The sequence below is a fragment of the Zootoca vivipara genome, chromosome 16 (genome assembly GCF_963506605.1).
Source record: "Zootoca vivipara chromosome 16, rZooViv1.1, whole genome shotgun sequence".
In the NCBI taxonomy this organism is placed as follows: domain Eukaryota; kingdom Metazoa; phylum Chordata; class Lepidosauria; order Squamata; family Lacertidae; genus Zootoca; species Zootoca vivipara.
Window position 1 is genome coordinate 22611379 of NC_083291.1, and position 123573 is coordinate 22734951.

General features: G+C 44.6%; 4 protein-coding genes across 9 annotated transcripts; 2 read left to right on the forward strand and 2 right to left on the reverse strand.

Moving 5' to 3' along the window:
* The first annotated feature begins 7590 nt into the window (after positions 1 to 7590).
* Positions 7591 to 18681, forward strand: XPA (XPA, DNA damage recognition and repair factor). The gene is made up of 7 exons (XM_035097336.2): positions 7591 to 7671; positions 10049 to 10209; positions 11454 to 11564; positions 12230 to 12335; positions 15465 to 15630; positions 17098 to 17215; positions 18312 to 18681. The coding sequence occupies exons 1-7, from the start codon at positions 7619 to 7621 to the stop codon at positions 18458 to 18460; spliced, it is 864 nt and encodes a 287-aa protein (XP_034953227.2). The 5' UTR covers positions 7591 to 7618; the 3' UTR covers positions 18461 to 18681.
* Positions 18682 to 20354: 1673 nt separating this feature from the next.
* NCBP1 (nuclear cap binding protein subunit 1) lies at positions 20355 to 53016 on the reverse strand. 2 transcript variants are annotated; one of them, XM_035140991.2, is made up of 23 exons: positions 52784 to 53016; positions 45418 to 45506; positions 45205 to 45305; positions 43880 to 44036; positions 42963 to 43070; positions 41455 to 41576; positions 40722 to 40791; positions 39904 to 40119; positions 38367 to 38464; positions 37247 to 37310; positions 36133 to 36243; positions 35246 to 35310; positions 33652 to 33714; positions 32171 to 32245; positions 31378 to 31481; positions 30295 to 30417; positions 29615 to 29717; positions 28479 to 28572; positions 27221 to 27324; positions 26281 to 26395; positions 23004 to 23147; positions 22291 to 22404; positions 20355 to 21169 (listed from the first exon to the last, which is right to left on the reverse strand). In XM_035140991.2, exons 1-23 carry the CDS (start codon positions 52815 to 52817, stop codon positions 21056 to 21058), a joined length of 2388 nt encoding a protein of 795 aa, XP_034996882.1. In that variant the 5' UTR covers positions 52818 to 53016; the 3' UTR covers positions 20355 to 21055. The 2 variants fall into 2 exon arrangements, with proteins under 2 accessions (XP_034996882.1, XP_034996883.1); XM_035140992.2 differs by lacking the exon at positions 52784 to 53016 and having other exon boundaries at positions 45176 to 45305; positions 45418 to 45438.
* A 4045-nt stretch (positions 53017 to 57061) lies between these two features.
* On the forward strand, positions 57062 to 75769 carry TSTD2 (thiosulfate sulfurtransferase like domain containing 2). 4 transcript variants are annotated; one of them, XM_035097313.2, is made up of 11 exons: positions 57062 to 57194; positions 58174 to 58382; positions 59441 to 59772; positions 61472 to 61580; positions 63243 to 63254; positions 64644 to 64769; positions 65655 to 65760; positions 66745 to 66863; positions 67880 to 68038; positions 69592 to 69730; positions 72604 to 75769. In XM_035097313.2, the coding sequence occupies exons 2-11, from the start codon at positions 58191 to 58193 to the stop codon at positions 72831 to 72833; spliced, it is 1524 nt and encodes a 507-aa protein (XP_034953204.1). In that variant the 5' UTR covers positions 57062 to 57194; positions 58174 to 58190; the 3' UTR covers positions 72834 to 75769. The 4 variants fall into 4 exon arrangements, with proteins under 4 accessions (XP_034953204.1, XP_034953205.1, XP_034953207.1 ...); XM_035097314.2 differs by lacking the exon at positions 63243 to 63254 and having other exon boundaries at positions 72604 to 75768; XM_035097316.2 differs by lacking the exon at positions 72604 to 75769 and having other exon boundaries at positions 69592 to 69738.
* An 84-nt stretch (positions 75770 to 75853) lies between these two features.
* TMOD1 (tropomodulin 1) lies at positions 75854 to 110586 on the reverse strand. 2 transcript variants are annotated; one of them, XM_035141178.2, is made up of 11 exons: positions 110319 to 110586; positions 97676 to 97849; positions 93696 to 93852; positions 90417 to 90536; positions 86425 to 86514; positions 84569 to 84696; positions 83823 to 83930; positions 82965 to 83108; positions 81305 to 81449; positions 80018 to 80076; positions 75854 to 76857 (listed from the first exon to the last, which is right to left on the reverse strand). In XM_035141178.2, the coding sequence occupies exons 2-11, from the start codon at positions 97793 to 97795 to the stop codon at positions 76855 to 76857; spliced, it is 1074 nt and encodes a 357-aa protein (XP_034997069.1). In that variant the 5' UTR covers positions 97796 to 97849; positions 110319 to 110586; the 3' UTR covers positions 75854 to 76854. The 2 variants fall into 2 exon arrangements, with proteins under 2 accessions (XP_034997069.1, XP_034997068.1); XM_035141177.2 differs by lacking the exon at positions 80018 to 80076 and having other exon boundaries at positions 110319 to 110585.
* Positions 110587 to 123573: the final 12987 nt, after the last annotated feature.

Sequence of the window (123573 nt, forward strand, 5' to 3'; positions counted from 1 at the left end):
CTGTTCCTAGCTGAAAAAACGGATTTTTTTTTTTGTTTTTCCCCGGTTTATTCTGGCACGGCGACCATTTTGGAACTGGGCGGAGCATGCTCAGAAGCGACTTTTGATGCTGCTCTGCCCAGTTCCAAAATGGCTGCAGTGCGACTTCTGGCGTGGCGGCCATTTTGGAACTGGGCAAAGCAGCATCAAAAGTCACTTCTGAGCATGCTCTGCCCAGTTCCAAAATGGCGGCAGCGCTACTTCCGGTCTGCTATTTCCGGCCCGGTCCCTTATTTCTCTGACAGCAACTTGGCAGGTATGCACTGCGGCATCGGCATTGGGGCTGGGGCTGGATGCATGTGTAGTTTTCTTTTGCGGTTGCCAAGTTGCACACCCCGCCCCGCCCTTTTGTCGCCTGCTTTGCCAGTGTCACCAACCCAGTACCCTCCAGATGTTTTGGACCACAGCTCCCATCAGCCTCCTGCCAGCCCTGGTTGGCAAAGACTGCTTTACAGACTGATCTGATGATGAAGAGATGAGGGGGGGGAGTGTTTTGCATTCCCACCATATGCCAGCCTTGGCAGAGAAATTAACGCCTCTTACCGGTAGCTCACAAGCCGCAGAAGCCGTGGGCCTGAACAGTGCCACCTGCTGCTTTGCAGCAGCAACAACAACATTAAAATAAAAATGTCCCTTTGACTTTGCTTCCACTTGGGGGCTGTTTGCGACTTATATTCCCACTAAATAGGAGTTTATTTGGCAACATTCATGTTTATCTGGTGCGTTTGGTACCGACATTAACCTTGCATTGCACTATGGAATGTATTTTATACCACTTGTTCTTTTTTAAGCTTTCTGTGATTAAAGGTAAAGGGACTCCTGACCATTAGGTCCAGTCGTGGACGACTCTGGGGTTCCGGCGCTCATCTCGCTTTATTGGCCGAGGGAGCCGGCGTACAGCTTCTGGGTCATGTGGCCAGCATGACTAAGCCGCTTCTGCCGAACCAAAGCAGTGCATGGAAACGCCATTTACCTTCCCGCCAGAGCGGTACCTATTTATCTACTTGCACTTTGACGTGCTTTCAAACTGCTAGGTGGGCAGGAGCTGGGACCGAACAATGGGAGTTCACCCCGTCGCGGGGATTCGAACCGCTGAACTTCCGATCAGCAAGTCCAATTTTTATGTACTCTCTTCCATTGTAGGGAAGTAATACACAAACATATGCCGTTTCCCATCTGAAATTTGTAGCGAGGTTGTGGAGGAGGATCTGTATGGGTGCTAAGTCTGAATGTTTTGGGGTCTTGATCAGGGAGCAGACCCTCCAAATGTCGCTATTTTCCAGGGACAATCTCGGATTTACATAAGCTGCCTCAGTTTCTGATTTTATCCCAGAATGCCCTGCCTTCCCTTAAGATGACCCTATTTTCAGTGGAGAAATGTTGGAAGGTATGGAGTTATGTGCCCCCCCCAAGCCAAAGCGGTAAGTAACTATACAATCTTTAGAAGACATCTGAAGGTAGCCCTGTATAGGAAAGGTTTTTTTACATTATGTTTTTATATATGTTGTATTATCCTCTTGGGAGGCTAATAGCACCTTTGGGTGGGGAAGTTTGAGTCCGGGAATAGGTACAGAGAAGAGAGTTCACCTTTTCCTCTCTGCAAAATGAGCATTTTATGCAAAATGGTGCCCATTTTGGGGGTCTGTCAACCATACACCCCTGATTCACAACTTTTAAATAAGATTTTGCTGAACTACTAAGTGAAAGCAACAGCAACACAACCACAGCCTGTTAAGTTATTAGTCACTTCACTGGTATAATTATTGCGATCATGCTGTTTTGTTTCCCACATGTGCTGAATTGATTTTTGTTTAAAATGAAAGTTCTGCAATCAAATGCATACAACTTGCAGGCCAATCATGTAGTCAATAACCTAGCTTTTCAAAGTCATGTAATTAAATGTTTCTCCTTTTGTACACACATGCTGCGCCCTCTTTTGTGATGAAGTGCGTTGAAATCATGGCAGTCTCCGAGAGGACCACCCAAAGTCAAATGGAGGAATGCTTTCACACAACTGACAGCCTCTGGGCTGCTGGTGTTTTTTTTCATGTTCCTTTCAATCTGTCATTCATAAAACAATAGATTCCTGTACTGGTGGCAAAGTTCAGTTTTCTGCTTATTCATGCTGTTGACAAAAAAAAACCCCACCAAAACCCTACATCAAGATTAGGGGAGGGGCATTTTTTCCAAGGAGTACATGAATGGGGTAAGATTAGCCAGCTACTAATTTATTTTCTGAAGTTAGGCCACAGCTGTACTCTTCAGAATTGCAAACAAAGGCCACACTTCAGCAAATCCACAAACTGCTAGTCAGTGTTTTTGCACATGACGTGTTGATATGTTGCGGAGGCCCAAAAGATGTTAGCAGATAATATGGCCTGTCGCTTTTCTCAGCTTCTGTAAGACCTCCCTCCTGGTCTTATTGGCTTAGCCCATACATGATCAGCGTAGTTCTGTTGATCCGCTGTTCTGTTAACACCACTGCATTGCTAACCCCTAATTTTATGTTTGTTTAATTAAAGAAGTTAAGTGTATTCTTGTCTGCTAAGAGCAAGGATGCGGAAATCTCTCGTCCTCCAGTTGTAGTACAGCAACATCTGGAGCAGCAGAAATTCCTCGTCCCTGGCAAAGAGCAACAGGATAGCTCTGTGCTGATGGATAGCTGAGTTGGTTAGAACATGGTGCTGTTAATGCCAAGGTTGTAGGTTCAATCCAACTTCATATTCCTGCATTGCAGGGGGTTGGACTAGATGATGCTCAGGGTCCCTTCCAGCTATGATTCTATGAATAGTCTTTAGCTTATTCAGACCTAGGGCCTGTCTTTAATCAAAACATGCACAGTACCCACTTTTAAGATTTTTGCACTGCGTTTGCTTGTCTCTCCCCACCTTTTCTTTCTTTAAGAACAGCCTAAAGAAAAGGAATGGGAGGTGATGCAGTTGGCATACTTCACTGTAGATCACATCCCAACTCACAAACTGAAAACTGGTGTTCTAACTTGATCAGTTCCTCAGGAAAGAAAGAAAGAAAGAAAGAAAGAAAGAAAGAAAGAAAGAAAGAAAGAAAGAAAGAAAGAAAGAAAGAAAGAAAGAAAGAAAGAAAGAAAGAGAAAAGTTTCTGCTCAACTCAGAACTACCTGCCAAAAGTTTCCTTTTGGAATGTGGGATGCAATCCACTGGGAGCAGTCAAATACATCATTCCTTGTTTTGCTAGAGTGGACATGCAAGGGAATGTTTGGTCCAGCCAGTTGGAACTTCCTGTTCCTCCTGACCTGGAGCATCCTTCCTTGCATGTGACTAGTGGGTGGGCCAGGAAAATATTAGAACCCATTTCAGCCTGGACAAGCCAGATTGCTAAGTACAGTAAAGGAACTTGCTAGCGCAAGTCAGGAAGGATATTAATGAACAATATATCCTCTCCTGCCACCCTGAACTTTCCCACATGGAACTGCCATTGTGGTATACATATGTGATTTCTAAAAGAAATTAGCTTAAGTCTAAGCTCATTTGGAAATCTAAAGATTTCATTCATGCAGAATACTCCTAGAAATAAATCCTGGAATTGATTAGAAGCCGCATCATTCATTATGGTGTTTGATGCCGCTAAAAACAGAGACCGTCCACAGGTCCTGTTAGCTAGGGAGTTGTAGTCCCAAAACAGCTGGAGGGCCAAGTTTGGGGATGCCTTGCTTATGTCCTTGGTCCTGATCTTGCAAAGAGTGTTCAATCAGCCTGGGTGTCTCTGGTGGACTTTTCCATGACCAACTGCAAGAAGGGACCAAAGGTCTGAATTATCTCTCTTGCTAAAAAACAACAACACAAAACCTCCCACTGCGGATGTGTGCCTGGTCTACACACACCGCATGTCAGGGAGAAGGCCAAGATCCTGTGGATGCACGTGGATGTCAGCTCCTAGACCTTGGGGTATAGAAAAAGCGTGGAGTTGCTGTTAAAATGCTGGAATGCCTGCATTTCAGTACCTGTGTGGCATTTTGTCACAATGCCCAAAGAGTTTTGGTTTACGGAGACTGAAAGGCAATCTTTGGCAGCAGCGATTCGACTAGAAAAATCACAGCTTTCTTACTTCCTGGATTACCAGCTGACAACAAGAGCGTTCTGAGTACTTTGGTGGCAGAACAGCAAGCACTGATGCGAGGTTCATGTGTGTGATGGAGAGGGAGGGAACGGTACAAGTGAATCCCAGCTTTTACCTGACTCAACCTCCTGCCACTTTCTTGTCCAGAGATGTTGATGTGCCTCCCCTGATCTACTGGAAAGTGATTACGCTGAGATGTAAAACCCTTGTTGAATAACAGTAAAAATAATGACAAGCCACACAGTGGTGTTTTGTTTTGTTTTTAAATAAAAACCCACAAGGCATGCTCACATCCTGCCATGTCCTCCTGTCGTCTCCTGTGATAATAACAAAAATAACAAACTTGCATTAAGGTTGCCTGTCAGGGAAGAGTGCCAGGTGTTTTTTTTTTGCCCTTGAATATTTACACTTCAGTTTTTCTTGCATACCTTGGATTTTCAGTTCTGGGGCAGGAGCTTTCAACACTTGACGTGCTTCTTTAATTGCCCATCTATCAGCCAAGTTCACAGACAATAGGTGGGAGATGATAAATGAAGCCGAAAGACAGCAGAAAGACTACTCCAAAATGAGCCTTCCCACCAGGTGGCAAGCAAAGCCAAAATCTATTGGAATAGGTACCGTTTATTTATCTTATTAATTCAATTTCTAAGCCATCCTTCGTCAACTGTGATCACAGGGCAGTTTGCTGCAGATGCATCAGCCTTAAAACAATACCTTTCCATAAAATAACATTAAAGCAATAACTAAAAATAAGTCATCTTAGCAATACTGTACCAGAAAACAGACCTCTATTGATCTATAGCTCTTTGACTTCTTCCAAAATCCCAGGTGAAAAGGTACAGCTTCAACTGGCACCAAATTAACAGTGGTCCCAGTTGTGCCTCCAAGGGAAAGGAGTTCGATAAATTAGGTGCCACCACAGAGAAAGCCCATGCCATGCAGATCTTTATATATGTGGGCAGGCTGCTAGAGGAAGAGATGATATTTCAAGTATTTGGTTCCTAAGTCACTTAAGGCTTTATAAGTTAACAATGAATTGGGCTCAAGAGCATACAAGGTGTGACTGGAAAGTTCAGTGAATGGTCACAGAAATCGGACAGCGATAAATATTCAAACATACATACCGTACTTTACAGGTCTTCAAAGGAGGCCCCCTCTGATACAATGCACCATTGTCAACGTACATAGAAATGTTGGTAATTTCTGGAGAAGTCCTTTTTTCGTACTGCTTTCATTTCCCTCACCACAGCAGCAGCTTGGACGTGGAAAACGTTGGAAAATCTGTGCCCTTTCAGTGCAGATTTCAGTTTTGGAAAAGAAAGAAATCCGATGGGGCCTGATCAGGAGAATATGGAGGGTGGGACAACTCAGTAACCTCAGTAACAATTTCACACGGAATATGCAATTCTTCTGCCATCATTCGGATGGACGAACACCGACCCCACATCAATAACTCACAAACTCTGTTGTCACTGTCTTTCGAGTTACAGCTTCATCTCTGTACACAATTGTGAGCATTTCGTGGATTTCCGATGTCGATTGTATGTTTGAACATTTCTCGCTGTCTGATTTCTGTGACCATTCACTGAACTTTCCGGTCACACCTTGTATAAACGATCAGTGCAGACCCTGCAGAATCCGTGTTATATAATTCGGATGAGCAGAACCACTCAAAATTCTATCAGTTGTCACTTCTGGACTGTTGTTGTTGTTGTTGTTGTTGTTGTTGTTGTTGTTGTTGTTGTTGTTGTTGTTATTTTACCTCCCCCTCCCCACTTTCACAGCAATTTAAAAATGGATTCTGTGTGCAAATGGCACACAAAATGAAACCCTTTATGGCAGGACAAGTTATTATTATTATTAATAGTAGTAGTACCCCGCCCATCTGACTAGGTTGCCCCAGCCACTCTGGGCGGCTTCCAATGTATATAAAAACATGACACATTATGTAATTATGTAATTAATTCCAAAATAACTTAATCCACATATTGGTGATGCTAGGACTTTTAAGGCAATTTGCACTCTGAACCCAAAAACTGTAGTTGAAAACATGTTCCATTGACATCAATCAGACTAATTTCCAAATTACCTTTCTGGAAGCCAGAAAGAAATGCCATTACGTTGAATTGGGATAAATGAGTTTTCATTAAATATCTCAGTGAAACTTACTGCCAACTACTGGTAAATGGGCACAGGACTGCAGTTTAAGGCTATTACACCATCAATTCTAAAAAAAGAAAGAAAAGGTAAAGGACCCCTTTGACCATCCAGTCAAAGGCGACTATGGGGTTGTGGCGCTCATCTCACTTTCAGGCCAAGGGAGCCGGCGTTTGTCCACAGACAGCTTTCCGGGTCATGTGGCCAGCATGACTAAACCACTTCTGGTGCAACGAGACACTGTGACAGAAGTCAGCGCGCACGGAAACGCCGTTTACCTTCCCACCACAGTGGTACCTATTTATCTACTCACATTGGCGTGCTTTCGAACTGCTAGGTTGGCAGGAGCTGGGACAGAGCAACGGGAGCTCACTCAGTGATGGGGATTCAAACCGCCGACCTTCTGATCCGCAAGCCCAAGAGGCTTTTACCATCAATTCTACATTTGTATGAAAACCGATGTACTGTACAAATCCACAAAGCTTTTAGCGCACTCTGCTGTCTGTTGTCATGAGTGCCACACATTTGTTTTACTGTACCTTCCTTTCAGGGTTTGATCATGAAAAGATCACTGGAAGAAATGTCAAGGAAGAAAGTAGGTTTGAGGAGGACATGGTGACGAACTTTCCTGTTATGCTATGTTTTAACAATGCAAATGATCAAGTGATAAGAAAAGAAGAGATTCGCACACAGGTATGATATATACCAGCATTAGCTAGGATTTTATTTGCAAAGGCCTGGAAAGAGGAGTGCAAACTTAAGTACAACAGAATTGGTCCGTTGCTTATGGAAGCAGGTGGAATCGGTTAAATTGACATGAGTGCTTAAGAAACGTGGAAATGGTGGAAATGGTTTATTGAATATTTACAGATAAATTGTAAACAGATAAGATCATTGGCAGGATTATTGTAATAACCTGCAGTTTTATAAGAGTACCGGTATATAAAGTAGATGATTAAGAAAACCATGCTGAACCCTGCTTAGCTTTGCAAAAGTGCTAGTAGTTTTTACTGCTGCACCATCTTTTATTGGAGGCGAAGCCCTTCTGCTGTTCACGCGCAGCCACGGTCTGCTCTTGATTGATATGGCTCTCATTTCTGCCCCGAAGTACATTTTTTTAAAAAAACCACACACAAAAGGGGCCTCTGAGTAGGAACGAGGAAGTGTCGTCTCTATGGACGGCCGTCTCTATACTTTCGTACTTCTACATTCACGGACGTAGCCGAGCGCTTCTAAAGGGACGGCTTCCCTCCAGGAGCATGCGCAGACGGCCTCAAGAAGCCAAGCCCTGTGTGGGCAGGCAAGGTTCCTTTTTCCGGTCCTGTTGATGTCTTGGGCGCCTCTCACTTTTGCAGAAAGGCTGAAAGCGGCTGGCAGAAGGCAAGTCCGCCTGTAGCTTGACCTGGGCTGGGCTATTGTTTGTTGGGTTTTGTTGTTGTTTCTGCTGTTATTGATACTTTGCATATTTCTTTTTTTAATAAAAAAATTATCATGCTTTTGTTGATATTAATATTTTGCACCTTTATTTCTTTTAACCTCTTATTACGAGGCAATTGCTCGATTCTGTGGACTTTTCGATGTGTTCTACTTATTGTTTGTGACTACTTTTGTAATTGCATGATTCCCCCCTCCCCCCGGTGCCATAAGCTGCTTTAATTATACAAATAAAATGATGATCTACCGGTTTGGTAAGTGGAATCCAAGCATTTGCCTTCAGATCTGCTTCCTGTTGGAGCAAATGCTAAGAAAGGCCTCATTTCAAGGTGCAATCTCACTCACACCCACTTTTACCTGAGAGGAAGTCCCAGGGTCGATCATTATTTAAATCACTAGTCAGTAAGACTTGATTTAAATCTTTTTTCTTTTCTTTTTTACAGAAAGGCATTCCTGTTGGTATAATCTTAATATTTACAACTAGATGAAGGTTTCATTTTTGGAATAATAAAATTTCAGAGTAGTTTTTACAGTTATAACAGAAATTACTGATTTGGTTATACTATTATAAATGCATAGACAGATAATTATGAAATTATTGTGAGGTTTAATAAGTTAACTGTTATATTTGGACAACTTTTCTGCTGTACTTTATTGGAAGGAGAAAAATAACCATTTCCTTAACAATTTATTTCACTAAAGCAATAACATTATAGCTTATGTATCCATGTTTGTCAACTGATGGGGTTAGACATTTTTTTTAAAAAAAAAACTTAGGCTGATTTTCAGCACACGTGAAAAACTTAAAACAAATCTTTATTTCCCAGACTATAATGTAACTGAATTAGAAAGCTATCTTTAGAAAGATATTTTCCTCCAAAAGCATGTTATTTTAAAAATCCAATTTAAATTTAAAAAAATCCGATTTAAATTTTAAAAAATCTGATTTTTCTAAAAGTAATACTTGATTTTTATCCACCCTGCACTGAATTCAGTTTCAGAAGTCATGCCTCTGAGTAGCTATGCATAGAGCTGTATTGTTGGAGACTAGGAAATTTATTGGCGCACGAAGCGTTGAGGACTTTACCAGACACATGAAGTTGGCAGATGGAAAGGTATGAAATCCCTAACTCACAGGACCAGAGGTCCAGAATGATGGGACCAACACCTGCTGCCTATTCCCCTGGTTGGTAGCTAGCAATCCTTTTGGCTGCTTTTATGATTTCCACCTCCTCCCTTATCATCATCATCATCACCATCACCATCAGGGTTCCCGCCCCCCACAAGCTGGAACTTGCTGCAACTCAGTTCCGGCACCTCTCAAGTGAGCGCCATTGCCATTATAAGCGAACAAGGGGATGGATACAAAAACTTATGGAATATGCAGAAATGCCAAAACTTACCGAAAGAATAAGAAATCAAGATAATGAACTTTTTATAAAAGAATGGAAATGATTTATTGAATATTTACAGATAAGTCGTAAACAGACAAAAACATTACCAGGATTATTGTAGTAACCTGCAGTTTTATAAGAGTATATATTTACAATAGATAATTAAATGAGCAAGTTAAATGAACTTGGATGTGAAGAAGATATTAAAAAATAAATTGAAGAAGCCTCAGAAAGAGGAGGAAGGAAGCCAAATTGTCAAATGTTAATTGTGGGGAACCGGAATCGTTGCATCACATAAAATTCTTGATTGTGCTCTTCACTCATCGGCCAGGAGAAGGTTTCTTGCTCCATATCTAAAGGGAATCGCCGATGATTCGAATGAAGCCAAACTGAGATATCTACTAAATGATGAAGACCCCTTAAGATCACTCACGGTTGCCAGATTCTTGATCAGTGTCCTATCCCTAAAAAAGAAAAACGGACTCCTGTGCGGCTCGGATAACCCTTTAAAACCATGATTTATGTTTTAGGATGTAATTAGGTGATATCATCATTGATGTCTTTTATTAATTTATGAGCAGAGGGCGATGGTTATGTTGCAAATTTATTGTATTGTATGCTGTTGGTTTTTTGTTTTTGTTTGGTTTTTTTGTAAGTTTTTGGCTGTTTTAAATTTGGAGGTTTAAGTACATATATGTTGGTATGGGAATTGTTGTGTGATGGGCCAATGGCCGTAATAAAAATCAATCAATCAATCAATCAATCAATCAAATGTTAAATGGATTGTAAAACTAATGAAATGTATAAATTTGAAAAGTATAAATTAAAAAATTAAAAAGAGAAGAAGGGAGGCATTCATGGTGAGTTCCGGCACTACTTTTTATAGAAAAATAGCACTGATCATTCTTATTTCAATTTAACCTTTCTAGATTTCTGTCTCTGAATCCGGCCATGGAACCTCCTGCTCCTGAAGTGGAGAAACCCGCACTCTCTGCCGCGATGAGGGCAAAGATAGAGCGGAATCGCCAGCGGGCACTGATGCTGAGGCAGGCAAGGCTGGCTACTAGGCCTTACCCTCCTACCGGCGAAGGTTCGCTTGGCACTGCAATGTAATACACGATGGACAGGTCCAGGTAGCTTGTGCAGGTTAGCCTTCAGCTGGTAAGAGAGGCATGTGGATAGGGAAGACGGAAATCTTAGAATTGTAAAATGGGAAGGGAGCCCCAAAGCTCATCTAGTCAACCCCCCCCCCCCGCAGTGCAGGGTTGATGTTGCGGCCAAAGGGCAAATTCTCAAGCCTTTCTACTTCAAGCCTCTGAAGCTTCTGTAGTCTGAGCCAGTTGTGCATATGGCTAGCAAAAGTATACTGGAAATTAAAAGGAACATTTTGATGGGAAGTTGTAGGTTTCTTTTGTGGCTGTGTGATGCTGAAGTTTGTGAGCCCCTGAAGGAGGCTAATGCAATGTTCCTTAAAAACATTCAGGCAAGAAGGGAAAGCCTTCAATCTGTAATGCTACAAAGCAGAAATCTTAGGTGGTTGCCACCAGCTTTGGAGTTACGATCAGGGATAGAAAATACCTGGGGTGATCCTTGATGTCGACAACCCAAATCTACTTAAAATGAGACTTTTAAGAGACCTCAGGCCCATCTTCCTTGTTAGTTCTAGCAATCTGATCCTCTGCCTTCTTAAAAGTGAACGGGGATCTCTAAATCAGGCATCCCCAAACTGCGGCCCTCCAGATGTTTTGGCCTACAACTCCCATGATCTCTAGCTAAGAGGACCAGTGGTCAGGGATGATGGGAATTGTAGTTCAAAACATCTGGAGGGCCGAAGTTTGGGGATGCCTGCTCTAAATGTATAGAGAGGCAGTGTGGTTTAGTGGTTAGTGTCAGACTAGGATCTAGGATAGGTCTTTGGACTACAGTTCCCATTATCCCTGACCACTGGGTCCAGCTAGCTATGGATGATGGGAGTTGTAGTAAAAAAAAAAAAGTTGGAGACCTAAGTTTGGGAAATCCTGATCTAGGAGACCAGGATTCAAATCCCCAAATGGCCTGGAAGCTTGGCCTTGGGTCAGTGCCCAACTCTCAGCCTGACCTACCTCACAGGATTGTTGTCAGGATAATATGGAGAGAGGGAGAACCAAGAATAGGATATTCAAGCAATGCAATAATAATATAATGGATTTCAATAGATGCTCCTCTTTTTTAAAAATTGTGGGCTTCTTAACATTTGAGCAAGGTTAGACATGGCTGTCTCACCTACTGATAGAATTTATTACATTAGTGTCAAGTACTGATTGCAACGTTTATTTTTGTTGTTTGCCTTTGCAGGCAGTTCCAAAGTGAAAGCACCTCCAAAAACAATAGATACCGGGGGAGGTTTCTTTCTTGAAGAGGAGGAGGAAGATGAACACACAGCAGAGAAAGTTGTGCATCTCCCTGGTAAATATGGCAGTGAGGAAACGGCTGCTGTTGGTAATGCTTAGTTAGTGGGAGGTGCCATGATAGGGAAAAATGGAAACTGAGCCAAAAGAGAAATTCCTTGTTTGCAGAGACATAAAAAGATATGTCTGAAAGACTGGTACAAATACACATTGCTATGTGTTCTTCTAGAAGAGCTGATGAACATTATTGTGCATTGGTTCATAATTATCCAAACAGTCTGGTCTCGCAGGGCTGGGAAGGTAAAGAATGTTAAAAGGATATGAATGTCCTTTCACTAAGCTAGACGGCTGCATGCATAAATACTATATTTACCTGCAGGACAGAGAGTCGGAAGTTCTTTTATTCTTCTTTCTTTCTTTCTTTCTTTCTTTCTTTCTTTCTTTCTTTCTTTCTTTCTTTCTTTCTTTCTTTCTTTCTTTCTTTCTTTCTTTCTTTCTTTTTCTTCAGTTTCCCCTTTTTCTTTTCTCCTTTCTGCCTTTGTTCTTTTTTAGACTAAGTAGCTGTTTTATATCAGTACATTATAAAAAAGATACTTTGCAATGGGTATTTTTGTATATCTCTGAATAAATATCAATCAATCAATAATATAAAATATATATTTGCTATCTTGAATGCACTTTAACAGCTCAAGCCCTGTTGTTGTTTATTCTTTTTTTAAATAGGGCCTGTGTTAGAATTTGATTACATTATTTGTGAAGAATGTGGTAAAGAATTCATGGATTCCTACCTCATGAACCACTTTGATCTAGCAACATGTGATAATTGCAGGTATATAGCAAATAAAGAAAGGGGGAAATAATGGCTTATATGCAATGCTGTGGCCAGCAGGATTCTACTGACCTTTAGCACCCTAAACGGCTTTAGCCCTGTGTACCTGACGGAGCGTCTCCACCCCCATCATTTAGTCCGGACACTGAGGTCCAGCTCCGAGGGCCTTCTGGTGGTTCCCTCAATGTGAGAAGTGAAGCTACAGGGAACCAGGCAGAGGGCCTTCTCAGTAGTGGCACCTGCCCTGTGGAACGCTCTCCCATCAAATGTCAAGGAGATAAGTTACTATACAACCTTTAGAAGACATCTGAAGGCAGCCTTGTATTGGAAATGTCTGATGTTTCACTGTGTTGTTTTGTATTCTGTTGTAAGCTACCCACCCAGAGTGGCTGGGGCAACCCAGTCAGATGGGCAGGGTGCAAGTAACTGAATCATTATTATTATTACTGGCAAAGCGGCGCTCACCTTTTCTCTCATTCTGCCCACAAAACTGCTCAAGCACGCTTTCCCAAACTTGAGTCTCCAGCTGTCTTTGGACTACAGCTCCCATCATCCCTAGCTAGCAGGGCCGGTGGTCAAGGATGATGGGAAGTGTAGTCCCCAAAAAGTTGGAGACCCAAGTTGGATCCTCCAACTCTGGAGCCGATTTGGAGAGTGCACAGAACATCTAGAGGGGACAGAAAGTGTAAACTCCATTGCGCACATGGAAATATTTTGTGCCAGCGGAGCCACAGCTTGGCCTGTGGCTCAATTCCCTTAATATTTAATGGTTTTTTGTGTGTAGTTTAGTGTTGTAAAAATTATTCTTGTCTCAATATAAATGTCCTTTGATAAACTTCATTTCAGCAAAGTGTGATGAAGTTCGTTAAAGGTTGTATGTTTCAGCTGAGCAAAAAGGCACCTGAATTTTCACGCTAACATGAGCTGCCTGTTGTAGAGGTGTGTAAAGGACAGCCCTGTTAAGCACATGCTCAAGTCTTGCGTGGAATGAAATGAATTAAATATAGCCCGATATTATGTATGTGTACTTGGAAGGAACACACACTATGCCCAGTGCAGATAATAATAATAATAATAATAATAATAATAATAATAATACAGTGGTACCTTGGTTTACGAACTTAATCCGTTCCAGAAGTCCGTGCTTAAACCAAAGCATTCTTAAACCAAGGTGTGCTTTCCCATAGCAGTGGGGACTCACGGAACACACTCAACAGGAAGCGGAACATTTTCTGCTTCCAAGGCAAAGTTCACAAACACCTACTTCCGGAATAAAAAAAAATATCCTTCCAGTAGCACCATAGAGACCAACTAAGTTTGTCATAGGTATGAGCTTTCGTGTGCATGCACACTTCTTCAGATACACACTTTTTCAGATACCTACTTCCGGGTTTGCAGCATTCTTAATCCAAATTGTTCATAAACCAAGGTATCACTGTAATAAATAATAATAATAATAATAATAATAATAATAATATAATAATAATAATAATAATAAATTAATTAATTACTTATACCCCTCCCATACCCTAATAAGTGGGATTAGGATTGCATCCAAAATTGCTGAACTTTGCCTGGATCGTTGCTGCTTTGGTGCAGTTATTGAGCAACTAGAACAGGGAATACTTTTTAACCATGAGACGCAATTCATGGCTGGCTTTAAGTTTTGTGGGCTGCAGTGCTAGGCACACTTATGACAGTGAGCCACATTAAAATACAGTCATACCTTGGTTTAAGTATGCCTTGGTTTGAGTACTCTCAGTTTAAGTACTCCGCGGACCCGTCTGGAACGGATTAATCCACTTTCCATTACTTTCGATGGGAAAGTTCGCTTCAGGTTAAGTACGATTCAGCTTAAGTATGGACTTCCAGAACCAACTGTGTACTTAAACCAGTGTTTCTCAACCTTTTTTGGGCCACGGCACACTTGTTCCATGAAAAAAATCACGAGGCACACCACCATTAAAAAAGTTAAAAAATTTAACTCTGTGCCGCCCTATATTGACTATATAAGTATGACTGTAATTTAACCCATGTGCAACTGTACTTCGTGCCTATTTTATAGTTTTGTTTTTCATCGTTTAATTTCCATCAGCTGTCATAACTGTTCTGTTTTATATACATTATGAATATTTTTTTAAGCTTTACCTCCCCCCCCCCAAGAAAAACATTACAATAGTTCAGCCAGCTATCTCCCTGTCTTGCTATTTCCCCCCTAGGCATTTTATTTTATTTGAATACCTATAGGCCCCCTATTAAGTAGGAAGGAGGAAATTAATCTCCCTCCCGCCGCCCCATGGGAGGGGAGAAGCCTTCAGACCCCCAATTCTCCTCTCCCGCGGCCCGAAGTGGTACAGTCCAGGCAAGGCTCTGCCTGCCCCCGGATTACAAGGGCGCGCGCACTTCCAGGGGAGCTGCGGGGCAGCTCAAAGGCGAAAGGTTACCTTGGCTGCTGCTTGCGAGTAATTCCGGACCGCGAAGCCCAGCGTCCGCCGCGCAGCCATGGCGAAGGACGGGCGGAGGCAGGGTAGGCGGAGCAACCTTGTTGCGGCTTAAGGGGGGCCGGCGGCGGATCTGGAGCGCGCCTCCCTAGGGGGCCTCCCTAGACTCTAAAACCACCCTCCAGTCGTTTGCACTGAGCTTTGGGAAAGAGGAGGAGAAATATTGCTTTCCGGCGGGTTAGTGTTGTTCATTGGCGGCCGCCAGGCACGTGACAATGCAAATCGCCCTTCTCGTCACGGCACGTCGCGGCACACCAGCCAGCGTCTCGCGGCACACTAGTGTGCCGCGGAACAGCGGTTGAGAAACGCTGACTTAAACCAAGGTACCACTGTAGTAGGATTTATTTGTGTGCGTCTGTGCATAGGACCAAAGGGAGAGGGCCAATGGCTCAGGGATGACCACTCTTTGCTCTCAGAAGGTCTCGGGTTCTTGCCCGAGCATCTCCTGGCAGAGCAAGGGAACCGCTTCTAGTCACTGTAAACAATACAGATCTCATGGACCAGGGGACTAACGCTCTGTAACACACCTTCCCATATCAGATTGCTGATCGACTACTTTACAGCTCAGAAAATAGCAGCTCATACATAATAAAAGTCTTAGATTCACTGAATGGGACTTGTGTTTCAGAGATGTTGAAGAAAAGCATAAACTCATAACAAGGAGTGAAGCCAAGCAAGAGTATCTTCTGAAAGACTGCGATTTAGACAAGAGAGAACCGGTGCTAAGATTTATTCTGAAGAAAAACCCTCATAATCCGCGATGGGGTGACATGAAACTTTACTTAAAGCTACAGGTACCAAGCTTTGTTCAATAAGGTGTGATCTCTTTATTATTATTTATTTGCAGTAGTGAAGACAAAATGGATGGTGTGACCCTCCAGAAAAGTTAATTGGGTACCCGGCGGTGAGGGAGCGGTGGTGGTTTCACTGGAGGCACTGGAGACGATGCAGCTTGTTTTTCCCTCAGCGCCCGGGCACTGGGGGCAGAGGGAGTCCCTCTGCCACTGGTGCCCCATGTGGAGGAACAAGATGCTCTAAACCCTGTGAGGCGCTGGGGTGAAATTGCCACTGCTCCTGCCAAGGAGCTGAGGCGGTTTCACCCCAGCCCCTTGTGGGACTGGGCCCAACGCAGCTCGTTCCTCCCTTCCCTTTTCAACATCACAATGTTTGGCTGCCGATACATCATGTTGAAAAGCTGCTATCGCCAAACCCTGTTCTGAACACTGTTATGTACATTCCTCAGCACACACACCCTTTACAGGCAGGAATCATAGAATTGGAAGAGACCGCAAGGGCCGTCAAGTCCAACCCCCTGCCAAGCAGGAAACACCATCAAAGCATTCCTGACACATGGCTGTCAAGCCTCTGCTTAAAGACCTCCAAAGGAGGAGACTCCACCACACTCCTTGGCAGCAAATTCCACTGCTGAACAGCTCTTACTGTCAGGAAGTTCTTCCTAATGTTTAGGTGGAATCTTCTTTCTTGTAGTTTGAATCCATTGCTCCGTGTCCGCTTCTCTGGAGCAGCAGAAAACAACCTTTCTCCCTCCTCTATATGACATCCTTTTATATATTTGAACATGGCTATCATATCACCCCTTAACCTTCTCTTCTCTAGGCTAAACATACCCAGCTCCCTAAGCCGTTCCTCATAAGGCATTGTTTCCTCAGAAGGCATCCCTTCTACACGTTAATTCAGAAGGCCAGCATTGTTACAAATGCCTTTGTTGGATACAGATTATGTACCATGTTTTCCCCAAAATAAGACACTGTCTTATATTTATATTTCCTCAAGAAGACACACTACGGCTTATTTCTGATTCTGATTATTTCTGATTTCTGTATTTTAATGTTTTGTTGGAAGCCGCCCAGAGTGGCTGTGGGAACCCGGCCAGATGGGCGGGGTATAAATAATAAATTATTATTATTAATTATTATTTTCAAAGGATGTCTTATTTTCCAGCCTCGCCTCTTCCTTGGCGCCCTCCAGAACTGCGCCTATCACTATGTCTTTTTTCGGGGAAACAGTATCTAGTTTATTAAATGTCACATTACTTCTGTACCAACATGAATAAAACTAGTGAGGTGGGTGTCTGCATAGTTTTGTGTCCCATTTTTATAGTATGGAGGGAACCAGAGGAATTCTCTATCCAAGCCAGAGGCCTACACAGACCAAGCCGTTCAGCGTAGACCGTAGTGCATTGCAACAGAGTTCAAACTCTGAGACCGGGTTTTTGTTTGTTCAAATGTCTCATTCTGCAGGTGATCAAGCGCTCTCTTGAAATCTGGGGTAGCGAAGAAGCGTTAGAAGAAGCGAAGGAAAGCAGACAAGACAACAGAGAGAAGTTGAAACAAAAAAAGTTTGATAAGAAAGTTAAAGGTGAGTGAATTGAGCGCTCTTGACCACTGCACCCCACAAACCTACCAGTAAAACAACAGGTGTTGTAATCTTCTAGCACACTGAACAGCTTAATGGGTACTTGTACAATGCGGGTGGCGCTGTGGTCTAATCCACTGAGCCTCTTGGGCTTGCTGATCAGAAGGTCGGCGGTTCGAATCCCTGTGACAGGGTGAGCTCCCGTTGCTGTGTCCCAGCTCCTGCCAACCTAGCAGTTCGAAAGCACGTCAAAGTGCAAGTAGATAAATAGGTACCGCTGTGGCGGAAGGTAAGTGGCATTTTCATGCGCTCTGGTTTCCGTCACAGTGTTCTGTTGTGCCAGAAGCTGTTTAGTCTGGCCACATGACCCGGAAAGCTAGTTGTGGAAAACGCCGGCTCCCTCGGCCTGAAAGCGATATGAGCACCACAACCCCATAGTCACCTTTAACTGGACTTAACCATCCAGGGGTCCTTTACCTTTTTACCTACAATGGGGGGGAGGGGAGTTAGTCCCATCTATAGGATAATTTCTCTGTATTTTGGTCCTCTGCAATATTTCAGTTTGGTATACAGGTGAAACTCGCAAAATTAGAATATCGTCGAAAAGTGCATTTATTTCAGTAATGCAACTTATTTTTTTGTTTTTCTTTTAATTTTTACAAATGCTTTCTTTTGGAAATTCCACAGTAATAAGACAAATAGTTACAATACAAAAATAAACATCACTGTTACATTTCATTTATAATTGACCCGCCTAACGACAAATAATTACAATTGCAGCAAATAAAGGCTTGACATATCTTGCTTTGCATGCCATGCATCTATCTCATATATTGGTTTCACCTTTTAAGTTGCGTTACTGAAATAAATGTACTTTTCGACGATAATTCTAATTTTCCGAGTTTCACCTGTAATTGTTTTGGAACTTGCAATGTTGGGGAGACTTCTGCAGTTTTTTCTGCTCTTACAAATCCTGGATTACAATATACAAATTAGGGATTGTGGTTGAAAGCAGGAGCCCATCTCCAGGACACAAAAGGAAAACTTGGGGGCTTCTGGTCTGCCTTCAGTAGTAATTTTCTTCTTCGTTTTGTATTAGAACTGCGACGAGCTGTAAGGAGTAGCGTATGGAAAAAAGATACAAGTCTTCATCAACATGACTACGGAGCTGAAGAAATGATAGACGAAGACCTATACAAGAAAACCTGCACGACGTGTGGTCATGGATTAACATATGAAAAAATGTAGTATGTTCTTAGTGTTGCATTAAAATGTAACTTTTGTAATTTTTTTTTTAATCCAATGAACTAAGTGCTCAGCAACCTTTTTTACACAGTCCTTCTCATCCACAATTGAAATACAATGTTAAAAATCTGAGTTCATGGGAGAACTGTTGAATCATGCAAGTATTGAATTGTATTGTGTATCACTGCTAATAAAATAAAATAAAATAAATGAAAGCAATGGTATTTTCAGCCCTGTTTTATCTTTCATTGTACCACATTATCTTCAATAATTCCTGCTGGATATTCTAATAGTGTGATACAAAGTGTTAAGACTTCCATTGGGTGTACATCCCAATAGCATTTTGTTCACTTAGGACTAAAGATGCTACCAAAGTAATTTACTAGGGCTTGGTAATGCTCTACACGAGTTGGAAGTACAGGAAGTGCCCCCCTCCCTTAAATTATGCATGTGTATGGTTTCTAGTTTTGCTGGATAGAGGAAAACCCAGCATACCTCTTCCCTTAACCACTTGAGATCTTATTTAGCCAGCAGTCCTTAGCATACCAAGTACATGTAACTTTTGTTACCGTACTTAAAATGAAATGTGAGAAGCAGCAACTCGAGTCCTAATCCAGTGGAATCTCACATACGTACACAAAGCAGTGATTTTATATCCACCACAGCAAGGGCTTTTAAGCCAAGACAATCTCGGGTTTTTCAGTAAGAAACAACTTAAATGGTGAAGGCATTCAGTAACGAGATGTGCAGAGAAACCAGATGCAAATTAAGTGCTTGGGGAAATTAATCGGAGACAAATGGTTCTGTGCAATGAGGAAAGGTAGGAACACCTAGCAACACTCAGACTGCAAATATCGATGTACACTCCTGCTGTGAGAATGCCTCAGGAGGCAAATCTCAGAGACAAGTTACATAATTTTGTTAGAAGATCACAAATTCATTTTGAACCCTTTAAGATGCCATCCGGGTCCGGCAATCTCTCAGTTTTTCAATGCAGCCTAATACTTTGTTTCTTGTCTTAATTTGTCCAACTCCATTGCTGAGTTAGTCAAAGATTAGGGAAAAGCTAATTTAGACCCATAATTTAGGACTGCTAAAATACTCTTTTCTAATATGTGATGGTAGCCTGTCCAGTCTTTACCATCACTCCCAAGTTTTGCCTATCCTTTATAGTTGTTCATGGCAAAGATGATATAGGTGAGAAATTCAACAGTATCACTGAATTGCAGAATGTGAGGTCTTCGGAAAAACCATCAAGTCATCTTCACGCAGTCCTTGGGCAAGAGAAACAGGTTCATAGCATGTGGGAAAACAGTTAAGCCCTGTGGTGGATCTGGATAGGTAGTTGCTCCCAGAGCCAAGAGGGATGTGATCAAGATGTCTTGCGAAGCCATTTCTAACTCAACACTTCATCCTGCCCAAATTCCTGAGCAAGTATGAGCATTTAGGACGATGCACAACAGAGGCCTGTACCATACCTGTCTGATCTGCTTTATAATTTTATTTTATTTTTTTTACAGCAGAGAAGGCTGCTTTCTTCTTAACAAAGTGAGATGGTCTGGAGACAAGGTTCTTCCCAGTCCAGCTCACAGTCAAGTTTGCTTTTTTCAGAAAGTTACCCTGTAATGACAGCTGGAGCAGAACACATCCCGGAGCTTGGGCTGCCAACTTCTGATAAGGAGGTGAACGCCACACTTTCCACTGTTACGAAGTCATAGGAGTCTTAGGCAAGTAACTGTCACTCAACCCGCACCCTGCCCTCCATCAAGGACATAAGTGAAACACTAAGAAATTAAATAAAAAAATTCCTTCAGTAGCACCTTAAAGACCAACTAAGTTTTTATTTTGGTATGTGCTACTGAAGGAATTTTTTTATTTTACTTCGACCCAGACCAACATGGCTACCTATCTGTAACCAACACTAAGAAATTGTTATGTATTGTAGTTATTTCTTACAGGATGTTTGCGACCCAAATATACGTTCATCTATTCGTTGCAATCCAAAATAAGCACAACAGGCAGATTTAAAAAACATATTCTGATTGTATTTCAACCATGTTTCATACAACCATGAAAATTTATTTTGATAACAAACATATACTCTAGGCTACTTTGGACGCTTGACCTGTTTAGCATTTCATATGTCCTATGCTTCTGTCCCTCAGAGAGTTTAATGTTACTCATTGGGAAGCTGCTCTTCAGATTCACAAGTCTTGATGCTTGCTTCACATTATTATAATGAGGGAATTCATTATTATGTAAGGGCCAAGCAAAGGTAACCAAATCCTATTTATTCCCTATTTTTTATTTTTATACCAACAACAGAAGGGGACAAAACAAATGCCACGATGAAGCCAGCATTCAAACCATTTCAAAATTAGAAATCCACACATTATTCCATCCCAGTCACCTAGCAGTCGTAAAACAAGAGTTAGGCCTCTACTGCTAAAAGAGTTGCCCCGTTTGAGTGCCGTGTAGCTTATCTACAACAGCTTGGTTTCCAATTAAAAGCTTCGTTCCTTCTCTTCCCTCATCAGTTTCCCCATTTTTGTTTTAAAAAGGTGAAGTCAATTAAGTCCTGTACAAAAACGAAGTCTCTCAGGCCTGCAATGCACAGAACTGCTGAAATACAGCCAATATATGATGATCCAATTCTGCTGTGAAGAGAAGGTTCTCCAACGTCACCATGTACTGATGGATGATCTGGTGATGCTGCAGACAGAAAAGAGCCGCCTCGGTTACTCATTAATGGCCTTGACATGACATAGGGAGAGAAAGCACAGCCCCCCCCGCATTCACTCGGCAGCTGAGGAACACCAGAAACTTAGATGTTTATGAATGGACACAACACACTGAGAATGTCGTCTGAAATTCTGGTCATTCCACTTAAAAAAAAAAAACAGAACCTGAGAAGAGCAGCCAGAGTCAGGGAGAAGAATAGTATAAAAAATGGTTGAAGGGCTGGACAGTTTTAATCATGGTTGGCAAACTAAGGCCCGGGGGGCCGGATCCAGCACAATCACCTTCCAAATCCGGCCCGCGGATGGTCTGGGAATCAGCGTGTTTTTACATGAGTAGAATGTGCCCTTTTATTTAAAATGCATCTCTGGGTTATTTGTGGGGGATAGGAATTTGTTCAATTTTCTTTTCTTCAAAATATAGTCCGCCGCCCCCCCCCCAAGGTCCGAGGGACAGTGGACCGGCCCCCTGCTGAAAAAGTTTGCTGCCCCTGGTCTTAATCATAAACAACAGTGACAGGAACAATCAGTTGGTTTAAGACAAGCAAGATGTGCTTCTGTATAGAACGAGTAAGTGAAATGCAATTCTCTGCCTCAGGTTTATGCTGGCCTCTGGTATAAATGATTTTGAAAAAAGCCCATTTATATGGACCATCAGCTGAAAATAGCTTCCTCCTGAACATTTACCTCAAGCAAGTACTTGCGAATGCAGAATTATCAGTGGGTCAATTTGCGTCAAACCCATTTCTGTGTGACCACATTTCTATGCAATTTTTAGTTACCACATACAGTGATCCCTCAACTTACGAAGTACTCGACTTGCGAAATTAGTTACGAAGGAAAAAATGGCCGCACGCTTACTTTTTTCGACACCCGAAAGGAAAAGTGCTGCAGTTTAGATGGGGTTTTCTTGACTTACAAATTTTAGATGCAGTTTACTCAACTTACGAATTTTTCCGTTTCCAATGCATTCCTATGGGAAACCGCTTTTTACGACTTACAAACTTTTTGACCTACAAATGTGCATTCGGGAACGGATTAAATTTGTAAGTCGAGGGACCACTGTACATGACTTCGGAAAGTAATGAGACCTACTTGTAAGAAGATCTGCTGCAGCCTCTCTATACAGTTCTTGTACCAAGGTGTAATCACATCAGTGCCTCCTGTTTCACATCGCACTAAGTGCTCCGTAAGGATCATAATGAAGCGCTGGAAAGGGCAATATTAGCAACATCTTTCAAATACAGGGAAGTCAACGTCCACAGGCAAGAGAATGAGGACATGTGAGAAATAGTATTTCTGAATTAAAGAATGAAAATTTCATGACAGAACAGTACCACTTAGCACAGAAGTCATTGCTAATTTTTGGAGATCTTTCCCCAGGTTCAACAAGCGTGGGAACAGGCCAGCACAATAGTTTCTAACCACAGCCATGAGACCGTGCTGCCTTCCAGAGCTTCTCCAGCACAAGCCTTTCTGCTGGTACAACTAGCAGTACAGTTCAGGGACTTTAACTTAGCACTGCAATGAATTCCTTCCCCGGATTCCCAAATACTTGGGATTGCTTCCTCTACTTGAAACTTTTCATTTCATTTATTTGATTCCATTTATGGATTGCTTCCCATAAAATATCTCAAGCAGTCTTTACTGCACAGCAAAAACACCCACAGTAAAACTGGTTAACTTAAAGGGTTAAAATACACATTATAAAGTTTTGCAAAGTTGAGGTTCATAGCTTCCCTAATACTCGACAGCCCACCTTCTATTAACCCGCTTTCTAAAAAGCCAATGAGTATTTCTGCGTTTACCTGGAATATTACAAGGAAGAGGTTTTTTTGTTCACTTTGAGCCGATTCAACTTTTTCTTGCAGGCGTTCTATCTGCTCTTCGAGGGGTCCATCTTCCCTGTCACTACTTCGATCATCGTCGTCGTCATCATCATCACTGTCTCGCTGGGGAGGAATAGTTAACATTTAACAGGGGTATCCTAAGTGCTCCGAGACCAAAAGGTTAGCTGGGGCACATTCTGTTTCGTTCCCTTTTTTAGTTTATAGAGACCTGTCCCACCTAAGTGCTGAAAGCTTCTCTCTTCCAGCTTGGAGTGAGCTACAGTCATGATTTTAGCATGCATCCATAGCATTTACTAAAAGAATAAACAAAACATGTAAGATATAGCAAAATAAAAAAGGACTGCTGCATGTGTTGCCTAAAGCCATGAAATATTGTTCTACAGTAAAGATAAGCTGACCCAGCCCAGCAAACCACTTGGGATTCCCATAATAAGCTGCTCTGGGGTTCTCAGAGAATGAAAGGGGGTTGTCACAGTGGTACACAATACAATGAAAAACTCAATCACTGCAAGCATTTCAGATCTCTGCATGTCCTATTAGATTCCTAGCATAATTTAAGCCAGTATTCAATGCACACTTTCTATCATCAGTAGAAGGACTTTTGGCTGGGCAACAGAACTTCCTCTCCCCTTGAGCCCCCCTATGTTCTGGGGGGTGGCTGGGGGAACCTGGCCAGATGGGCGCGGTTTAAATAAATTATTATTATTATTATTATTATTATTATTATTATTATTATTATTCTGGGGTTTCCCCCAGCCCCATGGAGCAGATCTGGGAGAATGCACAGGGTGTGTCAGAGGTGTGTGTATTGTGCAAAAATAAATCTTGCACTGATGGAACAAGTGGTTTGGCTACTGCCCAATGTTGCAGCTGCAGAGGTGGCCAATGTCACCAGGAACAGGGTGTGCAAGGCAGGAGGGTCTGAGTCTTAACAAAAACAAAAGCTTGCATTGGAATTAATGGGAACTTTTCATGTAAGCCTCATAGCTAGACTAGGGTGAAGCAGACGACTTCCGGTTCACCGCGCTGGCGAGAAGGCGCAGAAGCCTCGAGCTCCGAGGCTCCTGGCAACACGGGGGGAAGACCCGCGGGGGCACGCGGATCCCCGTTAAACCCCGGGTAGAGCGTCCCGGGGGCTTAGCTAGCCCGGCAGAGCTCCTAACGCGACTCCTCCGCTGCCCGGGAAGCTCGGCAGAGCCCCCGAGAGTCAGCGGAGTGGCAGTCGCGGGAGCCATTTTGGGCACCATCGTTACCTCCAGTAGCGAAGCCCTGAACCTGTAGCCAGCAAGCGGTGGATGCCTTCTGAAAAAGCTATGATTTGGAAAAGAACTCAGCGTGAGTAAAAATCTTGATTGACAATTTTTCTTCTTTTTAAGAATTGGACACGGTGGGAGACTCTAAAAACGGAAGTCGGTCTCCGGCATTGATTGTATTGGGACGCAGTAACCTGATCCCCAGCAGGGAAAGTGAGAAAAAGCAACCAATTTACCAAGAATTGGACTTTTAAAATCCCCCAGGAGACTGGACCTGGGTTCCTGGAGAGATCAGTGAATGAATTTATAATTTTGTTGTTATCAAGATGGGACTATTTTATTGACATTTGGATTAGTGGAATAGCCAGAACTGGACTTAAAATGGTTGCTACTTGGGAATTTGACTCCTGCCACATCCGGTTTGGTTATCTTCTGTTTTCCCACGGGATCTGAGAACAAGACCGATGGCAGACTCAACATTATCACAGGATTCATGTTGGCAAAAGATTTTTTTTGGGAACTTTTGAATATCAAAGATGAACTGGTCAAGAACAATAAGCTATGACAACAAATTAATAAACAATTTGAGGATGCAAGATGCAACATGGAAAATGATGTGGAAAGAGAAGAGACCTGTTCTGAGGATATAGAGGCAAAATCACAAACGACAGACAGTAATGACAATTTAGAAGAACTTAAAAGCTGCAAAGGAGAGGAGGAGGAAGGCTGGCAAAATGTCCCACAAGTGGGAGATGTGGGACAGATTCTGGATCTGAAAAAATAACTCCTCAAGGGAGAACCAGAGGGTACCCTTGCACACCCAGTGAGAGAGGGAGTGCAAGGAAATCTCTGGGAAAATGGGAAGGAAGGAGGGTGATGGGAAGTAGCAAGAGAAGTGTGGAAACAGCAGAGTGGGTCTAAAAAAGGCTGGTGGAAGTCCTCGGAAAGGGTGGGAGTGGGATAAAAAGATTAACCATGTGATTTTAGGCTGGATTGATTGAAAAAGTCCGACACTGGTATGAAATTTGCTGAGATATCTGGGAAATCTAGACTCAGGGGAAGGGGGGATGAATGAAGTATTAAATTGGAGTTCATTGCTGGTAAAAATTTAAGCTAAGGGGAGATATAATTAATAGAATGTAAGTATATAAAAATATTGAGTTTATAGATAAATTGAATGGTGATAATTAGAGAGGAAATTTTAATTAATTAAAAAAGAATTTGTATATTGTGAAAACTGCTTTACGATCAATTGAAATAGGGAATCAGTGAGGGGGGAGCCGGGGAAGTCTATAATGTTATGAAGATGATATAAGATTATTAGATATATTTTTTCCCTTTTGCTCTTTTATGCTATTTTTGCCTTTTTCTTTTTCTGTGCTCTTTCTTTTCTTTTCTTTTCTTTTAGTAATTTGTACTTTAATGTATTGTTTTTCATATGTGTAAAATGAATAAAGATGAAGCAATTTTAGTCAGGATCAGTGCTAGGAAGGAAAGGGGTAAACCTCTCCTCCTTGCATGTGTTCCCGGTGACAATCAGTCAGTTGTGCCTGTGATTAAATAAAGAAAAAGCTCAGATGTAGCAGCTTGCTACAAAATGAAAGTAACAGTGTAATTTGGTCCTTTGGTCTGCCATACATAACACCCATAATCAACATATTACCTCAAGATGTGGTGATTGCTATTTGCTTGATGGCTTTTTAAAAAAGGACTGGGCACATCCATGGAAGATAGGTCTACCAATGGCTATTTGCCAGGCTATCCCCCATTTTTCAGAGGCAATATATCAGATGATGGAGACAAACACAGGATGACGTTTACAGAAGCCTCTGGCTGGCTGCTGTTGAAAACAGAGTGTTGTACTTTTACACAGTATAGCAATTCTTTCGTTTTTATTGTTGGCGGAAGAGAGTTGCTGCTGTTTACACACATCTTTACGTCAAGTAACATTTTTTTCACAGCCCTGGAAAACGGTTACTTACACGTTTGTGCTGTTTGGCTAATCTCGCTTTGGCCTCCTCTAGCTCTTTTTGGATCATCACCACATGCTTGTTCATCTTACGGATTGTTGAGTGTAAGATTTCCCAGATATAAAACCTAGCAGAGAAAGAAACAGACGCTCTAGTTCATACAATATACTTTGGCTCGTTTCAGTCATAATGCTAATGTACACATTGTACATGCTCTCTTGTAAAGCTGGCTATTAACTGCAAGATACAGGAGGCTGTGGATTAGGAATAAACAACCTGTACCATCACTGGATCTTCCCTACAATTCATGTTAAGGGGCACTTCATAAATGATGTCTTAGACGTACAGTCAAACCTTGATTGTCAAATGCAATCTGTTCGGAAGCCCATTTGGCATCCGAAATGTTCAACAACCGAGGTGCGGCTTCCGATTGTTTGCAGGAGCTTCCTGCACGCAAGCGGAAGCCGTGTTGGATATTTGGCTTCCAAAAAATGGTTGAAAGCCAGAGCATTTACTTCCAGGTTTTCGGCGTTCGGGATACGAGGTTTGACTGTACTGTAAACCACGTCTCTTGAAGTATCAAGCATGAATGTAACAATTCTGTTTGCAACCTGGAGTGCATCGCACAGGTACATGAGAAAGAACCGGCACTGGCTGTGGCCTATTGTCATTCACACACCCTGTGGCAAATCCAGGTTTGTTGCAGCATAATGTGTGTGAATTGGGCCCAACGCACCAGGGTTTTGCTCCCTGCCATAAACAGAAATGGTGGAATTACAAAAATTTCTGCAATTTCTTCGTGTGAGTTTTGAAAAGCTGAGTGAAAGACTGTTTACTCAACACGATTATTCAGAGAAAGTTAAAAGGTGATCTGCTGCCAGCATCATTCAAATCACAAGCCAAACAATTAAAAAAAAGGGGGGGTGGAAGAGGGAGATTTACATCTAGTTACCTAGTGAAATCATGAGCCAGCTCTGGAGAGAAAATCCAGTTTGCCACTGCAGCACAATCCACAATCTGGGTGCGAATCATCTTATCCACCAGCACAGCGATCATCTGTGTTATAAGGGAAGCAAAGGGATCAGCTTATCAAAAGCAGGTGCTTATTTGCAACGAAAAGAGATTAGGCAAAATAAGGGCACACCCTTGTCTCTCCTGCTCATTTATCTTATAGTGGTGACAACTCAGGAAGCATAATCTAGTGCTGCTTTCTAAATTTTTGAAAGCTATGGTACACTTTTATTTTTGAAATTTAATTCAGAATTTTTTAAAAAAGGTTGCAAAACCAAAAAGGATGAGCTTATTCTCCTGTGCTTTGGTGAGAGTCACAAAAGAGAGTTCAAGGTGTCACTTAAGAGAGAAGTCTCTGCACTGGGAGGCAATATTAGCTGTGCTATCCCTGCCACCTGCAATTTTAACCGAAAGGAAACTACACTCCAAATATCAAAATATCACCTTTAACTGTTAAATCTGCACGCAGGGTTTAGTCCAACTTAATTGCTGTACAGAAACAGGTGTCTAGGGCACTTTGTATAATTATTCAACGATTGGAAATCATTGCTGTATGCGGTAATAATGAGCTATCGTACTTGTGAAGATTACAGGGAAAATACAAGTGGAATGCTGTTTAATACTACAAAAAAGGTATTACCGTATTGGCCCGACTATAAGCTGCACCGCAAATAAGCAGCACCTTTAAAATTTAAGGCTTATTTGCGGGTGCAGCCCGCCTCCTGGCACTACCGCGCTGAACGGGGGGCGGCCGGCGCTTTGCGCCCTGTTCTCTAAGCTAGTGCTGGTGCTCGGCTCCGAATATAAGCCGCACTAATTTTATACGTCATATATCTTATCTCAAACGCATCATCAATATACTCTAATGCACAATCAATGCAGAGCCTGCAAGAGAAAGTGAACTGCAAAATGGGCAGCAGAAAGGCAACACTGAAATAATCTCCCAAGGATTTAGGGCAAGCTTCCTCAACCTCGGCCCTCCAGATGTTTTGAGACTACAACTCCCATCATCCCTGACCACTGGCCCCACTAGCTAAGGATCATGGGAGTTGTAGGCCAAAAACATCTGGAGGGCCGAGGTTGAGGAAGCCTGATTTAGGGCCTGTTGCAGCAGCACACACTTTACACTGAAATCGATTGATGGAACTTAAAGGTATGAGTGGGAAAAGGAGGAAACCTCTAAATACATTCACTCTCACCTGTGGATGATTCTTCCACACTTCATACATAACTCTGAGCACATGCAGCTTCCCTTCATCGCTTTCCGCCAGCGCTTTGAAAACTTCGCGGAATCTTATCAGAACAGGAAAAGATAGCAATGAAAGGCCGTTAAGAGGTAAAGTATATTGCCAGCTCTTTCATTGGCTGTGACCTGACATACAAAAGGTGATTGCTGAACAAGGGCTGCAGCTCACTTTGGACCTACAGCTGTTGAGTGGCAAGGCTGAGAGGGTGAGAAGAGAGCTAGATGATTCTGTTCTCTCCGTTTCCAGTCATATAGAGCAGAGCCTCTTTCAGAATGGGAGGAGGCATGGGCTTTGTGCTCTGACAGTCTCCCACAGGGATCCAACATGTGCTTGCTGTTGTCAACCAGCAAGGTGATTTGGGGGTACACTCCACCTCATCTCAAGCATCTCCTCTGCAGCCCACCTGCTGGTTACAGGTAAAATAAGCTAGCACAGCAGTGATAGCTTGTCTATTACCAGGAGTACCACACAAGGGCAGATAGTCCTGCTAACCAAGGTGCCCATAGGTTCAGCTGACCGATAGTATGATAGAAAAAGAAATATGCACCTCATCTCTCCCTACAAGTAAACAATAATGATAAATACTTTAATCGAAGGCTTTCGCAAAACTGTCTTGCAGTTTCTGCCTTGTGGCAGGCAGACATTTCATAAAGTAAAAAAGGTAAAGGGACCCCTGACCATTAGGTCCAGTCGTGACTGACTCTGGGGTTGCGGCGCTCATCTCGCGTTATTGGCCGAGGAAGCTGGCATACAGCTTCCAGGTCATGTGGCCAGCATGACAAAGCCGCTTTTGGCGAACCAGAGCAGCGCACGGAAACGCCATTTACCTCCCCCCTGGTATTTATCTACTTGCACTCTGCTGTGCTTTCAAACTGCTAGGTTGACAGGAGCTGGGACCGAGCAACGGGAGCTCACCCCGTCGCAGGGATTCGAACCGCCGACCTGATCGGCAAGCCCTAGGCACTGTTATTTAACCCACAGTGCCACCCGCGCCCCTTTTCATAAAGTAAGAAACAATTAAAACTGGTTATATGAGCCAGTAGCAGTGTGCTATTGATAGCCCTGGCAACTTTGTGGTTATTACTTACCTTCCCAGAGCACTGAAGGAGTGACTGAATGACTTTGCAGCCAAATGCAGCAGTGTCTGCACAAACACCTCTATTTTTAAAGGATTAAAAGAGAAGCCTTCATCTGGGGGAAAAAAGTTACATTTGAGTCAGTACCTCCAGTACAGCCTTTGATTCAGCACCCACATTTTTCTGCTTTTTTAAAAATAAAAAGGTCTATGCCTATGTAACCAAAGGCAAGTATGATCTCTCCCTGTGTGTAACTAAGCCTAAGTGTGTGTACATAAAACCAAAGAGTAGCCAATTTCTTCCCCAATTTTTCTCCGCTTCTGTCTTCTTCTCTTGTGCCATTCTTTGTAAAGCACCAAATACAAACGTTGCTATATAAACAACAGCCAATGTGCAAAGCTAAACTATTGTGTGTATGAGGCAGAGAGCGAATGACTGGTGGTGTCCGTTGTCCAAAGAAAGTCAAAAATTCCATGGGAGGGTCATTCCATATCAAGTGATCCAACTTTTTTACCTCATGTCATCCAATTTTCTTAATATTTTGTACACTTGTTGAATGATGAAAACTCAGTTTAAATCTACGCATTCAGAGAAGACGACGTTGCAATGTGGCACTTCTACAGAACAATGAAATAAGCTTAAATACAGAAAGAACTAGGAGCAGCTAGAGTGCAACTACCAGAAGTTCTTACCATCATCATCATCCTGATTTGGGTTGGGCACATCCTTCAAAATAGTCAAAATCTCATCGTTTCTTGCTTTGTTTTTAATGGCGATGTTTAAGCAGAGCGCAACGTTGTATCCTGGAAGAGACTCTACAAATAAACGAAGAAGCAAAGTTACCATTATTATTATTTTTAAAGCCTTATTTCTTCATAAAAGCCAAGACAGTAGAAACATCATTCTTTGGAACTCATCACCCTGCAGACTTCCAGGACATATAACGAGTAGAACCAAGTCAAACTTCACCCTCCTTCTTTCTTCCGCCAGCCTAGATGTTAAGTTTTTAAAACTTGTTAAGAATGAACACACTGTTCTTCCCAGAGTGCCTGCACACTAATAGGCTGGCCTGGTTTTCTGCTCAGCTGTTTGCCAGGCTCCTCGAACTCTTTTGAGGAGCTCCAAATATAAAAAACTGGACTGCCATGCAGGAAACTGACAAAGACAGTCGTACCTTGGGTTCTCAAACGCCTTGGTACTTGGATGTTTCGGCTCCCAAATGCCAAAAACCCTGAAGTGTTCCGGTTTTTGAACGTTTTTTGGAAGCCGAACGTCCAATGCGGCTTCTGCTTGAGTGCAGGAAGCTCCTGGTTTTTTAACATCTTGGAAGTCGAACGGAATTCCGGAATGGATTACATTTAAGAACCAAGGTTACACTGTACATCTTTAGGGGCTTGTTCTGCTATCATATTGTTGAAGCAAAATTAGGAGCTGCTTGTAGGCTTTTCTGGACCTTTTAGAGGAAGCTCAGGCTATTAGTATAACAAAACAAACAGTGCTTAAGAATTTCCTAGTTCTCTTGTAATCCTTACAACATTCCATCATTATTCTCATACTGCAGATGAAGGTTGTAGCTGAGAGAGCTGCTTGGTCAAGAACACCAGGTGAGTCTATGGCAGGGGCCAAATTAGAACCAGGACCCCTCCTCAATTCATAGCTCAGCCTCTCACTCACTAGACTACACCAGCCCCCCAAAGACGGACTCAACAAAGCTAGTCCAACTATTTAAAAATAAAAAGGAAACACTGCAGCAAGTGCATAGCCTATATACATACTGTTGCTTTCATCTCCGTATTTATAAATACATGCTGGATTAGCAGGAGTTAGGACTGAAAAAGTAGCAGGAACAATATCCACTATTCGTTGGTGGTAGGAAAGCCTAGAAGAGATTTTGCAAAAGATGAAGAAGTGATACTCCTATCATATGATACAGGGCTTTGGAAAAAACCCAACCAAGCCTGAACCCTTACTCAGTCTCAGTGAATGCAGATTGTAAATCTAGATATGGCAAAATCAAAGTCTATGCTTTACACTGAAACAGGAAAGGAATAGCCCAAACTACAATTATGCCCCTAGCACCCAGCTCCTGAACATATTTACACAGAAGTCAGCTCCACTGATCTGAAAAGAAGTTACTTCCCAGTAACTATTTAGGATCATTTATTTGTATGCTCAATTGCTTTCCATTTCGTTAAATTTGTTTTTGTTGTTTGATCACTAGACATTACAAAACAAGGAATTAAACTGAGGGATATGAACTTGGAGAGAGAATTTTAAAATTCATTCAAAAGCACTATTTTTATTTACTGAATTTTCTCCCAGCAGAATACTTCCAGCTACTGTTCTCCTCCTGTTAGTGAGACAAATACCATCCAGATGATGTCTTAACTCATAATGGATAAGTGACCTATTCCTGGACAAACATACAAAGACTAAGCAAATACTATTGATTTGAAATGGGAGGTGATATTATTTCTTCCGCACTTTAGCAACGGCATTAAGTTGGAAAAATAGGCTATATCTACCTTGAATAATACCCCTTTTGCAATTCTGATGCCTCATACTCACCTCATACATTTTTCCAAAACTTCTCTTATGAATTTAGGTCTGGGTTTGTCAAGGTCCTCAGAAAGACAATCTGACCTATGGTTGGAACAAAATTGTGCAATTGCCATTACCCAGAAAAGCATATATAGGCTTATTTGTCTAATATGCACTGATTTAGGAAGCTTCAATCTTCACTGTTGTGCTTCTTTGGCTCTCTGCCGTGTCAGAGCCACTAGGAAGCAAATTCATACAGTACTGGGGGGTACAGTTTAAGGCAGCAAAGCTTACATAATTTCACATAATGACATTTTAAACCACATATATATGTGGGCTACCTAGTCTTGCACAGAAATCATTGAAAATATATCACATTTGTAATGTGACATTTGCAGAACTTAGCACCATTTGCATATTTCAATAATAATAATTAATAATAATTTTTTATTTATACCCCCCCCCTTTCAGGGTTCAGAAACCTGGGCTCAGGGCGGCTAACAACAAATTTAAAACACTTAATTGTAATACAACTTAAATGCAGCATAAAATACAGTATAAAAGCATGAATAACAATAAAATTCAAAGTTCAAAAATCAATTTGTGAGAAATCCATCCAATAAACATTTAGATGGTCACCAGGGCTAGCTGGCTAAATTAGTCCTACTTGGGCCAGCAAGCAGGCCAGGGGAGAATTAGCTGTGGGGTCCCAGAGCAGGAAATCTTCATAAAAAGGGGAGGGGGGAAGAGAAGGGAAATAAAATATCAGGCTGAGTTAAAATTAAAGGCTAGGTGGAATAGCTCTGTCTTACAGGCCCGGGGGAAGGAGGCTATATCCTGTAGGGCCCTAGTCCCATGGGACAGAGCATTCCACCAGGTCGGAGCCATCACTGAAAAGGCCCTGGCGGAGGACAGTCTGACTTCCTTACGGCCCGGGCCCTCTAAACTATGGTTATTCATGGACCTTAAGGTCCTCTGCAGGGCATACCAGGAGAGGTGGTCCCGTAAATATGAGGGCCCTAAGCCACAAAGGGCTTTAAAGGTCAAAACCAGCACCTTGAACCTGACCCAATACTCCACCGGGAGCCAGTGCAACTGGTAAAGCACTGGGGGAATATGCTCCCATGGCAGGGACCCCGTGAGGAGCCTCGCTGCATCATTCTGCACCTGCTGGAGTTTAGCCCTGCGTAGAGCGAATTACAGTAGTCAAGCCTGGAGGTGACCGTTGCATGGATCACTGTGGCCAGATCGGGGCAGGACAGGTAAGGGACCAACCGCTTAAGGCAGCAAAGATGGAAAAATGTTGCCTTAACTGATGCTGTAACCTGCGCCTCCATGGAAAGGGAGGCGTCAAGGATTACACCCAAACTCTTAACAGAAGGCACTTGCACTAATTGGGCCCCCCGCAAGAGAAGGGAGTTGGTCCCTCATCCAGAAGGAGGTAATAAGAATCACTGAAAAATTACAAAAAGTATATTAGTTGGGAAACTAATAAGAAATAAACTTACCAGTCTTCCCAGGTCCAAAGGAATTGAAAATTATTCAAATGGTGGGAAAACCAATTAATGAACCTTCATGAAAAAAGAAGTAAACTTTCACTAACTCCCAGATGACCAAACCACAGCCATTCACAGTGACATTATATACACTACAGTATATCCTAGCCCAGGCATCCCCAAACTTCGGCCCTCCAGATGTTTTGGACTACAATTTCCATCTTCCCCGACCACTGGCCCTGTTAGCTAGGGATCATGAGAGTTGTAGGCTAAAACATCTGGAGGGCCGCAGTTTGGGGATGCCTGTCCTAGCCATTACAAGGAATGCCACAACCCATTTTGTTGAAATGGATTCCTGGAGATACTGGTTATGAAGCTCAAGTAAATACAGAACTCTTAATAAATTAAGATTAAGGTGCAGAATGCCCAAAGCTGTCAGATAACTGGATCTTCTGCAAGGCTATCTATCTCTAATTATCTTTGAACAAGCTAATTACAGTCATACCTCTTGTTGTGTTTGCTTCACATTGTGGCTTTTCAGGTTGTGAATGCGGTAAACCCGGAAGTGTATACTTCCAGGTTTCGTCCCCCACACAGAAGCGTTCTGCACGCTTCACGCATGTGTGGAAGTGTTCTGTGCGCTTCACGCATGCGCAGAAGCGCTCTATCGGCTCCGCACTTACGCAGAAGCACCGCTCTAGTTGCAGACTTTTCGGGGTGCAAACGGCACCCCAGAATGGATCGTGTCTGCAACTAGAGGTACCACTGTAGTTCAGATATGGAAGCTTCAGATAATAGTTTTGTATGTAATACTCGAAGTGTATTTTCAGATGCTCCTGGCTCCTCTTCCAAGCCAAGATGTACTTGGCTACCCCCACTCAACCAAGAGACGCTCTTTTATAATTACTGTGACCATAAAACAGGGAACAACAGTTATACATTTATTCAGTTCAAATGAGCTGATGCCAGAGAAACCTGCCTGTCATCAATCACACATCTCAAAAATGGAGTTAACTTTTTATCAGCAAAAAACATGGCTCTGCACAGACTTCGTTGAGTTTCAGGCCTAGTGAGCAGAGCGGCTCATTCCCTGCGGCCTTCCTCCATGAAAATCAGTTGTCAAGACTGAAAGTCCCTGCCTTCTCACAGCTGCCTTAAGTCCCCTGTTCTCCAGTGCAAGCAATCAGAGAAGGCATCAGCATGCAGCCAATTTCTCCTCTGCCCTTTTCATGCCTATTCTGGTTCTGGGAGTCGGTTAGAGGGGAGACACCTGTAACTCTTCACCAGTCTGACTCATCTCTGCCTCTTGGCCTCCCTCTTTCCACTCTCCTCCTCCTCCTTCAGTTTCTGGCTGATTCTGGACTTCCCCCTGCCAGACTCTCCCAGCTCACTATGCCCTGTTACCTCTTCAGCTCCCAACACCTCTTCTTCCCAGTCTTCCCCCTCTGACCACTCACTGTTGTCCCTCCACCCCACCCCAGGTTCTGAGCCTTCTTCCCTTGGCTGATTCCTCCCACCATTCCTCTGCCTCCAACCGCTCCATGACATCTGATGAAAACTGCTTCCCAAACTTCTTGGAAATCGAACGGTAAGTGCACTTACTTACCTGTCTATGCAAGTAGTGTTCATTGTATCCAAGCGCATGTACAGCATTTCTGTGGCTTGCGCAAGCTGCAAGATTCCATTTAAGGAATAATATGGACGAACCTTTAACTCTCTCTCTGTTAAGAGAGAAACCGCGTGTGCCCAAACCTAGAGTGCTAGGCTACTGAATCAGACTCAAATCAAATACAGTGGAACCTCGGTTCTCGAACATCTTGGTTGACGAATGTTTGGGAATGCAAATGCTGAAAACCCAGAAGTAAATGCTTCTGTTTTTGCACGCACCTTGGAAGTCGAACGACTTCCGCTTTGTTTTTCAATTTTCTCAACTGAATTTGCCGACAGCCCTTTGCGCCTTGGTTGTCGAACGTTTCGGAAGTCGAACGGTCTTCTGGAACAGATTACGTTCGACAAGGAGGTTCCACTCTATCTTGGATTTAGACACTTTAAGAGGCAGTGCAATATTTCATTTGCCATGTAGAATTATTAGAATCATAGAATCGGAAGAGACCACAAGGGCCATCCAGTCCAACCCCCTGCCAAGCAGGAAACACCATCAAAGCTTTCTTGACATATGCCTGTCAAGCCTCTGCTTAAAGACCTCCAAAGAAGGAGAAAATTGTTATTTTAATTCAGTACCTGCCCTTCACCCTAAGGCCTCAGAGCAGGCTACAACCATTAAGCTTCTGAGTAGCCTTCCTATTTTTGCCTGATGAATAAGATTGGTTACCAATGAAAACATTTTTAGTCACAACCTTCATTTCAGCGATTACTCAAAATAACCTGCGTCTGCAACCAACCGACTTCTAATATAGCTGTGAACAGTAATACATAATGCATTAACATTAAAATGTGCTAACTGATATCAGAGTTGTTGAGAAGAAAGGATACAACTTGGGGTAAGGAGCCAGGCTGAAGTTTGCAAAGTTCAATAAGGAGTGTTGTGTACATGACCTCAGTGTGTGGTGGAATAGGAAGCTGAAACAGCTCAGCAAAGATTACCTGGGGGGGGGGAACATGACACAGATACAATGAATATACAGATACAATGTATACCTGTCTTATCTGAACTGATATTGGCAGGTATTATTAGTATTAAGTCTGGCAACTGTTGGGGTATAGTGGTGAAATGACCCGTCATATGCTCTAACAACAACAGCAATAACAATTCATTGATATGCCGCCCATCTGACTGGGGTGCCCTAGCCACTCGCGGCGGCTTCCAGCAAATTAAAATATCAAACACAGTAAAACATCAAACATTAAAAACTTCTCGACACAGGGCTGCCTTCAGATGTCTTCTAAAAACCAGATAGTTGTTTATTTCCTTAACATTTGATGGTAGGGTGCCACTACCGAGAAGGCCCTTTGCTTTGTTCCCTGTAGCCTCACTTCTCGCAATGAGGGAACTGCCAGAAGGCCCTTGGAGCTGGACCTCAGTGTGTGGACTGAACAATGGGGGTGGAGACGCTCCTTCAGGTATACTGGGCCAAGACCGTTTAGGGCTTTAAAGGTCAGCACCAACAAATATGCACAAACTTGCATATTTATTAAATTTATTTCCTGTCTTTCTTCCAAGGTCTAATGCCCCCATTTTATCTTCATTACTTCCCTGTGAGGCAAATTAGGCTGAGCGAGAGGGACCAACCCCAAGGGCACCTAATAAGCTGGATGGCTGAGCTGGGGCTTGAAATTAGCCTTAGGTCAATTGCTCTAACCACTACCCTCAGCATTTATATATTCTATAAGTTGCCCAGTGTGGCTGGAGAAACCCAGCCAGATGGACGGGGTGTAAATAAAACAACAACAATTTAGCCAGATATAGCTCATCAGTATTTAACATATTTATTTATATATGAGGTTTGACACAGATTCAATCTGCTTTTCTGCATAGTTGGGGCTTTTTTGGCAAACGAGTTTGGGTAAATTATAATAGAGTTTACAGCATAGGAAGTAAAGGCATTTTGAAAGAGGAAAAAGATAAATACGATAAAGAGATGCATACCTCAACTATGTGGTAGTTCAGGGGGATCTTGTTATTCCCTGGGTAGCTCAGTAACTGAGCAGCACTAGAGGAAAAGGCAGACTCAGTGATTCAAAGAATGCAAATACAGAAAAGGGTCAGTTAGGAAGCAAACTGAAGCCTTGCTAAAGAACAGACTGTCAGTTAGGTGCATGTGTATCAATTCACATGGCACTAAAGGACAGTAAGACTCATAAGCATAGCAAAAGGACTATGCAAACTGAAGATGGCTCCAAGAATCTGTATATATCTCCTCAAAACCCACCATAAGCTTTTGATTGACTAGAATGAGAGATCCACGTGTCATTATTACAGAAACTGCAAGAACAGAGGTCTGGATTTTGAAAGCATTGTTTGGTGAACTTATTGTCAAGACACAATTTGATAAAGAGCATTTCGCGCTCAAGTACAGCAGCAATTCTCTTTGCATTTAATTTCAAAGCCACTTCACTCTTATGATGCAGCAGGACTTTGCTAAGAACGTAGCCTCGATTTACGTGCTACAGAAAGGAGGACATTTTCCGATGCTTTTGAAGCATTTTCCTGAGAGAATGGAAAGTGGCAGAAAGCAAAAGTTGGATTCGTGCCGCGGCAAGGCTTTGCCAAGACTGTACTGGGGGAGGGGGTAGTTTCCCCCGATGCTGCGTAGAGTTTGCAGACATGCAAAGCACAGTTTGATGCTGTGCCAGAGGCCAACAGCCACTGTGTGTGTTCGGCAGGAAAGATACCTTTTTTCCCTTTATCAGATAACAGATCTGATTTTTATCAAAGGTTTGTAATATACTGCACTTGCAAAAGGGCTGGCTTAGGCAGTGGCAAGGGGTTGTGTGGAGACACTGTGAAATATAACTTTTCCAGATCAGTGCAATTTGCAGAAATTTGATGCACATGCAGCTGAAGAGTTTCTTTGAGGTTTTCACAGCAGGAATTGGATGAAGAGGCAAGCTGCTTTTTAAATGAATTGGTGAATTACAGCCATCCTCACCTCACGAGCAAATATGCTCTTTAGCCACACTTCTCAGAAAACAGTACTGTCAGGTAGGTAGAAAACAAAGGTCTTTTTATCTCCTAATGGTTGCCCTGCATGAAAAGTAACTCCTACCATGTCTTCCTTTCTTTCCAGTGTGACTTAATAATGCAGTGAAGATTTTCCTCTATCACAAATCTTTCAGCGGAATGACTGCCAGGCATAACAGGACCCTGATGAAGGAATTAAGAAATGGCAGAAGGGATATAACATAAAAGTCCATTTGAAACAAAATAAATAGCAAAGTTTGGCTGCATTACTAGCACTATAGCTTTGACAATAGTTATAATACAATACAATTTATTGTTTCTAGGGAATTTAACATTTGCAAGCAATTTCAAAATGCTAAAAAGTATTTTTCCCCATAATAAAATTTGCTGCTGTTAAAAACAGGTCAGGATTCAAAGAACTGTGAACTCAGTTCCATGACCTCAAGGGAACTTTAGATTCTTTATTCTTTTGTGAGTAGCCCCCTATGTCCTCCCCTATGTCCTACGAAAAGCAACTTTTGAAACAAAAGTCTCAAAAATATATTTGTTTGTCATGAGCAGGGTGGGACAGGTTATGCCCTAAAGAAATCACTTGACTACTGCAAGCCTCTAGTGTTGGTCTAAACAACTCTTAGTTGAAAACTGTCCAGGACCCAAAGAAACCGCAAAAATCAAATTTTTAGAAGGGAGAGAAGACAATACTTTGTATCCTCATTATAAAGTGTCTCTCTCATAGTCAGGGACTGCAATGAATTAAATTAAGCCCCCCCTCCCCAATTTAAACTGGAAGCACACTTCATGCTTGCAAATAATTAATAATAATTTACTTGTACCCTGTCCATCTGAATGCGTTGCCGCAACCACACTAGTTGGCTTCCAGCAGAATACCAGACACAACAAAACACCAGACATTAAAAGCTTCCCGATACAGGGCTACCTTCAGAAGTCTACGGAAAGTTGTTGATCTCTTTGACATCTGCTGGGAGGGCATTCCACAGGGCAGGCACAACTACTGAGAAGGCCCTCTGCCTGGTTCCCTGTAACTACACTTCTCGCAATGAGGGAACCGCTAGGCGGCCCTCAAGGAGCTGAATGGTGGGGATGGAGATGTTCAGATATTCAGGGCTGAAGCCATTTAGGGCTTTAAAGATCAACACCAACACTCTGAATTGTCCTGGGAAATGCAATGGGAGCCAATGTAGATCCTTTAAGACCGGTTTCATATGGTCTCAGCGGCCACTCCCAGTCACCAGTCTAGTTGCCACATTCTGGATTAGTTGTAGTTTCAGAGTCACCTTCAAAGGTAGCCCCACATAGAGTGCATTGCATAATCCAAGCAGGAGATAACAAGGGTATGTCCCACTCTGGTGAGAGAGTCTGCGGGCAGGTAGGATCTCAGCTGGCATACCAGAGGGAACTGGATACAGAATTTACTTGCGCCTCCATGGACAGCTGTGAGTCCAGAATGAACCCAAGGCTGTGCACCTGGTCCTTTAGTTACCCCATTCAGGACCAGGGAGCCCCACACACCTGTTCGCCCCGTCCCCTAGAAACAGTGCTTCTGTCTTGTTGTGATTCAGCCTCAATCCGTTAACCACTATCCGTACGTACACACAACTCACCTCGGGATCATCAGTGTAGTCAAACATTCTGAAGATAACTCTTGGCATCGGGTAAACGGAGTCTTCGGTGTGAGGTGGCGGAGTGAAAGGAGGCAGATTGTGCTGTAGTGCCTCGCAGAGCACATTGTCAAAAGCAAGGTATGGCCTTGGGATGTGCCTTTCTTGCCAGCGGTCTTTCTTCAGCTTCTGAACCTGAGCCCACAGGCAATCCAAGTACTGAAAAACAAAAGTGCCCATCATGCAGGAAGATGCCCGCTGTCAACAGAATGGCATTTCTTCTTCCATCCACTCCATTGCCCGACTTGGAAGCCAACTCTCCATCCATCCCCGCAAACATCCTTTTGCCCTCTGCTGCTGTTAGTGCCTGTAGGGCTTCAGAACTAGTTTGACTGTAACTCCCATCAGGCTCAGCCAACACAGTCAATGTTCAGGGGTGATGGGACTTGTAGTCTGGCAACATCTGGAGTGCCACGGTTTAGCCCCCATCCCCTTGATCTAAAGAACCACATAAGTAAGTTATGACTTGGATTTGAAAACAGCAGCCCACAGTGCCACATGACAAATCTTTTTTACAAAACAAAACAAAACTGAGAACTTTATTAGAGGCATACGGGTGCCAACTTTTCTCGTTGCCAGATAAAAACATTTTTTTATTTTTCCAGGGTTTATAATGTATTAACTTTAAAAATGCGCTCAATTAGTATTTCATCATGGACTTTTAAACCACCATGGAAGCTCTACAAAGGACAATATATTTTAAATAAAATAATTCAGATATATGCGGTGACATGTACTCAAGACTCCACACTATGTTTTACCTCTTCTTGAGGATGTGGTTTATCAGCAGACCAAACTTGTAGCATTGGTACGTGAATCTTTTGACGCCGTCTGAAATAGAGTGAGAGGAAATATAAAAGTTACTCAAATAAGCAAGCATGATTGATAGAGGGGTGGGGCTTGTTGCCAGAGTATGGTTAGATATGCATTTTCAATTATCCAGTTTCTTTTTCTTTTTTGTGTGAGTTTATGGGGATTTTGAAAAGAAAGTCAAAAGTCAAGACCTAAGAGCACACACTTTTAAAGTTACATGATAACCATGATGACTCAGCGCAACTCAAAAAACAAAATCTAATAAAGTTCTAGGGCCTGGGTTCCCAAACTGTGGTCCGTGAGCTTCGTTCAGGTGGCCTACGATGAGTCTGTGGATTTGTCTTTGAGGACATGGTACTGAACCCAGTTCCTAACCATCTGGGTTGCTGTTACTGTTTTAAGTGTTTTGTCCGGGGTTCAGGAAGCAGAGAGCCTGCTTCTTAGCTCTTTCTTCTTCTGAATCTTGGTGCAGTCTGGTAATCTTCTGTCCCAGACTGGTTGGACATAAGTAGTGATGACAGTTGTAGTACTTTGCACAGCAATGTGTCCTGTGTTTCCCCTGCCCCTCTTGGGAGTAGGGGGAGGAGGAGGAGGGCACGGACAGAGCCTGCGAGAAAGCAAATACTTTTTTTCTACTCTGCTATCTAATAAGGCAAAGCAGATTGGTTACTGTTCTCTTACTTCAGGTAGTTTTCAACCTGGGACAAGATGCGGTCCATCTCAGCATCCTTCTTCTCATACAACTCCTTCCCCACCCAAGGTAAGGATGAGAGAAAAGCATACACATACCAGTCACAGCGTACCTGTGGCAAACAGAAGTGATGATAATGTTCAGGTGCATAAAAGGAACAAGGGTAAGGGGCTTGTATTCTGATATAATGCTTCAAGCTCAAATCATCATCAAGGAGGAGGAGGAGGAGTTTGGACTTGATATCCTGCCTTTCACTCCCCTTAAGGAGTCTCAAAGCGGCTAACAATCTCCTTTCCCTTCCTCCCCCACAACAAACACTCTGTGAGGTGAGTGAGGCTGAGAGACTTCAGAGAAGTGTGACTAGCCCAAAGTCACCCAGCAGCTGCATGTGGAAGAGCGGGGAAGCGAACCCGGTTCACCAGATTACGAGTCCACCGCTCTTAACCACTACACCACACTGGCTCTCTAAAACACAACAGGCCAATTTGCTTACATCTATAAACAGCTGTCTAAATATATGTAACTAGACTACTAAACGAAGAGGGCAAATTCTCAAAAGTTGTTCATGTGTTATACTGTGGTTGCATAAGCATTTATTTAAGTTCTACTTTAATTGACCACATCTTTCCTCCAATTTTATTTAGGATGTACCCTCACTTTCCCTAGATCACCCGAGGCTTGGAAAACGCCCAATCTTGCCAGCAGTTGGCAGAAACCACCCCACAGATCTAGATATTTTAAATACTGAGTCTAAAACTATACCAATATGAAAACAGCTGCAGAAAATATGCAGAAGATGAACAAGCCAGAGAACAGAAAGGCCACATAGCTCAGTGACAGAGCACATACCATAATGCTGTAGAGATGTCAGCGGGTGTGTGCAAGATGATCTAGTCTAGAAGAAAGCAATTGGTGCGCCCACCCACCCCCCCACAACCCAAATCCAGCACCCTGGTGTTATTTGGTCTCCTAAGGCAAAGTTTAATATGAATAAACAGAGTTTCTGGTAGTGGCACTAGCAGGCTGTTGTGGTGATAAGTATGGGTTCTCTGATCTTGTTGTTGTTGTTGTTGTTGTTGTTGTTGTTGTTGTTGTTGTTGTTGTTGTTGTGACCAGGCCTCCTAAAGGGGAAATTCCTATCCCTGACAATTTGACATTTCAGTGTCTGTTTTATTCAAGGAGCTTCAAATCCCAAACCTGAATTAGGGTTGGCTCTAGCAGGTTAGAATTATAGATCCTTCAAGAACCCTGATGGAAAGTTTCTGACTGTGCTGCGGCATTCTTTTTCTCAGGCTTCCTCAACTTCGGCCCTTCAGATGTTTTGAGACTACAGTTCCCAGCATCCCTGACTACTGGTCCTGCTAGCTAGGGATCATGGGAGTTGCAGGCCAAAAACATCTGGAGGGCAGGGTTGAGGAAGCCTGTTTCTTTCTTCTTCCAAAAGGCAGGTATCTTAAAAGCAAAATCATCTATGGAAAAAAAGAATGTCTTTGCTTACCTGAGGTACATCCTCCTCCTGAGTCACAGCAACGAAATTTTCAAACATGGCTACCATTGATGGGGCAGCTATTACATGACAATTCACAAGATCAGACAGAAAACGGACCTAGAGAAAGAGAAGGGGGAGCTGGGAGTTTACTTGTGGTGAGAATGGAATCTGCTTTGGGATCCTGTGTTCCCTCCCTCAGCCGACAGAGAAAAGCAGGCTCTCCCAAAAGGTCAGAGTCCCACTGGGACTGCACTACCTTCTGCCCTTGGTGAGGGAGCAGGAGAGGAAAGCACACGAGACCAAGACCCAACCTTATCATCGACTGGAATCCCTTAGAAAGGCAGCAGCAAGACAGAAAACAAAAAAGCTTCACCTGTGAGTTGTAAATTACAGTCATACCTTGGATCCCGAACGCCTTGTGAGTTGAACATTTTGGCTCCCAAACGCCGCAAACCCAGAAGTTTGTGTTCCGGTTTGTGAACATTCTTTGGAAGCCGAACGTCTGATGTAGCTTCCGATTGGCTGCAGGAAGCTCCTGCAGCCAATCAGAAGCCACGCCTTGGTTGTTGAACGTTTTTGGAAGTCGAACAGACTTCTGGAACAGATTCCGTTTGACAACCAAGGTACGGCTGTATTAAAAAGACGCAGTGAATAAGAAAAAAAATCTACCTGCTGAATCTTAATCCTTTGTGTGCCATCAGTGTAATGAGGATGCTCTCTGAACGAGCACTAAAATCACACATGCCATGCCACTAGCACTGTAGTAAAGCTACAAATAGATGGTCATGTGTGGGTTTGGATGGGTGCATTGGGGAGGAAACGAGATTGAGTTTTCCACAACTGCACCCTGCAAGATGAAAGGTAAGCCCTTCAGATTCACTGGAAAGGAAACTAAATAAAGGCTGTAAGATGTAAAAGGAACTTACTAAAACCACAGCTTCATTATACATGTTGACCTTGAAACACTCTTTGAGTTGACGTATCATGGCTTCTACAAACTCTCCGCCAAAATTGTAGTTCCTTGCATTCAGCAGGCCGACTAGAGTCGTGTAAACCGTCAGCTTTATGGGTAACAAACGTGCACTGATTTTTCCCCATTGAGGAGGAGACACAAACATCAGGCATTAATTCAGACTGCAAACATTGTGTTATCATTCTTCAACATGGCAAATTCAAACCCTTAGGTGGGATACAAGTATTTTTTGAACTCAAGAATCTATATCCTAGAACAAAGTGAGAAAAGGCTCTGCTCGGATTTGACTTATTTTTGAAACTAGAATAAAATACATATACATTATGCAACATAATCTTCTGTGATTTTCCCTCTTAGGGTGAAATTCAACATAGCACTAAGGAGATCATACCACCAGCGCAAGTATTTCTGCTTGCCCAATGGAATGATTTCCTCACTCCTCTCCCTACATATTATTATTTTTTTGGGAGGGGGGAATCTCCCGGCCCTCCAGAGCAGATTTGGGGGAGGAAGCTCCTTTGCAATGTCAGGAGTCCTCGTGCCATCTTCCGCTAGCAGAACGGGGCAGTTGAGTCCGGCCTTTAGTTCAGCTCCACTGTAGAGTAGCAGTGTCTCTCCTTGTATTGCAGGGCACTGGTTGAAAAGAACAGAAGAAACAGGAGGAAGAGCAGGAGGCAAAGTTCTTATACTTTCCTGGAGCTCCTTGAAATATCTCCCAGCAATATGGAACTACAAAACATGCCTCAGTTGATTGCTGCAGTCAACAGACGAACTGTGGCATTTGCATTGCGGTGTATGTGGCTAAATGATCAGCCATAGCACTCCAGAAAGCACGCATATACACACAGGGCAATACAGTGAAAAAAAGTACCAACACACTACTGCTCACCTCACCATCGCCACCCATTGCCAACAAACCACCTCACAATTATTTGGCAAGATTGCATGTGGTGCACTTTAAATTAAAACCTGAGGTCCTTTTCCCCATTTCTGACCATGAACCGTACGCATATTTACTCAGAAAGGCTAGTCAATGATTATCAGCTCAAAAACCTGCTGCCTAAGGTGAACAGACTATTCATTTTACTCAGATTGTTCATTTCCTCCCTTAGATTTTCTCTCAGTTTCAAGGTCTAAGACAGAAAACATCTAAGACAGAAAATTAATGACAAACACACACACACACAAAAATATACAACGTAACCTTATGAATGTTTAAAAGCATTTAGTGTAGGTAATACATTATCACCTGGATCCATAAATCTTTTGCATACATACACTGTACAAAGGATTCTTAGTATCTTGCTTTTGTAGTTTGGTAAATCTGCCTCCAAGACCCCAGCCAGGCCTTCCAAGTTACTCTCCAAAGAAGAAGTACTCTGAGAGGATTAGAAGAAGAACTCTGTGTAAAGGTATTTGCACTGCAGTACACAATTTAAAAGCTTTTAAAATCGCACATGCAAAACAGTATAAAGCTACAGCCCATCATACCTTTTCTCCCACTCTGCATATTAAGGATTCCAGCCTCTCTTCAATTTCAGATGGCTCAGATGTTCTCCTCCTCTTGTGTGGCTGCCCTCCTGTTTCAATGAGATAAAGCATAGAAGAACTCAGCCCACAAATAACTTCCATGCCGATGCTTCCTCCATCTCTTGAGAAAGCCGGTCTTTTTGGCACCTTTGGTCGGCAGAGAGAAGTCTGCTCAATCTGCCAGGGCAGTGGGGGCTGTATCAAGACTTGGGCCAATAGGGGTGGCACCCCACACAGGGGAGCGACCTTAGGGAAAGGCAAGGGCCATAACATCATTTTCTCTGGGGATAACCTTGCTCTAATTCTTTCAAATACTGTTTTTTAACGTGTGTTTTTTTAAATTTGGGGTTTTTGTTGTTGTTTTTTAATTAAAGGACGTAAAATGTGGCTGGGAAGAGTGGAGCTGGGGAGAGCAGTGGGGAACCCAATCAGTGGTTCTGGGAAAGGGGAGGTATGGTGTGGGGGCAGGCTAGGCCTGGTAAGGGGCACATGGGCAGGCAGTTGGTGATTGTGCTGTGTGCCAACCCTCCCTCCAACCTGGGAAACTGTGATTGTCCTATCATCCAGCCATCGAGTCTGTGCCTGCTTCTGCTGCTGAATGCCAGATTGGCTTTGAAGAAGGCCTCCCTCATCCATGATCTGATTGTGGATGGAGACGGCAGATTTCGTCTGCATCACTGAGACCTAAGTGAGCAGGGTGGAGTTGGTCTTATCCAGCTTTGCCCATCTGGGTACTCAGGACACCATCGGGGCAGACTTGAGGGTCAGGGAGGGGGAGTTGCGATAGTCTAGATCAGGGGTGGCCACTTCCCAAGAGACTCTGATATACTCACAGAGTTAAAAACTGGGAGTGATCTACCCCCTTTGGGGGGATTCAGGTCAAAGCTGTTGAGTTTTTTTAAGGAAGGGAAGCCCTGTTTTGGGGGGTTTAGGTCAAACTTGTTGAGCTTCTTTTAGGAGGGAGGTAGGCCCATTTTTGTTTAGGGCTTCAGGTCATAGTTCAGCTTTTTTTAGGGAGGAGGAAAATTTGGGGTGAGCTTTTTAAGGGGTGCCAGTGATCTAGCAGTGATCTACCACAGACATCCAGTGATCTACTGGTAGATCACAATCTACCCTCTGTCCAGTTGAGTGAGGGCCCAGAGTGCCTGTCCCTGATGTTGGCCAATTCTGGTCTACTGGCTGCCTTGCTGTCCAACAGTCCCCCTGCCTGAGCTGACAGAGTTGGTCATGGAGGCAGTATTGAGGAATCCCAGACTGCTGCTGTTGGGGGTCATCCATGCCGAAGCAGTTACCTCTGGGGTGCCTCAGGATTTCATGGCTGCCATGCCAATCATGTGGTAGGTCACACTCTGGACTGTGTTTTCTCAAATGAGAAGGGAAAGGGTGATCCAAGAGTGGGGGGATATTGACACCAGTCCTTTGCCATGACCAGATTCACTTCCTGTTAAGATTTAGGCTCTCAGTGTCTCTACAGGTGGGAGACCTGTAAGGATGGATGGACCTATGAGGCTGATGGATCCAACTGGATTCCAAGTGGCCCTGGGGGATTTGCTAGCTGGTATGACTGGTGTTCCTGTTGAAGCCCTGGACGACATGTGGAAAATCTGGATGGCTTGAGGCATTGACACACTCGCCCCGAGCGCTCTCTCCTGTTTTGTGGAGCCCGCTTGGCTCCCCCAGTATACTCCAGAGCTTAGGGCGAGGAAACAAGCTGGGAGACAGCTAGAACGTGAGCAGGGAAAAACTTGGGTCAAATGCAATCAAACATGGGTAAGGGCTTGTCCTCAAGCAGTGAAGGGAGAAAAGGTGGCATACTCTGCTGCCTTCATTACAAAGCTTTTTGTAATGGGCCTCTTACAGGGCCTCTTACAGTCTGGCCTGAAGGAAGCGGCAGAACCGATGGTATCTCACTGTGACTTGTTTGCTAAGCATTTTGAGAATAAAATCGCTTGCATCCACTGGAATATTGAATCCACTCAAGGGGTATCCAGAGCATTGCTAGAAACTCAGGTTTGGAAGCTAGGCACCAAACTGCACCTTAAACCTAAGTTATGATCGCCACAATGGAATGTCTATTTGCCAGGGGGTTGGACCAGATGACCCTTGGGGGTCCTTTCCAGTGCTACAATTCTATGATCTCAGCTACATTACTTGACTGCAGCTTGTTCTTACAATAATTCACTTGTCCCAGTGTGCAAGGAGGAGAAACACACACAGTGGAAATGGAATCAACTATGGACCAAGCAGACGTTTTTAAACTGTGGTCTGTGAGATTCATTTGGGTGGCCTGTGGACAAGCTGCAGCATAGTCAAATGTATCTGTATTCAGCCCTGCACTTACTTTCCTTGATGTGATGATAGAGAACTGTGTGCGAGTCAGCTGGCTCAATGGAGATGTCAGCCGCCAACCTGGCAACCAAAAATCTCCACGTAGTCGCAGTTGGACCCACACCAGTAAGCAAAAACATGCCTGGTGAATTTCGAACTCTGGTCCATAGCACTGTCTGGTCCTGTTGTGTTGGATGAGTTTCAGTCGGTAAGGCTTGAGGACATGGACAAGGTACTTGGATCGGTCAAGGCAACTACATACACTCTGGACCCTTGGCTGATAAAACTAGCAAAGAGGGAGAGGGCAGCTGGCTGGGCCAAGGAGGTGATTAATGCCTCCCCCACAATGCCACTGAAAAGTCGCTTTCTTCCCTCCCCATTGTTCTGAGTGTCCTGTGAGTGGAACTCCACCCACATGATGTTCCTGCTGGCAGAAAGAAACGCAGGATCCAAGCCATTATTTATACGGCACCTGGAATTTTCTAGTTGCTGTCCTAAGATTAAAAGCATCAAACGCTCTGGCCACAGGCTTACAACTTAACAGACATGATACAAAAAGAGGAAGATCAAGCAGAACAAGCCAATTCAGACAAAAACTCTTTGCAGATATAAAATGTTTAATGCCTATGTGGAGAAGTTCTGGGAGAGGAGCAGCAGTCGTAGCTAAGCTGATGTGAGTGGGCCATGCTGCTTCTGACCCTGCCAGGAGGAAAGCAAGACAAAAAAAAAACCCATTCCCCATTGAGAATATAGCAGGGCTCATTTTAAAGATGTGAAAGTACTTGAAGGAAAAGAGAGTAAGCAATCAACCTTGTATTTCCAAAGGTCAAGGAGCTAAACAAGGCATGCAAAACTGAAATGCATGTATATGAACCAATCATTTTGCATCACCAATTGGAAGTGAAAATTTCGCTGTCAACATAGTTTTAGACTACCCCCCTCATTGCACTTGCATAGTAGTACTCAAATGACTTAATAGGTGGCACAGGTCTAAATTACAACACAATCCTAACCATGTCCTAATTAATTCAGCGGGGCTTACTCCCAGGCAAGCAAGGTTTGGATTGCAGTCTAGGTTTAAGTGGCTCTTAAATTGACGGCTGATCTGTAAATAGCAACAATCTTAACGGGTGATGGCAAAGAACAGCAAGAAACTGTTCCACGAACAAAGCTTATCAGCATCTTTTAACAAGAAGATTAGTTAAGGGAAGGAAAGCTATCCAACAGATAGAGAAACATAATATTCTTATTTTGCTTACAAATTCTGAATCTAAAGGAAGAAACACTGAACAACACCAGAATAACCCTACATTTAGATGAAGGCCTCTAGAGCAGTTTCCCACCTAGTTACCCTCCATAAATCCTTCCATATTGACCTATCTACCTCTGGAGCACCTTCTAGGCCTAGGGTAAAGTTCAGCTTGAACTGGCTCTGAGTGAGGCCTGTTCCATACAACTACTGCATCCGTGCAAACTAACTGGGCCCAACACTGCAAGCAGCTTTGCACTTACAGGGAAAAATAATAATGTGAAAGTTTGTTTGCCCTAATATTTTTGTGCAAGAAATGATGATAGGCTGTCTCCACAGACCAGGTTGAAATAATTTGTTCTAGACTCTTAAGTTCACAGAGAACCAATAGGCTAGCTTTAGAGAAGAACTTTTATTTGCTATGCCAAAAACACATGAAGGGAAGCTGAAATTAACACACTGGTGCATGGTGACAACCCGTTGCATCTGACTTGTGTCTCAAACTTTCCCAGGACATTGCTCTACCCCCCATGCCTAGAACAGCAAGGCTGCTATGGTGACAACCTTTTGAGAGGGGTGTTTCCAGCTACCCCACCTTGCTCCCTTGCCCTTGGAAGGCTTGCAAGTGGCTGCAGGAGACTGTAGGAGAGGGACTGTGAGGGGTATTTCTAGCAAAACTGTGAAGCTCCCTTGCTATTTTTGTTATATGATGCTGTTTATTGTTTATGTAATCTTTATTGAAATGTGTTTTTGGCATGCTATATTTGCTATTGTTTCACTGTGCTATTATTAAATTGTTTTTGTAGTGTTTGTTTGAAATGCATTCCTATTTTCCTTGCTGTATGCTGCTTTGAGCACTGTTCTTTTGTATGTGGAAAAGCGATATACAAATAAAATGAATGAACATGATACAGGAATTGGACAGGCCGGGAATTGCTGATTTACATTTGTAGTCCACTATTCCTTTGAGCACCACAGATTTTATATCTGCTAAATAGATATAATAATCTGCTAAAATTGGTAAAAAGAAAGCTTCACACCAGCTCCAGAGTTAACCTCAACATAACCTTTTAAACCTTGTGTTTTTAACATAGAACAATCATTCACAGATAGTCTTGCTTATTTGGTAGTGGTCAAATCAGATCTTGAATCTGCAACTAGGAATTACAGTACTGTAGTTTAAGAGGAGTTATTCCAGAAAACAGCTATAAAAATGAGAATACACCACAACAGGAAAAGTTAAAGGAACAAAATTTGTTTTGGTGTCAAGAACAACAGGCTTAGAAAAAAAGTAATTTTGAGGGTTTAAAAAAAGTATGCTGAGTGATCCTCTTAGACCAGGGATGGGAAGCCTCCAGGCCATGGGTCAAATTCAATTTGGCTTGCAGGACTGTTTTCCCCAAATCATGCCCACCTGTGGCTGTGGTGTCAGCTGTGGGGCAGAGAAGAAAGGGGGCTGGCTGCATTGTCTGCATGGTCAAGTTGTGTCAGGTGACTGATAGGTGAGTGGCCCCACCTACCCATCAATTTTGGGCTGCACACCCAATCAGGTTCCCCACCCATTTTTGATCATGACAAAGTTCAAACAAAGGAGAAAAGTTTTTAAATACAAATAAAGGATCTTTGGACAAATCCAGCACCCAATGTGTTGCCATTTAGCCTCTCAGCTACCAACAGCAGAGTGGGGTGGGAGGAGTATGGAGGAGTGATATTGATGCAAAATGAACAGCAGCTGGTCATTTTAGAGAGCAAGAGATTGGGATCTGTTTTCTTTCTTAATGTGACCCAATGGCATAAACACCTGAAACTTGTGGTCAGCAGCTAACTACAGTTGTATCTGGGTTATCGAACGGCTTAGTTGCCAAAGAAATCGGCTCCCAAACACTGCAAACCCGGAAGTAAGTGTTCCGGTCTGTGAATGTATTTCGGAAACCGAACTTCCAACGCAGCTTCCGCTTGAGTGCAGGAAGCTCCTGCAGCCAATCGGAAGCCATGCCTTGGTTTTTGAATGTTTTCGGGTGTCAAACGGACTCCTGGAGTGGATTAAGTTCGAGAACCAAGGTACTGCTTTTTATTGTTCAACTAAAGAATGCCTGACAAGTCTGACAGATTGCAAAGGTGCTTTGAACACCTCAGTTACTTTGCCAAATACCTTCTGCTTTCAGCTCTCAAAATTAAAAGAAAGACAAGAAAATCAGACACTCTCTTTTCAAAGCTCAACATTAAACTCCATTTCTTCCTTCTATGGAAACCCCACCACCAAACCCTGTATTCATACAAAACTTCACACCATTCCTTATACCACTCCTTCCTCCTCCTCACACTGAATGAGGACAAGCCAAGGCTTATTGACCTGCTAATGGATTATCTTATTACTTAACAATGGTACCTTCCATGATATCTACCTTATGTTCCAATGACATGGAAGAGGAGGGAGCTGCTACTACACAATATGTGACACAGTGCTAGGACACCAATGAAACACAAATTGTAACTACAATTAGTTTTCATATACTTGATAACACAACTTGATTACTCTTTACTTGGCTGCCAGTAAATTGTGCAAACTCTCTGCATAAAAAAGTACTTCATTTGAGTTAGCAACAGATGGCATGGAAATCGTCTGTGAAGACCATATTAGAAAATGGTCACTTTATTCTACAATCAGCAAACAATGAAAATGCACATGAACTGGGACAAAGAGGGTCTTGGCCCAGGGTTGGTACCTATAGGCAGGAACTGGGCAGCCACAACACTCCCAGCAAAAGCCTAAATAGCATTTCCACCCATTAAACAAACCACACATCTACTGCATTTCTTCCCTGTCCTCCGAATCCCTTTTCGTCAAATATATACATTAGTATTCTTTCTTTGGTTGGAATTGTTCATTCGACAGAGCACAAGACTCTTAATCTCAGGGTCCTGGGTTTCGAGACCCATGTTGGGCAAAATATTGCAGGGAGTTGGACTAGAAGACCCTAGTCATCTCTTCCAACTCTATGATTCTATGCTGGAACTAAGGTATCTTTAGACTTAACAACACATACCATAATCATACGGGGGGGGGCTCAGTCACAGTCTCCGCTAAATAAATCTACACCAGGGTTTCCCAAACTTGTGTCTCGTGCTGTTTTTAGACTACAACTCCCGTCATCCCTGCAAGGATGATGGGAATTGTGGTCCACAAACAGTGGTGCACCCAAGTTTGGGAAAAACCTGACCTCCACACCCCTTAAACCCTGTGGTCCTGTGGCATCGTAGTTCACAGGCTCTCTCAGGTGGGCATCAAAAGAAGCCCTTTCCCTCAGCACCTGGCAAAGTGCTGCCAGCCAGAGCAAACATAACTGGGCTGGCAAAATGCTGCCAGCCAGAGCAGACATAACTGGGCTGGCAAAGCGCTGCCAGCCAGAGCAGACATAACTAGGCTTGGCAGGGGCCGGAGGATTGACAGAACTCGGTCTGTGGCGCCTTCCTGTGCAAGTTCAATTTAATAAAATAAATTTTTATACGCACGGTGGTGGTGTTGTGTGTGTGTTTTTTTTTAAAGTTCGCGTGCAGGAAGGCGCGCGCCAAGGCTGCCGTTGTTCCCCGTGCACTGCGCGTCTACATGAAGCACGTGCACCAAGGGGGGTGGTCGGGTGGGGGCGCAGGTCGGTGGGTCTCTCCCCCGGCGGGTCACCTGTGGGGCCAGGGAGAGGGAAGACGCGGCCACCCCCGGACCCTGCCCGTCCGCGCTCCCCGCTCGCTCACCATCGTTCTCGTCGCTGTGCCGCCTGCGCGACATGGCCCGGCTCCCGCCTCGCGAGCGGCGTCCAGGCGCAGGGAAGGGTCTGCCGAGGGCGTCCCGCGAGCTTGCAACCGCCGCTCTCTCGCCGGAGGCCTCGGCCGCTGCCGCCGCACAACGCCCGCCCGCTGAGAAACCGCGCGCGGAGAGCTCTGTCCTCCGTGCCTGCCTCCCTCCCTCCCTTCCGGTAGCCGCTCGCAGGCTTCTTCCGGTAGCCGCAGACTGTGGGCGAACCAACTCAGCTCTGAGGTGAAGGGGGCGGGACAGGAAGCGAACCGGCAGCTCTTCCGGGGCAGCCAGGAGTAAGGGAAGGTCTGCAAAGTGCGGCCTTCCTCGGAAACGAACGAAACGCGCAGAACCGGTGGTTTTTTTTTTTTTTAATGTCAGCCTTCTTTGGACTCATGTTCCATGTTTTCATTCATATTGCAGTTTTAATTATTATTTTATTTGGAATCGTGTTTCATTTTTTAAATTCATATTGCAATTTTAATTATTTTTCTTTCGAATCATGTTCCATTTTTAAATTCATATAGCAATTTTAATTAATTTTCTTTGGAATCATGTTTCATTTTTTAAGTTCGTACTGTAGTTTATTATCTTTCTCTGGAATCATGTTTTGTTTTTTAAATCCATATTGCAATTTTCATTATTATATTTCTTTGCAATCATATTTCATTTCTTAATTCATATTGCAATTTTCATTATTATTTTCATTTGCAATCAGGTTTCATATTTTAATCCATATTACAATTGTAAGTTATTTTTCTTGGAATCATGTTTCATATTATTATTATTATTGGGAATCATGTTTCATTTAAAAAATATTATTTATAAATAATCCTTCACCCTGTGATGCAGCGGGTGGCATTTTGCTGCTATTTGCTTTTTAAAGAAGGCAAACATTTTGGTGTAGGCTGCAAAATCAGAGCATACTGGCGAGGTGGTCTAAATCCAGCAGCAGCTATCTCCAGGTTTGGTCTTGAACTCACACCAAGGCTGCGCTCTTATCATGGAATCATAGAGTTGGAAGGGACCCCAAGGGTCATCTAGTCCAACCCCCTGCAATGCAGAAATCTTTGGCCCAATGTGGGCCTCTAACCCACAACCCTGAGATGAAGAGTCTCATGCTTTACCAACTAAGCTATCTCTCACACAGTTACCTGGGAGCATCACATTGAACTTTATAGGACTTAACAGGACGTAGAACCACAGAATTGTTGAGTTAGAGGGGATCCCAGGGGGCATACAGTAAAACCTGCAAAGCAGTAGGATTGTTCTGTACTAGAGCAAGAGCATCACTGGTCAAACTAAATTACTCTGGTGGATTTTCTTGTTATAAATAATGAGAAATGGCACATTACTGTCCAAAAATTTTAAAAATCCCAGCGTGCTGCGGTCAAGGATCCAGGCCCAGGGTATGACTATGCAAATAAGAGTAGACTTGAGTGTCCCCATGTTTGTGCCACTACAAATCATATACAGTACACACATCTCCAGGCAAATATCTTTTATGAGGTGGCAGTGAACTGTGTCTGCTTTCACTTTTTCCTTACCGTACTTTGTGTAATACCCAGCCCAATTAAGCTTGCTCACTATATTGTGGACATTTTGTTTCGGTCTAATACTGGTATTACTCAAGTGTGGATTTCAGAATTTTCTTTGGATTATGCAAATTCAGTTTATAAAAAAGTAGACATGGTTAAGATTGCGCTATAATTCATATTGTGCCTGCTCTTCGTGTATTTTTTCTCTTGATTTGACACTATGTTATACACACACACTGCTTTTTTTTCTAGAAAAATAGGTGCCGGTATTCACCATGAAGTTGTTACAGTAACTTTTTAACAACAAAAAGAGGTGCCAGTAATGTGTAACATTTAGTATCCCCTAAAAAAAGGACACTCTTTCTCTCTCTGTGTGTGTATACTGTACAGTATATATACAAATTACTGAACGTTGAGATTGCATTAAAAAAAGATAGGCTATATTTTCACTTGTCAGCTGTATTGGGTTTGGTGAACTATTTCAAATATATTTGTTAATTAAAGATGTTAAAATCAAAACAATTTTAAAATAAATATATATTTATTCTTAAAGAGACAAGCACAACAAAATTTAGTATTCAGGTGTTCACAAATATAGCTTAAAATAACAGAAGACGACTCCTGGGGGGGAAATCCATCAGGATTCTTTCATCCATTCATCTATACAAAATTTAAAGCAATATATGTGAACTGATAACCTCAAAATTAAAATTAATAATTAAGACTCCACAATTGGTTTAAAAAAATCATTTGAAATACACTTGATTTCATTTTCTATTAATCCAAAAATTACAAAACAAACCATTTATTACACATTGGAAGCATAATTTCTTATTTGAAGTATGTGGTTTGTTTTTCTAACATTTTGCTGCAGGTGCTGCTTAACAATATCAATATGGAAATAGTTACAGGTAGGTAGCCATGTTGGTCTGGCGTAGTCAAAACAAAATAAAAAAATTCCTTCCCGTAGCACCTTAGAGACCAACTAAGTTTGGTATGAGCTTTTGTGTGCGTGCACACTTTTTCAGATACACTGAAACAGAAGTCACCAGACCTTTATATATAGTGAGAGGGTGGGGAGGGGTATTACTCAGAAGGGTGTTGGGAATGGGTGATTGACTGATAGGTGTGAAAACCCGTTGATGACTGTTAACAACTGCAATTGGTCTTACAGGACAAAACAAGGGGTGAGATGGCTAAAGATAGCTTTATCATGTATACATAATGAGATAAGAATCCAATGTCTTTATTCAGACCAGGTCTCTCCATGGTTTTAAGTTTGGTGATAAGTTGCAGTTCAGCAACTTCTCTTTCCAGTCTATTTCTGAAATTCTTTTGTAATAAGACAGTTACTTTGAGATCTTGTATAGAATGTCCTGGGAGATTGAAGAGATTGAATAATATGGAAAAACTCCGTAAAACTGGCCAAATCTATTATCAGGCAAAACCCATCTCATAGGAAACTGGAAAAATATTCTTTTGAGGTGGATTTTGCGTGATGACGAGCAAATTGCATTTCTCTGACTGGCTTCTTCACACTACCCTGCTGTTAACTGAAAGTTTTACAGAGTTTCTGCGCATTGCAAAATGTCTGCATCATTTTAACAGGTGAGACCTGCAGCGACTCCAAAGTGCTTCTATCTAATGGACAATCCTGTTGTTGTTTCTGTATTGTCTGCGATTGAGTGGAGGCTAGCCAGAATCACCCGCTCCCAAGGGGCCAGCATCTGCATCTGCATGAGGTTTAGCCTCTGCTGTGGGCTTGTCTCCTTCCAAGCAGACGCCCCCAAGAACAGTAATTCATGCAGAATCATAGAATTGTAGAGTTGGAAGGGACCCCAAGGATCATCTAGTCCAACCGCCTGCAACACAGGACTGTGCAGCTCAGGGCCGGATTTAGGTTTGATGAGGCCCTAAGCTACCGAAGGTAATGGAGCCCTTTATATCTCCAGCTGTCCTTTGTCAACAACAAATGGTTGCTGTTTTTTGTTGTTGTTGAATATATGCTATATGGTAATTTATGGACCTAATAGGTATCTCAAGCCATTTGCACATGTTGCCCTGCAACCAGTCCATGCAGAATGTAGGCACCCTATATGTAGAAATGAGCAAAGCAGTGATATTTTAGGGAGCAGGCTAGCAGGCAGTGCCCATTACAGTGGTACCTTGGCTTACAACCATGATCCATTCCGGAGGTCCGTTTGTAAACCAAAACAGGTTGTAACCCAAGGCATGCTTTCACCAATGGGGCCTCCCAAAAAAATTTGTTCGAAATGCAAAAAAAAAAAAAAAGGTTGTAATCAAAAAAAAAGAGTTGCAAACAGGGACACCCACTTCCGGGTTTGACATGTTTGTAATGCAAAATGTATGCAAACCAAGACGTATGCAAACCAATATCTTATATTTTGGAAATGTACATCCAGTGTTTTTTTTCCTTTAATTTTTTTGGGGGGGGCCCCAAAGAGACTTGGGCCCTAAACTATAGCTTGTTTAGCTTATACTGTACGCAAATCCGGCACTGGTTAGGATGTCTTCAGAGGCTGCTAGCCTTTTCCCCTTGCAGAGAGAGCGCCCCTCCCCCTCCCCAGCTTTTGTCTCCTTTACTTTTGCCATTGCAGGCACTGCCTGCAAAAGGCTGTGAATTGCAAGGAGTCCCTCAAGTGCCGCGTTCCCAGGGAGGAGCCGGGGTGGAGGGTTGGGTGGGAGGGGGAGAGACATGCTTTCCCTTAGCAGAGAGAGTCAGCAAATTCAGCTGCCTGCTCGGGAGGGGAAGGAGCCGCTTCAGAGAACAGCTGGATCAGAGATCTCCTGGGGACACAGGGAGCTTTGCAAGGTAAAAAAAAAGGGGGGGGCGATGGAGCAATAGCAGGAAAAAGGAGAGGAGCGCTGGGTGATGCAGCAAACAGAACAAGGCAGAAAGAGAATCCGGAAAGGAGTGTTGCTGTCTTGGCTCATGATTGCTCCCATTGAATTCTGTGGGACACAGCAGCATGGGTTGCAGCACTCTGGAGAAGGGGGCAAAGCCAATTGAGCCAAGAAACTCAGTCCAGCAACTACTCACTTTTGCTTCCTCTCATTCACATGACTATGAAAAGAGTGAAGCACAACTTTTGGAAGCAGCCGAACTTTTGTGGCAAATTCCAGCAGCCGGCAAGCTCTCCACCTTGCTTGCCATAAACATGGGTATTTTCCGCTCGCAGAATAATGCTTTCAAGCACTTTGATCTCGTGACTCCTTTACAACAACCCCAGAAGGCAGCCTGGTATTCTTCTAATGTGCTTATTGCAGGCGGGGGAGGGCGGGATTCTGGCGGGTAGCGTCTTGCCACAGACGCCCACCTGCCCCTTGAGAGATGGGCAAGCTTCTTCACACAGCACAAACGGTGGAACTGGCTCCCAACAAGAGGTAGGGATAGCCAGCAATTGGGATGGTTTTAAAAAACAGAGAAATCCATGGCAAATATAGCTATCAAAGTCTACTCGCCACAATGGCTATTTTGTACCTCTACCGTCATTCAAAATCACACTGTCCATAGGTGAAGACAGAGCTTAATAGGAAACAGAGATCATGGCATATTCTGAGAGATCACGGCATATTTCTCAGCTGCAAGGTGAACTTCTCTGTCTTGCCCCCTTCCCCCACGCTTCAGGTGGACTTTTTCTACCTTTTTATTTTATTTTTTTAAGTGCCACATGTTGCTCCCATGGTGAGCAAGGAGGCTATTTCAGACATTAGCCCGGGAAGGAATAGGAATGGGCTTGGAATGATTTGGACTGATCAAAATTCCTCTTTTTTGGAACTATCTCTCTTAGATCCCAGAGAAGAACTTATGCCCGGCAGCTGTGACGTAGCAATGACCTCTTCCTTGTCGCTACCTGATGGAGACAATACCGCGGAATTTTGCATTTTAACATTTGCAGACCTGGAGCTGAAAGATCACGGTCCTTCCCCACCTGAGGGCCACCTGAAAGCCGAATTAGATGCCAGGGCCCGAAAGAAGTATGCGTCCGCAAAGAAAAAGGTATTTGGTGTATGGATCACATGGTTAGAACATACCCAACCGTCTAGTGATGTGAAAATTGTTGTGCATATGGCAGCTTCTTGGCATTGGTCCTGAGTAGGGTAACTGTGCCCCTGAAGGACCAGGTGCACAGCCTGGGAGTCATTTTGGACTCACAGTTGTCCATGGAGGCGCAGGTCAATTCTGTGTCCAGGGCAGCTCTCTACTAGCTCTATCTGGTACACAGGCTGAGACCCTACCTGCCCGCAGACTGTCTTGCCAGAGTAGTGCATGCTCTGGCTATCTCCCGCTTGGACTACTGCAATGCGCTCTACGCGGGGCTACCTTTGAAGGTGACCTGGAAACTGCAATTAATCCAGAATGTGGCAGCTAGACTGGTGACTGGCTGCCGAAACCATAGAACACCGGTTCTGAAAGACCTACAGGACGTTTCCAATCACAATTCAAAGTGTTGGTGCTGACCTTTAAAGCCCTAAATGGCTTCAGCCCAGTATACCTGAAGGAGCATCCCCCACCCCCCGTTCACTGAGCTCCAGCTCCGAGGGCCTTCTGTTGGTTCCCTCCCTGTGAGAAGTGAAGCTACAGGGAACCAGCCAGAGGGCCTTCTCGGTGGTGACGCCCACCCTGTGGAACGCCCTCCCATCAAATGTTAAGGAAATAAACAACTATCTGACTTTTAGAAGACATCTGAAGGCAGCCCTGTTTAGGGCACTTTTTAATGTTTGATGTTTTATCGTGTTTTTAATATTCTGTTGGGAGCCGCCCAGTGTAGCTGGGGAAACCCAGCCAGATGGGTGGAGTAGAAATAATAAATAATAATTATTATTTAACACACCCCACCCCCCCATTTTCCCTGAATCAAATCTGTTCTGAACAGTGTTAGAGACCTAGGAGGACAATTAAAGTAGGGTGCCAGCGTGTTCAGAGGGTCAGTGCTCTTTTGAGCCGGGGGGGGGGGGAGAATATGGTTCGAATGTTGCATAGTGTGACCACAGTCTTTGCCTTCTCCAGTGGAAAGGTGGTCTGTACCCAAAATTCTCCTTTTGTCATTTTCGCAGGCCTTTGCTCTCTTCGTTAAAGCCAAGGAAGTGGCAGCTGACACTTGCTGCCCTGTGTCGCCTTGCCAAAGGGCGATTTCCTGGAGATGTTGCCAAGAAACTTTCAAAGATCTGTCTGGCATTCACAGGCATGTAGCGGCTCAGCATTCGGGCGATGTGGGGCAGCAGACATCCGTGATCCTGAAACAGATGGCGCGCAGTGTCAGCGTCACAAGTAGGCCAGTTTCATCGGCAGATGAAACACCCAGGCCTACCAAGCCTCTGTACAGAAGTCAAGAGATGTTCCAGAAGCTTCCAGACACAAGCCATATCGATATCAATGAAATGACAAGGTAAGAGGTTGTTTGTTTGTTTGTTTTTTAAAAAAACAGATACAAACAGCACCTGGGAATGCGCAGTTCGGCAATTTTCAGTTTATCCTCCCCCTCCCCCCATCTTAAATTCAAATATCCACCTTTAGTTTGCAGTTTTTTAAAAATAAGGTCATCCCAATAATAATAATATTATTATTTATACCCCGTCCATCTGGCTGGGTTGCCCTAGCCACTCCCCCAAATTTGTCAGCATTTGTTAGTGTGCATTTCTCCTAATATACTGTGCCATTTTGCCTAAAAAAGGATGGCCCTCTGTGATGTATGGTCAAGCTGAGATTCCTGGATAGCAAGGGTTGCACGAGATGACTCGCAGGCCCCCTTCCAACTCTACAATTCTATGATTCCACACACAGTTCTGCAAGCAAATTCCCCGTATATAACCCTTTTTTTTCACAGTGCTGCCTCACAAGACGAATTTAATTCATTCTGCGAGTCAATTCGTTTTGCGAAAAATCCGTTTTGCGAATCGCGGTTTCCCATAGGCATGCATTGAAATTTCTTTTTTTGCCCATAAAGGTAAAGGGACCCCTGACCATTAGGTCCAGTCATGACCGACTCTGGGGTTGCGGCGCTCATCTCGCATTATTGGCCGAGGGAGCCGGCGTATAGCTTCCAGGTCATGTGGCCAGCATGACAAAGCCGCTTCTGGCAAACCAGAGCAGCACATGGAAACGCCGTTTACCTTCCCGCTATAGTGGTTCCTATTTATCTACTGGCATTTTGATGTGCTTTCGAACTGCAGAGGAACGCATTAATTAAATTTCAATGCATTCCTATGGGCAACCGCGATTCGCAAGACGAATTTTTCGCAAAACGAATTTGTCTTGTGAGTCACCATCAGATCGCAAGACGCATTCGTCTTGTGAAATATTTGCCCTGCAGGGCATTCGTCTTGCGAGGTACCACTGTATGCTGTTTTCACTAACATATGTAAATGTTTCCCTTGTTTTTGGTTGGCGAAATACACAGGAAAATTCAGTGAAATACAAAAGTCAAAGGACAGGTGCTCGCTTCGGCAGCACATATACAAAAGTCAAAGGACAGCTGCATGTTGGGTCACATATTGGGCGGAATTTAACGTTGAGCTGGCACAATTGTTGCATCCGTGCAAGCGTTTCTGCTTCCAGAGGGACTGATCTCCCTTCCTCCCCCTGCATACTGTTCCACGGGTTCTCCTGACCCTCTAACATGGATTTGGGGGAGGCATGGGGGCCACATAGTGAGGAGGAGATGGTAGAAAGCCCCATCCCTCTAGCAGGAGTCTGGCCCTCTGTTTCGGGAAGTGCAAACGAAACCAGTTTTCTCCCCCAAGCCTTACTACGGACCCTGCACAGTTTCCATGTCTTTGTGCTGTGAAGCGGTCTGTATACAGTCATACCTCGGCTTAAGTACGCTTTGGTTTGAGTACTTTCAGTTTAAGTACTCCGCGGACCCGTCTGGAGCGAATTAATCCACTTTCCATTACTTTCAATGGGAAAGTTCGCTTCAGGTTAAGTACGCTTCAGGTTAAGTACAGACTTCCGGAAGCAATTGTGTACTTATACCGAGCTACCACTGTATATGGATAATAACATTTCAGGTGTTATATGGCCAATGCGGAAGTCATCGTTTTTCTTACATAAGCTTCTCCCTGCTCCCCCTTTGTTGTCATTGACAGTGAGCCTGGCCAAGTTTTGCTGTACTATTGTTACTGCGAGGTGGCAGATACCCGGGGACTCTGTGACTGGCAGAGGTCTTTATGCCAACACCTGCATCTCACTGGCAAGGTAAGTCAGTGCACTACACAGCGAAAAGCTGCAGCAGATTGGCTGTCCAGAGCTAGCCCCACCAGCAGACCTGGCAGGCTAGGGATTCCTCCCATATCAGGAATCTCCTATCTGTTCAGACACCTTACAAGAGCCACTGTGGCATAGTGTAGGGCTGATATGGGACGCAGGTGGCGCTGTGGTCTAAACCACTGATCCTCTTGGGCTTGCTGATCAGAAGGTCGGCGGTTTGAATCCCCACGATGGGGTGAGTTCCCGTTGCTCTGTCCCAGCTCCTGCCAACCTAGCAATTCGAAAGCACACCAGTGCAAGTAGATAAATAGGTACCGCTGGGGCAGGAAGGTAAACGGCGTTTCCATGCACTCTGGCTTCCGCCATTCCAGAAGCGGATTAGTCATGCTGGCCACATGACCCGGAAAGCTGTCTGTGGACAAACGCCGGCTCCCTTGGCCTGAAAGCGAGATGAGCGCTGCAACCCCATAGTTGCCTTTGACTGGACTTAACCATCCAGAGGTCCTTGGTTTTGACCTTTAATGCACTGTGCGGCTTAGGACCCTCGTACCTACGGGACCGCCTCTCCTGGTATGCCCCGTGGAGGACCTTAAGGTCCACAAATAACAACATTCTGGAGATCCCGAGCCATAAGGTGGCTAGATTGGCCTCAACTAGGGCCGGGGCCTTTTCAGTACTGGCCCCGACTTGGTGGAACGCTCTTTCACAGGAGACCAGGTCCCTGCGGGATTTGACATCTTTCCGCAGGGCCTGCAAGACAGAGCTGTTCCGCCTGACCCCTGTGTTTTCCTCCCTCATGGTTTTGATTTATGGACTACTTAAAATGAGGCTGCATTTTAAATTTTAATATTGTATTTTAATTGTTTTCTTTACTTTTATGTCTTATTGAAATTTTATTGGTGTTAGCAGCCCTGAGCCCGGTTTTGTCTGGGGAGGGCGGGGTATAAATAAAATATTATTATTATTATTATTATTATTATTATTATTATTATTATTATTATTACCGTTTACTTAACGTAGGGCTGGATGCAAATCATGATGCATTTGCAATGCAAAAATCATACTGCGAAGCCAGCTAATGCCTGTACATAGTTCCATCCTGATTTCAGACATTGTGATATATCAGTATATTGCAATGTTTCGCGGGTGATATGTCTCAACATTGAAAACCAGATCTCTCCCAGCCCTAGTATAGCATCAGGCTTTGAGCACACTGTACCTTTAAAGCACAGTTGAAGCTCCTTCCCTTGCCCCTCAATGAATTCTGGGCATCGTAGTTTGTTAAGGGTTGCTGGGAATTGTATCTCTTTGAGGGGGAAACTGTAATGCCCATAATTCTTTGAGGGGAAATAATGTGCTTTGGATGTGCATAGCTTTTCAGACTTCCTCCTTCTTTGGCGATCACTCATAGCCGAGTAAGATTGCCTTCCATGAACACAATTTTAACAGTGAGTCTGTAAGTGACTGTGGAGGCAAATTCTGGATCCATACATCCTTCCACAGTGGGGACATAGGTTTCCAGGCGGGAGTTGATCACGGTGAGGGTTTGCCAAGCGTGCCTTCCTCTTAGCATGTTTCTCCCTTTTGTCCTGAGTTTGAGCATCTTCAAAGCCCACGACACTTTTGGTAAAGGCTATTCTCCCATTGGAGCGCTCGCAGCAGGTCAGTGTTTCCCATTTTTAAAATATTTGCCTTGAGAGAGTCTTTAAACCTCTTATGGGGCTAGGACCTGGTAGGACCCAGGCTTCAAATCCCCACTCAGCCACAAAGCTCACTGGCCCAATCACTGCCTCTTAGCCTAATCTACCTCGCGGGGTTGTTGTGAGGATAAAATGGGGAGGGAGGATCCATGCAGGCCACCTTGACCTCCTTGGACGGATTGTGACCTATAGATGCAATAATAAATAAATCACATTAGTTCTATGGAGGAACTAATTTTCCTGAAATCCAGTCCTTTGGAGAGTAAGTCCACCAAAGGTGTTATACGACCTGTGCTAGCATTTTCCTTGGATTACTTACATGCAGCTGTGTCATAGCTACCAAGTTCCTGTGGGAGAAATAAGGGACCAGACCGGAAGTAGCAGACCGGAAGTAGCGCTGCCGCCATTTTGGAACTGGGCGGAGCATGCTCAGAAGTGACTTTTGATGCTGCTTTGCCCAGTTCCAAAATGGCCGCTGCGCCAGAAGTCGCACTGCAGCCATTTTGGAACTGCACGGAGCAGCATCAAAAGTCGCTTCTGAGCATGCTCCGCCCAGTTCCAAAATGGTCGCCGTGCCAGAATAAACCGGGAAAAACATCCGTTTTTTCAGCTGAGAACAGCTAGAAAAATGGGGGTTTCCCGGGGAATACGGGAGACTTGGCAGCTATGAGCTGTGTGCAATGTGTTGTTGGGCTGGAAGGCCAAAACCCAATGCATCCTTTCTTCGATGTAAGCCAATCTGTTGCACTTTACTTCTGGGTAGGCTTGAGTTTCGCATCTCGTCTCCTGTCCTTTCCTCCTTGGTTGGTTTCCAGGTGCGAATAGCTTCTGAAGGAATCAATGAAACCGTTGGTGGGAGCAAGTTGGCTACTAGCCATTATTATTATTATTATTATTATTATTATTATTATTATTATTATTATTATTAAATTTTCCACACATACTTTAAACCAGGCATCCCCAAACTGCGGCCCTCCAGATGTTTTGGCCTACAACTCCCATGATCCCTAGCTAACAGGACCAGTGGTTGGGGAAGATGGGGATTGTAGTCCCAAACATCTGGAGGGCCAAAGTTTGGGGATGCCCGCTTTAAACCAATGATAAAGGAAAAAAAACATACACATATACATTTATACAGATATACCTTCTTCAAATACATTAGATTAATTCTCCATCACATATCTATACTTAAAAACTCCATCTCCTATTCCTATACCCCTATACCCTCCTGAACCCCACTCCCCCTCACCTGTGTATGATCTCAGTATAGAATTTCTCCTTCACTTTACTTCTGGGTAAGCCGGAGTTTCGCATCTCATCTCCTGTCCTTTCCTCCTTGGTTGGTTTCCAGGTGCGAATAGCTTCTGAAGGAATCAATGGAACTGTTGGCGGGAGCAAGAGGGCGACTAGCCTTTACATGGAGGCAATGCTGTCTCACCCCCTCTTTAAAGGCATTTTGACAAGGGAGGATTTCAAGGTGAGAGACCTGATCTGCTCGGCATGATGCACAAACGCCCATTCTTGGTCCTACAGCGAGCATTTCTTTAAGTGCCCTTTCCTCTCCACTTCTAGGGTGGAAGGCAGAGAAGCCAGGAGTAGGCAGAGCTAGAGCTCCAAAAGAATGGATATGCGGCGTGAGACTGTCAAATCCACTTTAAATGGGCAAAACCTAAGACGGAATCGTATCTGCAAAATAGTAGTTGTTGGCATCTGTCTGTCTTGAGAGACAAGGGAATGCTGCTCCATGGGTGAAGTCAAACCGCTGCATTAGCAGCAGCAAAGTGACCTCTCTGGGGCGCGAGCCTGGGCAGTGTGTATGGAGGCCTCAAGCTGCCCAGATGGCAAGACACCCCTCTCGGTCTCGCTGATGTGGTCCAAAGGGAAGCAGAGCAATATAGAATCATAGAATCATAGAGTTGGAAGAGACCACAAGGGTCATCCAATCCAACCCCCTCTATATGACATCAAATATATAAAAGGATGTCATATAGAGGAGGGAGAAAGGTTGTTTTCTGCTGCTCCAGAGAAGCAGACCCAGAGCAATGGATTCAAACTACAAGAAAGAAGATTCCACCTAAACATTAGGAAGAACTTCCTGACAGTAAGAGCTGTTCGGCAATGGAATTTGCTACCAAGGAGTGTGGTGGAATCTCCTTTTTCGGAGTTCTTTAAGCAGAGGCTTGACAGGCATATGTCAAGAATGCTTTGATAGTGTTTCCTGCTTGGCAGGGGGTTGGATTGGATGGCCCTTGTGGTCTCTTCCAACTCTATGATTCTATGAACATCCCTGTCTCCACTTGACCTGCCTGCAGTATAGATCTGTTGGTACCTGTTTCTTGTTGGTTTTCTGCTTGTTCCTCAGACCAGTGCAGGAGGAGCCCACTGTTTCACAGACCTTCGGATTGGCGTCTTTGAAGAAATTGTGCCCATGGGAATCAACCCGCAGAAAGTCTCTTACAAAGAAACAGGTGTGGCGAATAATGATATGAAAACAATATTTTATTATTTATACCCCGCACATCGCTCCCAACAGAATATTAAAAGCACAATAAAAAAATTCAAACATTAAAAACTTCCCTAATCTGGGTTGCCTTCAGATGTCTTCTAAAAGCCAGATAGTTGTTTTATTTCTTTGACATCTGATGGGAGGGCGTTTCACAGGGCGGGTGCCATTACCAAGAAGGCCCTCTGCCTGGTTCCCTGCAACCTCGCTTCTTGCAAAGAGGGAACCGCCAGAAGGCCCTCGGAGCTGGACCAGAGAGTCTGGGCTGAATGATGGGGGTGGAGATGCTCCTTCAGGTATACTGGGCTGAGGCCAACAAGTCTTGGCTTTAGAAGGACTGGGAATTGGTAGGGGGCACCAAACATGGCGGGGGGCTGGGAGGCAGGGAGCCCAAACAGGAGATGGACCTGGAATCAGTGAAAGGCGGAGCCAAAGCTAGTGATGGGCGGAGCCAACTGAGTCTAGTTTTGCCTTTATCCTCCTTAGCTGACACCCAGAGCTCTGCCCCGGAGCAGTTGTAAAAACTAGAAGGCAGATGGGGGAGGGCAGGCTCAGGTTGGTGGAGCAGAGCCCCATTGGCCTTAATGGACAAGCTGCATTGACTGAACACTGTAAAAGGAAATGGCCGCTGAATTGATGCCACAGCCTCTGTTTGCTTACCCTTGCTCTGCCCTTGAAGACCCTGGTTTTTAGGACCTCTTCACCCAATTGCTACTGCAAAGGGAGACTTCAGGCAGTCCCGTTTCACGCACCCACATTGTTGCTCCCGTATGGATTTGAAACACTTTAATGTTATACCAAAAGATGTCTCATCGGAAGGAGTTTCCTGTTTTGACACAGGGTTCCCCACAGGGTTCCCCAGGGAGGAGAGGAATGCTGTTTGAGTCCAAATTCAAGTTTGTTTTTTATACCTTTAGAACCTTTGTAAGCCATGTTCAATTGCTTGTAGGGATCCGTCTTTCTCCGAAGGAGTTTCATCTAGAAGTGGAGAAATATCTCTCTCAGGGTAACAAAGGGCAAGCAGATACCATTTTGCTGGACTGCAGGAACTTCTATGAAAGTAAAATAGTAGGTGGCTTTTGAGTTGGCATTTATTTTCCTCCTTGGGGATTCGAAAGGCTGAAGGAAGCAGATTTTTGTCTTTCTTTAATTTATATCCAACCCAGGGCAGCAAACAACATGTGATAAAACAGTAGAAAAGCATATTAAAAAGAATTCCAAAACAGATGCAGACTGGGGAAGGATTTCAGCTTAAAGGTTTGTTGACAGAGGAAGGTCATCATCAGTAGTTGCCAAAAAGACAACACTTCCTCCTTTCTATTCCATCTGCTTTTTGCCATGTTCTAAAAAATGATTTCATTGATAAGATTTACAGCCTGCCTGTGGCACTTCCAGACGACCTGTTTATTGAGCATTCTTCATGCTTTGTTTGTAGGATGGTTAGATGATGTGGCATCAATGCAAGTGCTATCCCACACTTCCCATTGCATTTCCCTGTCACTTTCCTTACCGCAAACATTCTGATCTTTTTTTGGGGGGGGAAGCAGGTTTGGTGTGCACTCCTTCCCAACAGCATAGCCTGAATTTACCAGTATGTGATTGAATCCCAGCCCCAGAAAGAGTGGCAGTCTGGAAGTGCCTCTTAATTCTCAAGGCAAGCAGAAAGCAATAGGACACTGATGCAGAAATGCCCCCATGAGGCTTCAGAGCCAGTGTGGTGTAGTGGTTAAGAGCGGTAGACTCGTAATCCGGGGAACCAGGTTCGCTTCCCCGCTCCTCCACATGCAGCTGCTGGGTGACCTTGGGCTAGTCACACTTCTCTTAAGTCTCTCAGCCTCACTCACCTCACAGAGTGTTTGTTGTGGGGGAGGAAGGGAAAGGAGAATGTTAGCCGCTTTGAGACTCCTTAGGGTAGTGATAAAGCGGGATATCAAATTCAAACTCCTCCTCCTCCTCCTCCTCCTCCTCCTCCTCCTCCTCCTCCTCCTCCTCCTCCTCCTCCTCCCTACTCTCCAGAAGTGTTTCAGTGGCCCCACTTTGCAAAACACTTTAATTAAGCCGTATGCCTTTCTTTCGGCCCGCAGGGACATTTCCGAGGCTCTTTGGCTCCAGACATCAGGAAATTCAGCTACTTCCCCACCTATGTGGATGAGAACCTGGATCTTTTCAAGGGCAAGAGGATCCTGATGTATTGCACAGGAGGAATCCGTTGTGAGCGGGGCTCAGCTTACCTCAGGTCCAAGGTGAGCAGCTGCCTCAGGGGAAAGCACTCGGCCGAGAGAATTTGTGTGGTGCAGAGCATGACCGGAGCAGTCAAATGTCCACAGCTTTGCTGGTTTGACATATAGGTCCACAAATTTAAGAATAAAAAACGATTCAAGCAGAACGACAGCACCGGGTAGTGACAAATTGACTTGCATAAACTGGCATTCAGCACTTGAAATAATTATTAAGAAGGAATGGAAAGGGCATAAAGTCAATCTATTCTAAATGCTGTGATCAGAGCTAGATCAGCTGTCGCAGCATCCTTAGCTGATGAGCCAATATAACTTAGAGGAGGCAAAGAATTTGCTGCAACTTCTCTTCAAAACATTTAATTTATTTCCTTATAGAAACAAAGCTCTTTCGAGTGCCACCAGGAATAACTGCTTAAGCCATTAGCAGACAGGAGATGCCACCCTGTTATTTCCTGTGCTGTCTGTGTTTTGGAAAACCTTCCCCTAGAGATAAGGTCCTTTAAGGTCCGGAGATTAACTCTTGTCCTTTCAAGGCAGTTCACTGAGCTTAGAAGCAACAGATATTACACTTCAGGCCCTGCCGTGATAACCGAAGCAAATTGTCTCCTGTCATTTCATAGTTACCTGGCAGAGAATCCCATCTCTTTTGTTTTAAAGAAATGCAAACTGGTTTCTCGTCCTCATGTTGGGTGCAAATGTATTTCTAAATGGGCAGGGGGTACCTGTAAAAAAGTTTTTTTCAGTCAAGGAGCAGAGCTTCTGTGTTCTGGCTGGCAACTTCCTGGTTCTGCCCTCAGTTTCCTACGTTGCAGCCCTGCTCCCTACGTGATCAGCGTTCTGAGTCGTGCAGGGCGTCTTCTTATGCATGTATAGAGCAGACTCCCCATGTTCACGTTGTGAATGCGACAGCAGCAACAGTGGGAGCAGACGTAGCAGGGGGACTTTGCTTATTATATACTCAGCCCCAAGCAACATGTGAAGAGGGCTTACATGGAGGGCAAGGTAAGGTAAGGAGAGGGTGGCTCTGTGGTCTAAACCACTGAGCCTCTTGGGCTTGCTGATCAGAAGGTTGACGGTTCGAATCCCCACGACGGGGTGAGCTCCCGTTGCTCTGTCCCAGCTCCTGCCAACCTAGCAGCTCGAAAGCACACCAGTGCAAGTAGATAAATAGGTACCGCTGCAGCGGGAAGGTAAATGGCATTTCCTTGTGATCTGATTTCCGTCACGGTGTTCCATTGTGCCAGAAGCGGTTTAGTCATGCTGGCCACATGACCCGGAAATCTGTCTGTGGACAAACACTGGCTCCCTCAACCTGAAAGCGAGATGAGCACCGCAGCAACCCCATAGTCGCCTTTGACTGGACTTAACCATCCAGGGGTCCTTTACCTTACCTACAGGGAGGGCCAGGACATTCAGTACAAGGATGTTCCCTCCCACTTCAGAAAATAAGCAGGTAGTGCAGGTAACAATAACCAAGCCAATTGTAGACTGGAGATAATTTTGCCTCTGTGTCAGAAATTAAGAATAACTCTTGGTGGTTTGGGGCTGTTCTGAAACAGGGCGTGTGCAAAGGCGTGTACCACCTCAAGGGCGGCATCCACAAGTACCTGGAAGAATTCCCAGATGGGTTCTACCGAGGGAAGCTCTTCGTCTTCGATGAGCGTTATAGCATCTCCTCCAACGGTGATGTGATTTCAGGTAGGTGAGCCTGCTCTCCTGAGGGGCTTTTCTGACATTCAACACTTTTTCCTTTCCTAGACTTATTTGTAAACTTTAGTCCAGGGACGGGGGTGTATGGGGTGTTAGGGGAGGGGGTAGTACCTCTGATGGGGAGACACACCATGCTCCTTCTGGGGTAGTTTGTCCACCTTTGGTCCCCACCCAGCACTGAGCTCTTACCTGCGGCTCCTAGAAGCTGTCAGAATGCAACAGCGTCCACACTCTGGGGATGGCTTTGACTGGCCGGCTAAACCTGGCGAGGGTTGCCAATGGGTCTCAAGCCCTTGGTGAGTTAGGGACTTGTCCTAGATGCGAAGACAGGCTCTAGCAGATTGAGCGGATGAGACCAGTAGAGGTTACAATGTCAAGAAGGCAGTTTCTGCACATGCTGGGTACAGTAGTTTGGGGTGGCAGTTATTTTCATTTGGGTATAACTATAAATTATCATCATCATCTATTGATTTATTGGTTTATTGGTCTGTATAATATATTTTGTTTTTTAATGTTTCATGTTTTATTATGTTTGTATATATGCTGTAAGCTGCCCAGAGTGGCTGGGGAAAGAATAATAATAATAATAATAATAATTCATAGCTGTAGAATTGATCCCAGCCTGTCCATGCTAATTCTCAATGCATTGCTCCTCAAGTGTTCAAGACATTTTAACTGATGTTAAAACTCAAATCATTGGTGAATTCAATTTGAATGTGTTTTTTTTGGGGGGGGGGAATCACCAAACTTTCCACTGCTGATGCCTTTCTGTGATCCAGCTAATTCTTCAAATCCTCCTTCCCCAGACTTCTTTTCTATCCCTGTCTTTCTGCTTTCTTAGATCCCCTGCCTCATTCCCTCGGACCCCCATCTCACCCATAACTGCCAAGTCTCCCGTTTCCCCCGGAAAACCCCCGTTTTTCCAGCTGTCCCCAGCCAAAAAAAAACGGATTTTTTTTTTTGTTTTTTCCTGGTTTATTCTGGCGCAGCGGCCATTTTGAAACTGGGCGGAGCATGCTCAGAAGCGACTTTTGATGCTGCTCTGCCCAGTTCCAAAATGGCTGCAGCGCAACTTCTGGTGCGGCGGCCATTTTGGAACTGGGCACAGCAGCATCAAAAGTCACTTCTGAGCATGCTCCGCTCAGTTCCAAAATGGCCACCACGTTACTTCCGGCATGCTACTTCCGGTCCGGTCCCTTATTTTTCAGAGAGGAACTTGGCAGGTATGATCTCGCCTCCCGTCTTCCCTGGACCCTTTTGCCTTTATGTGTCAGGAACTGGCAGGGCTCTGAGGAGGGGTGGAAGGGGTAGTGGTGCCAGAGGCTGATCTAGGGGAAGGGGGCAGTGATTTATGTGGTTTTGTGCCCCCTGCAAGGCAGGAGCCAGAGCTGGAGGATGGGGAGGGACACTCACAAACGGTGGAGGGAGGACAGGACACACCAGGAGCTGAGGGAGAGATGGTCCCTGAAGTGAGGGGGCTGGCAGAATCCTCCCCACTGCTGCTGCCCCCCAGGACCAGGAGGGGGCTTGAAAAAGCAGGCGCAGTAACACTTTCCATGTAGGGGAATTCACAAGTTGCTTGTCGGACAAGAGGACTTAATTTTTGGGGGTGGGTGGGTGGAGTAGACATGGCCACCCATTGCTCAGAGCACAGGCCCAGAGAGGGGAAGCAGCTCGCTAGACACCAGAAGTATATTGTGCGTGTTTGGTGCACCTCAGGAACTACTGTATATTTGTGGCTTGTCAATAGAGACTCAAACCACCTGCCATTCATCCTCCTTGGGCTGGATGCACTTAGGACTCCATCTTGGATCTGAACACCTCAGCCAATGGCTGCCTGAGATTTTGCTTCTCTGTGATATTAGGCCATGAATTTAATGGTGCGTAACCATTAGGCCCCAGGTGGCGCTGTGGTTAAACCACAGAGTGTAGGGCTTGCTGATCAGAAGGTTGGCGGTTCAAATCCCTGCAATGGAGTGAGCTCCCGTTGCCCGGTCCCAGCTCCTGCCCACCTAGCAGTTCGAAAGCACATCAAAGTGCAAGTAGATAAATAGGGACCGCTCCACCGGGAAGGTAAACGGCATTTCCATGCGCTGCTCTGGTTCGTCAGAAGCAGCTTTGTCATGCTGGCCACATGACCCGGAAGCTGTCTGCGGACAAACGCTGGCTCCCTCGGCCTATAGAGCGAGATGAGCGCCGCAACCCCAGAGTCAGGGGCCCTTTTACCTTTTTAAGGTTTAAGTGGGATAAAGATGGCAGCCTTAGTCAATTTCTGCTGAATAGAACAGGAAAAAAATTAAGGAGTGTCTTTCCTTCTTGCATTGAGAGGCAGCTTTTGTTGATTGAACACAGTGCTTTTTTTTCTGGGGAGACGCATGGCTACGCATAGGCTACCCCTTAACATTTGTGAGTCTGTTGGGAGAAGAAACTAAAATTTTATGAATCGTCAGTTCCGTTGCTACCCCCGATGGCGGCCTCATTTCCTGTCATGGTGTTTCCTGAGTCTCAGACAGAAGTGAGAGTACCCCTCAACATTTCTAAAGAGAGAAAAAAAGCATTGATTGAACGTGTCTTGATCAGAAGTTACGATGAATGCAGAATAAAAAGTTCATCTGGAGCAGGCTTCCTCAAACTCGGCCCTCCAGATGTTTTGAGACTACAATTCCCACCATCCCTGACCACTGGGTCTTGCTAGCTAGGGATCATGGGAGTTGTAGGCCAAAAACGTCTGGTGGGCCGAGTTTGAGGAAGCCTGATCTGGAGGGTCTGCCAGAGGGCTTGGGGAGGGCGGGGTCAGCGGCAACCACAAATAATGGCTATTGGCAGGACATTTAACCCTCCTCTTCCCTCTCTTCCTCCAGCCTGCCGTTACTGTGGGATGCTCTGGGACCAGTATCGACTTTGCTCCACCCAGCCCTGCCGCCAGCTTGTCCTGGCATGCCCGCAGTGCCAGCTGAAAGGGTTCACAGCCTGCTGCCCCCTCTGCCAGAAGAAAGGCCTGGCGCTGGCTTCAGCTCCTTCCGGACCCTCCTTCAAGGAGGAGTGTGAGTGCACCGGCACACGGCGGCAGGTCCCAGTGGAGCGCATCTAAGCAAGGGCCCTGCAGCAAGAATCCCACCTCCTTGGACTTCCGCTTGGGGTGCCCGAATCCCAGCTCTCTTTTTTCAGGGGATTCGAGGCAAGCAGTTCCATTCGGCAGCTTTGCTCCGGTTTCAGGCAGTTAATCAGGGCTTCATGGCAATGCTATTGCGACTCTCTGGAGTAAATTACTGGTGCAAGCATGTACACACAACTCCCATGGTGCTACACAACCGTTTCCTCACGTGAGGTGATCGCCCCTTCCCTTCCAGCAGGATGCAGAGCGCTGACAGAAAGCATCACTGCTCCGCTTCTCTGAACCAGGGCAAGACGACAGAGCGACAAGGCACAATAAGGTGCAAGAGGATTCCCGTTAAAGGAAAAGCACGCCACCGACAGGTAGACTCTCATGTGTATATGCATTGGGAGGCTACAGTATGCTCTGGCTTCCAGCGAATGTGGGCCACCTATACATGCAGCGAGTTATGGGCTTGTAGGTATATAGGCTGCGATCAGCCTGCAAGTTTCCCAGTCTTTCCTCCGAAAAGGTGCATTTTGGGTGGGAAACTGCTCTGGTTCCCGGTTTTTGTGGAATCCCCACCGCTGCCCAGGTAAGAGATCTGCATGGGGATCTGAAGAATCAAAATAATCAGAATTGTAGAGTTTGAAGGGATCTTAAGGGTCGTCTAGTTCAACCCCCTACAATGCAAGAATCTCAGCTAAAGCATCCATGACAGATGGCCACCCATCCTCTTCTTAGAAACTTCCAAGAAAGAGTCCACCGCCTTCTGAGGGACTTCCTCCCACTGTCAAACAGCTCTCACTATCAGAAAGTTTTTCCTGATGTTTAGCTGGGAACTCCTTTCTTGTAACTTGAAGCCATTGGTTCAAGTCCTGCCCTCCGGTGCAGGAGAAAAAAAGCTTGCCGCATCTATCTACCCTGTGGCAGCCCTTTAGTTATTTGAATAAACATACCCACCTCCCTCCAACAGTTCCTTGGAAGGCTTGGTTTCCAGGTCCTTGATCATCTTTTAGATCAGTGATGGCCAAACTTGGCCCTCCAGCTGTTTTGGGACTACAACTCCCATCATCCCTAGTAGCTAACAGGGCTAGTGGTCAGGGATGATGGGAATTGTAGTCCCAAAACAGCTGGAGGGCCAAGTTTGGCCGTCACTGTTTTAGATAGTAAAAGACATCAGAGACCACAGGTTTGCAAGAGGACTCAGAAAGGGGGCTTAAAAGCTCCTTAAAATGCACATATAGATGAGTAAAGGTGGTTAGGAGGTTCCAAAATGGGGGAGGCAAAACCTCTGTGAAGCAATTTGACATACTCTCCCAGATTCCACCACTTCACTCTTTTATTTTCTGGGTTAATTGGTTGCAAACAGGTTTTTTTTTTCCAGGAAGCAATTTACATGGAAATGAGCATGGAACTTCCACTATACAGTTGTTCCTTGGAAGTCGAACAGCCTGGTTCTCGAACATTTTGGCTTCCGAACGACCAAAACCCGGGAGTGACTGTTCAGGAAGTGAGCTTCCTGCAGCCAATCAGAAGCTGTGCTTTGGTTTTTGAACGTTTTGGAAATCAAACTGACTTCCAAAACGGATTCTGTTCGACTTCCAAGGTACGACTGTATTCCACTAGGTTCTGCAAGTGGCTTTTACTTCATGTGCAAGCTCAAACATAATGTGGAAATTAACAGCTAAGTAAATAAGATAAACTCCTGTGTGGATACTGCCTAGGAGACACAGAATTATGCAAGGGAACAGAAGTTATTATATCTGCGTAACATGCATAGGTTGTAGAAATTGGCCTTTCCTGGTCTGGAGTTTTTATTTGTGGGTGGAGCAAAATGCACACAACCTTGGCTTAGAAGCGGAGGCTATTTGGAAATGCAGCAAAACTGCCCCGTAGTTTGGTGTCCAGTGGCTTCCAGGGAAGGCAGGCTTAATTAAGATGCACCTCTGGCAACTGCCCAACGTATAGGCAGAACTGGTGGAAATACTGCAAATAAACATTTCTGCACAGTGCCTCTGTAGCTAGTTGCAATTAGCACCTTCTTGCAACAAGAGGCAGACCCCTCTGGGCTCCTGGATCTGCAAGCAGGAGGAAAGATTTGAGAAGCTGGCAGAGAAGATGTGGCATATTTTCCTTTGGGCTATGAGATGTGATGCAGGGTTTAAAGAGCCTAACAAGGCGCTACAGTGGTGCCTCGCTTAACGAATGCCCTGCTTAACGAAATTTCCGCTTAACGAAAGGATTTTTCGAGCGGAGGGTACCTCGCTAGACGAATTCGTTTTATGAAAAATTTGTCTAGCGAATCACAGTTTCCCATAGGAATGCATTGAAATTCAATTAATGCATTCCTATGGGCAAAAAAAAATCAAAAAAACCTCAATGCATTCCTATGGGATTCGCTAGACGAATTTTTCGTTATAAGAAAAGACCCGTGGAACGAATTAAATTCGTCTAGCAAGGCACCACTGTAATCAGATTCTGATTCTTCTAGCAGGAATGGTCCAGTATCTATTTTCAGCCAAGGTTGTTGTTATGAGCAATGGTTTATTAAGGGGTAATTTACAAGCAGTGCAACATTACAAGGCTGGCTGCAACAGACCAGGTAGTGTTGCATTGAAGCTGCCATTCATTTAAATGTTCCATAAAGGGTGCCTTGCCATGTTTGAAAGGGCCTTGAGCCAATCTCTGCTCCTCAGAGCCTGAGCTTTTAAGGGCAGCATCAACCTCTGCCCCTCTTTCCTGTTGATTTTTTTTTGGCGGGGGATTCTTTGATAGGGCATATTGTGACACCGCCAAGGAGATTTTGCACCCAGACAGGCAGCGCCCTTCTCCTTTGGCAGAAGACCCATCTAGGGTTGCCAGACTCAATAGAGGACAGGACTTATGTGCCTTTAATTGCCCTGCTCTCTCTTGAGTCTGGAAACCTTAAAGAGAACCAGCAGACCCTTTTCTTGGAAATTAAGGGTCTGCTGGTTTCTCTTTAAGGTTTCCAGACTCAAAAGAGAGCAGGGCAATTAAAGGCACAGAAGTCCTGTCCTCTATTGAGTCTGGCAACCCTAGACCCATTTGATCAAAGGCAACGATAGGGAGGGCAGTTCTTGAAACAGAAGTGTGACAAATAAACAAAGCAGCCATTCAGAAGAATAAAGAGCCTCGACACTTCCTTGTGCTTATTAGAAGATGTTTTTTAAGAGAACCAACATGTGCAAATTCACTGTTTTAAGGTCTTGGATTCTTCTGCAGGAGAAAAACAACCGTCATCCCAGTCGGCAGCTGTCTTCTTGTGACTATTGCTGGGGGGAGGGGGGGGAAGAGTGGACTTACATTCTTTCTGTTGGGTGGGTGTGTAGAGACTTATTAACAGATGCTTTATAAACTTGGGTTGCAATGCAGGGCTGTGGATATTAGGCGACTGCACTTCACAAGTCCTTAAAAAAAAAACAGCAATGCAAACTGGGTTGATAGAAATGCTGTCAAACTAGTAGCTTCTTTCTAATTCTTGGAGACTGTCAAAATAAAAATATTTTTTTAACATTTCTGCTACATTTGCAGAGTAGCATCGCATCCTTTTCTTGTTGTCAACTACTCATGCATATCACACTGCACACAAAAATCCCATACCAAAATTAAGCTACGGTCTATCAGCTGAAGCCATCTTTGTGCTATGATGTTTTGTCAGAACCCAAAATTAGCACCTTACTGTAAACAGGCTCAAACTGGATTACTCAAACAAACAAACAAACAAGAAGATGTCATTCTCCACACAATGATAATACGGGCCTTTGCCTACAATCACTATTTCGTTTAAACCTTCAGTGCACAAGGGTGTCGTATGAAGAAGAAGAAAAAAGCAGGCACCACAAATTCTCTGCACTGTTTGCTCCACACCAAAGCGTTGCAATCCAGTGCGAGCATGAGACTTCTCAATCCAGTGCCATCGGCACAGCCAAGAGCTACACTCCGGTCCGGCACTTGGGAAAGATGGGCCCGTTCAGGTCCTCAAGCCGCCTCTTCCTCACTGAAAAGGAAAAGAAATACAGTTGAGGTAAAAGAGCTGCTATGCGCCTGTCCGGTTTGGGGGCAGGCCGTTTCCAAAGATATTCTAAATCGGGCTTCCAGATGTTTTGAGACTACAACTCCCATCATCCCTGATCACTGGTCCTGCTAGCTAGGGATCATGGGAGCTGTAGGCCAAAAACATCTGGAGGGCTGAGGTTGGGGAAGCCTGTTATGAATTCTCAAACACTTCTTTCACACAGAAGAACGTTTTGTGTGTAAAACCTGTGGTAATAAATCCGCTAATCTCCTCTGGAAACAATCTAAACCAGGCATCCCCAAACTGCGGCCCTCCAGATGTTTCAGCCTACAACTCCCATGATCCCTAGCTAACAGGACCAGTGGTCGGGGGAGATGGGAATTGTAGTCCAAAACATCTGGAGGGCCAAAGTTTGGGGATGCCTGATCTAAACCAAGGCGGCAATTTCGTAGTGACATCCATGCAAGGCCCTTTCTACACCGCAAATTAATATTGGCCCGAGACTGCCTTTCTCCATCGCTCAAGAATGCTAGGAATCTTAATTTGAGGAATTCTATTTGATACTCCACCACTGCCCCTTGTACTACAGTTCCAAGGAATGACCGCTAAGCCACATTCACTGTGCAATCCCATAAATAAGGGGTGGCCAACTCCCAAGAGACTGCGATCTACTCACAGAGTTAAAAACAACCCCATTTTGGGGGGTTCAGGTCAAAGTTCTTCGGCTTTTTTTAGGGAGGAAAGCCCTGTTGAGCTGCTTTGGGGGAGCCAGTGATCTACCAGTGATCTACTGGTAGATCACGACCTACCTGTTGGACGTGCCTGCCATAAATGTTTACTCAGAAGGAATCTCTATAATAAACCTCAGTGGCGGTTGTTCTCAGCTAAGTGTGGAGAAGATTGCAGCGTAATCTTTGGTGGGGATATGCCTCAACTGTTTTGCCTCCCAACTGAGAAACCCTAGAAAGTTGTTCTATTCTGTGAAAGGGCCAGGGGCTAGGGTATTGGGTCCAACACAGAACAGGCCTTGGGAGTCTTTGAGATGAAGTCTTGCTAGTTAAGCCATGTGCTATTACTGAATGCAAAAGGCAAAAGACAGATATGTTGGTCTGAGAATGTAGCAGGACAGCAGGAGTTTCTTTTGTTGCATCAAGGCCTAAATCTGCACGTTTCCATTGTTGAGGGACATCTGAAGGAAGAACCAGTCACACGTATATCGCAGAGGAGTCAAAGCAGGTCTCTGCAAATACCTGTTAGCAGTTTTGTGTGACACGACACGAGTTGGGGACTGTCAGATGATACAGAACAAAAGACAAAAATGAAGGCAGTCCTTTCTCAGGAACAGCCACAGAGTCTTCTCGTTGCCTAGGCTGGTGGTGAACAAGCCTGACCTGGAAACTTTTTTGGTGGGTGCAGTGATCTGCTCTGGCCAACGACCAGTGTCGACAGGCTTCCTTACTGGTTGGCCTAGTCTCCCTGCAGAGCCACACTTTGGCCAGAGCTAGAGGTGGTACACAAGAATGAATTCTCACATCAGGTCTTCAGGACCTGCCGCAAGTCCTGACCCTCCAGGACTTGGTTTTCTAACCAACTCCGTGCTTGCAACAGGGCAGAACTGTACTGCCAGAATTGGCTCTAAGGTGCACGGGCTTGAAGAGCTAGCTTCAATATATCTAAGGCTGCGTAAGGATGACTGATTTTCCGAGGTTCAAAAACTGTATGGTGAAGCTATTTGGTACATGCACACATTCTCTCCCCTCTTCCCTGTTTTGCTCTGGTTATTAGCCAAACAGGCCTTCCAGGTTTTTATTTCCTTTAAAAAACACACCTCCCAAAGCTGTTAGAAAAGGGATGCTTGCAGAGCAAAACATCTGGTTGGGTTTCCCTAGCCACTCTGGGAGGCTCCCCACAGAAATAATAATAATAATAATAATAATAATAATAATAATAATAAATCGATAAAACATCAGACATTAAAAGCTTCCCTAAACAGGGCTGTCTTCACATGTCTTCTAAAAGTCAGACGGTTGTTTATTTCCTTGACATCTGATGGGAGGGCGGGCGCCACTACTGAGAAGGCCCTCTGCCTGGTTCCCTGTAACCTCACTTCTCGCAGTGGTGGAACTGCCAGAAGGCCCTCAGCACTGGACCTCAGTGTCCGGGCTGAACGATGCGGATAGATATGCTTCTTCAAGTATCCTGGGCCGAGGCCATTTAGAGCTTTAAAGGTCAGCACCAACACTTTGAATTGTGCTCGGAAATGTACTGGGAGCCAATGTAGGTCTTTCAGGACCGGTGTTACATGGTCTCGGCGGTCACTCCCAGTCACCGGTCTAGCGGTAGACGGTAATGGCTTCTCCTATCGCTCTCAAGGCCACCTGAAAACATAATCTGTTCACCAGAAATCCAGTCCCCAGCAAATGTTGGTTCAATTGAATCTAGAGCTGCTCTAAAGAAGGGAATCAGCCATACCGCCGCTTCTTAGTTTCTGAGATGGGTAGCACACCCACCTGAGATATAAGCACACTCATCTGTGGTGACATTTGTGTGTGTGGAGTTTGTTGCCCTTTGGGGGGCATGTTTCCCATTGTCCTGTTTTGGGGAGTACCAACGGCAATTGTATGGGCATACCTTTATTCAATCCTTTGAACCTTTACTGCTTCTTTATATAAAAAGAGGAAGATATAAGCGTCATTCACCTCACGAATGAATCCCTCTAAACACACACACACACACACACACACACACACACACACACACTACAAGTTCTCCTCCCTTGAAATCACAGGCTACCCTTTGTTGATGTTCTACCTCTTAAACGTATTTGCTTCCAAAAGAGTTAGTTTTCAGTCATTCTGATAAATAAGACCGGGAAGAAGAAAAAGTTGAAAGAGAACAGGTCACATTCATGTTACAATGAAGGCAAAAGGTGGCTCTCTCCCCACACCTCATTCCCTGTAACAGAGCAGATGGAGGTATTTCCAAAGAATAAAACATATCCATAGCAAAGCCATGACAGAAGCTGAAAAGAGACAGTAAAAACCAAGTGGAGTCGCAGGAAGGCACTGTGAGTTGAAGCCCACGAATGAAAAAGAGTGATTGCCAAGAGGAAAGTGGGTGAGGGAAGAATCTATACTTATACATCTTCCAGTTCCGGGGGTGAGGTGTTATGCCAGAGGCCATCACATCGATGTATACGAGCTGCAAATAAGAACTGAGTCAGATATCTTTTGCACAGCTCCTGCCACCACGGAAGCAAACTCTGAGCAGTTCCCAGCCAAACTGACAACTGCTCTTCCCACAAATACTGGACTACAAAGCTTAGATTAGTAACAACTTTGTCCCATGTGAAGTTGGACTAATCTGTGCAATTGCACCAACTCAGCCAATGGTACCATCAACCAGAAGCGCAATATAAAATAAATATCGCAATAGACAAGCTAACCTTTGCACAGCAGCTGCTTAAAAAGGTTTGATCGCCCACAATCACAGCTGAGGCACTATGCTAGTCTTCAGTACCTCAAGACACCCCACTGTTCATAGAACAGAGATACGGAGAGCTTGTGTGCCCTGCGTATGAAGTGTATATGGTTCAGGTGCAGATTCAGTTCCTGGCATCTTCCATTAAAGGATCGCAGAGAACCAAGGAAGATTTCTGCTTGAGGCCCTGAAGAGCAGCTGTCACTCAAAGTAGACAATGAATCAAAGTTCTGCCTCAATATATAGCAGCTTGAGATATGCACACAGGGCTGACCCCAATGTTTAGGGTATATTTTTAAATAGTTCTGGCAACACCCCCCTCCCACTTTCAAAATAATTCAGCAAAGCTTCAAGGGAGTTAGTTTATGCAGGATGGGCAACCCTCACTCTGACTTGACTTGTTTTGCCCTCTGTGGTGGCAGCACAGAACCAAATCTGACTGGCCATGAAGGGTTGCCACATCATCAACTCACTACATGTTCCCCAATTGGCTGGGATCAACCACGAGCAAGGAAAGGGGGGGAAGTGTTAGAAAAATGGCACTGAAGCACCAGCAACTAGGGGAAATGAGGGCACCAAACAGAATTTGGAGCGCCCCTCTCCCCCACAGAGAAGTTTGGAGGGTGGCAATGTGGGAGGTGGTAATTTTGGTTGGTGTTGATTTTGGTATATTCCTTTACTTCCAGGCATTCAACAGCACCTGAGGGGTTGATTATTAAGTCTTGACCAGCACTTGTTGATTGTTATTGTGTTGGGATGCAGTGTTTTAGTACTGCTACGAGATACAAGGAAAGCAACCTCTTCTGTCTGCTAAAGAGACAATATATCAGCGCCGCATTGGCCGGGGCAGAGGCAGGAATTCGTGCCACCTCTGTGCGCAACAGCTGCTTTTACAGACCCAAGAAAATAAGACAAATAGGAGCCCAATCACCTGGAGAAAGCAACTCACCAAGGTCATTGTTGTTCATCATGGCATTGGACGCGCGAAGCCTGGGGCCTTGCTGAGTGAAATGATACCCAAACTTCAAGAGAGACTCGTTCTTTTCTAACATGCTCGCAATCTCCATTTCTACCTTGTTGCCTAGGGGCTGGCTCTTTATTTTAGAAAGGAAAAGGAAAAAGGGTTAGTACAGGAACCCATTCAGTTTTTACTTCCCCATCCCCCATCTTGACGATTTCTTACTTCAGCTCCACAATTAAAGGTCACAGTCCATCACACTTTCACTGCATGAGTATACTCATGTGTAGGCACCTTGCTAGAAGCTTTTATTCATTTAGCAGACAGGTCAGCCCTGCAGTTCTATGATTTTATACTTTGGGAGGGTCAGTGAAGAATTTTTTGCTGATGCAGCCAAAATGGACTTTGAATATATGGAGAATTCCAAGCATACTGAAATTAAGCTCACCTCAGATTTCAAACTATGCCCGAAGAATAATCTCCTTAATAGGCCAACCAATTGGTATCTTTGTGGGTTCAGAAGACAATGTGTGCTATATCCTGTATTGCTGTTGATACACGTCACCTAGCAAATTCTTTTTAGAAGGTCAGCCAGATGATTTCAAAATTAGGTGATTGATATAGTGATGTCCCCCCCCCCTTATATCCACTAGCTGCAAGAAAGTCATAAGCTACTTGCTTTGACCCAAAACAATGTTGGCAGTCAAAAGGATTTTTGAAAAAAAAATCTAAGCGATTCGTGTAATTACAGAGTTTTAAGTTTTAATGATTTGCAGTTCTGAAAATTGATAAATGTTTTGACTCACTCATGGATTGCCTTGTTTGTTTTCTGTGAATTATACTGCAACGGCCACTGGCTACAAATAATAAGCATTTAACTGGCTGAATGGATCTATGCTCTCAGGCTGCACTTTATAACAGTAATAATTCAAGAAGTAAACTGCTTTGGTGAAGCATGAGAGAAGGCACAAGTCAGACAGCTGAGCCAGCGCTTCAGTTACTGGAATGAAATGGATGCAAGTCATTTCAGCTGTAAAGCTGGGAGGAAGCTGGACTCAGAGTCATGCTGAGTTCTCGTTTTTACATTGGCATGGCTCACATTTATTGCTAAGTAATTATTTAGCCTAACAATGGTATGTTTGAACCCAGCATACCAGACTAACCATGGTTTGTTTCCTGTCAACAAACCAGAATGTGAAGCCATGGTTTACTGTTTGCTTACAAACCATGGTTTTTTTCTAACCATAGTTTGGTGTCATATTTGAACCCAAGAACCTTGCTTAACCATGGTTTGCTCAGTCATACAACCCAGATGCTTTAAAGGCATGAAGCAAGAGCATCTGAAAAGCAAACCAAGCTTAGGAGAAATAAAACATGGTTTCTTTGCCAAGATGTGAGATGGCTCATGGTTTGTTGAACCAACCATGGTTAAAACAAACTACGGCTCAGCATTAAGTGCAAATGCAGCCATTAGGCCTGTCTTCACTGGATGAATTTGCCTCATCCCTTACCTGTGCATACAGTCTACAAAATATGTATCACTTATGTAATTCTCCCCATGCAACATTTCTGTTTTTCTTCTGAGCACAAAGCAGAACTTTTTATTTTGTGCTTCCTTGTATAACAGAACGGACATGGATTTTTATGTTACCTGGTTGTCAATTTTGAGCTCAATTAGCGTCGTGTTGTCCTGCAGTGCTTCTGCGAGTGCCAGAATTCCCGATCCAGAAATGAAATTTGATTCCACATTTAAGCTCTTCAATACACCGTTGACTTTTAGCATTTCTGCCAATGCCTTTCATAAATAATAATAAACAAAAGAAGTAATAAGTTCATCATCAGTAACTAGAAAGTTTACTTTATTCTTGTAAGAACTTAAGATTCCTGCTGTTGTATCAGACCAAAGCAATAGTGAAACAGGTATTCTGCAGTGCCTGGGACAGTTTCTGAGATTTTTCGATATATGACTGCAGACCCAAAAAGGCCAGGGCCTTGTGCTTAACTCCATTTGCTAAAGAAATTGGAGTTCTTGATTGAAGCTTACACAAAAAATTGTAGAAGGCAAGAACTCTGGCCACAAAAGTAAAATTGTGTTGGACTAATAGTTCGAATGATTCAAATTTTTCATATAGTCTCTTATGGATAGATTTATTTCTTGAAGTTTATATGCCAGGTGAAGTTAGTGCACCAGGACAAGGCCCTGTTTCGAAAATTCTTCAGCAAATAGTCTTAAAGTCAACGTGTTCTGGTAGCTTAGAGTAACTTCACCTGGCATATAAACTTCAAGAAATAAATCTATCCATAAGAGACTATTTGAAAAATTTGAATCATTCGAACTATTAGTAACTCCATTTGCTGCCATAACCTGATTTCCAGTTTATGAAAGAGATCTTTCACACACGACTTGCATGTTGACACTTCTTCATCCAGTAGGCCGTCTTTAAAGGAGACAGTCCCATTAAACACTTCCCCGAGAAGATTAGCTGAAAGTAATCTGTCTAATACTTACATAAGCAACAGGGTCATTGCTCCTTGTTCCTACTATGCTGAACTTTTTCACATACGAGTTGTTCTTCAGAGCATCAGCATAGGCTTTTAAAGTTGGTATGGGAATGTCCTTCAAAAGAGAAACATGCAGTCAATGGCAGTGTGTTCTGTTTTTTTTGGGGGGGGCATCATAACTACACACACTGAGGAAAACATAGCATTAAAAAATGTGATCAGTCCATTCTACTGTCTGTGTAGACCAGGCCTACGCCAGTGACATGATCTGTAGGTATTTCTCCTGCGCAGGCTTCACTGTAATGCTCTTGCGGGTGGCGCTGTGATCTAAACCGCTGAGCCTCTTGGGCTTGCCGACCAGAAGGTCGCTGGTTCAAATCCCAGTGACGGAGTGAGCTCCCGTTGCTCTATCCCAGCTCCTGCTAACCTAGCAGTTCAAAAGCATGCCAGTGCAATTAGATAAATAGGCACTGCTACGACGGGAAGGTAAACAGCATTTTCATACACTCTGGCTTCCGTCACGGTGTCCTGTTGCCCCAGAAGCAGTTTAGTCCTGCTGGCCACATGACCTGGAAAGCTGTCTGTGGACAAACGCCGGCTCCCTCAGCCTGAAAGTGAGATGAGTGCCGCAACCCCATACTGTAGTCGCATTTGACTGGACTTAACCGTCCAGGGGTCCTTTACCTTTTTACCTTTACCATAATGCACAGCTTACATTCATTCTGCTATTTGATGAATGGAAGGAATTCATACCTTTATATTATTGAGATTAACTTCTTCAAGGTCTGGATCGTTGTTTTTCACTCTTTGCAAGGTTTCTTCTACGTCTGTTGCATTGGGCTCATCAGGAACTGGTTTATATTGTGTGGGCTTGATTATGCCTGCGCGGGAAAGGGTAGTGTGACAAGGATAACAAATAAACAAAGAATAGGCCTACAGTGTCTCTTCCTCTGACCGGTCCCCCTAGTGTGAGAAAGAAGCTAGTGCCCATCTCTCAGGACTCCAGTTTTGAGCCCTGCAGCTTCTGATTCCTGGTAACCATACTGGTTCCGCCAGCTTTCATTTCATTTGGGGAATAAAAGAGGAAATCTGGTTCTCCAATATTGGATCCACATAGAAATGGCATGGGGTAGTTTTAGCACATAACCAAACAGTGTAATGTGCTCACAACAAGCCTCACTATATGACCATGAAAGCATCCCAAGTGTGGTTGGGGGAAAATGTTTTTTGATTCTGTCTTTGGTTATGCACAAGCGGGTATTTCTGAAAAGCTTTCAACTTTCCTCCTAATTCAGGCGTGGCTATCCTGCGCCGCTCCCAATGCCACTGCCTGTACTAGAATTTCTGTCATTCCTGACCGCTGGCTGGGCCCACCTCTGGCCTACATTACTGAAATATACTCGGAGTCGAGAGTGAATTTCATGCTCTTTATTCAGCTCATAGTCATCAAGGAGAAGAAGAGAAGAATGGCTCTTTTCCCAAAACCATCTGCTTATATACATTATTTACACAATGGGCCTTGCGTGATTGGCTACTTCAGGGCTACACCTGTGGGCCAATCAGGTTGTGGATTGACTTCTGCCTGCAGCCTGATTGGCTGCTCCTACAGGCCAATCAGGTTGCAGATTCACTTCTGTCAGCCGCCTGATTGGCTGCTCCTGCAGGCCAATCAGGCTGCGGATTCACTTCCACCTGGAGTAGGATTGGGTAGCTCCTGCGGACCAATCTGACTGCTGATTCTGAATCCTATAGTTCTAGGATTCAGCTCAGTACATAACAATTACACTGCAGCACAAGCCTTGACCCAGATTTAGTACCTCCTTTAGTACCTCTTCCTGTGCATTTACACCCTGATTCGAATTCCAACTGGGTCCCATACCCTCCAATACTGGTGAGTGGTGGGGGCCACCTTTATACCGCTTAAAAGACAAACGGAACTAAGCAACAGAGAAAGAAAGAAAAATCAAAACCTCCTCAGAAGATGGGCCTTCCCTGAATGGCAAGAGGAGAATGTTTACTCAGCAGTAGACCACCTGAAAGGGAAGGTGTGGGGGAACGTTGGCCCACCAGATATTGCTGAGCTACAACTCCCATTATCCCCAACCATTCACATACTCACTGGGGCTGATGGGAATTGTAGTTCAGCAACATCTGGAGGGCCTAATGATCCTCACATCTGTGATAAGAAGTCCTTCCCAGCCAGCCGACCTGATGATCCCTGGGGCCACCCATTCTTTAGAGAGGAATTTGCTCTCTCATTTAAAAAAGCCTAGAAGTGGAACACTAGACCAGTGTTTCCCAACCTTTGGCCTTCAGCTGTTTTTGGACTACAATTCCCACCATCCCTGACCTTGGTCTTGCTAGCTAGGGATGATGGGAGTTGTGGTCTAAAAACAGCTGGAAACCAAAGGTTGGGAAACACTGCACTAGACAATGAACCCTCCTAGAATATCACGGAGAAGACACTAGCCCTTCCAAGGACAAAGCCAAGAAAATACATTGGTGATGATTCACCTTAAGTATATGCATTCATTCAACAAGTACCGGGAACATTATACCTATTGGCTCAGGTGTCCAGAACATGTCATGTGGCTGCGAATCTTACTTACTATCCAAACCTTCCTTGTTGACTATAGCCGTGCTTCCAAGTGCTTCGTAATATTGTTGGTTACTCATCAGGGTATGCATGCCAAGAATAGCTACATGAGAGAGGAGAGAAATAAAACAAAACAAGTTAAGCAAAATAACCAAACTCCTTTCTTGGGAAAGTGAGAATCTGGCCAAGATACATAGGCGGCTAGAGGGGAAAAGCTTGAAGCAGAAGAACTCAAGTCGATTATGTTGTTCATATTTCAGGTGGACTCTGAGGGCAATGCAAGAAGACCCAATGCGCTGGGTGGGACTCAACACAATTTACATCAAAATTGTGAGAGGATATGATTCCATGTTTCTCAATATTCACTTTGGTTGACCACAGATGATCTTTTACCATGCAGCAACTTACTGGTTTGCCTGTAACGCTAAGCTGTGGTTTAGTGCTACATGCATGAGTTGGGACGAGTACAGTCGTGCCTTGGTTTCCAAACAGCTTAGTTCTCAAACGTTTTGGCTCCCAAATGCCGTAAACCCAGAAGTGTGTATTCCGGTTTGCGAACTATTTTTGAAAGCCGAACGTCTGACGGGGCTTCCGATTGGCTGCAGGAAGCCACGCTTTTGTTTTCAAACATTTTGGAAGTCAAACGGACTTCCAGAACGGATTCCGTTCAACTTCCAAGGTATGATTGTACAAGAAAAGCCTCAGGCTCGTATGCTTCCCCCTCTAGACTGCTTGCATAACTGGTTTCTGTAGAGTTTCACTCCACTTTCTATGAGTCCTGGTTTATGGCTTTCCATGAATCCTGGTTTATCCCTACATACAAACCAGAAATTGTGATTTAAAACCAAAATTCATGGAAAGTGCAACTAAACTCTGCATTAGTCCTTTCCCCAGTCATGCAGAAGGTGGTGTGAGCCTGTGGCTTTGCTTGGGCTCTTTCCAGCTTGTGCAAGTTGCACTAAACCATAAGTGTTATACACAAATCAGCAAGTTGCTACTTGGTGAAAAGTCGATCCTGCCAAGTGTTAAGGTTTACTGCAATGGTTCAGAAATCGAGGGGGAATCGGGGGGAATCTGGGGGAAGCAGCAAAGGAAGGAGCAAAATTATCCTCACCATTTAGCAAAATGTCATAAATGACTAGTCTGCCAAGTGGGTTGCATGTCCACCACAACAAATTACTGTTAGGGAAATGGTAGCCACCCTTTGACACTAGTTTGTCTGGGATGTGTTTCACCTATAGAACTTGCAAAGGCCTGGAAAAAAAATGCGTGAAGTTTTCCTGTTACTGTCAGAACTGTCAGAGAAGACTTGGACTTGGCTTGATTTCAGAGTTTGTCCATGAAATTCACTCTATGACATGCACTCAGCAGCAGGCAGAAATACAGTACATTCAGTAACAGCTGGATCTCTCCTCGGGCAAATGATCTGGCAACATGCAACATCCTGTGTAGCCTTAAACCTGAGAGCAGCTTAGAATTTATCTTTACCATGTCTGCAATCTGATCTCAAATGATTCATTCTATGAGTATTACATGTCAGTTTGTTGCATATTCTATAAGAGGCTTTTGCCTCAGTATAGGAGAAAAAGGGAAAGGCCTCTTCAAAGATAGTGCCTGCAACCAGGGCCGGCGCGTCCATTAAGACGAACTAGGCAGCTACCTAGGGCGCCAAAATGGAGGGGGCGCTGGCCAGCCTGCCCGCCGCCCACCTGAAGCCGCTGAGTTCGGCACCCCTGATGGCCAGGTTGCCCTGGTACCTTGCGCCACCCAGCCCGGGCCTAGGGATGGCCCTGGAGGCGCCCTCTCCGCTAGCTCGCTGGAGCCGGGCCTAGCCCTCCAGCAGCTAGCGCGCCAGATTGGGCTCCAGAGGAAGCGGGGGAAGGCTGCGCCAGAAACAGGGAAGGCCGCTGACAAGGTAAAGAGACTACTTTTTGCCCCTTCCCCTCACCAACAACCAAGGAACTCTCTTTTTATTTTTTCTATTTTCTAATTTTTTTCTATTTTCTATTTTTCTATTTTCTACTTTTATTTTCATTTATTTCTTTATTTTATTTTGTATTCCACTTTTTATTTTTTCTAAAAAAGGTCAACAACTCTGGGAATTTTTTGGGGGGGGGCCAGAAGGTGACCTCGCCTAGGGCGCAAAAAACCCTAGCACCGGCCCTGCCTGCAACCCTCCCTCTCTCTTTTTAAACATCCATTAAAAAATATGCTCAATCAGGGGCAGTGTTTCAAATGGCTGAAATAATTTTAAATAAACTAATCTGATAAGCCTGACTAAGGATACAATCCTAAATAGGCTTCCTAGGGAAATAAGCCCACTTGGGACTTAACTTCCAGATAAACATGCACTGGAAATGAATATCCTGTTAAACATTATTGTAAGGCATCCAGTTAGTAACATTCAGGCAAACTCGTTTTCTTACCAACAGCCATCATTATTCAAGTACAGAAATTAAAAAGAAAGGAACCAAGGCTTTTACCCACAACCGTACAATCTTATCCGTGATATATATGCTACTCAAAGGCAGGAGGAAGTCAGAGTTATTTGCCCCCAAATGGATCATGTACACATTTGCAGACATGTGGGACACAGACTGCCTTTTAGCAGATGATTACATAGGGCTTTTACAATGCACCGTTCCCCCCCCCCCCGCTTGCCGGGGTGTCAGTCATGGGACAACAGAGTGCCTTTCCCAAGTTTAAGCTGGTCCACCAACTGCGCCTGTTCCTGAGGAGGTGAGAACAGAGCACAGGGACACACGCCTGGATTATTACGAGGTGCCCTGAACCTCTGAGTCTTCGCAAGCTTCAGTTGATCAGCTTGCCAATCTGCATCTGCGAATAAAGAAAGCACCTAAGCAAATGGTACCCTGGCTTATTACGGCGGTAGCCCTAACTGGCCGTGCGGACAGGCAGCTTTTTGCAAATACAAAATGACCAAGCAGCAAAACCATTTTGGATGGCAGGGCAGAGCAGCAGGACCAAAGCATTCCTAAACAGGGCCACGAGGCCACCAGCAAGGTTCTCTTACAGTCCCTCTGCGGCTTCTAGTGAGATGGATGATGTCATGGGAATATGGGGAGGAACAGACAGCAGGCTGGAAAAAACAAGACACAGTTTAAGGAGGAAGCAACGGGTCGGATTCAGTAAATGAGCATGAATATGAGATGAACGGAAGGGAAGAGGATTTTAGTCACGACGAGGGAGTCGGGTGTTAATACGAACTCTTGGGAAATAAGCCAAGACAGTTTGCACTAGGCAAGTGCTTTTCAGATACTGGTGGGCTCCAGTTCCCATGAGCTCCAGCTAGGTCAGAGAAACTGGGTGTTGCAGTCCGTCAACATCTGGAGGGCAAACAGGGTTAGAGAGTAGACTGCATTAGAGCTGTCCGAATGATGGTGGAAGAACTGCATATTCCACGTGAAATTGTTACTGAGGTTACGGAGTTGTCCCACCCTCCATATTCTCTTGCTCAGGCCCCATCAGATTTCTTTCTTTCCCAAAACTGAAATCTGCACTGAAAAGGACACAGGAGTTTCCAACATTTTACACGTCCAAGCTGCTGCTGCGGTGAGGGAAATGAAAGCAGTACGAAAAAAGGACTTCTCCAGAAATTACCAACATTTCTATGTACGTTGTCAATGGTGCATTGTATCAGAGGGGGCCTACTTTGAAGGCCTGTAAAGTATGTATGTTTGAATATTTCTCACTGTCCGATTTCTGTGACCATTCACTGAACTTTCCGGTCACACCTTGCATTTTAAAAAACAGCTTCAAAATTGCTCTGTGGATGGGAAGAGATAATCTGTGAGATCGCATGAGTTAGCCGTTCAGTGCTGTCCAGAGGCAGCTTTTGCAGCGAACTTACAGAACGGTCTCCCCCAAAAAACCTCAAAACTGGCGGATGAAACAGCACATACAGACTGAACGTAGTGAGGTGGCTTCCAAACCGATAAGGATAATTACAAAGAAAGCCAAATGTAGGCAGCCTCGTTTTCTTACCAGCGATATCACAGAGCTCAGCATCTGAGGCGTTTGCTAGTGCTTCCTCCAGTTCTGGTTCCAGAGTTACGCTTTCCAAAACAGGATCTATAGCCTTCTGCTTGGGGACCCAAACTTTTCCTGTAAATACAAAAAGGGCTATCAGCCTCGTGGCAATTGCTTTAACGACAGAGATTTAAGTTTCCTTGCCACAAACTCCTAGTAAACAGAATACGTAGGACCAGGAACAACAGCTACTGCGTTCCAACCCAAAGGTTCAAATTTGATCCTATTGACAGGGGTGCAAGTATGTTTTGATTAAGCAGAAGTACATAAAACAGCAGGATGTATAATCAGTGGATAACAAAGGGTAGCAAGCGGTGCAATATTTTCAGAGGGCACTGTGGTCTAAGCCACTGAGCCTTTTGGGCTTGCCGATCAGAAGGTCAGCGGTTCGAATCCCCACGACGGGGTGAGCTCCTGTTGCTCTGTCCCAGCTTCTGCCAACCTAGCAGTTCGAAAGCACGCCAGTGCCAGTAGATAAATAGGTACCACTGCGGGGGGAAGGTAAACGGCGTTTCCGTGTGCTCTGACTTCTGTCACGGTGTCCCATTGCGCCAGAAGTGATTTAGTCATGCTGGCCATATGACCTGGAAAGCTGTCTGTAGACAAACGCCGGCTCCCTTGGCCCAAAAGCGAGATGACTGCCCCAACCACATACGTAGTCGCCTTTGACTGGACTTAACCATCCAGGGGTCATTTACCTTTTACCTATTTTCAGAGCAGCAGGTCTACTCTGGAAACAAACCTCCTTGCATTCAGTCCCATTCTCCGAAAATACCTTTCCTCAAGGCTGAAGCGGAAAAGTCGGCCGTGCATGATACTGACTGCCTGCCCACCTCCTAGCGACGGCATTAAGGAACGTCTCTTACCTTCTGGAGCAGTTTTGCACTAGAAAATCGGTACGGTGAACAAACTCACGAACCTTATGTGGTGCTTTAAAAAAATTAAGGTACTTAGCCCGCTAGAAACCCTGCGAGGAGGAGGCAAAGTCCGACAGCTGTGCCAGCATTGGATTTGCTGGCATGCACATCTCCTGTTTCAGTTGCAAAGCTGAGAAGGAGCCAGGCTCATCCCCCAGGGATGTCTCAAGACATTTTGGTGCCTGAGGCAACGGACAGGACGGCGCTCCTTCGCCCCTCACCATTTCGTGTACAGAGCCTGACCGGGCTGACAGCTGAATCTTACTTCAAAGCTGGCAACAGGGTCTTCCACCAGAGAGCAGCAGGGCGCAAGGCAGGCTAGTTAAGGGGGCTTGGTTGTGTGATGGCTGGCAGGGTGGGTACTGGCACTGCCGCTCACCCGCCTTCATCTGCCGAATAAGGTGGGCACATTGTTCTGCCTATCTCTCCCTGCTCACCCCACAAGCAAGGGACACTTTGTGTTTCGTCTGATCTTCACTCAAACTCCGGAACCCTGGTTTTATACCGTTCCCGTTTTGCTTATTATGTTCACATCCCATGGCTTTTCTCGCCTCACTTTCAAAACTTTAAGCCTACTGCGCTTGTAAAAAGAAGCTGAAACCGGGGACAACCAAATCCCAATTAAGTCATTTGGAAAAAAGAAAGAAAGAGATGTTTGATAACAACTCCAGTTTAATGTTAAAGAAAGTGGGTTAGCCAACACAGTGGTACCTCGGTTTTCGAACGTAATCCGTTCCAGAAGACCGTTCGAGTTCTGAAACGTTCAAAAACCGAGACGCAAAGGGCGGTCTGAAAATCTAATATAGAAAATTGAGAAAGATAACATATACGCTCAGCGGAAGGTGTTCAACTTCCGAGGTGCGTTCGAAAATGGAAGCATTTACTTCTGGGTTTACGGCGTTCCGAGTTCTGAAATGTTCATCAGCAGACACGTTCAAAACATAGCTGCCAAGTTATCCCTTTTTTAAAGGGATTTTCCCTTATGCTGAATAGGCTTCCTCGCGAGAAAAGGGAAAACTTGGCAGCTATGGTTCAAAAACCAAGGTAGCACTGTACTGTTTAGTAGGGCTTTTAGTAGTAACGATGGCACTGAGATCAGATAGACAGGAGACATGTAACCTTGTATATCTATTTTATTTATAAAAATAATTGTGTACATTGCAATTTGGTGTTTGTTTGTTTTTTAAAAAACAACAATACGATTTTAAAAATGACAAAAAAATAAAAAATTTAAAAGGTCAGCAGCTGATTTTTACAAAGAATGTTTTTCTTAATTCTCTGCATAAGCCTGGGAGCACAGAATAGTTTTCAGCAAATGTTTGAAAGTTCCTATAGAAGGCGCCTGCTTAATCTCTATCAGAAGAGCATTCCACAAGAGTGGGCCAATTATACCGAAGGCTCGGTTTCCTACTTATGTCAAATGAGCCTCACCAGCTCTGGGGGCAAGCAGTGACCCTCCTACAGATGTCCTTTCAGCAAAATCTTCAAAGTAAACACACACACAAACACACAAGAGCACGGACAAAGGGTTGAAAATATTATAGAACAATCAACCACTGTATTGTAAGGAAAAATACATAGATTAAAAGGTGGTGTTGGTTAGAGGGGAATAATTTATCTATTTTTAATACCTGTTTAATTATTTTCCACTGAAAAGGTGGGGGGGAGAAGTTCAATAAACAATCTATAAAAGCTGGATTTTGAAAGATCCACAATTAAAAGAATGAAAACACGAGCAGCTTTAAGAAAGAAAAAAAAGAGGCACTTTTAAAGAAAACTATCTGGGAGACGCCTGTAAACGAGATAGCATACTCATTGCTCCAGGCATGGAATGTGACACTGGGGCTATTTTTGTCCTTGCTGCCCCTGCAAAGCAGAATGGAGAGGAGAACAAAGACCACGCTATCTCGAAAGCCGCTCGAAGGTTGAGCGTGGCTAAATTTAGGCCTCACAAAGAACCAACTGCTCCCTGGTTGCCTCTCGAGATCAAGCAGAAAAGAAATTTTGAAATCTCTGCACTGTAAATGCTATGCACAAGAAAACTCTTAAAGACACAGCGGACTTGGGTGTCTTCACTCAAGAGTAGCCGCAATAGCAGCATTACACCATGGTTTGCTTTGAGAACTATGGTTTAATGTGATGTGCGAACCGGGCCAAGTCAGTGGGAAGTTTGCCTGAGCAACCATCACTGAGATGAACGGTATATGAAATAGGGGACTTCATCTTCAACATCACCTCGATTCATTCAGCGGGGCTAACTGAAAATCCAGAGAACACATAGCCGAAAATTGAGAAACACCCGGGCATAGTCTCATACCTCTTTTCTCCCCTGTAAAAGGAACCAGATCTTCTCGGTCTTCAATCTCATTTGCCTGCTTCTCCAGATGGGCGAGTAGGTCATCTCTTTTAAAGGGGCCAGTGGGTGTTTTCTTCGTTTGATCTCTCTGTCTCATTCCTGCAGGCAATAATGCATTCTAGATTTTGGAGAAGGGGAGGGAAAACGCACCATCACCATCACTCATCTGCCCGTATTCTTAAATATAAGATACCACTGAAACACCACACACTGAGTGTACCCATTTGACCAGGCATCCCCAAACTTTGGCCCTCCAGATGTTTTAATTTCACCCCTGACCACTGGTCCTCTTAGCTAGGGATCATGGGAGTTGTAGGCCAAAACATCTGGAGGGCCGCAGTTTGGGGATGCCTGCATTTGACTGTATGCAGTGTAGGGAAGATGACCAGGTAAGTTCTTTTTAAAGAGGTAAGTGGAATCTGCAACAAAATGTCGCAGTGTAGAGTGATCCTCTCCAGGGTTCCACACAGCCAGCCATGGCCCTTTCCCAGAATATATCATTCCATTCCCCCCATCTTTACTGGTTTTGTATCTCCCACCATGAATGCCAGGCAGTTTCAGTCAGGGAGCCACAGGAAAGTAGGTTCTCTCCATAGAAGAGAGCATGGGTTGCGGCAGGGCTAACAAGACGACCCAGGGCCTTGGGGGGTGGGTCTGATATTTGGCTTTGATTGGTGGTTTAATTGTTGCTGGGGGGTTTTCCTTGTTGCAATTTGTTGATTGACAGCCCTTGCTTGGTTTAAGCTGAAGGAGCAGTTTGTGCTACCTCTTTGCTGCTCGCTTCGAATCTCCCGCCCACCCTCCGCTTTATTTAGGCCCCTTTGCTTGACCTTCCAGTGCCTGTCTAGGTGGTCGTCTGTATTCAGGGGCCGGGTAGGAATTTTGCCACTTGACTGATTGACTGGTGCCAGGTGGTTTTTTGCCTACCCTACTGCAATTAGTCACAACTTGTAAGGTTGCGGTTAGTCATTGGTTCAAATAAATTGGTCGAGGGGTATGAATTTTGGCTGGGCCTGACCCTCATGTGATTGCTGCTGCCATATAGAAGTATTCCTGTAAAGGAATCCCAGGCTCCACATGTTTGTCTGTTTATCCCCGCTAGGGGTCAGGACCACGCGTGAGCCTCGGGGAGCGTCTGGGGAGAGGACAAAGAAGGGCTTGTGCCCCCTGCCCTGTCCTCTCTCAGGGGGTGCTTACTTACTGACTCCCCTACTAGGCTAGAGGGAGTCAGATCTGTCCCAGGCGGGAGACAGATGGCTGGGGAACCAATGACTAAGCAACCACTCACATTTAATTGATTGTATTTTAATAAAAAAAGTGGTGGCCAAATTTTAATGCCAAAAACCTTAACAAAAAATTATGGTGTTTGTGTGAGTTATTGGGGGGGGGGGGTCCTCTTGGTGCCTCAGCACGCAAAGCTCATCACTGTGGCTCCCAAAAACATAAAAATAAATATCTGTGAGTAAATCTGCTGCCACTGTTCTGACCTGTCAGTACAGAGGAACTGGAATAAATGTCTGCGTGGCAAAGACACCTCTTTGCACATGCCGACTGGAACAGGGGGAGCTGGTGGCAGGTTTACTTGTTAGGAAGCAAGTGGGTGGCATGCTACCAACATACTTCCCCTTAGATCTCTAAGGGGAAGACTTCTAAGATCTCACACCGAGGGGAGGCTCCTGAAATATCCCTGAAGGAGCCTAATCCTCACAGAACTTCTAGCTACATTGCACTGAGAAGTAGCTTGAAAAATAAAACAAATCCACAATTCATTCCCCTCTCTGGCTGGGGTTCAATTAATCGATCCTGTCAGCCAGGGGCGCCTGCTTGCCCCCCACATTGAGGGGGCCTGGCATTGCGGGACGTCATATGCACATAATGCGCAATCTGGGGGTCGGGGGCGGGGAATGGGGAGCGTGGAAGGTGATCTTCCATGCATCCTGCCCCCTGTCTGGCACGCCAGCATGGAGGGCGTGTTTGCTGGTGGAAGGCCAATCTGTTTGGGGGCCCCTCAATATTGGAGCTCAGCCGCCTGCCCACAGATATTGAGGAGCCTGAAGCCCCTTCCGCCCCCTATAGATGGCGCTCCTGCCATCAGCAGAAGCCCTGCAGAAGGGCTTGTGCAATGGGGCTCTGTTCCCCCTCTCCTTCTGTCAAGTCCCCCCAAACACTGGCTTGGGGGTGGGAGAACCCTCTGAAAAGGGTGTGAGGGGGGAGGATCGTTCCATCTCACAAGCCAAAACGCTTGCATTGATGGAATGCTGAATTCCACCCACTGTGTATAATTTTGGGTTATCCCATCACAAATGTAGGAGGTCTACATTTCAACCCTACCCGACAAATGGTTGTCTCTGGCACAGAAATCGCGAGTTCCTCTTAACAAATTTGGCTTCCGTGCGTGGCGAAAACAGCATGGAGACAATGGACATTTTTGTGGTATTTACATACTGGCAAATATTCCTACTGTACATGGGGAAGAAGGCGAGTGGAAACCCACAAAAGTAGCATCACCCTCCCCCTACCCAAAGAAAACAGCACACCTTTGCAGCTCAGTATGAAAGAGGTCTCTAAGAGAGTTTAGCACAATACAAAAGAACCTTAGAGCCCCTCCAGATGTTCAATTTCTTGTGCATTTCTGATGTTTTGTGCCAACAATGGCATTGTGCCAGTTATATGCGATCCCCCTTTCAATATTCTGCATCTCCAAATGTTTCGGAGTCGACATACAACTTTGCGCTGAAGCTTCCTGCTTAAATCCTGCAACTTTTTATAGCACAAACGTTTTGGATTATTTTTTTTGTGCTGTGCCTCTCCAGATGGCAATGCCGTGGTCACACTGGGGAAGCATCACAGAACAAACTACAGTCATACCTTGGTTGTTGAACGCTTTGTTACTCGTCCGTTTTGGCTCCTGAATGCCGCAAACCTGGAAGTGAGTGTTCTGGTTTGCAAACGTTTTTTGGAAGCCAAACGTCTGACGTGGCTTCCGCAACTTCTGACTGAGTGCAGGAAGCTCCTGCAACCAATCAGAAGCCACACCTTGGTTGCTGAACAGTTTTGGAAGTCGAACGGACTTCTGGAACGGATTCCGTTTGACAACCAAGGTACGACTGTACTGTACAGTGGTGCCTCAACTTACGAACGACTCGACAACCGAATTATTCGACTTACGAATGGGGGTAATGGCCGCATGCTTACGAATGTCTCAACAGCTGAAAGCAAACCGCGGCGGTTTTAGACAGGGATGTTTCGACTTACGAATTTTTAGATAGGGTTGCTTCGACTTACGATTTTTTTCCGTTTCCAAAGCAACCCTATGGGAAACCGCATTACCAATGGGGTTTTTCGACTTACAAATGTTTTGACCTACAAAGGTGCCTTCGGAACGGATTACATTCGTAAGTCGAGGAACCACTGTACTTCCAATCTTCTCCTCGCAGGTGTACTGGAGGGGAAGAGGGGAAGGGGAGCCTACGGCTCATTCACATAACATTTGAACCATGTCTCAGTTTCCCAGTAGCAACAGTAGATCATCAAAAGGAATTAAAGCAGCAACTTTTTACCAGGAGTACCCGCCAAGGAAAAATCTAAACAAGATTCTATGACTCTATGATCTGAACCAAGGGGGCAATTCTAGTATTCCTAACACCACCAAACAGAGCGAGGTGCCGGCGTTTGCAGGGAAGAGTCTGCTTCAAATTAAGCAGACAGCGAAGGTGTAAGATTCCAAAATAGACTGTGTATCAAACCTGGCTCATGTCCAAGGAGAGGGGGGGGGAGAGAGGGCGAAGCAAAGCCCAAGCAGATCCAAAGATGGTCTACCACTGCAAAGCGTAGCAGAAGGGTCTCCTATTTATTTATATTTCATTGCTTAGCATGCCCGACGTAGATGTTTTCACACAATTCAAGAAGTATCACATGGCCTGTCCTTTAAAATCACTTACATCAGGGTCTAGGTCTACCAGTTCATCCTCTAACATCTTGATCTCTTCTTCCGTCAGTGCTCCAAGGATCTGATCTTCATCCAGATCTCGGTATTTCTCTAGTTCTTTTCGGTACGACATCCTGGGGAATTTTTGCTCTCAAGAGCTTCTCTCTAATATACAATCTGTATGTTTCTAAAAGAGAAAGTATAAAATATAAGATGGAATTTAAACATTATGCCCCTCTGTTTGTTCCATGATTGCAAGCATTGAGTGGCCAATGGAACAATTTTACACACACACACACACACACACACACACCACTGCAACCTCTTCTCCTGACCCGCTTCCTCAGAGCCAATTTTGGGGGAAGTGTGGGGAGAGCAGGACTCATTGCAATGGCTCCCGCTAGCGCAACTATTTAGCTGAATCCGGCCCATTTTCAGTTTCGCGGTTGGTTCAGTTGCCAGAGCTCAACTCTACTGAAGAACCGAATCAACAATAGATTAATGAACTGAGACTTATTAGCCTCGCGCTGCAATTTTCAGTAGAGTTTGTTGTCGTTTGGCAATTTGTGGGGAGGCAAAGATACCCCCAATGACTCTGGGATGGATGGGCAAAGTTTCCTGAAATTTAGGGGTGGGGGTGACTTTCTGTGCACTTAAATAAGAGACTCTGAGAGTCTCTGTTGCTTTTCAGCTGCATCACACATCCTGGAATGCCCACAGAAATTATGTCCTACAGTGTGGATTGCATGGGTACTCCAGGAAAACATGGCAATGTTGGTAAGCCACAGAACTACAACACTTTTTTAAGTGCAGAGAAACGGGAACCCTCACACCCACCTTGTAAAATTCTTTTTATGCAGGTATTTTATTTTCAGTATAAACAGGACTCTGTTTTTGCACCTATCCACACACACCACTTTTACCGTAATTGTTCTCCAAGAGATGGAGGGGAGGAAAAAGGGAAACTGGGATATTCCAGGATCAAATAAAAACACTGGGGTGGCTTCTGTGATTCCAGTACTGTCCCTATAAAATCAGGACACTTGTGGAAAATAAAAGTCCCAATTAAAGAATGTCAACTTAAACTCACAGAATATGCGCAGCTTACAGATTTAACGTATAGAATAAGAGAATATACGTTTAGAGAAGATTGGGAAATGTTTACTGTATACATGAAAACGTTGGCAGCATCAAGATAAATTCAACAGTGCAAATAAGTTTTGATACGTGCGTATCATAAATCCCTGCACATTTTACAAAAACTAAAACATTCAGTATTCCATTATTACATCCATCAAAACTTATTTGCACTGTTTTTGCCTGGTGCTTAAAGATCTGTAATGAAGGTGCCAGGCAAGTCTCTCTAGCAGTGCCAGATTTATGTATAAGCAACAAGCGATAGCTTAGGGCCCCAATCTCTTGGGGTCCCCAAAAATTTTTAAAGGAAAAAAAAACCTGGATGTACATTTCCAAAATACTGTATAACAGGGGTGGCCAACTTCCAAGAGACAGGGATCTACTCACAGAGTTAAAAACTGGAAGTGATCTACCCTCCTTTTTGGGGTTCAGGTCAAAGTTGTTGAGCTTTTTTTTTTTAAGAAGGAAAGCCCTGTTTTGTTGTTGAGCTTCTTTAGGGAAGAAAGAGATGTTGAGCTTTTTTATTTGGAAGGAAAGCCCTGTTTTTTGTGGTTCAGGTCATTTTAGAGGTGCAGGGAAATGATGTTGAACTTTTTTTAGGGCAGCCAAAGTTTTCTAGCTTCTTTGGGGGGAGCCACTGATCTACCGGTGATCTACCACAGATGTCCAGTGATCTACCGGTAGATCACGATCTACCTGTTGGACATGCCTGCTGTATAAGATAAAAAAGAAGTAAAATAAAACCTACATACAGCAACAGTGTTTTGTGTTGTGTAGGCGGCTCCTAATTGTTCTGTGCAAATGGCTTTAGATACCTATTGGGTCCATAAATTACCATATAGCATATATTCAACACAAAAAAACGACGACAATTTGTTGTTGACAAAGGACAGCTGGCCATATAAAGGGCCCCATTACCTTAGGGCCTCATCAAATCTAAATCCAGCCCTGCTCTCTAGGGATTGCGCAAGTGGGAAGCCGGTGCAGGAAAGGCCCGTTCTCACGTTGCTATTCTCTGGACCCTCTTGCAGAGGAGGACCATGAAGAAGCCATCTCAACACAATTGGGGGTATTCAATTAAGTGTTACTCAGAGTAGACCCATTGAAATAAATTAACATGTCTAAGGTCGGTCCAGTAATTTCAAAAGGTCTACTTGGAGTAAAAATGAGTTTAATAAACGGTTCAGGACCGCAATACCTCAAGGACCGCCTCTTTCTATATGAACCTAACAGGACCCTCTGAGATCATCTTCTGAGGCCCTCCTTCATCTGCCTCCTCCTTGAGAGGTCCAGAGAGTGGCAACACGAGGAGGGCCTTTTCTGCAGTGGCTCCCTGCCTGTGGAATGCTCTCCCCAGGGAAGTTCACCTGGCGCCTTCATTATACACTTTTAGACACCAGGCAAAAATGTTCCTTTTAAACCAGGCCTTTGGTCGATCTGTTTGACATCCTATGCCCTTTTAAAATGTGACTACTGTATTGGGTTTTTTTTAATTTTTTAGGTATTTTGTAGTTTTATATCTTGATTATATTCTGTGAACCATCCTAAGACCCCTGGGTATAGGGCGGTATATAAATTCAAATAATAATAATAATAATAATAATAATAATAATAATAATAATAATAATATACCACCCAATGTCATCATCACTAATCAAACCTAACACTCATCTATCGCTTGAGCGCCTGGTTGTATTGCTGAACTCTTCACATTCTTAAACATTCATTTATTCAAAACGTTTCTATCCTGCTTCTAAACCAGACAGAAGGGGGACAAAATACTGCCAAAAAATGCCAAGCATTTTTTATTATCTGTTTTCAAAGACATTAATGCAGAATCCAAAGAATTCATAACATTTACACTGTTTGCAACCAGGCTGAATATTTTGCAACAGGGAAAAGCTACCGTTGACCTAAATTTAGACCTCTGGCATAAAAATTATTGGAAACACTGCAGAAACGATAACTCCAATTCATTTCTTTATCGGTCAATCAAAACCAAACATTTTCCTTAGCATGGCATGACTTAATTTTTTTATATGCAGATAAAAGTGATTCTGTAAGAGGCAGGGTAGATAAAAATCAATTATTATTTTTTTTAAAAAATCATTTAAAAAAATTTAAATCGGATTTTTTTATTTAAATTGGTGTTTTTTTAAATCAGATTTTTAAAATAAAATGCTTTTGGAGGAAAAATCTTTCTAAAGATAGTTTTCTATTTAAGTTACATTATAGAACAAAGACTATTAATCAGGAAACAAGGATTTGTTTTAAGTTTTCCATGTGTGCTAAAACTCAGTCTAAGGTTTTGTTTTGTTTTTTTAAAAAAACATTGTTTAACCACATCAGTTAACAAACATGGATACATATGCTATAATGTTATTGTTTTAGTTCAATGAAATATTTAAATTGTTATCAAAGAAATGATTATTTTTACAGCAGAAAAGTTGTCCAAATATAAACAGTTAACTCTGGTTGTAAAAATTATGATACCAGCAAGAATGAGTCTTTCTGTAAAAGAAGAAGAAGATTTAAATCAAGTCTTACTGACTAGAGATTTAAATTATGATTTAAATTGTGATTTGAATCAATTTGATTTAAATCAAATCCACCCTGACTGCATCAGCCCAGCCTTGTGAAATTATCGCTGCTCCCACTGAGGGCGCTGGGGTGGTTGCCCCCCCCGCCCCCCAGCGCTTTGCAGGGCCTGGGCCGAAGCAGCTTGTTCCTCCCTTTGTGTTTCAACATCGTGATCTATCCATACCTGCCAAGTTGCTGTCCGAGAAATAAGGGACCGGCCCGGAAGTAGCAGACCGGAAGTAGCGCTGCCGCCATTTTGGAACTGGGTGGAGCATGCTCAGAAGTGACTTTTGATGCTGCTTTGCCCAGTTCCAAAATGGCCGCCACGCCAGAAGTCGCACTGCAGCCATTTTGGAACCGCGCGGAGCAGCATCAAAAGTCGCTTCTGAGCATGCTCCGCCCAGTTCCAAAATGGCCACCGTGCCAGAATAAACCAGGAAAAAACAAAAAAATCCATTTTTTCAGCTAAGAACAGCTGGAAAAACGGGGATTTCCCGGAGAATACGGGAGACTTGGCAGCTATGGATCTATCACTACATCACAATGTTTGGCTGCTGATACGTCGCAATGTTGAAAGGCCGATATCGCCCAGCCTTAATCCTAAACCTCTGCTGCCTTGCAGGAGAAGAAAAGGCAAATTTGGAATGGAAGAGATACCAACTGTTGGAGAATGGCAGATGAAAATGATGGACTATATGGAGCTAGCTGAACTGACCGGGAGACTCCGCGACCAGGGAGAAGAGACGGTGGGAAAAGATTGGAAGAAATTTAAAGAATATTTAAAGAAACATTGGAACACTTGAGGTTTATAATACAGACTTGGAAGAAGTTATAGGCTGTAATGTAAGATATGTTAAGAGTTTAGACAATATGAAGATAAGATTCTAAAGGGTGAATAAGTAGAAAATGAGATAAGGAGATTTAAAAAAATGATTCATTTTAATAAAAAAGATTTTTTTAAAAAAGATTCATAATGAGGAGTTAGAAGTTACTAAAGATGAATTACAATGAACCGCAGATTCAAGGAAGTCACCCTAAAATGGTAAAGAATGGTAAAGAAAAAATAAGAATTTGTAAAGATAGATTTTTGTTTTATGTGTATTTTTCTGTTGTGTTTGCATCGTTTTGTGTGTGGATGTGTTTTTGTTATACTACATGTGTTTGGAAAATCAATTTAAAAAATGGGGGGGGGGATGGAATGGAGCCCCTACAATGGTTGGATGGTGCCTTGTACGCCTCCTTCCAGCAACTCCTGCAGCCACGTTGGTGCCAAACGTACTGTTCTGCTTTCTTTTGGACCACTGTATTCTGCTCTGGTCAGACCTCACCTGGAGTACTGTGTCCAGTTCTGGGCACCACAGTTCAAGAAGGATACAGACAAGCTGGAACGTGTCCAGGAGAGGGAAACCAAAATGCTCAAAGGCCTGGAAATGATGCCTTATGAGGAACGGCTTAGGGCGCTGGGCATGTTTAGCCTGGAGAAGAGAAGGTTAAGGGGTGATATGATAGCCATGTTCAAATATATTAAAGGATGTCATATAGAGGAGGGATAAAGGTTGTTTTCTGCTGCTTCAGTGAAGCGGACACGGAGCAATGGATTCAAACTACAAGAAAGACGATTCCACCTAAACATTAGGAAGAACTTCCTGACAGTAAGAGCTGTTCGGCAGTGGAATTTGCTACCAAGGAGTGTGGTGGAGTCTCCTTCTTTGGAGGTCTTTAAGCAGAGGCTTGACAGCCATCTGTCAGGAATACTTTGATGGTGTTTCCTGCTTGGCAGGGGGTTGGACTGGATGGCCCTTGTGGTCTCTTCCAACTATGATTCTATGATTCTACATCAGCGAGGCCGAGGTATTAGTTGACCAAGACACCTTATATGTAGAATTGTAACACTCCATTGATTGCGGGCAGAAGCTTTCGAGCTTAAATGAGAAGAAGAGATAAAGCATCCCAACAAATCCAAGAGGGTCGCTTTTAAACTGCCAGAATGTATGGAAAAAGAAAAGAAAAAGTCCTTCTACTCAATTGTCCAAACCACAGCATTATATTTCATAACGCTGTTTAGCAGTTTGATTTACAGGGCACTACACTAGAACATAAGTTAAGCAAAAACAAGCCGTAAGTTACAGAGCAATGATTTTTAAATGGTGCAAATATCTCATAAATCATCTGAGTCGCAGCTGTTTCAAATGCTTCTCCCCTTTCTCCTGGCTGGAACAAAACTGTACAACAAGCCAAAGAAAGGCTGAAGACAAATAATGGCTTTGGAGAGAGCGGGAGGTGATTTGCCCAAAACCTGCAAAACCTGCAATTATTTTGTCCCACCCACCCTTATCGCTGTGATCAAAGAGGTTTGGTGAGATTTAAAAACCCTGCGAAACCCGATTGCCAGATGAACACACAGATGTCAACGATTGCACCAAACCATTGTCCTGCATGTTCCACCAGTAACCTTTTATCAGGGATACTGTAATGTGTTTTATATGGGGCTACTCTTGAAGATGGTTCTAGGCCAGGACATGGTGAGCCTTGGTCAAAACGGCCTCAATCTCCACCATCAAAATAGATAGATAGATAGATAGATAGATAGATAGATAGATAGATAGATAGATAGATAGAATAGCTAGAAAACCATTTCACAACTTTTCTGCAGAATACCTGAATGGACCATCATTGGACCACAGACCAGTTTGAAAATCTCTGCTCCAGGAAGCTCTAGTTCAGTGTTATCCTAAAATGATCTTTTGTCTCTTACCCTGAACACCTTTCTTTATTATTATTTATTAACTAGTGTCATTCAGCCCGTTAAGTAAACGGGCGCTAGCTGGGCGGGAACAGAGGGGAAGGCCTGGGACCACGCAGGCGGCGCCTCCGTCGCTGCCTCCACCGGCGGGGATGTGCATTGAGGGCCCCAGGCTCCCTCTGGGTGGTTTGCTGTGGCGGCGAGCGGGTAGTTTGTGTGTGTGTGTGTGTGTGTGTGTGTGTGTGTGCGGAAGAGAAGCAAGCAGGGCTTCTCCGGGACGCGCTGCCTGCGCGAGCTAAGGGAAAAAGAAGCAGCCTGTGTCCGCGGGGCACATGCGCAGTAGCGCGGACACAGGGACACAGGGACTGGATGCAGAGACACAGGGACTTTATTATATAGGATAGATGAAGGGAACCAACCAACCAACCAACTGGGGGAAGGGGAAGCCTAAGTCTTGCCTCAAGTAAAAAAGAAAAGAAAAGAAACTCTACTCAAGCAGGGATGGGGGAACCTGTAGCCCTCCAGATATTGCTGGGCTCCCAGCAGCACGGCTGGTACTCAAGGGGCTGATGGGAGTTGTGGTCCAGCAACAGTTCCCTAACCCTGCACTAAAGGTAAAGGAAAAGGGACCCCTGGGGTTGCGATGCTCATCTCGCGTTATTGGCCGAGGGAGCTGGCGTACAGCGTCCGGGTCATGTGGCCAGCATGACAAAGCTGCTTCTGGCGAACCAGAGCAGCGCACGGAAACACCGTTTACCTTCTGATCAGCAAGCCTTAGGATCTCTGGTTTAACCCACAGCGCCACCCGCATCTCTGCGCTACCCCTTCCCTTTCAGATCAGTTTATCCAATCCAGTCCGCTGTGTGCCACCAAGCGGATAGCATAAGCACTGCAGAAGATGGGTGTGGAGCAGCTGGCTCCAAACAACTCCTACAACCAATCCAAGCCTAAACAAGCATGAAACTCAACCATAGAATTGTAGAGTTGGAAGGCACCCTAAGGGTCATCTAGTCCAACCCCCTGCAATACAGTGGTACCTTGGTTCTCAAACGCTTTGGTTCTCAAACTCCGAAAATCCGGAAGTGTTCCGGTTTTTTAACCATTTTTGGAAGCCAAACGTCCGGTGCGGTTGTCAGCTATTGTTTCCAGGGCGCCTGCACCAATCAGAAGCTGCGCCTTGGTTTTTGAACATTTCTGTAACGGATTAAGCTTGGTGCTTTTGTTTTTGCTATTTATTTTGCGTTTTTGTTTTCGAAGCTTTTCCGGTTCATTTGTTTTTGTGTGTTCATTTGTGTGGAACCCAGTACAGCTACTGATTGATTGTGTGACTGTGGAAATGGATAAAAGCCCCCTATCCAAACAATGACTATAATCAGTATAGGGAAGAAAAAAATTAAAAATTTCATTTTTATCATGTACAATACTGTCTTATTTATTTCATAGTACAGTACAGTGGTACCTCGCAAGACGGATGCCCTGCAAGACGAATTTTTCACAAGACAAATGCGTCTTGCGATCTGATGGTGACTCGCAAGACGAATTCGTTTTGCGAAAAATTCGTCTTGCGAATCGCGGTTTCCCATAGGAATGCATTGAAATTTAATTAATGCGTTCCTATGGGCAAAAAAAAGAAAAAGAAATTTCAATGCATTCCTATGGGAAACCGCGATTCGCAAGACGAATTTTTCGCAAAATGAATTGACTCGCGGAACGAATTAAATTCGTCTTGCGAGGCACCACTGTACATTGATTATTGCTTTCATTTTATGGATCAATGATCTCGTTAGATAGTAAAATTCATGTTAAATTGCTCTTTTAGGGGTTGTTTTTAAAAGTCTGGAATGGATTAATTTCGTTTTGCATTACTTTCTATGGGGAAGTGCGCCTTGGTTATGGAAAGCTTTGGTTTTGGAATGGACTTCCAGAACAGATTAAGTTTGAGAACCAAGGCATCACTGTACATGAATCTCAATTAGATCATACATGACAGATGGCCATCCGATCCCTACTTAAAAACTTCCAAGGAAGGAGAGTCCACCACCTTCCAAGGGAGTCCATTCCACTGCTGAGCGGCTCTTACTGTCAGAAAGTCCTTCCTGGTCTTTAGTTGGAATCTCCTTTCTTTAACTTCCGAAGTCTAAACAAGAGAGACCAGTATTACTGTTCCTATATCAAAGCAAGATGGAGTGGTTTGATTAAGAAGGCCACCAATCAGTTTTTGAAAGAGGAGAGGGGAACGCAGAGACCTCTCTGGTTTGCACCTCAGCCTTTCAGCCACATCATCACATGCTTTATAAATAAAACCGTCTGCAAATGTCATAATGGTGGCATGTAGCTGCAGTCACAATGGGGATTTCTCCCCACTGTCATCATTACTACAATCTGGAGTTTAGGTGGGAAGGACCATGTCTCTTTAAACATTTGTATAGAAGAGGAAGCTCTGGCAGGTGCAACTTTTGTTATCTCTACACAAGGTGGATTTGATTTAAATCAAATCGATTTAAATCACAAGTCAGTAGGACTTGATTCAAATCAAAAATTTTTTTTCAGAAAGTCTCATTCTTGCTGGTATCCTCTTAATATTTACAAGCAGCTGAAGGTTTCATTTTTGCAATAATAAATTTTCAGAGTAGTTTTTACAGTTATATCAAAAATTGCTGATTTGGTTCTAGTATTAGAAATACATAAACCGATGATTATGAAATTATTGTGAGGTTTAATAAGTTAACTGTTTATATTTGGACAACTTTTCTGCTGTGCTTTACTGGAAGGAGAAAAATAACCATTTCCTTAGTAACAATTTATTTAACTAAAACAATAACATTAAAGCATATGTATCCATGTTTGTTAACTGATGTGGTTAAACAATTTTTTTAAAAACAAAAACTTAGACTGAGTTTTGGCACACATGAAAAACTTAAAACATTATTTCCTAATGAATAGCCTTTAGACCAGGGGTCCCCAGACTACGGCTCGCGGGCCAGATGTGGCCCAATTAGCCTCCCAATCCGGCCCGAGACGACCCCCGCCGCCTGCTGCCGCCGCCCGCTCTTACGGCGCACAGCGCGGCGGTGCACTTCCAGATCGGAAAAAAGCGCCGAAAATCATTTGTGCGCATGCGTATGGGCCTCTCCCGACCCAGAAGAGGTCATTTCCGGTGCACTTCCGGGTCAGGAGAGGCCCATACGCATGCGCACAAACGATTTTCGGTGATTTTTTCGACCTGGAAGCGCGCCACCGCGCCAATAAGTGTGTGTGCGCATGCGCACGGGTGCGCACTCCCCTGCCCTCCGGCCCAAAGCAGGGTAAGTCTGGGGACCCCTGCTTTAGACTGTAATGTAACTTAAATAGAAAACTAGAAATATTTTTCCTCCCAAAAGCATTTTATTTTAAAAATCCAATTTAAATTAAAAAAAGTCTGATTTAAATTTTTAAAAATCCGACTTGTTAAAAAAAATAATCATTGCTTTTTACCCACCCTGTCCCTACACAATACAGTTGCACCTCCTGGAACATCTCTTCTTTACAGCAGATTAAAAGAGAGGTTCTGTCATCTGCTTGACATCTGATCACCTGCACCTCTAGGCTCAGATGGCACAGTATGCCCCTCCTCACTTAGTGAGCATCCTTCTAGTGAGAAGGTAAAGAAAGGTTCCATCATCTCAAGCCCCTCCTCCCCAGATCCTTGTCTTTATTTAAGGCTCAAAGTGCTTCCTAGAGGGTATGCTGCTTGCCCTCTTTTTATCACTCCTGGTGCTATTAAGAGCAGTCTGACACACACCCATTCAGCAAAGAAGTATTTTCCCCAATCCTTGTCTTCACCAGAAAAAAAACTTCACCACAGAGTCTAGGGCTTGCTGATCAGAAGGTTGGCGGTTCGAATCCCTGCAATGGGGTGAGCTCCCGTTGCTCGGTCCCAGCTCCTGCCCACCTAGCAGTTCGAAAGCATGTCAAAGTGCAAGTAGATAAATAGGGACCGCTCCGGCGGGAAGGTAAACGGCGTTTCCGTGCGCTGCTCTGGTTCGCCAGAAGCAGCTTTGTCATGCTGGCCACATGACCCGGAAGCTGTCTGCGGACAAACGCTGGCTCCCTCGGCCTATAGAGCGAGATGAGCGCCGCAACCCCAGAGTCAGACACAACTGGACCTGATGGTCAGGGGCCCCTTTACCTTTACCTAGATTGCTGTTAAGGTTGTCAACCATTCTACCAGGTCCTGCTTCTATGCATTTAACAGCAACATGATTTGCAGCCATTAGCAGGTGGGAATGTTTATGCCCATGCCCTAAAACAAAAGTTTGCTGATTTCTGCAAATGAAGCAAATGCTTAAAAAAGGAGGGTGGCCCATCTAGTCCAGCATCCTGTGGTCTACCAGATGCGTATGGAAAACCCACAAGGAGGATCTGAGCACAGGAGCTTTCTCCCCTCCTGTGGCATCCAGAAACTGGTATACTAATATAAAGGAATAGGAGCAAACGAGGCGGTTTTATTTTGGTCAGCTGGGAGACGTTAACTAGCAAGAATGCTTATGCCCTTGCTGTTCTCCTTTTTAAAGGAACGCTATTGCAAAAGTAACAAATTGGGCTGTTTTCTTCTGGTCAGCTGGCAGCTCTGGTTGTTACTGTCGACGGACAGGAGCACGTCTGAGAAAACCGGCAACACTGACCTGCCAACCCCATTTCACTGCGTAACATTCCCTCTTGCAGCATGGCAACCCACCCACTTCATGAATCACTGTCTTAGGTTATTGGGGATAGCATAAAGTAAAAAAAGCAAAGAGAAACTGTCTCCAATTCTGGCATAATGAGCAGGAGGTTCTTCTCTTCCTGGGTCAGGAAAAATAGGGTGAAAGTCCATCAAATTTCCAAAACCCTGGATTTGCTGCTGCATCCAGAGGTGATCAAAGCAACATATTTCACAGTACCAATGTAGCTTGTATGGGCCCCAAGGTGTATACCTCACATGCATCACAAAGCCACATGGTTTCTGGGCACAACTAGCCTGCTGTGCATAAACAAGATTTAAACATGCTTCAAGACAAGTTGCTGGAAACAATTCAGGATGGTCCGATGCTCATTTTGGGATGCCAAGCAGTTACAGAGTCCCCTCTCCCAAGTTCTGAAGCACGTTGCTACTGTACGTTAACAGACTATTATTGGCCAGCTTATTGTCAAGACACTGAGATTTATTTAGAGGCGTCCCTTCTACACACACATACACACACACACACACACACACACACACACACACACACAAGGGTTGCCAACAACTTTCCTCCAGGCCCTGCTTGCTCATCTCTTGTAATGCCTAAAGCTGTCAGAAGAGGAATTGGGGAGGGGAAGAGCCACCTGCCTAGCTCTTTGACACCAGGTTGCTTGCTGAAGAGGTCCAGGAGGAGTTTGGATAAAATGTCTGAAAGGAGACCATTCCAGTCCCTCCTAGTGTCCCTATTTTCCAGGGACAGCCCCGGATTTACAGAATCTGATTTGATCCCAGAATGTCCCTAATTTCATTGGAGAAATGTCAGAGGGTATGGGGTTACGTGACCCCCGGACGAAGGAGATTAGAAACTATACTTGCTGGGGCAAGCTCGTAAGATAGGCAGACAATAAATAAATAAATGTTTGACGGTTTAGTAAGTTTTTATATGTGCTTGTAAGCTGTCTAGAGTGGCTGGGAAAACCCAGCCAGATGGGCGGACATAAACAAACTTAATAATAATAATAATAATAATAGAATTGGACGTTCCTATTTTTACTGGAGAAATGTTGGAGAGTATTGTCATTCCAGGGTCCCATTTTCAGGCAGGCTCCCTCCGGGTGCGTGTCTCGCCCTGCCACTCTCCAGCCAAACCTTGCCTTGCCTGATCTTGCCATTGCCACACACGCGTCAGGGGCTCCACTGCTTTCGCACGAGCCAAGGGGCTCCCGAATTCGACGCGTGGGGGGGGGGCGTCGTCTCCTCCCTCCCTCCCACGCAACAGCGGCAGGGAGGGAGGACGACGACTCCGGCTATTTATAGGCGCTCTGCTGCTGCTGCGCCCGGCCGGTCCCCGGTGGTGGCCGCGGGATGTTTTGGCCACATATGGCTTGGCGGGTTGCCGCCGGGTCTCTCGAACATAGGTGGGGTTTGGGGGGGTGTCCCGAGCCGGAGGGCGCCCCCCGGCCTTCCCACAGCCCGCCCCTCCCGCTTCTGTACCTGCTGCCGCCTCCCAGGCCGTGGCCCTGCCGAGCGGTGCGCCAGGAAGACGCGCGCCGAGTGCCGCCCCGCCGCCGAGACGCGCGCCGGGGACAGGCGCGCTCTTAAAGTTGCGCAGAAAAGGAGAGTCTGGGGGGCTCCTCCCGCCGCCTCTGTCAGTCATGCGGCCCAGAGGATAGCGGAAGGGGAAGGCCGCCCACCCCCACTGGCTGGCAGAATCCACCGAGGAAAGAAGGGTGGATCTTCTTCCCAGCCACCGGGGGTGGGAAGAGGCAAGGAGAGGCTGGAGAGGGCGATTCCACTGTGGATCGCTGGCGGGGAGGGGAGATCCGCCTCTTATACAGTTACCTGGGAGCATGGGCGTAGCGAGGATTTATGGCGCCGGGGGGGGGGCAGGACAACCACCTGTTATCATCCTCTGCCTGACTCGGAATGAAATATCTCTCTCCACAACAAGTTGTTTTAAATGTTCTTTTGACTCCAACGGCTCAGAAAAATCTGTCCAAACCACTCTACGATTTGCACTTTTAGTGAAGTGTTTTTATTTATTTACTTGGATTTAGAGGGGATCGGCAGGCAGCTGTCCCCCTGCCTACGCCCATGCCTGAGGAGCTCCTAGGGGGCCGATGTCCCTTTGCCCCCCCAATAAATTATTTGATGGAGCCATCCCCCCCTCCCCAGGTTGATGGACCTTAGCATCCAAAAAGTGTGTGTATGCTGCGTCATGTGCTTAATTACGCGGGGATTACCTGCCCCACCCCCAAATGTGTTATTCAACTTGGCACCCCTGCTGGGGAGGGTATACCCACCCATCGAAGCAACAAATCGCCCGGGTGCAACAGGCCTCTTTCTCTCTCTCTCTGTCTCTTCCCTGCCACTTCTAGGTGTGCACAGAATGGCAACCGCGTGGTCGAGCCTATCCATGCCACAAATTGTAAGTGTGCAAAGGGGCGTTTAGAAAAACCGGGAGAAACGCACGTGGTTCCGGGAAGAAAATAAAAACACAGAAGTGGCTATTTAACTCCTTGAAGGGGCGGAAGGACAGCCGCGGAGGAGCAATTTGTCGTTATCCGTGTAACCTCTAGGGGTGCCATTCCCCCCTTTTCCCCTTTCTGCTCCTGTGGCTTTTAACGACAGTTGAATAAAATACTGTACAGAACGACTCCGGTCGTTTGCAGACTGTCAGCACTTAGTCCCAATCTGCCACCCATCAAAACCTCACCAATTTTAATCAACCTGTTGTGACGTGGGGTTTGTGATTTCAGCTCTCTTGACATAACATGCTGGAGACAGTTCTCTAGTAACAGCTCTTTATTAAAGTGAACAAGACTGACTGTGAGGGCAGGAAGGCTACATTTATAGGGACAGGGGACTAGCTAGGAAGGGATACATTTTGGAGGGAACAATATCAAGCAATCACAGTGCTGCCTTTTGGAGGAAACCAATAAGACAGAGGATCCAAATACAGCAGCTTAAATGAACCAATAGTAGCTGTACCCTCTGGGACCAAAAGGCAGTTACTTTATCCTAATGCAAATACAGACAATAATAATACAGATATAAAATCCTTTGACTCAATACACAACACCCCTCCCCCCCTAGTGAGCACAGCAGACGTAATCCCTCAGGTACTGTGGGGTCCTACAACTTCTACTTGATCTCCTGACAACGGGTGTTGCAGGTTCTGGATTGGGTGTTACCTGTGGTGGAGGGGCTGCTATAGGGGTTTCATCAGGAACAGATGGAGTCCCAGACATCTCAGGGTCCCTGACCTGTACCTCGTCATCATGAGGACTAGCAGACCCTGGTTCATTTGCTGAAGCCCCTGGTGACTGCACCTCTGGACCATTTTCACTCTGGTCTCGCAGCTGTGCGTCATTAGCCAGGGATGAATTATCTGACTCCTCCCTGCTGAGCGCCCGGCGCCTCAGCTGATCTATATGTCTCTTCCAAACTTGCCCATTTTCCAAGGTCACATAATAGGACACAGGTCCACTAGCCCGGGTGATCACACCAGCCACCCACCGCGGACCTCGTGAATAGTTCCTCACCCAGACCAGATCTTCAGGGGCGAGATACCTTGTTGTGTCAGTCTCAGCCTGGGGGGTTGCTCTTGAATTACGGTTTGGCATTTTATCTGGGTGGACATAATCCAGCACCGTTACCAGTCTTCTACCTAAGAGCAGCTCGGCTGGCGACTTGCCCGTCGCAGTACACGGCGTCGCATGCTGCAAAAATAGCATTCGCGCGATGCGAGCCGACCAGTTACCTTCCATTAAGCGCGCAATGGATTCTTTGGCTGTTCTTACCATGCGCTCAGCCTGCCCATTGGAGGATGGGTGAAAGGGCGCGGATGTGACCCCTCTTATGAAGTTATCAGCCAAGAATGCCCTGAATTCTTGGGATACAAAAGCTGCCCCATTATCTGATACAATGGTCTCAGGTAACCCGTGGGTAGCAAACAGCTGCCTCAACACCTTGATTACGGCAGCTGATGCCATGCTAGGGACCATCGCCACTTCTAACCATTTGGAATATGCATCAACGATAACCAAAAAGACCTTCCCTTGGAATGGCCCCGCAAAATCTATGTGCAGCCGGCTCCAGGGAGTCCTGGACTGCTCCCACCAGTGGACTGGTGCTCTGGCCACTTCTGGCCGCACCTCTTGGCATGCCTTGCATGTTCGTACCCATTGTTCTATGTTCTGGTCCATTCCAGGCCACCACACATAACATCGGGCTAGCGACTTCATCCTGACCATTCCCGGGTGTCCCATGTGAAGCGTCTCAAGAACCCTGTTTCTCAGTGGTGCTGGGATGATCACCCTATCTCCCCATAGGAGACAACCCTTATGCATGGACAATTCGTGCTGCCTTGTCGCATAAGGCCTGAATTTTTCTTCATGCGGACCACCTGGCCACCCCCTCCCCACCCAAGTGAGCACACGGGAGAGAACAGCATCTTTCCTCGTTTTCTCAGCTATATCCGTAGCTGTTACAGGAGCCCCTGGAAGTGTTTCTAGCATCATAATGTACTCCGCTGGAGCAGGATCCTCATTGCTCCCGCCAGGAAGGGGCAATCGACTCAGCGCATCAGCGTGGCACAACTGTTTCCCCGGCACATGGGTCAAGGTGTACTGGAACCCATTCAGGAATATTGACCAACGCAACATTCTGGGGGAGAGAATTTGTGGCGTTTGTTTGTTTGGGTTGAACAACCCTAACAGTGGTTTGTGGTCCGTTTCAATGGAGAATTGGCGACCGTACAAATAATCATAGAACCTTTTGATTCCGGACACAATAGCCAGTGCCTCTTTATCAATTTGAGCATAGTTGCGCTCTGTGGGCGACAACGTACGGGAATAGAAAGAGATGGGCTTTTCCGACCCATCCGGTTCCCTATGACTCAGCACAGCCCCCAGACCGTATTGAGAGGCATCACATGCCAGGACCAGCGGCTTTGACTCATCATAATGAGCAAGGACGCTCCTGCTACTCAGCATTCCTCGCAAGGAGTCAAAAGCCTTCTGCTGCTCCCGCCCCCATCGCCACACATTCTTTTTCTGCAATAGTCTATGTAATGGTTCAGCTACCGAAGCTTTCTGGGGTAAGAATGAATGATAAAAGTTAATAAGTCCCAGGAATGACTGCAACTCCGTCTTGTTCTGTGGTCGTGGTGCCTCGATGATGGCCTTAATCTTAGCATCTGTGGGGTGGATGCCTGATGCATCAATTTTAAACCCCAAGAAATCCACCGTTGGCACCCCAAAACTGCATTTTTCCTTTTTCAGTTGCAACCCCACCTCCCTGAACTTGAGCAACACTGCACGGACACGCGCAACCAGTTCCTGTGGGTCTTTTCCAGCAATCAAAACGTCATCAAAAAATGGCAAGACCCCCGGCAGACCTCTTAACAGGCGTTCCATGAGCCCTTGAAAAATCCCTGGGGCCACACAAACTCCGAACTGTAATCTGTTAACTCTGAACGCCCCTTTATGTGTGACAATAGTCTGTGCTTCCGCTGATTGTGGGGTTACTGGCAGCTGTTGGTAAGCTTGTGCCAGGTCAATTTTGGCGAACACCTTGCCCCCAGCCAGTTTAGCCAACAGATGTGATACAACTGGAATGGGGTATGAGTTTCCCCTGAGTGCCTTATTGATAGTACATTTGTAATCTGCACATATCCTGACTTCCCCATTTGCTTTAAGGGGCGTGACGATTGGAGTCTCCCACTTAGCAGAGTCCACGGGTGAGAGAACTCCCTGCTTGACCAATTTATCCAGCTCTGCCTCGATCTTGGGTTGCAGTGCAAATGGCACTTGCCTTGGTTTGAGTCGGATTGGAGCCACCCCGGGGTCCAACTCGAAGTCAACTGGGGGCCCTTTATAACAACCCAGTTTTCCATTAAAGAGACCAGCAAATTCCTTGCATAATACCTCGCTCATCTCAGGGCAGGTTTGGATTGAATTAAGCCCTGAGATACTCAGTCCCAGGGCAGGGAACCAGTCAGTGCCCAGGAGACTGGGGCGACTGCCCTTCGCAATCACCAGTTTGAGTACAGCCTGTTTGTCCCGGAACTGTACACTCACGGCACACATTCCCATAACATGGATGCGGCCTGCTGAGTATGACTGCAAGGTTGCCGGGAAGGGCTCCAGAGGGGGCAACTTACCCCTGGGGAAGAATGTCTTCGCGGTCTGGTCCGACACGATGGTGAATGCAGATCCGGAGTCCACCTCCATGTCGCACTGCTGACCCTCAATCTTCACCTTGACGTGTGCCTTGCCTTGCGCTGGAAACTGCACGGCCCTCCCATTGATCTCCGTTACGTAGTGGCAGTCCTTTAGAAAATGAGGTGCTGTGGGCGGTCTGCGATGCTCCAGTCTAGGTGCTCCTGTCGCTCCCGACGCCGCCGATCTACAGACCCTGGCGATGTGACCCGTCTTTCCGCACGTCCGGCAGATAGCATCCCTGAAACGACAACTCTTCCTTTCATGGTTTCCGCCACAACCTGGGCAACTGCCTCGGCGATCTCTGTGCACTTTGCAGGCCTGACGCACCGACTCGACCCCACGGACTGGGCTCTGGCTTGGAGTAGCCTCTAGTTCGTCCATGGCATGCGCAACTTCTATCTGTGGCTTAGTGGCCTTGCGACTGGCATCAAGCTCCTCTCTTTCATAATTCTCCGTGGCGGTGGCCTCCTTCAAGGCTGAAGCAAGGGTAACCTCTTCTTTAGCCACGATGCGTCTTCTGGCTTTCTTGCTGCTCAGACCCCCAATAAACCGATCCAGGAGAGTCTCTTCCAGATTTTGGAAGCCGCAGTGCTGAGCGAGCTTCCGGAGTTCAGCCAGAAATGTGGATACAGACTCCCCAGCACACTGCTGCCTCTTATGGAACTCCATCCGCCGGGCCATCTTGGTCTCAGTAGGCGCCAAGTGGCTCGTTAGGCAGGCAAGAATATCTTTGAGAGATGTCTCACTCAGCTTCGCTGGAGCAAGCAATGCCTTGGCCAGCTTGAAGGTCTCGGGCCCACAGTAGCTCAGGAATGTGGCCCTTCTTTTGCTGGCATCGGTGATCCCTTGAGCCACTGCAAAGAACTCGAAGCGTTCGACGTAGTCTTCCCATGTGTGGGGCTCCGATGGCTGGAAGGGCTCCAATACCCTTGGACTCTCCATTGTCCTAGCGGGCAGGGTCGTCTTCTCAGCTGGCCAGTGAGTCTTGTTCTAAGCTGCAATCCGGACTCTGAGGCAGGGCTGTGTTTAACCGCTCCTCAGCATTCCGGATCCCATCCTCGTCGCCAGTTGTTGTGACGTGGGGTTTGTGATTTCAGCTCTCTTGACATAACATGCTGGAGACAGTTCTCTAGTAACAGCTCTTTATTAAAGTGAACAAGACTGACTGTGAGGGCAGGAAGGCTACATTTATAGGGACAGGGGACTAGCTAGGAAGGGATACATTTTGGAGGGAACAATATCAAGCAATCACAGTGCTGCCTTTTGGAGGAAACCAATAAGACAGAGGATCCAAATACAGCAGCTTAAATGAACCAATAGTAGCTGTACCCTCTGGGACCAAAAGGCAGTTACTTTATCCTAATGCAAATACAGACAATAATAATACAGATATAAAATCCTTTGACTCAATACACAACACAACCATTTGTTCTTCCTTACATCTGGGATGTTGTTGATCCCATTGATCTGAGTCGATATATATTTTTACTACTGGAAAAGGAAAATTATCAGTGAAGGCATGATTTTTAATCTGCAAATGCGTTTTGTTTAATATCTAGTGGAAATATATTTGTATGACTTTTTGTGTTGCAGTTGATCCCCGGTTTAGATTTATTTATTTATTCAACAGAGGGTTAAAGGAGTTTTGATAGTTATATTATATTCTTAACAAAGGGGAGCGGGTGGCGCTGTGGTCTAAATCACTGAGCCTCGGAAAGTCGGCGGTTCGAATCCCCACGATGGGGCGAGTTCCTGTTGCTCTGTCCCAGCTCCTGCCAACCTAGCAGTTCAAAAGCACGCCAGCACAAGTAGATAAATAGGTACCCCTGCAGTGGGAAGGTAAACTGCGTTTCCGTGCGCTCTGGCTTCCGTCACAGTGTCCTATTGTGCCAGAAGCGGTTTAGTCATGCTGGCCACACGACTTGGAAAGCTGTCTGTGGGCAAACCCCGGCTTCCTCAGCCAGAAAGCGAGATGAGCGCTGTAACTCCATAGTTGCTTTTGATTAGACTTAACCATCCAGGGGTCCTTTACCTTTTTTAAAACCTTATTCTTAACATACCCTCCAATGAATTATTTTCTCTACTCTCCCATCTTGTCTTCACAATCAGCCTATAATGTAAACTAAGTTGAGAGCAATTGGCCTAAGGTTACCTAGTGAGCTTCATGATTGAACAGGGATTGAAGGTGGGTTCCTCCCAAATCTCATTGACTTTCCCACACAGATTCTCAAGAACAAAAATTTAAAAGCAAGCTGTGTCTAATATTTGCAACTGTTATTTAAATGGCTGCCCGCTTTGCTTGCTCCATGCAATTAAAATGTTTGAATTTCCAGAAAAATAAAAAAATTCCTTCAGTAGCACCTTAAAGACCAACTAAGTTTTTATTTTGGTATGAGCTTTCGTGTGCATGCACACTTCATCAGATACCCTGCATGCACACGAAAGCTCATACCAAAATAAAAACTTAGTTGGTCTTTAAGGTGCTACTGAAGGAATTTTTTTATTTTACTGCGACCCAGACCAACACGGCTACCTACCTGTAACCTGAATTTCCAGAAAGATTGTGATCGCTCTTCTTCTTCTTCTTCTTCTTCTTCTTCTTCTTCTTCTTCTTCTTCTTCTTCTTCTTCTTCTTCTTCTTCTTCTTCTTCTCCTCCTCCTCCTCCTCCTCCTCCTCCTCCTCCTCCTCCTGTGACAATCACTCGTAGCTGAGTAAGATTGTCTTCCATAAACACAGTTTTAACAATGAGTCTGTAAGTAACTGTGGAGGCCTATTCTGGAGCCACACGTCCTTCCACAGTGGGGACATAGGTTTCTGGGCTGGAGTTGATCACGGTGAGGGTTTGCCAAACATGCCTTCTTCTTAGTATGATTCTCCTTTTCATCCTGAGTTTCCTGGGCATGCGACTTTGCTTTTAACAGCTGCATGACAGGCAGGAAGTTCTTCAGTATTTACCTCCAGATAGCTGGAAGGTACAACTGCTGAACTTCTGCCTGTCAAGCCACTGTTTATGGAAATAAAGTCTTGATTGAAAAAAAAAGCTGGCAGCACTAGCTAAGGTTGCCTTAAGGCAGCAAAAAATTAAGCTTGCCCTTACTCTGCATTACAGAGCAACTTCTAAGCAGTGCCAATGGCAGGCTATTTTGCACTCTAGGCAAGGCTAACAACTTGCACCCCCCCCCAAAAAAAATGCTGACTTCAATTTTCAAAAGCAGATGTCTTGTTGAAAAAATAAAAAGCACAAGACTTGACACTGCTAAGTAGAAATTGCAAATATAAGTAATACAAGAATCTTTGTTTATCTTTCTCAAATACAAAAGAAAATGTTTTAGCATACAAGTCATATCAAATAATCCTGTGAATTGTGATTTTTAAGCCTCTTAAAAGTTTAAATTTCAGACACATGAAACCTTCGCTTTGCATGACTTTTCCTTTGCAATTTTTGCCACCAATTCCTTTGTCAAGTGCTGATGCTCAGGCATGTACAACTGAGATGGTTTGCAAGGCAACAAACCTTAAAGAGAAACCAGCAGACCCTTTGCTTGGAAATTAAACAAAGGGTCTGCTGGTTTCTCTTTAAGGTTTCTAGGCACAAAAGAGAGCAGGGCAATTAAAGTCCTGTCCTCTATTGAGCAACCTTATTAAAAACACACACCAGCACTCAGACTCCATTGATTCTAGACTAAAATGTCTGTATGCAGTAACAAGTGTCTGGAGTGAGAAGCAACTGCTGTCCTTTTCAGCTGTGCCCCAGATTGCAGCCTGTTTATTTAGTTCCATAGAATTCAATGGGGGCCACTGAGTGCCAAGCATGGGCGTAGCCAGGATTTTTGTTGGGGGGGGGAAGGCTTTTGTTAGCGAGGGCAGAACCTCAGTCAGTTAAGTATTTTTATTGATTTAGGGGGGCACCTGCCCCCCTGCCCCCTTGGCTAGGCCCGTGGTCCCAAGCCAGTCCCTCTTCCCATAGCTCTTCTCTTCCCTCGGCCCTTTTTCACCACGGTGGTCACTCGAGAGTGCGATGGGTTAATAAATGCCAAGAAGTGATGAGCATGCTCTCCCCAATCCAACATCTTTGGCTGCAATCCTAAAAACATGAAGGGGTAAGGCCCATAGAATATACCAGGATTAATTTCTGAGTAAACACACACCTGTTTGCAGGTTTATTCAAGTGTGGGTCAAGATGAAACAGCGAGGGAGTCACCTTAATAGTAAGATGATGAAAGAAACAGTGTGAAACACACTTATTTATTTACAGAATATATTAATGCGGGAATACTAATTCCTCACCAAAGCCCTGCAATCATTGCTTGCTGAAAATGAAGACATTTACACCCACTGTATTAATGGTGCAAGGGACTTTTTTATGTGTGATTATGACAGGTGGTGGAGGGAGCGAGCCACATTCCAGTGAGTGAGCCTGTTCCTGGCTATAGTACAGTACTGGTGTTAGCCCTCTCACTGGTCAAAGCTGAAGAAGTTAAGGGGCAGAGGGATTAGGAGAGAGACCCGGCTGGGGAAGATGAAACAGGTTTGTAAACACAACTGAAACCAGTTTAGGTTAGATATTTTTAAGTAAGCAAAGGGATTTTATTCCACTGAAACATTACTGTTTACAACTTCAAAAAGAGGTACAAGTAATTTTCACCTGTGAGCTGATATATATGTATTAATTAGGTATCTGTCCAAAAAGGGTTAGGAGATTCAGTAATTTTTAAATGGGAACGGAAAGAAAATAGAAGACAAGAAGAATTAATCCTAATCAAAGAGGGACAGTCAATTGTGGACAAAAGATGGACTTTGAGAAAGTCCCCAAAAGAAAGCCTAGCCAAGCAAAATCTAAACTGAAAACTCAGAAAAATACCAAGATGAAGATTTTAAAGATAATCAGCAAAACACACACACACACACACACACACACACACACACACACACACACCACGTGACAACTGGAGACGCCAAGAGTAAATGAAGGAATATGAAAGGGTATAAATCAAGTTTTGCTTACTTTTCAAACTAGTCTTTGGATGTAAAAAGGAGCACATGGAAGCACATAGATGGATATGAAGTTGGCTTAAAGCACAGTGAAAAATGGGTAGGGGAAATGGAAATTTTTTTTTATTTTAAAAGGCAACTAGAGAAGCCATCTGGTGTTAGGAAAAGGGTGAGGTTTTCATTGCTAAAACTAGAAAAGCCAAGATTGGGAAGACGTTAGCACAGGAAAGACTTAGAAGCAAGAAGTGTTGGTGGATCCAGGCTGATGAAGTGTAGCTGGTAACACAATAACTGAAAGCCCTCTGCAATGTTCTTAGTAATACTTTGATAATAAGTTTTTTTTTTTTTACTGAAGCCAGGAATAGGAGAGATGAGAAGGGAGGGATTTTGGGAGCATTGCAGGCATACTTCTTGTCTCTTGCTAGAAAGTCTGGAAAGTCCTTGTGTGCACCACCTTCTCTAAGTTCTTTGTTTTTCATCTAGCCCTGAGAGTGGCATCTTGCATCTGTAACCCTCCCTTAGAATGAGTGTGCCAAGATTTTGGACGATAGCCAGTGCCAAGAAGGTAGCAGCAGCATTAGCAGCAAAATGCACTTGTCATGGGCCAGAGTATTTTACCTAATTTGAAGCTATGAGGGAATGGCAGAAGATGGGCACCAAAATATTGAGGGTTTTTTTGTTCCTTGAGATGTTTCTAAATCCAGAAGGTCCTAAACATGCCAGCATTTGAGGAAGATAAAAACCACAAGCAAACTGAAGGTGACTTGCCGATTCCAGTGTGGAAAAGCAAAGAAGTCATTTTGAGGGTGAAGCTGCTGATGGCAATGATAAGAAAGAGGTGGCTTGTCCTTGGCTCCTGTGGAGGAGGAGATCCAGACCCTGCGTGAAAGTGTGTTATTTCTCCTAGGAAAGTTCTTCCTGGGTGACCTCACTGCCTCTTAGCCTAACCCAGGGGTTCCCAAACTAAAGCCCGGGGGCCGGATGCGGCCCAATTGCCTTCTCAATCCGGCCTGCGGATGGTCCAGGAATCAGCATGTTTTTACATGAGTAGAATGTGTCCTTTTATTTAAAATGCATCTCTGGGTTATTTGTGGGGCATAGGAATGCGTTCATATTTTTCCCCCAAAATATAGTCCGGCCCCCCACAAGGTCTGAGGGACAGTGGACCGGCCCCCTGCTAAAAAAGTTTGCTGACCCCTGGCCTAACCTACCTCACAGGGTTGTTGTGAGGATGAAATAATGAGGGGGACAATTGTACCACCTGTGCAGAAAATTATGTAAAATATGGGAAATGGACCTCAAAAGGTAATGATGCAACAGGGCAGGCAAAACTATCACCACTACATAATGTGGCTGTGATTGCAATAACTCTTTCATTACAGCCTACAGTTTCACTGAGAAATTCATCTGCTGCAACCATGTTTTTGGATTTTTAAAAATGTTTTATTTTTGCTAAGCAATTTCTAGGAACTGCTATTTAGTTCATAACTCACACAGCACAAAGCATTGACTCTATAATATTAAAACTTGGATCATCTCTAGTACTTCTGTTTTCAAGGTGATCCTTTAAAAATAACGATTTAAAAGCTAGATCTAACCAATTGCTTGTTTTGCCTTTAACCTCTCACTTGTTGCAGCTGAAGGAAGGTAACTATCAAATACTCTTGACTTTTCAGAGGTGGCAACACACACAAATACTGAACAAGTGATGTCTAAATGCTATATCATAATGATAGTAACAAGACAGATGTATGCATTCTGACTTAATGACATCTAGGTGAGCATCTCTTTGCTTTGCTGGAAGGAAAATTTATATTGTGTTCCGTCCGCAGCTTTTTCTGCTAAGGTTCTTTTCGGTCGCAATACAACCATCACACCACCTTAAGCTCATTGGACAAATGTAAGATATAAATATAATTACACATAAAGTACAAACTAAAGTTCCCAAGGAGCCTGTATTGAGCAATCCTGTTCATTCAATCATGTTGTTTTTTTTCCAGAAGAGAACTTGAAAAACCAAGGTGGTCACCATCTGTGCATCCAATCAGAGGAACTTCTGCCACCAGGGTGCCACTGCAGAGGAGGCCCTATTCTGTGTTACCACAATGAGGTTTACCTGCTGGTAGGAGAAACTAGTGATTCTAGATCGCAGGCTAGGGAGGAAATCTCTATTGTGTTCTGTCTGCAACTCATTGTGCTAAGACTCTTTCAGGTTGCGGTGACTGAGTTGTCAGAAGAGGCCCTATTCTGTGTCACCACAATGAGGCTCAGCTGCAGGTAGGAGAAGACTTCTTCTTTTCTTCCAGCTCTTCTTTCCTTCAGGTTTCACAGAGTCCCAGAAGTCATGGTGGTAAGAAAAGCTGTTTTCTTTTTTTAAAAAAAAACAACAACTCATTTACTGTAGGGTTGGTCGAAGGTGGCTGGGCACACAATAGTGACTCTAGATCGGTGTTTCTCAACCAGTGTGCCTCCAGATGTTTTGGGACCACAACTCCCATCATTCCTGACCACTGGTCTTGCCTAGCTAGGGGTGATGGGAGTTGTAGTCCCAAAACATCTGGAGGCACACTGGTTGAGAAACACTGCTCTAGATCACAGACACATGAAGCTGCATCTCAAATAGACAAATGAAAGGGTGAACATTGAGCAATCTTCCCTCTTTCCACACCAAGCTTAATGGCAGAGATTTAAGTCTGAATCTCATCTCTCCGTTGTGCCCCTCTAGATCAATGGCTCGTCCAGCTTCAAACAGAAATGGCGGTCAAAATGGTATTCCATGATTGAAGGACATTTGGGTGAGTAGCCCTTGCTTGGCTAGGGAGAAAATCCCTATTGTGTTCCGTCTGCAACTCATTGTGCTAAGACTCTTTCAGGTTGCGGTGACTGAGTTGTCGGAAGAGGCCCTATTCCGTGTCACCACAATGAGGCTCACCTACAGGTAGGAGAAGACTTCTTCTTTTGTTCCAGCTCTTCTTTCCTTCAGACTTCCCAGAGTTCATTCTACCTGAAGTGAGAGTCACCTGCATTTGGACTGTGCTGCTTTAGGTAGGTTCACATTCCACCACTCAGTTGTCTTTTTTCAAGACAATGGGTTTTTTGTATTGGTCTCTCCTTTTTCCCATTTTCTTTTCTGCTGGTCTCTTCACAGGTCTGTCTAAAGAGCTCCCAACCCTCAAAGGAAGCGAGCTCTTCCATCAGAGTCCCAGAAGTCATGGTGGTAAGAAAAAATGTTATGTTTTTAAAAAAATCATTTTCTGTAGGATTGGTGGAAGGTGGCTGGGGACAAAATAGTGACTCTAGATCGCAGACACATGAAGTCACATCTCAAATAGACAAACGACAGGGTGAACATTGAGCAATCTTCCCTCTTTCCACACCAAGCTTAATGGCAGAGATTTAAGTCTGAATCTCATCTCTCTGTTGTGCCCCTCTAGATCAATGGCTCGTCCAGCTTCAAACAGAAATGCTGGTCAAAATGGTATTTCAAGATGGAAGGACATTTGGGTATCCCTTGCTTGGGTAGGGAGAA

Coding starts and splice junctions, on each gene's coding strand:
- NCBP1 (XM_035140991.2), bottom strand. CDS start 52,817: ATGTCGCGCAGGCGGCACAGCGACGAGAACGATG. Junction 40,792..41,454: donor CAGGTTGAAAACTACCTGAA/GTAAGAGAACAG, acceptor ACTCTATTTCAG/ACGGCGTCAAAAGATTCACG. Junction 30,418..31,377: donor ATACGGAGATGAAAGCAACA/GTATGTATATAG, acceptor GTTTATTTGTAG/AGTCTCTTCCAGGATACAAC.
- XPA (XM_035097336.2), top strand. CDS start 7,619: ATGTCTTGGGCGCCTCTCACTTTTGCAGAAAGGCTGAAAGCGGCTGGC. Junction 11,565..12,229: donor GAAAGTTGTGCATCTCCCTG/GTAAATATGGCA, acceptor TTTTTTAAATAG/GGCCTGTGTTAGAATTTGAT. Junction 17,216..18,311: donor GTTTGATAAGAAAGTTAAAG/GTGAGTGAATTG, acceptor GTTTTGTATTAG/AACTGCGACGAGCTGTAAGG.
- TSTD2 (XM_035097313.2), top strand. CDS start 58,191: ATGCCCGGCAGCTGTGACGTAGCAATGACCTCTTCCTTGTCGCTACCT. Junction 64,770..65,654: donor TGACAAGGGAGGATTTCAAG/GTGAGAGACCTG, acceptor CTTGTTCCTCAG/ACCAGTGCAGGAGGAGCCCA. Junction 65,761..66,744: donor AGTCTCTTACAAAGAAACAG/GTGTGGCGAATA, acceptor AATTGCTTGTAG/GGATCCGTCTTTCTCCGAAG.
- TMOD1 (XM_035141177.2), bottom strand. CDS start 97,795: ATGTCGTACCGAAAAGAACTAGAGAAATACCGAGATCTGGATGAAGAT. Junction 90,537..93,695: donor TTTTACAGGGGAGAAAAGAG/GTATGAGACTAT, acceptor TTGTATTTACAG/GAAAAGTTTGGGTCCCCAAG. Junction 83,931..84,568: donor TTAATCTCAATAATATAAAG/GTATGAATTCCT, acceptor TCTCTTTTGAAG/GACATTCCCATACCAACTTT.